The sequence below is a fragment of the Pelophylax lessonae genome (assembly GCF_965119305.1).
Source record: "Pelophylax lessonae genome assembly, chromosome: 4".
In the NCBI taxonomy this organism is placed as follows: Eukaryota; Metazoa; Chordata; class Amphibia; order Anura; family Ranidae; genus Pelophylax; species Pelophylax lessonae.
The window spans coordinates 513,922,554-514,066,732 of record NC_138771.1 but is presented as its reverse complement, the minus strand read 5'-3'; positions in this window follow the sequence as shown (position 1 = coordinate 514,066,732).

Genomic DNA, 144,179 nt, shown 5'->3' with positions numbered 1-144,179 from the left:
ACCAGTTCAGAGGGATGAAAAATGGATCAATGGTACTCACTGCAGCTGAGCATTAAATGGTTTTGGGTCATTGAGTATTTTTTTTTTCTAAAATGTATAAATTTTAAACTAAAATTTATATCCGTTTTATTTGTGATGCTGGCGTAATAATTAATTTATCACTTATAGCAGTCATTTTGTTTATGTGGAAAGTGTATTTTGATGAATTGTGCTCTTTAAGACCACACCCACCTTTCACCATGTCTGCCAATCACAGCAGCACCATGGCACACTTTGCATGGAGTACATGGGCCCAGAATAAATTTTCCCTATCATGAAAAGGCTAATTGTTTGTGTTTGCCCCCCAGACCAAAGGTTTCCAGTCCTCCCCTGTGTCTATTCGTTTTCCCTTACAGTATGTCCAAAACTAAAAAAAATATATATTTTTGGTGTAGAAAAGCCTTAAAATATCAGTTTTTGTATGCACTAACCCTTTAAACCAGTCTGTAACATTTATTAGGGAGTATTTAACTTCTCTGAGCAGCTGGTATTCTGACACCCCACTGAAATTCATTTATTTCCTTGGAAAATACTCGAGTTGTATTAAACAGCTTCAACGTCCCCGGCTTTGTGAAGTGCAGCTGCCTTATACATTGCTATTCAAATCTTCCTAAGCACATTTTTGCAATACATTAAAAAGTTGGTTCCTGTTGTTAATCCGCAGAGATATAAAATGCCCAAAATAATCCTCCCCTCCTGACAGTGAAACATTGTTTCTTTCTTTTATCATGGCTAGCAACTCAATCCTCTGTCTTTAGAAATTACGTTTTTATGTGTTTCAGCAGTGTGATGATAGGTTAAAAGGGAAAACTCTGGGAATAGATAAAAAAAAAAAAAAAAAAAAAACGCCCTTCCGTTCACTTCTGTTTTAAAATAATTTTTCAATTTAGCTGGTTTTATTGCCTGACACCTGACATTTTTCTATTGAGTGGCTACACACCAGAAAAAGAGCTGAAATCAGTCTCACATAAGAAAGTGGCTCGGGGGTATCAGAGGTTTAGGAAGGTTACCAGGCTCCAGCTCCTCTGAGAAAGGGAGCGCGCGCCAACAACTGTGAATTCCGACGGCTGTGACGTCCCCTACAGGCTTCCATTGTCCAGTCATTGGCAGCACTCCCACCTCTCCCCTGCAGCAGCCACTTACTAACACAGGTGAGTTCAAGCTGCGGGGTCACATGACTAAACTGGAGAGGATAAAAAATAGGTAAGTGCATAGATCTCTTTTACACAGGGCATGCTGGATAGGTTGGAAGAGGGAGAAGGGAATGTTTTTAAGAATATTTAGTGTTTAGGCTTTGGATAGAATGGGGGGTAGTTTTGGATACAGTTGGGATGGATTAGAACCTCTATTAAAGTGAAATTTTATTTATAAAATTAAAGAGGAGTTCTGTCTGGGGAAAAAAAAAGTAAAAGTCAGCAGCTACATATACTGTAGCTGCTGACTTTTATTATATAGACACTTACCTGTCCAATGAGCCCGCAATTTTCCTAGCTGATTTTCGGATCCGCTGTCAGGTGCTGCCGCCGCCATTCGTCATAAGGGAAAACGGCAGTGAAGCCTTTCGGGTTCATAGCTGATTAACCTACTGTGCATGCGTGAAGCGCGCTGCGCTTTCTAATTGGCCTGGCGGGGGAGGAAGAAGGAAGGAGGAGGGGGGCCGAACTTTCTGCACCGCTGCACTGTCTCCTGGAAGTGGGGAAGGGTACCTCTCAAAAACAGGTACCCGTTCCCCCCTCCCTCCTAAAAGGTGCTAAACGTGTCATCGGAGGGGGGAAGGAAGCAGATCAGCGGCAGTACCACTTTTGGGTCAAACTCCGATTTAAGTCCTGCTAGATCACTTCAGGGTGCCCTCTTTTGCAGGTATAGCTAAGAAAACATTAAAAATAAGTGCCAGTAATACACTGTCTCACTGTGCTCTGCACATACTCAGTTGCTCTCTATTTCTAGACACTGCTGAGTTTGTAGTGGCCAATCTGCTGACAGCCTGAAAGCACAATTAAGCCCTCCAATCCTTTACAGCCAAATAAGCTGCTTCTGTTTGATCTTCCACTGCCATTATGACCCCAGCTATTTGGCAGTTTGACAGTTTAGATGAGGACACAAGCAAATGTGACAGTTAGTAATTCCAGCATTCCAGGATTGTAACTGTTTTTTAGACAGTTAAATCGTTGGGTTTAGCTCCTCTTTATGATTTACTTCTGTTCAGGGGCTCTGGGCTTCAGCAGCCTCCAGCAAGAAGACACAGGAGCAATGCTGGAGGCAATTTTTTAGCACACACTAACTTTGAAGCATAATTATTAATATGGAATGTATGTTCCTTGCTAAAGAACATTATTTGTTATCAATATCAAGTTGTTATGGGTAAAGTTTGTATTGCTGTTTAAGTCCCCGTTGGGAAGAGTCACCATCTCTATATGTACTGGTGACCATTGTCATGAAGACTAAAAGTAAGAGAAAATCCAAAATGTCACAGGTGTCAGTGGAACAGGAATAGAGGGCAATTTTCTAATGGTGACACCTGTTTTGGTGACAAGAGGTGATTGGTGATTTCTCTTTGAAGAGATCACCTGTCCAGCAACACTCAAACACAAGACTGAGGACATACTGTGAGTGCAGGTCATCATGGGCATTCACTGTGTAATAATGCAGTGAGCTGTGCTAGCTTTTTAACATCAGCAGTCCTCTTTGCATCATTCAGGATTATCCTGCCTGGGGAAAAGGTAAAAAGGAAAAGAATCATGGGGCATCAACTGACCTGCCTAAAGCTTGGGGGCCCTTCAGGAAAATGGGGGGGGGGGGGTGATTTGGAGGGAAAGTGCTGAGCCCAAAATTTGGCTACAAGCTTGGTCACCTACCAACCATTGACTGAAGAATGAAACAACAACACATTGATAATGTCTTTGAACCCTGAACCCAGTTGGTTCAGATTGTTCTCACTCTGAGTGTTACTCTGCAGGAGGTTGTAGTTTTTAGCTGATTGTCATTGTTTCCGCCACAGATGGGGTGTCTGTGTGCTCTCTATTGCCATAAATATTCTTAAGGGAAACCCAAGCACACATGTTTATGCCCTAGCCTATTAAAAAAACAAAAAACCTGCAGGCTGCCAAATAGTATCGACATGCTCAGTCATTCTCTACTGTCAATAGCCACTCTAGACCTATTGGTCACAATGGCTTTGCAGGCCATAATGGCTAGCCTGCCTCTATTAGTTGATAACTCAGTTGAAATTCTTGATCTACAAATTTGAAAAACAGCAAAAAGAATGTACCTTCCATTTAATAGGAGATTTAGTTGCCCTGAGAAGGAGGTCGCGGGTCGCGCTCTAGCAATGTGATGGGGTCTTGCTTATTGTTGATGCAGGGTTATGTACCGCACAAACTTTGTAATTATTTTTACAGTTCATACAGACTAAGCAGTATGTCACTGGCAGGTTTTTTTCCTTACACCAGCTTTTTTTTTTACTTGCAAAATGCCCTTAAAGGTGACCTAACGCACAAAATTTTAATTTTAACTGAAAAAAAATTAAAAGCTCCCTAAAGCATTATAGATTAAATAGCAAAAAAAAAAATAAAAATTTGTAGCGAAGGATATTTAATTAGTTAAAGCAAAGGTTCAGGCACTAGAGATATAGAAACCCTGCAAAGTAAATTGCCTGCTTTATCTCTTTAGGTTTTTAGGATGTGTTATAATGTATTTTCTGCCTCCTCCCCTAGTAATCATTCTCTTTTTTGTCACCGGATTGACAATCTACAGTGTGGTGAGTGAGTTTGTCACCCTAGGAATGCAAATGCAACCTGCCAAGGAATACCCTCTCCTCCAGGCTGACATTCACCCATCAAGGCATTTTGATGTCAGGACTAAGGGCTCTTAAGTGCAGTACAGATGCAGGGTGCTGGGATGTTTTTTTAGGAAGTTGTGTACTGTATCCGGCCCTCACCTCAATCTGCCTGCATTGCATAGACAAGCAAACAGACCCAGTGATGACATCTTTTGGTCTAAAAAAAGGTATGTAATGAAAAGGGAGAGGTTTTAATTAAACATTTCATAAGCATGTCCACAAGTGTGGAAGGAGGAACCAGAGATTGAACTTTCAGCTTTAAAGGGTAACTCCACTTTCTTGGGGAAAAAGAAAATAGCAAATAAAGAAAAAAAATATAGAGTATACAATTGCAACACAAATCATATTGTAATTGAATGTTATTAAAAATTACCTTTACCTTTCAATCTGCAGCTGCTGTAATTTTCTGAAAATGCAATGCAATATGGCTACCTTGAGCTATTCTGTACACAGAATGTGTACTGACCACACCCCAGAAACATCATTTCCTGCTTGTGTGATTGGCTCACCAATTTTCCCAGAAGTCTGCCTAAAATACAAGTCAAATTTCTGGCATCCCCTGCAACAAAAATGTCATTTTTGGTGAAATACTTCCTATAGGAATGCAGACCCAGCTGCTTTTCTCATTGGTGCTCTGCAACTGCCACAGCTGGTTGATAAATATGAAACCACTCCCATTAGACCCACTGAGCACAGAGGAACAAATAGTGATTTCTTCAGAATAACAAAAGGTAGGAATCTGCAACAAATGTTGTTATAATCCTTGCAATGTACAGAGATCACCCAGAGGGGAATGTTTTTTTCTCAACAAAAGTGGAGTTATGCTTTAACAGATGGGTAGCACAGTGGCTATGTGGTTTGCACCTCCGACTCGCAGCACTAGGGTCATTAGTTAAAATCCCAGCCATGGCACTACCTACCAAGAGTTCTCCCTGTGTCTGCTTGGGTTTCCTCCGGGTACTCCAATTTACTCCCACACTCCAAAGACATGCTGGTAGGTAATTGGCTCCTGTCTAAATTGGCACTAGTATGTATGAATGTAAGTTATGGACCTTAAATTGTAAGCTGATTGAGGGCAGGGACTGATGTGAATGATGTGGTTTACTGATGTGGTTTACTCCCACACTCCAAAGACATGCTGGTAGGTAATTGGCCCCTGTCTAAATTGGCACTAGTATGTATGAATGTAAGTTATGGACCTTAAATTGTAAGCTGATTGAGGGCAGGGACTGATGTGAATGATGTGGTTTACTGATGTGGTTTACTTCCACACTCCAAAGACATGCTGGTAGGTAACTGGCTCCTGTCTAAATTGGCACTAGTATGTATGAATGTAAGTTATGGACCTTAAAATGTAAGCTGCTTGAGGGCAGGGACTGATGTGAATGTACAATATATATACGTAAAGCGCTACGTAAATTGACGGCGCTATATAAGTACCTGTAATAAAAAAATAAACAGATAGTCCCCTATGGTGTGGGCTACACAGTAACATGTAGAAGCAGTTAATGGTAAACCAATGGAGCACTGAGTAATTACTGTATGTGAAAGTGATGGCTACTTCAAGCTACCTGCTTAACCTATACCATAGAGAGCCAAGTGTTCCATCTGTTTTGTGATTCCTACTCACACAACAGTTAGTCACTAGCAATTTTGGTAAAGCCACTAAAAATAATTGTAGCCTAAGAAGATAAAAAACAAATGTTTCAGCGTGTAGTATTTCAAGAGTTAGTTGTGGTAATCTTATTGCAGAAAGTGCCATTGCAAGGCATATGAGAAAAATAAAAATAAAGTCTTTGTGATGATGAACAGCAATAATGAACAAGAACAAGAAAGATTTCAGTGATAATATAAAAACTGTTAAATTGCAGTCTCTATAAAGTGGCAATGGAGAATAGTCCACCCAGTTATAAAATTTTACTCACTACCTTTTCTTTATGACTTTTTTATTGGCCCATTAACTACCAGGACACAGCCTCATATTAAAAACTCAAGGATGACACGGCGGTGGAGACATTGTTGCATCCCACAGGTCTTCCTGGGTATGAAGTCAATGCTTGTTTAGATTTAACGATGTAATATTTACAGGTCAAAGAAGCTTACTTCCGGAGTCACAACAGATGTACCCCCCACCCCCGTTGGCGTTTCTGCAATGAATTAAGTTTTGCCTGGCACATCGTATCCATAACGCAGTCATGGATCATTAAATGAAGGACAGCACTAGATGGTAATTGTGTGTACTGCCAGCTTAGTTCAAAAGTTCTTCCAAGTTTCAAAGAATGAATTGATTTATTTAATAATTAAAAGGAGACATGGAAAACCTTTGCTGGCGGATCTTGGCCCTCATCATACACTCACAAATTGGAGTAGAAGAATCATAAACTTCTTATTAAACAGAAACTTCTGGGGAACTAGTTGAAGACGTTGGCAAGTTTTTCTAATAGAATAACTTCTGTTTTAGCACTGCGCTGAGTTCACTAAGTTTTAGAGGTAGTAGATAGGAAAGGAAGGTGCTAACCTTGCTTTTCTGAAATTAAAGTTTAGAGTTTAATTGAAAACCTTTAGGCCCTTTTCACGCGATTTGTCATAAATATTTCATCCATTTTTACATCTGTTTTTTATATTATCCAGCTAGAGTCCTTACCCACTTGAGTATCGGGGCCATTTTTATTCATGCAAAATTTTACATTCGATTTTCATTTGATCTGTTTTTTTAATTTAAGAAAAATAGGGCTTTGCTCCGTTCCAAAAAAACGGATTGTGATGGAAGAGGATTTAAACGGATGTAAATGGATGATCATCCATTTACATGCATTTTTCCATAGAGATGCATTGTTTGTTTTTCATCCATCCACGGAGGGATGATAAACGGACAAACGGTCCGCATGTGTGAAAGCCGCCTAAGTGGCTTAAACTTTTGGGATTCCTTAAATTCCCTTCTTCAGGATTTATTCAATTCTGAAAATGGTTCTAAAAAATTCTAGGGACTTGATTTAAGCCATCCTAAATGTTGCATCTTCAAGTGTCACTTAAGGCAAACATTGTTTTGTTTTGGATAGTGTGCAGATGAATTAGAATCCTTGTCAGGCTTTTATGCTGTCTGTGCTCCCATTAGAGAGATTCACCCTCTCTATTGTTCCTGTTTATTATTATCATTGAAAGTTAAAGTAAATGAAAATCCCAAATTATATCAGAACAGCAATAGAGTGGAAATTTTCCAATGGGGACACTAGTTCTTGTTATCCTGCTGACACCGGATTCCCTCACTTTAGAGGGATTTCCTCCCTCTTCCTGTTTTTGCTTTGGAACAGGAAGTTAAGGGAAATCTGAATGAGACACAGCAAAAAATACGAGTCGCCCCATAGCAAAGGAGGAGGAGCCGAGATCACAGACGGGAGACCCCAGAAGAGAAGCAAAGGGACAGATCTGTGCAATACCATTGCACAGTGCAGATAAGTATAACATATTTATTATTTTAATTAAAACAAAATTAACATTTAGGGCCCTTTCACACAGTCCTATTTTTTGCGGATGATTTACGGACATAATGTAAGTCAATGGCATTGCGATTTTCTTCCTTTCAGTTCTGTTCCGTTTTTTGGAACAGAACAGAACCCTATTTTTCCTCCGCTCAAAAAACGGAAAGGAAGGAAAATCGGATGTCAGCGGTGTCATCCGCTGACATCCGCAATGCCCATAGACCTACATTATGTCCGCATATCATCCGCAAACGGATGGGATGATATGCAGACATACGGAGCGGATGACACAAATGTCATTCGCTCCGTGGAAAAAAAAAAAAAGTGCCGGAGCGGATCGCAATGCGGTCCGCTCCGTGTGAAAGAGCCCATACAATCACTTCAACCTACTTTTATAAATATCTAGTTTATCCATAGTCTAACATTCTCTTCACACACAAATGTAACCTACTAAGCAGTGGCGGCTGGTGCTCAAAATTTTTGGGGGGGGGGGGCGCAAACAGAAAAATGTAATAGGCATTGCTTTGCGGCAAAAAACGCTGAAAAAATTTCGTGACTTTGAGGTCGCAAAAGTGTGAAAGGGGCCTTCAGTAATTAAGGTATAGTGTGCCCCCTTTCAATGCAGAGAGACCAGCGTGCCCCCTTTCAATGCAGAGAGACCAGCGTGCCCCCTTTCAATGCAGAGAGACCAGCGTGCCCCTTTTCAATCCACAGTGACCAGCGTGCCCCCTTTCAATGCAGAGAGACCAGCGTGCCCCCTTTCAATGCACAGTGACCAGCGTGCCCCCTTTCAATGCACAGTGACCAGCGTGCCCCCTTTCAATGGACAGTGACCAGCATACCCCCTATTAATGCACAGTGACCAGCGTTCCCCCTTTCAATGCACAGTGACCAGCATGCCCCCTTTATATGCACAGTGACCAGCGTGCCCCCTTTCAATGCACAATGACCAGCGTGCCCCCTTTCAATGGACAGTGACCAGCGTTCCCCCTATTAATGCACAGTGACCAGCGTGCCCCCTTTCAATGCACAGTGACCAGCGTGCCCCCTTTATATGTACAGTGACCAGCGTGCCCCCTTTCAATGCACAGTGACCAGCGTGCCCCCTTTCAATGCAGTGACCAGTGTACATGCCCCCTTCAATGCAGTGACCAGCGTACATGCCCCCTTCAATGCAGTGACCAGCGTACATGCCCCCTTCAATTCAGAAATCAGCGTGCATGCCTCCAATGCAGAGACCAGCATACATGCCCCCTTCAATGCAGTGACCAGCATACCATTCGCCCAATGCAGAGATCAGCGTACATGCCCCCAATGCAGTGACCAGCATACATGCCCCCAATGCAGAGATCAGCATACATGCCCCCAATGCAGTGACCAGCATACCATTCCCCCAATGCAGAGATCAGCGTACATGCCCCCAATGCAGTGACCAGCATACATGCCCCCAATGCAGTGACCAGCATACATGCCCCCAATGAAGAGATCAGTGTGCGTGCCCCCTTCAATGCAGTGACCAGCATACATGCCCCCAATGTAATGACCAGCATACATGCCCCCAATGTAGTGACCAGCACTAAGACATAGTTCTGTGCCATGCAACCTCCCTTTCATTCTCCAATATGTTCTGGTGATGAAAATTCAGACAGACTGCTGCAAATAGAAAGAAACAAGACATTTCTACAGACTTAAATGCAGGGCCTTTTAGATAATTAGGAAACTACCAGGATTAGCTAGTGGGACAGCTGGGTGTAGAAGTTGTGGCATGAGGTCATGTGGCTTCTAGTATGAATCCTGCATCCCAATGTGCAATGACTTTGAGAGGTAAGTCTGTAGAGCAGTGAGATGGAGGGTTTCAGCAGTCCAATGTCTACTGAAATAAGAATCTTCTTCCAGGGACACAGAGAAGAATATGTTTTTCATAATAGGACCGGTATGTACAGGCACCTTAGTGACAAATAAAATTAAACTAGCTCTGCTTCCACATCTAAACAACATAAAATAAACATTGTAGTGCTAAATAAAGTTTCAGTGCATAAATAAAGTCCATATGTGCCATAAATTGCCAGTGCTTGATGAGTTCTTCTGGTGAATTCAAAGTGCCACTCCGGGCTTCCCTCCTGAAATATTCGAAGCTCTGTTATAGATTTCCTCTCACTTCCTGTCTTGCTGACAAGGGTTACACCAGACAGGAAATGAGGTAACAGGAGCAAAGGCAGAAATATAAAACTGTGTTTAGTAAAATGTGGCAACACATTTTAGGGGCTACAGGGATCTCCCTTCACCGTGACTAGAAATTTAGTGGAATTAAAAAAAAGCTCCCATGATTCTAAAAATAAAAATTAAATTTTATGTATCTTTGCCCATTCTTGCTTACAAAAGTCTTCCAGTTCTTTGAGATTTCTGGGCTGTCTGTCACGCACTGCTCTTTTAAGGTCTATCCATAGATTTTCAATTATGTTGAGGTCAGGAGATAGTGAAGGCCATGGAAAAACCTTCTGTTTACGCCTCTTGATGTAATCCCCCGTGGATTTCGAGGTGTGTTTAGGATCATTATCTATTTGTAGAAGCCATCCTCTCTTTAACTTCAGCTTTTTCACAGATGGCATCAAGTTACCATCCAAAATTTGCTGAAATTTTATTGAATCGATTCTTCCTTCTACTCGATAGATGTTCCCTGTGCCACTGGCTGCAATACAACCCCAAAGCATGATTGATCCACCCCGTTGCTTAACAGTTGGACAGAGGTTCTTTTCATTAAATTCTGTGCCCCTTCTTCTCCAAACGTACCTTTGCTCATTCCGGCCAAAAAGTTCAATTTTAACCTCATCGGTCCACAGAACTTGTTTCCAAAAATGCATCAGGCTTGTCTATATGTTCATTTGCAAAGTTCAAACGCTGATTTTTGTGGTGAGGATGTAGAAGAGGTTTTCTTCTGATGACTTTTCCATGAAGACCATATTTGTACAAGTATCTCTTTATAGTGGAATAGTGTACCACAACTCCAGTGTCTGCCAGATCTTTCTGGAAGGATCGTGCAGTCAAACGTGGGTTTTGAATTGTTTTTCTCACAATCCTGCGAGCTGTTCTGTCTGATATTTTTCTTGGTCTTCCAGATCTTGCTTTAACTTCCACTGTTCCTGATTACTGCCATTTCTTAATTACATTCCGAACAGAGGATATTGACATCTGAAAACGCTTTGCTATCTTCTTATAGCCTTCTCCAGCTTTGTAAGCTTCAACTATTTTCAGTTTTCTAGACAACTGCTTAGAAGATCCCATGGTGCTGATTGGTGGGGCAAGGTCAGATGAGTCTGGGCATTTAAAACCTTTGAGATTGACATCACCTGGTCTTCCCAGATGATGATTGAGAACAATCCATGACACTGGCAGGTCTCAGCCATGCAAAGGGGGCAGTGCATGCTATAAATTCTGCAGGGTGCCAAACTTTTGCAGACACGATTTTTTTGTTTTCTGTAATTTTGAAAGTGTCAATGATGGAAATAAAATCTGACTTTTGTTGACATATTATAAGAATGTCTGTAATTGGATGCCTTTTGGAGATTTTTCCATCTTTCCTTGGCTTCTTTATGCACATTAATACAATTTTTTACCCAAACTTTTGATCACCACTGTAAGCTCTTTCTAGGTTTCCTGTCTGTTGAAGTCATACACTGCTACTCAAGCTGTCCACAAGGTGGCAGAGCGTTCCACCAACAAGGACATCAAGTGACATTACGAAGTTGGAACGTGGCGAGCATCTGCAGATCGAAAAATTAGGTGCAGCTATAGGATTCATTTATGTTTCAGAAGAATGTTTTAGAAAGTGGAGCAAAGTTTGCTGGTTGTTGTTTACACCCTTGCAAAAAGCCAAACTAGTGGACAGGGAGCTGTAACATTTAAAGGATGACAAAGCTTTTTAAAAAAGAAAAAAAAACACATCTTTTTTGTCTTTAGTGCTGAGCATTTCCTTAGCTCACATCAGTTTTTTTTAATAAATGAAAACCATAACTGAATTACATTTACTTTGCTAAAGCACTGTGGCGTTGATTTACTAAAACTGGAGAGTGCAAAATCTGGTACAGCTGTGCATGGTAGCCAATCAGCTTCTAGCTTCAGCTTGTTCAATTACCTTTGACAAAAAACCTGGAAGCTCATTCTATGGTTTCTATGTACTGTACAGCTGCACCAGAGTTTGCGCTCTCCAGTTTTAGTAAATCAACCCCTGTGTATCAAACAATTGCCTTTTTTTTTTTCTTTTTTTTTTTACAATAAAGCGGTTGTATACCCTACAAAAAAAAAAAACCTGCAAGACAATCATGTAATGTGCTAGTATGCATCAGTTCCAGCAGGAGTATCTGATGTGCCAGACCTTCAGAGTGCATGCGTGGCTGACGTCAGTGGCTGCATGCAGGGTGAATATATCCTAAACGGTGCACTTTTAGGAGATATTTTTTACCTACAGGACAGGTAAGCCTTATATAGGTTTACCTGTAGGTAAAAATAACAAAGTAGGGTATACAACCACTTTAACCACTTAAGCCCCGGAAGATTTTACCCCCTTCCTGACCAGGGCCTATTTTGCGTTTCGGCACTGCGTGACTTTAACAGACAATTGCGCGGTCGTGCGACGCTGTACCTAAACGAATTTGACGTCCTTTTTTTCCCACAAACAGAGCTTTCTTTTGGTGGTATTTGATCACCTGTGCAATTTTTTGATCATGCGCTATAAACAAAAAAAAAGCAACAATTTTGCAAAAATAACAATATTTTTCACATTTTTTTATATGAAATTCCCAAAAAAATATGTAAAAATCAAAATTTTTAACATTTTAGGCCAATTTGTTTTATGCTACATATGTTTGGTAAAAAAAATCACAAAAAGAGTATTTTGATTGGTTTGCGCAAAAGTTATTGCGTTTACTAACTAAGGGAAAGTGTTTTTTTTTTAACGAGTAATGGCGGCGATCTGCGATTTTTTTACGGGACTGCAACATTGCGGCAGACAGATCGGACCCTTGACTGACATTTTTGACACTTTTGGGGTTACCAGTGACATTACTACAGTAATCAGTTCTATACATATGCACTGTTACTGTAAAAATGACACTGGCAGTGAAGGGGTTAACTTTTTTTTGAGAGGGAGGGGTTAAGTGTGTCCCTAGGGGCGTGATTCTAACTGTGATTGGATGTGGCTTGATGTGTAAGAACAGAGATCAACGGTCCTACATAGCAAATACGTTTGATCTCCATTCTTACACAGGGAAGAATGAGAGGCGGCTTTGTTTACATTAGCCCCTTCCTTTCTCCCGTGTAATGTACGATCGCGAGTGACCGGCGGACATCGGGTCCGCCGGGCACATGCGCGGGGGGGGGGTCCGTGACCGAGCGGGAGTGCCCCTTCGGGGGCGCGCGCTCGCTTCCTAGAGCCTCACAGGCTAGCGACGTACTACATCGCTTTGCCTGTGAGGGGCTGACCGCCGCAGTAAATAGTCGTGCGGCGGTCGGCAAGCGGTTAAAATATTTTCTTCATCTTTTTCCATCCTTCTCCTACAGCCCCTTTGCAGACACTTTCTGTCTACATGCACTTTAGCGATGTCAGTGTGGCATTTTTCAGGGGGTAAGGGTGTTCCTGATGGTGACAACAGTGGACAATGCCTTTGCAATGCACATCAGTATGGTTGCTTGTAGTCTACATCCAAAGTCCTCCCACCAACGTCAGTGCTGCAGGTTTCAAAGACATCAACCTGGTGCTGTGTCTTGGCCCATCTACTCATGGGCGGTCACAAAATGCATAACCATGGCATCATCGCAGACTGCATTTTGTTAATTTTTGTTTTGTATTTTGTGCAAAGAAAGGGATGGAGCCAAGACGCCAGTGCTAGCGTCTATCAAACCTGCATTGCTGGTGTTGATGGGAGCCGTGCTATGAGATGATGCCATCAGTCTGCTACAGGCAGAAAGAAGCATTTCCTCAGTCTCCTCTTCCCCATTGATCAGATTGCAATACAGTATTGTGGTTTTGTAGCAAGTCACAAGTTGAGAGGTTGCAGCACAGGCTCAACTATGCCAGGCATTTCTGAATACAGAAAAAAACTGCACAGGTATCAGGAGTTACATGACGTTTCAGTCCAGGAAGTAGATGGTGACCCTGAACAAATATGACTCCATCCTTCTAGAGAGAAAAGAAGATGAAGGTATTGTCAGGGGAAGTACTGTAATCTCTGTGAGAGGTAATAAATACAGACATCCTAACCTGCAAAAACTCATTTAAGGGAGATGGCAAACTCATTTGCGCCCCCCCCACTAATTTAACACAACTAGAGGATGATCAAATGAAATGGAATCAGTATACAGAGGTTTAGTTCTTCTCAGAGATATTAACCACTTCAGCTCCAGTAGGTTTTACCCCAATAACGACCTGGACATTTTTTGCGTTACTTTAACCGTCAATTACGCGGTCATGCGACGCTGCACCCAAATAAAATTGATGTCCTTTTTCCCCACAAATAGAGCTTTCTTGTGGTGGTATTTGATCACCTCTGCGGTTTTTACTTTTTGCGCTATAAACAAAAAAAAAGAACCACAATTTTGAAAAAAAAAAACCTATATTTTTTACTTTCTGCTATAAAACATTCCCAATAAAAAATAAAAAAAAAATTCTTCATCAATTTAGGCCAATATGTATTCTGCTACATATTGTTGGTAAAAAAAGAATCCTAATAAGTGTATACTGATTTGCACAAAAGTCATAGCATCTACAAACTATGGGATACATTTGTGGACTTTTTATTTATTTTTTATTGTTTTTACTAGTAATGGTGGCGATCAGCGATTTGGACTGCGACGTTGTGGCGGACAAATCTTTCACCAAGTGACACTTTTTGGGGACCAATGACACCAATGACACCAATACAGTGATCAGTGCTAAAAAAATGTACTGTTACTCTATAAATGACATTGGCTTGGAAGGGGTTAACACTAGGGGCAGTCAAGGGGTTACGTTTGCTCCTAGGGAGTGCTTTCTAACTGTGGGGGGGGGGTGGATGCACTAGAGGAAAATGATCTGCTTAGCTGAAACACAAGATCTCTCTTCTCCTCCCTGACAGAACAATGGTCTGCCTTGTTTACATAGGCAGACCGCTGTTCTGTCATTCCGCACACAGACTGGTCTTCAGCGAGTGAGGGCATCCGGCCGCTGGCGGGTTCCAGGCTGCAGACAGTGCTTGCAGTTGCACATTACTGCCAGTTTTACACAGCATGCCATGATGATCCAGGATCCGCCACGGCTGAGTGAGTGGAGTACGGCCGCGGCGGGACAGGCTGCTGTGGCTGACAGGTTGGATATCGTGCGACACTTGTGGGTGGCAGGGGACCACAGCCGAAATGCGGGAGACTACCGCACCTCGCGGTAGACTTGGGATGTCTGCAAATACAAGGAAGTGTTACACTTACACAATACTTAGCATGTATTGACTTAACATAAAAAGTATATCTGATGCTTGGACCATTTTGAAAAGAAAATTGAGCCTGGAGTTCTTTGTAAAGGTTGAAAGATTGTAGATTGTAAGCTCCCATAAACAGGGCCACTTGAATTGTATTGTAACTGTACTGCCCCCCTTTATATTGTGATATGCTGCATATACTGTTGGAGCCATATCAATCCTGTATATTAATAATTATGTTGAATATTTTCACTTTGGGATGTACAGCTCTAATCATAATGTACTGACCTTCCCTCCCCGCTGACTGTTATATATCAGTTTTTTCCAATATATAACAAAAAGTGCAGCGCTATCAAATATGGATTATGAAGAAGATATCGAGGAGAGCAGTCCACAGGTGAAAATTATGGTGAAGCATGCACAAGATATAAACATTCAGTGCTCTTCAATGTGCTGGTAATCCTCCACCCAGTCTCATTAGCCTCTCACCTCACACTTAGCCCCTGTGTCACCAGACGGGCTAGTAAGACAAACTTTCTCCAAGGATATCACAAATATAGATCAAATCAGTATTCCTCTTCATCAGAAGATAAGGCTCACAGGTAACAGATCACAGGTCCATAAAGCGGGTCACAGGTCCATAGGAAAACAAAGGTCCGGACATAGTGCATTACCGCAATAAATTACTTTATTGAACATAGCATAAAATCATAAAAATTACCTTGTAAAGCACTATACAAGTGCATGTGATGAGCAGATTGTATTACACACAGCGGTCTCGACCGCAATGGATGGCGGGTGACGTCACCGGCCCCTCCCCCTTCGCACGCGTTACGTCCCACTGCACGGGACTTCCTCAGCTATTGGTAAGGGAGAAGGACAGGGCTACTTATAGTCACTCATAGCCATCAGACCCGGAAGTGCAACCAAGAGAACACCTCACACAGGAAGTGAACCCCTCACACAGGAAGTGAACCCTTCACACAGGAAGTGAACCCTTCACACAGGAAGTGAACCCTTCACACAGGAAGTGAACCCTTCACACAGGAAGGGATACTCTGTTGCCCCGGGGACAGCCAAATAAACAATAAAGACGCCAGGACTCTAAATGCAAGCTACAAAGCAGATATACAGGAATCAACTGGCGGTGATCACCTTCTATGAGCACATATAAACATATTAAAATAATGGCTAATTGCATATACATAACTGATCAGACCTGCTGAATCAGATATAATATTTTAAAATTTTAAAAGCGAATTACTTTTATAAAATAGGATTTCATGGGCTGATCTCAACTGAATAGTTTTAGAAACACAACCCAGAATCTGCGGGAAAAAAGGGGCCAGGACCTCAAAACCAGCCATCCATATAACACAAATAATACACCACATACAAATCGGTAATAATGAAAAAAATAATAAATAAAATAGGATTAATATATATAAAAATAAAACAAAAACAAAAATGCAAATACAGATACTAACGGTCAGAAATAAAACAGTTTAGATCGAACTCCACGTTAAGACCTCTGGGGGCAGACACCTTAGTTTCGTGAATCCAAAAAGATTCACGTCGGCTTAACTGGCGTATAAAATTCCCTCCTCGCCAGTGAGGTTTAACGTGTTCGATGCCCCAAAATTTAAGACTACGTGGATCACGGTTGTGGACATTCCGAAAATGTCTTGACACACTGTGTGTTTTTAAACCCTTTTTGATATTACTCACGTGTTCTCGGAGCCTAACTTGTAGTTGTCTGGAAGTCCGCCCTATATACTGCTTGCCACAGCCGCATTCTAACATGTATACGACTCCTACACTAGCACATGTTATGAGACCTCGGATGGTATATGATTTATTAGTGGCAGTCGCAGTAAAATCTTTGCGTTTTTTGCAATTGGTTTTAGAGTGCCTGCATGCCACACATCTACCACATGCATAAAATCCTGATAAAAACAGAAAAGATCTGTTTTCAACAGGAATCGGAGGATCCACCACACCAGGGGCTATACGGTCCCTTAAGGTGGGTGCCTTCCTATAAACAAATTTGGGTATCTCAGGGAGGGTAGGACCCAGTACTCTGTCTTGCTTTAAAATGGACCAGTTCTTTTTGACTATTTTTTCTAACTTCTTATGTTGTATATTATAATCAAATATGAGTCTGTATTGATTAATTTCAGGAAGATGGTCAGCACTGGGTTTAGGAGCCACCAGTGTATTTCTATCAAGCTCCTTTACTCTGACTACCTCATTGGCCAATATGTCCCTATCATAACCTTTTTGCGCAAAGCGTTCTACTAGTACCTCTGCTTGTGACAAATAGTCACCTTCAGTGGTACAGTTACGCCGTAATCTGACAAACTGGCCTTTTGGAATATTGCAGAGCCATGAATGATGATGGCAACTGTCGAGCGGAATATACGCGCTTCGATCAGTTGCTTTGAAATGGTTCTGCATCTTAAAATGGTCATTCTCAATAGAGATCTCTAAATCCAAGAAGACAATTTTCTCACTACTCATATTCCAGGTCAGAGAGATGTTTTTATTGTTGGCATTCATTTTGTTCATGAAGGAATTAAGGCCACTGGTATCTCCATCCCAAATAAGTATCAGGTCATCGATATACCTGTGGTAGCACAATAATTCAGGGGGGCGGCCACGGAACACCACCTCCGACTCCCAGTGGGCCATAAATAAGTTGGCCACACTGGGAGCGAAACGGGCTCCCATGGCAACCCCCCTCGTCTGAAGATAATACTGTCTATTGTACCAGAAATAATTTCTGGATAGACAGAAAGTAAGACTTCTACACAAGAACCTTTTATTCTTCCTGGGTAAATCAGAAGTTTCTAATGCCCAATTCACCGCTGCTAAAGCCTCTTTGTGACTGATGATAGTATACAGCGAGCTTACGTCCGCTGTAACCATTATCGTTGATTGGGTACAAGATAAGGATTCCAAGATTTGAATTACATGTTTTGTATCCTTAAGATAGGCCTCTGTTTTAATTACCAAGGGCTGCAGGAAAACATCAATGTATTGCCCAAGCCTCGCCGTGACCGAGTCAATCCCATTTACAATGGGACGACCTGGAGGTCGTTCTGCATTTTTGTGGATCTTGGGTAGACAATAGATAATAGGTGTCCTGCAAAAAAGTGGGTCTAGATACTGAGACTCCTTCTTGGTCAACACACCCCTTGCTCTCCCACCTTCCACTAGGTCGTGAAGTTCATTCTTAAATGAGAAAAGCGGATCTTTACTTAACAAGGAATATGTGTCTCGGTCCGATAGCAATTTGCCCATCTCCTCACAGTAATATTCTTTACTGAGAATAACCAGGCCACCCCCTTTATCGGCAGGCCTGATAACAATGTTTTTGTTGTTCTCAAGGGATCGAATGCCCTTCTTGATATATTGGGGGTCATTAACCTTTTTTACATTCAATCCTTCAAGGTCCTTACATACCATATTCCTAAACACCTCAATGTGTTGGTTATCAGAAATGGCAGGGTTAAATGTGGATCTATTCCTAAGGTTGGAATCCACCACCACTGGTGCCGCGGTGTTCCTAACGATAGGCTTGGACAAAAAATATCGTTTAATATTCAGAGTCCTCACAAATCTATTGATGCTTATATATGCCTGGAATTTATTGAGATTTCTGACTGGGGCAAACTTAAGACCCCTATCAAGGGTCCTAAGTTCGTCATCATTGAGAGGTATTCCACTGAGGTTATAAATACCAGATCCTATTGGGATTTTGGCCTTTTGTAGCCTCCGCCCCCCTCGGTTTCCTCTCTGTCTTTTCTTTTGCGGAATGAGTCGTTGGCTCTCCCCTGTTGAACGCTCGGGGGGTCCCTCTTCCACCTTTCTACTTGAGGTCGGAATAGGGGTGGCCCCTCTGCATATCTCATGGGAGACCCTAAAAAATCATTCTGAAAGTTGCCAGTATTCCCTATGTGTTGTAAGGGTTCAAAAGCGTTTGGAGTGGAGTAGTTCGGATGGTCATAACCTCTACCCGAATAACTCCCTCTTGGATTGTGTTGAGGTCTAGGGTGATAATAGGGGGAGTGATGCCCATTATTCCGAAAGGGCACAGAACCGCCATTCCCACCATTACCACTTGCTGGATGTTGATGATGCCAACCACCCCTCCCTCTCTTTTTCCCACCTCTTTTTCCTCCACCCCGAGGTCGGCCATTACCTCTCTGGGGAGTGGAAAACCTTACTTCCTGAGTAGCTGGTAAATACTGAGGTCTAACCCTTTCCAAAGGGGTTAAAGGGGCTGGGTCCAAGGATGGGCCAGCCTCATTAGTTTGAGGCATGGTCACTAGATTCTTTTGCCACTTAAAGATGTCATTATTGGCAAAATCACCTAGGTCCCTGGCATATTTTTTCTTCTTTTTATTCTGGCTGTCATTATCCCATTTAATCACTCGATTTTTTAGAATAGTCATAAGATTGGTGAACTCATCTTTATCTTTGTGTGGATCTTGTGCTGGAGCGCAAGCAAAAGAGGATGAAAGATATAGAGAGTCAAATCAAGGAGATTCAAACTCTCCTAGATCCACACAAAGATAAAGATGAGTTCACCAATCTTATGACTATTCTAAAAAATCGAGTGATTAAATGGGATAATGACAGCCAGAATAAAAAGAAGAAAAAATATGCCAGGGACCTAGGTGATTTTGCCAATAATGACATCTTTAAGTGGCAAAAGAATCTAGTGACCATGCCTCAAACTAATGAGGCTGGCCCATCCTTGGACCCAGCCCCTTTAACCCCTTTGGAAAGGGTTAGACCTCAGTATTTACCAGCTACTCAGGAAGTAAGGTTTTCCACTCCCCAGAGAGGTAATGGCCGACCTCGGGGTGGAGGAAAAAGAGGTGGGAAAAAGAGAGGGAGGGGTGGTTGGCATCATCAACATCCAGCAAGTGGTAATGGTGGGAATGGCGGTTCTGTGCCCTTTCGGAATAATGGGCATCACTCCCCCTATTATCACCCTAGACCTCAACACAATCCAAGAGGGAGTTATTCGGGTAGAGGTTATGACCATCCGAACTACTCCACTCCAAACGCTTTTGAACCCTTACAACACATAGGGAATACTGGCAACTTTCAGAATGATTTTTTAGGGTCTCCCATGAGATATGCAGAGGGGCCACCCCTATTCCGACCTCAAGTAGAAAGGTGGAAGAGGGACCCCCCGAGCGTTCAACAGGGGAGAGCCAACGACTCATTCCGCAAAAGAAAAGACAGAGAGGAAACCGAGGGGGGCGGAGGCTACAAAAGGCCAAAATCCCAATAGGATCTGGTATTTATAACCTCAGTGGAATACCTCTCAATGATGACGAACTTAGGACCCTTGATAGGGGTCTTAAGTTTGCCCCAGTCAGAAATCTCAATAAATTCCAGGCATATATAAGCATCAATAGATTTGTGAGGACTCTGAATATTAAACGATATTTTTTGTCCAAGCCTATCGTTAGGAACACCGCGGCACCAGTGGTGGTGGATTCCAACCTTAGGAATAGATCCACATTTAACCCTGCCATTTCTGATAACCAACACATTGAGGTGTTTAGGAATATGGTATGTAAGGACCTTGAAGGATTGAATGTAAAAAAGGTTAATGACCCCCAATATATCAAGAAGGGCATTCGATCCCTTGAGAACAACAAAAACATTGTTATCAGGCCTGCCGATAAAGGGGGTGGCCTGGTTATTCTCAGTAAAGAATATTACTGTGAGGAGATGGGCAAATTGCTATCGGACCGAGACACATATTCCTTGTTAAGTAAAGATCCGCTTTTCTCATTTAAGAATGAACTTCACGACCTAGTGGAAGGTGGGAGAGCAAGGGGTGTGTTGACCAAGAAGGAGTCTCAGTATCTAGACCCACTTTTTTGCAGGACACCTATTATCTATTGTCTACCCAAGATCCACAAAAACGCAGAACGACCTCCAGGTCGTCCCATTGTAAATGGGATTGACTCGGTCACGGCGAGGCTTGGGCAATACATTGATGTTTTCCTGCAGCCCTTGGTAATTAAAACAGAGGCCTATCTTAAGGATACAAAACATGTAATTCAAATCTTGGAATCCTTATCTTGTACCCAATCAACGATAATGGTTACAGCGGACGTAAGCTCGCTGTATACTATCATCAGTCACAAAGAGGCTTTAGCAGCGGTGAATTGGGCATTAGAAACTTCTGATTTACCCAGGAAGAATAAAAGGTTCTTGTGTAGAAGTCTTACTTTCTGTCTATCCAGAAATTATTTCTGGTACAATAGACAGTATTATCTTCAGACGAGGGGGGTTGCCATGGGAGCCCGTTTCGCTCCCAGTGTGGCCAACTTATTTATGGCCCACTGGGAGTCGGAGGTGGTGTTCCGTGGCCGCCCCCCTGAATTATTGTGCTACCACAGGTATATCGATGACCTGATACTTATTTGGGATGGAGATACCAGTGGCCTTAATTCCTTCATGAACAAAATGAATGCCAACAATAAAAACATCTCTCTGACCTGGAATATGAGTAGTGAGAAAATTGTCTTCTTGGATTTAGAGATCTCTATTGAGAATGACCATTTTAAGATGCAGAACCATTTCAAAGCAACTGATCGAAACGCGTATATTCCGCTCGACAGTTGCCATCATCATTCATGGCTCTGCAATATTCCAAAAGGCCAGTTTGTCAGATTACGGCGTAACTGTACCACTGAAGGTGACTATTTGTCACAAGCAGAGGTACTAGTAGAACGCTTTGCGCAAAAAGGTTATGATAGGGACATATTGGCCAATGAGGTAGTCAGAGTAAAGGAGCTTGATAGAAATACACTGGTGGCTCCTAAACCCAGTGCTGACCATCTTCCTGAAATTAATCAATACAGACTCATATTTGATTATAATATACAACATAAGAAGTTAGAAAAAATAGTCAAAAAGAACTGGTCCATTTTAAAGCAAGACAGAGTACTGGGTCCTACCCTCCCTGAGATACCCAAATTTGTTTATAGGAAGGCACCCACCTTAAGGGACCGTATAGCCCCTGGTGTGGTGGATCCTCCGATTCCTGTTGAAAACAGATCTTTTCTGTTTTTATCAGGATTTTATGCATGTGGTAGATGTGTGGCATGCAGGCACTCTAAAACCAATTGCAAAAAACGCAAAGATTTTACTGCGACTGCCACTAATAAATCATATACCATCCGAGGTCTCATAACATGTGCTAGTGTAGGAGTCGTATACATGTTAGAATGCGGCTGTGGCAAGCAGTATATAGGGCGGACTTCCAGACAACTACAAGTTAGGCTCCGAGAACACGTGAGTAATATCAAAAAGGGTTTAAAAACACACAGTGTGTCAAGACATTTTCGGAATGTCCACAACCGTGATCCACGTAGTCTTAAATTTTGGGGCATCGAACACGTTAAACCTCACTGGCGAGGAGGGAATTTTATACGCCAGTTAAGCCGACGTGAATCTTTTTGGATTCACGAAACTAAGGTGTCTGCCCCCAGAGGTCTTAACGTGGAGTTCGATCTAAACTGTTTTATTTCTGACCGTTAGTATCTGTATTTGCATTTTTGTTTTTGTTTTATTTTTATATATATTAATCCTATTTTATTTATTATTTTTTTCATTATTACCGATTTGTATGTGGTGTATTATTTGTGTTATATGGATGGCTGGTTTTGAGGTCCTGGCCCCTTTTTTCCCGCAGATTCTGGGTTGTGTTTCTAAAACTATTCAGTTGAGATCAGCCCATGAAATCCTATTTTATAAAAGTAATTCGCTTTTAAAATTTTAAAATATTATATCTGATTCAGCAGGTCTGATCAGTTATGTATATGCAATTAGCCATTATTTTAATATGTTTATATGTGCTCATAGAAGGTGATCACCGCCAGTTGATTCCTGTATATCTGCTTTGTAGCTTGCATTTAGAGTCCTGGCGTCTTTATTGTTTATTTGGCTGTCCCCGGGGCAACAGAGTATCCCTTCCTGTGTGAAGGGTTCACTTCCTGTGTGAAGGGTTCACTTCCTGTGTGAAGGGTTCACTTCCTGTGTGAAGGGTTCACTTCCTGTGTGAGGGGTTCACTTCCTGTGTGAGGTGTTCTCTTGGTTGCACTTCCGGGTCTGATGGCTATGAGTGACTATAAGTAGCCCTGTCCTTCTCCCTTACCAATAGCTGAGGAAGTCCCGTGCAGTGGGACGTAACGCGTGCGAAGGGGGAGGGGCCGGTGACGTCACCCGCCATCCATTGCGGTCGAGACCGCTGTGTGTAATACAATCTGCTCATCACATGCACTTGTATAGTGCTTTACAAGGTAATTTTTATGATTTTATGCTATGTTCAATAAAGTAATTTATTGCGGTAATGCACTATGTCCGGACCTTTGTTTTCCTATGGACCTGTGACCCGCTTTATGGACCTGTGATCTGTTACCTGTGAGCCTTATCTTCTGATGAAGAGGAATACTGATTTGATCTATATTTGTGATATCCTTGGAGAAAGTTTGTCTTACTAGCCCGTCTGGTGACACAGGGGCTAAGTGTGAGGTGAGAGGCTAATGAGACTGGGTGGAGGATTACCAGCACATTGAAGAGCACTGAATGTTTATATCTTGTGCATGCTTCACCATAATTTTCACCTGTGGACTGCTCTCCTCGATATCTTCTTCATAATCCATATTTGATAGCGCTGCACTTTTTGTTATATATTTGTTATTGGGACTTTTGGTTTATTGATCCTTTAGTGCATAGCAGCTTTCTATTATATTATTTTATACAGTTGCGCTGAATTTTTATCTATTAGTTTTTTCCAGCCACTCTGCTTCGTCTTTTAATAAAGACACCCTTTTATCCTCCATAAGATTAATGCCATTATCATTTTAAAGAGCGACAAAAGATTTGTCAGCAGCTAGTTCTGACGGCTGTGATTCTGATAATATAATAACACTAAGAGACTGATGAGGGATTAGATGGTGTGGATTTAGCATGTACAAAAAAAAAAAAATTGAAAGTAGTGGCGTCCTCCAAAAATGCTTTTATCAGATATATTACAGTAAGAAAAGCACATTCTTCCTTTCATTAGCAAATATTTAGGTTAGCTGGGAAGTAACCATCTTCTCTTGTCAGTAGTGTTGAGCGAACACGGACTGTATTATTCGTGTTCGTACCGAATAATTGGATTTTTTGTACCCGAACACGAACACGGACACTTTACTGTATGTTCGGGTAAAAATCCGTGTTCGGTCGTTTTATTTCCGGGTTTTGCATGCTTTGGCGCTCTTTTCATGGCGGGCTTTCAACAGCCAATCAACAATCGTTTAACTGGTGTGCCTTAAGCCATCCCAGCCATGCCTGCAAATGTCTCAGTAGCTGTGATTGGCCGTCTGAAGCATGTGACCAAGTCTTTATAAGTTCGAGGCAGCCGCAGCGGCGTCATTATGCTGCTTAGATTCAGGGACAGAGCACACATCAACGTGCTGGCTGCTGATTAGGGAAAGATAGGCAGGAAAAAACCATTTGTGTCCGGATAGAATTGAGGGACAGGTCGGAGTGTTTAGGCAGGGCGAGTTGTAGGCATTTTAGGGATAGAGTCTGCTGAATTATATAGGGTCAGTGTCTTCTACAAACTACAATCGATATTGCTGTGTGGGGGGTGGGGTCTGCACTCAATCCTGATCTACGATCTCTTCTCAATCCTGTTAGGGACAGAGTCTGCTGAATTTTAGGGAAACTGTGTTCTACAAACTACAATCGATATTGCTGTGTGGTGTGGGATTGGAGATAGGCAGGTGTCAGTGATCCACATCCATTTTTCTGTGTGTGAGCTGCAGTGAACACAATCTTTTTGGGCTGCAGTGAACACAATCTTTTTGGGCTGCAGTGAACACAATCTTTTTGGGCTGCAGTGAACACAATCTTTTTGGGGTGCAGTGAACACAATCTTTTTGGGGTGCAGTGAACACAATCTTTTTGGGCTGCAGTGAACACAATCTTTTTGGGCTGCAGTGAACACAATCTTTTTGGGGTGCAGTGAACAAAATCTTTTTGGGGTGCAGTGAACACAATCCTTTTTGGTGTGCAGTGAACACAATCTTTTTGGGCTGCAGTGAACACAATCTTTTTGGGCTGCAGTGAACACAATCTTTTTGGGCTGCAGTGAACACAATCTTTTTGGGCTGCAGTGAACACAATCTTTTTGGGCTGCAGTGAACACAATCTTTTTGGGGTGCAGTGAACAAAATCTTTTTGGGGTGCAGTGAACACAATCCTTTTTGGTGTGCAGTGAACACAATCTTTGTGGGGTGCAGTGAACAAAATCCTTTGTGGGGTGCAGTGAACACAATCTTTTTGGGGTGCAGTGAACAAAATCCTTTTTGGGGTGCAGTGAACAACATCCTTTTTGGGGTGCAGTGAACACAATCTTTTTGGGGTGCAGTGAACAAAATCCTTTGTGGGGTGCAGTGAACACAATCTTTTTGGGGTGCAGTGAACACAATCTTTTTGGGGTGGAGTGAACAACATCCTTTTTGGGGTGCAGTGAACAAAATCCTTTTTGGGGTGCAGTGAACAAAATCATTTTTGGGGTGCAGTGAACACAATCTTTTTGGGGTGCAGTGAACACAATCTTTGTGGGGTGCAGTGAACACAATCTTTTTGGGGTGGAGTGAACAACATCCTTTTTGGGGTGCAGTGAACAACATCCTTTTTGGGGTGCAGTGAACACAATCTTTTTGGGGTGCAGTGAACACAATCTTTGTGGGGTACAGTGAACAGAATCTTTGTGGGGTGCAGTGAACACAATCTTTGGGGGGTACAGTGAACACAATCTTTGTGAGGTGCAGTGAACACAATCTTTGTGGGGTGCAGTGAACACAATCATTGTGGGGTGCAGTGAACTCAATCTTTGTGGGGTACAGTGAACACAATCTCATACTGAAGGTTTGAGGGTGCTGCCTGTTCCATACTCCCCCTACTCCTCATCTAGCCTTTTAGGGGTACAAACAATAGTAATTGGGGCCTAGTGTGGTTGTGTACGTGTGATATACATACACTTTTTTGGGATCATATTTTCTATTCCGCTATTTAATCAAAAACCTTTGGGGATCAGTTAAATTGGGGGATAGTCTGTGTTGGTACGTGTGAGAGAGATCCACCTTTCCAAGTTGTTGGGGTTCATCTCATACTTCTGAAGGTTTGAGGGTGCTGCCTGTTCCATACTCCCCCTACTCCTAGCCTTTTAGGGGTACAAACAATAGTAATTGGGGCCTAGTGTGGTTGTGTACGTGTGATATACATACACTTTTTTGGGATCATATTTTCTATTCCGCTATTTAATCAAAAACCTTTGGGGATCAGTTAAATTGGGGGATAGTCTGTGTTGGTACGTGTGAGAGAGATCCACCTTTCCAAGTTGTTGGGGTTCATCTCATACTTCTGAAGGTTTGAGGGTGCTGCCTGTTCCATACTCCCCCTACTCCTAGCCTTTTAGGGGTACAAACAATAGTAATTGGGGCCTAGTGTGGTTGTGTACGTGTGATATACATACACTTTTTTGGGATCATATTTTCTATTCCGCTATTTAATCAAAAACCTCTGGGGATCAGTTAAATTGGGGGATAGTCTGTGTTGGTACGTGTGAGAGAGATCCACCTTTCCAAGTTGTTGGGGTTCATCTCATACTTCTGAAGGTTTGAGGGTGCTGCCTGTTCCATACTCCCCCTACTCCTAGCCTTTTAGGGGTACAAACAATAGTAATTGGGGCCTAGTGTGGTTGTGTACGTGTGATATACATACACTTTTTTGGGATCATATTTTCTATTCCGCTATTTAATCAAAAACCTTTGGGGATCAGTTAAATTGGGGGATAGTCTGTGTTGGTACGTGTGAGAGAGATCCACCTTTCCAAGTTGTTGGGGTTCATCTCATACTTCTGAAGGTTTGAGGGTGCTGCCTGTTCCATACTCCCCCTACTCCTAGCCTTTTAGGGGTACAAACAATAGTAATTGGGGCCTAGTGTGGTTGTGTACGTGTGATATACATACACTTTTTTGGGATCATATTTTCTATTCCGCTATTTAATCAAAAACCTTTGGGGATCAGTTAAATTGGGGGATAGTCTGTGTTGGTACGTGTGAGAGAGATCCACCTTTCCAAGTTGTTGAGGTTCATCTCATACTTCTGAAGGTTTGAGGGTGCTGCCTGTTCCATACTCCCCCTACTCCTAGCCTTTTAGGGGTACAAACAATAGTAATTGGGGCCTAGTGTGGTTGTGTACGTGTGATATACATACACTTTTTTGGGATCATATTTTCTATTCCGCTATTTAATCAAAAACCTTTGGGGATCAGTTAAATTGGGGGATAGTCTGTGTTGGTACGTGTGAGAGAGATCCACCTTTCCAAGTTGTTGGGGTTCATCTCATACTTCTGAAGGTTTGAGGGTGCTGCCTGTTCCATACTCCCCCTACTCCTAGCCTTTTAGGGGTACAAACAATAGTAATTGGGGCCTAGTGTGGTTGTGTACGTGTGATATACATACACTTTTTTGGGATCATATTTTCTATTCCGCTATTTAATCAAAAACCTTTGGGGATCAGTTAAATTGGGGGATAGTCTGTGTTGGTACGTGTGAGAGAGATCCACCTTTCCAAGTTGTTGGGGTTCATCTCATACTTCTGAAGGTTTGAGGGTGCTGCCTGTTCCATACTCCCCCTACTCCTAGCCTTTTAGGGGTACAAACAATAGTAATTGGGGCCTAGTGTGGTTGTGTACGTGTGATATACATACACTTTTTTGGGATCATATTTTCTATTCCGCTATTTAATCAAAAACCTTTGGGGATCAGTTAAATTGGGGGATAGTCTGTGTTGGTACGTGTGAGAGAGATCCACCTTTCCAAGTTGTTGAGGTTCATCTCATACTTCTGAAGGTTTGAGGGTGCTGCCTGTTCCATACTCCCCCTACTCCTAGCCTTTTAGGGGTACAAACAATAGTAATTGGGGCCTAGTGTGGTTGTGTACGTGTGATATACATACACTTTTTTGGGATCATATTTTCTATTCCGCTATTTAATCAAAAACCTTTGGGGATCAGTTAAATTGGGGGATAGTCTGTGTTGGTACGTGTGAGAGAGATCCACCTTTCCAAGTTGTTGGGGTTCATCTCATACTTCTGAAGGTTTGAGGGTGCTGCCTGTTACATACTCCCCCTACTCCTAGCCTTTTAGGGGTACAAACAATAGTAATTGGGGCCTAGTGTGGTTGTGTACGTGTGATATACATACACTTTTTTGGGATCATATTTTCTATTCCGCTATTTAATCAAAAACCTTTGGGGATCAGTTAAATTGGGGGATAGTCTGTGTTGGTACGTGTGAGAGAGATCCACCTTTCCAAGTTGTTGGGGTTCATCTCATACTTCTGAAGGTTTGAGGGTGCTGCCTGTTCCATACTCCCCCCTACTCCTAGCCTTTTAGGGGTACAAACAATAGTAATTGGGGCCTAGTGTGGTTGTGTACGTGTGATATACATACACTTTTTTGGGATCATATTTTCTATTCCGCTATTTAATCAAAAACCTCTGGGGATCAGTTAAATTGGGGGATAGTCTGTGTTGGTACGTGTGAGAGAGATCCACCTTTCCAAGTTGTTGGGGTTCATCTCATACTTCTGAAGGTTTGAGGGTGCTGCCTGTTCCATACTCCCCCTACTCCTAGCCTTTTAGGGGTACAAACAATAGTAATTGGGGCCTAGTGTGGTTGTGTACGTGTGATATACATACACTTTTTTGGGATCATATTTTCTATTCCGCTATTTAATCAAAAACCTTTGGGGATCAGTTAAATTGGGGGATAGTCTGTGTTGGTACGTGTGAGAGAGATCCACCTTTCCAAGTTGTTGGGGTTCATCTCATACTTCTGAAGGTTTGAGGGTGCTGCCTGTTCCATACCCCCCCTACTCCTCATCTAGCCTTTTAGGGGTACAAACAATAGTAATTGGGGCCTAGTGTGGTTGTGTACGTGCGAGATACATACACTTTTTTTGATCATATTTCCTATTCCGCTATTCAATAAAAACCTTTGAGGATCAATTGAATTGCGGGATAGTCTGTGTCGGTACGTGTGAGAGAGATCCACCTTTCCAAGTTGTTGGGGTTCATCTCATACTTCTGAAGGTTTGAGGGTGCTGCCTGTTCCATACCCCCCCTACTCCTCATCTAGCCTTTTAGGGGTACAAACAATAGTAATTGGGGCCTAGTGTGGTTGTGTACGTGCGAGATACATACACTTTTTTTGATCATATTTCCTATTCCGCTATTCAATAAAAACCTTTGAGGATCAATTGAATTGCGGGATAGTCTGTGTCGGTACGTGTGAGAGAGATCCACCTTTCCAAGTTGTTGGGGTTCATCTCATACTTCTGAAGGTTTGAGGGTGCTGCCTGTTCCATACTCCCCCTACTCCTCATCTAGCCTTTTAGGGGTACAAACAATAGTAATTGGGGCCTAGTGTGGTTGTGTACGTGTGATATACATACACTTTTTTTGGATCACATTTTCTATTCCGCTATTTAATTTAACTGGGCCTCCATGCGAGACCTGTGTGCCTTGTTGCGCTGTTTTGAGTACTCCACCAACATGGCCAGTGGCAATGACGCCGTTCTCAGCTTAACTATCCCACTTCTATGCCTCCTTGAAAAAACAATTCGGGCGATGATGGAAGAGGATGTGGCACAGGATGAGGAGGAGGAGGAGGATGAAGAGGTAACATTTCCAAGGCTTTCAGGGCAGTCATTCGCAAGGGGCTCCGAGGGTGGGTTCCTGCACACGCAAACGCCAGGGACGCAATTGTCCAGCAGGGGCACAGTTCTGGAGGATGAGGAGGATGAGGAGGAGGAGGAGCTGGAGGAGGAGATGGAACCATGTTCACAGCAGGGTGGCACCCAGGCCAGCTCATGGCCATCACTGGTGCGTGGCTGGGGGGATACAGAGGACACGGACCATACACCTCCCACAGAGGACAGCCTTTCGTTGCCTCTGGGCAGCCTGGCACACATGAGCGATTACATGCTGCAGTGTCTCCACAACGACCGCCGAGTTGCCCACATTCTAACTTGTGCTGATTACTGGGTGGCCACGCTGCTGGATCCCCGTTACAAGGACAACGTACCGTCCTTAATTCACTCACTGGAGCGCGATCGCAAGATTCGCGAGTACAAGCGCACGCTGGTAGACGCCATGCTGCTGGCATTCCCATCTGACAGCGGGGCCACAGTGGAAGCACAAGGCAGAGGAGGAGGAGGAGGAGGTCGCCAACGCAACCAGGGCACCGCCAGCACCTCAGAAGGCAGGGTTAGCATGGCCGAAATGTGGAAAAGCTTTGTCAGCACGCCACAACAAACAGCAGCACCAGCAGCTCAGATGGAACGTCTTAGCAGGAGGCAGCATTTTACCAACATGGTGGAGCAGTATGTGTGCACACGCCTACATGTAGTGAATGACGGGTCTGCCCCCTTCAACTTCTGGGTCTCCAAATTGGGCACATGGCCTGAGCTTGCCCTTTACGCCTTGGAGGTGCTGGCGTGCCCTGCAGCCAGTGTATTATCTGAACGGGTATTTAGCACGGCTGGGGGCGTTATAACAGACAAGCGCAGCCGCCTGTCCAGAGACAATGTGGACAAGCTCACGTTCATTAAAATGAACCAGGCATGGATCCCACGGGACTTTTCCGTACCTTATGCAGAATAGCAATGGATACCGACCTTACCCACCCATTGTTCCATTTTTGCTCTTTCTCACTCTTTTGGGGTGTACCCTCATTTAAAATTTGTGAAAAGAAGCAGTGTTGGCTACCTCGTCCTCCTCCTCAGGGCCAGATTAATGTAGGGGCTATTGGAGCTGCAGCTCCAGGCCCCTACCTTTTATATAGGCCCCGGGTTGGCCATATTCACTGTTACCGCTCTTCTGTCACTTGTAAACACAGAAGTCTGGCTTCTATGCTCGCTTCCCCAGGCAGCACCCTCAGAACCTCCCCACACAGCGTGAAGGCCGGACAAGGAGGGACAGTTGGCGATGCATGGATGTGTTTATGGGCTTCAGAGACAGCATCCCATGTTGAATTAGGCATGCATGGCTGCACCCTTCCTCCTCTGGGTGCATGGCAAGGCACGGCCCTAAGGCCCTTCAAAATCCTCAGCACCAAGCCCATGATGCTGTTAATCCGGCCCTGGTCCTCCTCCACCGCCGCTTCCACCTACACCGCCCATAGGTGTGCGCAGCCTATTGCATTAAGGTGTGCACCCCAAAGTTGAAATACACATGCATGTGTTTGCCAGCAGGGAGAGTAATGTATCGGGGCCATGTACCTGTAGGCAAGGAGAAATAGAGCAGAGCAGGTCCCAGGGAGATCTTTCCCATCTCCTCACTGGCAATGCTATGTGCCCTAGGTGATTAGGGTGTGCCCAGGCACACCCAGCACACCCTGTGCGCACGCCTATGTCACCGCCACATCCACCACCACCTTAACCTCCCTCCTACTCCATATGGGCCTCGTCCTTCAGAGATGAAGAAGAACATTGTTTTATTTTTCTGTTTTTTTTTGTTGTTTTAAGTTATTTCCCTATCCACATTTGTTTGCAGAGCACTTGCCATGCTCTTAATTACGTTTTGCTGCCATTTGCAGCACTCTAGCCCTTTCCTTTGGTGTTTTAGAGCCATTTTAGTGCCTTAAAGTTCGGGTCCCCATTGACTTCAATGGGGTTCGGTGTCCGGGAAAAGTTCGGTAAAAGTCCGGGACACGGACCCGGACTTTTTTTTAAAGTTCGGCCGAACCCGTCGAACACGGACATCTAGGTGTTCGCTCAACCCTACTTGTCAGTACAGAAATTTGCAGATACGGCGTCTATGTGTTGATTCACTCAAAGGCCTCTTTCACGCGGGCTTTCCGATCAGGTCCTCCTGTCAGTTTTTCAGGCGGACATGATCGGACGCTCCATTCATCCCTATGGAGCTGCAGATGTCAGCGAAGACATGTCCAATCTGATCCTGTCCGTGAAATCCAGACAGATGGTAACCCTATTTTCCATACATCCGGTTAGGATAAAAACGGACAGGCGGTCCATTTTTATCTCGATCTCCCATAGGGGAGAGCTGGGCTCTGGCCGGTTCATCTCAGCACAGTGAGTGGAGATGGGCCTGTCATCCGCCTGCTCAGCGGGGATTAGCAGGTCGATCCCCTGCTGAACAAAGCAGAGTCTGCCGGGCGGAAAGCCTGTATGAAAGGACCCTAAGGCCTCATGTGCACTGCCTGTATTCAGGACCACGCACCCTCATCTGCACCCCCATGGATTTCAAATTAGGAGCTGTCTGTGCAGCCACTGCATTCAAATTGACATGAATGGGAATGCACCAAAGCATTTGGGGCCAATCATACTTATCCATCATGCCGTACCATCAGGAAGGCATGTGATTGGTCCCAAATGTATTCTGTAGCAGGTCAATGACCCAAAGCATACAGCCAATGTCAACAACAACTATCTTCAGCGTAAAGAAGAACAAGGAGTCCTGGAAGTGATGGTTTGGTCCCCACAGAGCCTTGATCTCAACATCGTGGAATCTGTTTGGGAAAACATGAAGAGACAGAAGGATTTGAGGCAGCCTACATCCACAGGAGATTGATGGTTAGTTCTCCAAGATGTTTGGAACAACCTACCTGCCGAGTTCCTTCAAAAACTGTGTGCAGGTATACCTAGAAGAATTGATGCTGTTTTGAAGGCAAAGGGTGGTCACACCAAACATTGATTTGATTTAGATTTTTATTCTGTTTGTTCATTTTGAATTTTGTAAATTGATTTAAAAAAACATCTTAACTATATATTTTAAAGCATTCTTACTTTACAGCATGTCTTGACAACTGCCTACATTTTTTGAACAGTACTGTATGTACAGCACCCTATGATGTGCCTGCATTCCAGAGAAAAGCACAGAGGAGACAGCACTAGGTCTAAAATAAAGCATATAATAAAAACAAGAGGTTTTCTTTGCAAATTTGATTATCAAGTTGATGGGGGAGATATGAGGAACCAGGGAAGGCAAAATAAAAGCAGTTTAAACTTCCGCTTTAAAGTTCAGGCAGAAATACTGTAGAAAACACAAATAATGTAGCTCTGTAACAAATAAAGTGGCTGTAAAGGCTGAAGGTTTTTTATCTTCATGCATTCTATGCATGATGGTAAAAAACCTTCCATGTGCTGCTCCCCCACAGTCCTCCCAATACTCACTCATCTCGATTCAGCAATGTGCACGGGAGCCTCGGCTGTCCTGCGTCTCTCTCTCTCCTCATTGGCTGAGACAGCAGCTGTCAATCACAGGCAGTGAGCCAATGAGGAGAGAGCAGGGGAGGGCAGGGCCAAGCCATGGTTCTATGTGTCTTATGGACTCATAGAGTGGGGCTTGGGAGAGAGCACGCATAAGTGACCTCATAGCTATTGGAGGCACTGGTCAAGGGGGAGGAGCCAGGAGCGCCGCGGGGGACCCAAAAAAAAGAGGATCAGGGCTGCTCTGTGCAAAACCACTGCACAGAGCAGGTACGTATGACATGTTTGTTTGTTTGTTTGTTTGTTTTTTTTATAAAAGATGAACCTTTAATATCACTTTAATTTAATTTTAATTAAATTTTTAGTTTTTTTTTTAATGCAACTAGTTGAAGAATATCATCAGTTATTAGCCTCTTGCAGTTCCTGTACAGCAGTGCTGCTAGCAAGGGACATGCTGATAGTAAAATAGATCAGAGTGATAGAGAAATAGATCATTGGTCTGCTGACCTGTAAGTATTATCTAACTGCAGCAGAGAAAAACCAGATCTCCTGCCCTACCAGACAGAGCTGCGCTGTGTGGCAGAGCTGTGTAAATCCCAGGACTCAATAGACAAAAATACAAAACACCTGCCAGGCAAAAAAAAAGAAAACAGCTTTCTTATATGTATTTCATCTGTGTATTTAGCTGTTTGCAGTTCAGCTCTAAATTTGGCTCCTAAACCATATTTTAGACCATTATCTCTTCCCATTTCTCTTCCATGTCTTTATTGATTCTGTTTTGCTTGTTCAGTTAAAACCCAACACAGCACTTACTGGAAGAGCAAGAACATTATTTTATATGTTGCAGCATTATTTTTTATCATTGCACATCCTCGCAATTTGGACAGACTGCGGGGTTTGGATAAAAGGTTTAAGGGTCACTAAACTGTGTATTCAGCAAAATAAAAAAGCGCAGCCAACCCTTCATGAATAATGCAGGAGCGTACACACTGTATAATTCTGATAGACACCGGCAAGGTGAGAGACATGGGCTGATACGCATGTTTAAATCACAACTATCGCTCCAGCAATTTAAATATTCCAAAAAATAATTGTAAAAAGTTAAATAGTTATTTAGGTTGAAAAAAGACACATCCATCGAGTTCAAACAAATGACACAATTAAATAAATGAAAAACCTGCACCATTGAAAGCCTAGAATCACAGTTTATACAAAGGAAGACAAAAGACCTTTGGGGCCGATTCACATTTGAATTGTACAGGAACGCTGCCTGTGCAAATCCTGAGCATTCTTCTGCACTGCAATTTGGCAGCCCATTAATTTGAATAGGATGCAAATTGTACTGGAACGCAGAAAAAGTAGTATATACACTACTTTTGAAAAATGTGCTGCACCAAATGTCAGAGTGTTACGGTACCATGCAATTTGGTGCCCGCAAATGCACTGTGTTTGCGATCTGCATTTGGGGTGCCATTAACAATGTATTGGCATCTGCAGCAGATCGCAAAGGTAGTGTATTTTGAATGCAGTGCGGAACACACATTTCCCCCACCACGTTCTGGGGTGAACCAGCACATATAAAATTGGATCCAATTTGTTCCAAGTTAAAAAATTCCTTTTCGATCCCCTGAAAGCAATCAGATACTCACTGGATCAACAATCTATAGTGATATTTTTTCATAAATATTTATCGCCAGTTCAAATTTTGTGCATACAAGAAACACATCCAACATAACAACAAACATATCCTCTTTTTTTAACACAGCTCCAGTGGAAAAATGCTCCACATTTTTACAACTCTTACTGTAAAGAAGCCTATCTTGCAACTTAAGCCTCGTACACACGCAACGAATTTCTGCCGACCGGTCGTTCGTCTTTTGTCCAGAGTGGTGTCTGTTGGAAGGAATGTGCTCTAGACTGCACATGAATTTTGTCGTCCGACAGAATAATACTTCAGAAGTGATGTCATGTGTTGGTTTGCTTTCTTTGTGTTCTTTCATCTCTGAGCATGCCCAGTCTTGCTCATAAGATTTTTCCATGTCGAAATCTGTACCGACTGCACGAAAATCGGACGTGTTTTGACGGAGGACAAAAATTTTATAGCCTGCACACAAGAATTTTTTCGGCCGAAAAGTCGGAGTCGGTTGTCGAGAGCACCATACTAACAAGCCAAAAATCGGCAGATCGGTCGTCGGACGAAAATTCCCGGCCGAATTTCGACTCGTGTGTACGGGCGACTCGTGTGTACGGTGTGTTACTCATCTAAGGCTGGCCATACACTAATAGATTTTTTTGGCCAGCCTGCAGGCTAAATGAAAAAGATCTAACAAATTCCTCCACCCAATACACCACAGATCGAGGAATCCCTTTTCTGTGCTATTGTATTCTGACAGTTGCCAGTGGTAATTGGATGCAATCGTTCAGCCATCAATTTTCCACCCAGCTTTTTCAGTCAAAGTGGGTTGAGGGAAGGGAGCCAACAAAGAGAATTTTGTCTGGTTCCTTATAACTTCACACAGTGTATGGCCAGCTTTGTTGTTACATATCACTGCGCACACCATGGGAGAAATAATTCCTGTACCATTATTCATGGTTAACTCTAAACTGATGACCTGTAGGGACTTTTAAAGCGTCGCCTATAGAAAAACTTGGTAACCAAGTTCCGTCGTTAGTTCACAGGCACATTTCGTTTTAATAGAATAGTGAGAATCCATTCACGCCAAATAAAAATCACTACAAAGGAAAGTGAATTAATCAAAGCAATATTAGGCCCCTTTAACACGGCTCCCTTCCGTCGACAGAGCCGTTTTGCTCAGCGGGGGATCGATCCGCCGATCCCAGCTGAGCAGGCAGATGACAGCTCCGTCTCCGCTCTGTGTGCGGAGATGGAGGTTTCAGTTCCCCCGCTGTCCTCTATGGGGGAATCTGATGAGAATGGACCGCCTGTCCGTTCTCATCCGATCCACCAGATGGATGGAAACTAGGGTTTCCATCTGTCCGGATTTGACAGACAGGATCGGATTGGATGTCGGCGGACATGTCTCCGCTGACATCCGCTGCCCCATAGAGATGCATGGGGCATCCGTTCAGATCCGCCTAAAAAACTGACAGGCGGATGTGGATGGTCCCCATGTGTGAAAGCGGCCTAAAGCAGCTGCTGGGATAAGCTCAAAAGGCTGAAAATGGTGTGAACAAGCAGCTTGGATGGAATAATCTATGCTGACACCAGCTCTTGCTATAGTAGGGCAAATGGTGTTAATAGTATGTGCAATAACAATATGCAATCTTCTATGTATACAGTATAACATAAAACAATATAGTGCAAATTTGAGTAGTATGGAAGACCTCAGTTGAAAAGTGACAAATGAAAAATAAAATGTAAACAAAAATAAAAATTCATAGTGCAATGTGCATAAGTATCCAATAGCAAAAAAGTCCCAATAGGTGTGTCACCATATAATCCGTAAGTTCCAAAGGATGAAGAGGATCCGTGTTGATTTCAACAGTATATATATATATATATATATATATATATATATATATATATATATATATATATATATATATATATATATATATATATATATATATATATATATATATAGTACTCACACCAAGATGGAATGACACCCAAAGTGAACAGAATAATGCAAGATGACCACTCACCAGATGTTGATCCTCCTTGTCATACGGCAATAGGATCAAAAAGGCTTGGTAGGTCCTTTGACCCAAGATGTGTACTCCAAAAGGTCCTACGAATCCCCTCACTGACCGGCTCAAATACTCCAGCTGGGATGGTACATGCAGAAAAAAGAAATAAAAAGCGGACTCCACATAGTGTAAAAATGTATGGCCTTTATAGAAAGCCCATTAACAAGAGCTCTATTTAGGGGTAACAATAAAAGTAAACAAATATAGCAGTGGGCAAAAAAGAACTCCCGTGCAGCTTCCCACACAAGTGTAGGAAGAAGTGCAAGGTACAGCGTGCCGGATTCCACTTGCAGCGTGTGACCTCACCGCGTGCATTACAACTTGATGCGTTTCGTCATAAATTTGACATCTTCAGAAGCTCCTAAAGACGTAAAATCTATGACAAAATGCGTCAAACTGGAGGTCACGCGCTGCAAGTGGAATGCAACTTGGGAATCCGGCGCGCTGTACCTTGCACAGCTCCCTACTTTTGCGTTTGGCAAGGAGCATCAACAACATCTGGTGAGTGGCCACCTTGCATTATCCTGTTCACTTTGAGTGTCATTCCATCTTGGTGTGAGTACTATATATTGGGAAGAAATTCCATCTTATTGTTGAAATCAACACGGATCCTCTTCATCCTTTGGAATTTACAGATTATATGGTGACACACCTATTGGGACTTTTTTGCTATTGGACACTTATGCACATAGCACTATGAATTTTTATTTTTGTTTAAATTTTATTTGGCATTTGTCACTTTTCAACCGAGGTCTTCCATACTACTCAAATTTGCACTATATTGTTTTATGTTATACTGTATACATAGAAGATTGCATATTGTTATTGCACATACTAATAACACTATTTGCACTACTATAGCAAGCACTGATGTCAGCATGGATTAATCCATCCAAGCTGCTTGTTCACACATTCAGTTTTAAGGCGGAACTAAATGCAAAACTTTTCTTTTTATTATTGGATAGAGTACGGGAGGGTTATAACCCCTGTCAGATTTTTTTTCGCCATCGGTGTCTCATTTCATAGACTTCTTTTCACTTCCTGTCCCATAGCCAAACAGGAAATGAGAGGAAATACCTGCAAATTTGAGAGAATTCCTTGGGGACCCCCAGGTCACAAGAACTAGTGTCCCCATTGGAAGATTTCCCCTCTTTTAATTTTCTGGGGACAACAGAAAATGTGGGATTTTCTTTTACTTTCACTTTCAATGATAATGGTAAACAGAATAAATTGAGAGAATGAATCTCCCTAATGGGGGCACTGAGAGCAATAAAAAAATGACAGGTGTTCTATATCCTCTTCACTCTATCCAAAACTAAAAAAAAAAGAAAAAGTTTTGCCTTTTGTTATACTTAAAGCCATGGCAATTTTGTTATCTATTTACTCAGTTCAACCTCATCATTTATACTTTAACAAAAAACAACTCTGTGATATATTGCATTTGTGTGCCCTAAAATTAACTACAATGTATTTTTACTGAAAATTTGTGCTTGATAAAAGAATTCATTAATATCTTGTAACATAAAAATTAGGAACTACCACCATTTTATTCTCCAGGATTTCTGAGTTCACAAGATATATAATGTTTGGGGATTTAACTAATCTTCAGGCCTAAAGTGATTTTTTAAACATGTGTGCAAAAAATGCAAAAGTGAAAGGGTTAATGTGGCTTCTAGGGAGACATGACAATTATAACAACCTTTTTAAATAACATGTTTATGAAAAGCTCTTAAAGCGGAGTTCCACCCAAATATGGAAGTTCTGCTTTACTGCTTCCTCCCCTCCTTCGGTACCACATTTGGCACCTTTCCGGTAAGGGCACCACGGCAATTTATGTCATTTGTGGCCCCTCCTCCCTCCCCCCGCTGCCTTCTGGGAGCCACACAGAGGTTCCAGAATAAAGCGGGACCATTGAGAAAGTGCAGCGCGACAAGCGCATGCGCAGTAGGAAACAAGGCTTCACTTCCTGTTTCCCTTAGTAAGGATGCCGGCACTTGCACCCAGAGCTGATGGACGGGTCGGCTTCAGGTGCCGACATCGTGGGCTCCCTGGACAGGTAAGTGTCCTTATATTAAAGGTCAGTAGCTACAGTATTTGTAGCTGCTGACTTTTATTTTTTTTTTCCCCAGGCTGGAACACCGCTTTAACCACTTAAGGACCGGAAGATTTTACCCCCATAATGACCAGGCCATTTTTTGCAATTTGGCACTGCGTGAATTTAACTGGTAATTGTGCAGTCATGCAATGCTGTACCCAAACAAAATGTATGTCTTTTTTTCCCACAAATAGAGCTTTTTTTTTTTTTGGTGGTATTTGATCACCTGTGTGGTTTTTATTTTTTGCGATATAAATGAAAAAATTATACTGATTAAACATGGGGCACGCATTAAAAGGGAGAGAGAGAGCACCCTCCAGTCGTTACTGGTTAGGCTACAAAAAGCGGAAGCATGCCATAAACACGTTCAAACATCAAATAATATGCAGGAGCTGGTTACTATCCGCCGACAGATTACGGACATACTTCAAGACAGAGCAAAAAAGGGTATCCAAAGAGGAAGAAAAATAGGATACGAGGTAGGAGACAAATGTGGGAAGGCATTAGCAAACGCAGTACGTGATCTTAGGACTTCATCATATATTACGCAGGTGAAGAATAAGCAGGGTAAGAAACTAGTGATGCCAATTCAGATGACGCAGGTTTTTCGTGAGTTCTTTAAAGATCTCTATAATCTCCCAGTTGCTACCCTGGATTTAGCCCTGGCGAAGGAATATATTGCGAACTCAGGGATGCCTCGGCTATCCTTAGAAGTGACGGAAAAACTCGAGACACCCATAACACAATCAGAAATACTCCAAATTATTAAATCGATGAAACCAGGTAAGGCGCCTGGACCGGACGGGCTCACTCAGTTTTATTATACCTCTTTCTTTTCAGAACTAGGCCCCCATTTAGAAAAACTTTTTAACACTGCCAGAGAAGGACCAGCCTTTCTTAAAGAAACTCTGAAAGCACATATTACATTAATCCATAAGGAGGATAAGGACCCAGCAGATTGCAGTAGCTATAGACCGATCTCCCTCTTAAATTTTGATTTAAAAATTTTCACAAAGTTACTGGCAGCACGATTGTCCCAACATGTACAACCGTTGATACATTTAGACCAAGTCGGGTTTATTCCTAATAGAGAGGCTAGGGACAACACAATCAAGACCCTTAACCTAATTCATATTGCCTCCAATGCCCGCAAACCGGGAATTTTCTTAAGCACAGATGCCGAGAAGGCATTCGATCGGGTCAATTGGGATTTTATGATCGCAGTACTGAGGCATGTGGGCCTGGGAAACAATATGCGGAATTGGATTTCGGCATCCTATTCCATGCCATCTGCACAGGTTAAGGTAAATAGCTTTCTCTCAGATCCCTTCCCCATTAGCAATGGGACACGTCAAGGCTGCCCCTTGTCACCCCTTTTATTTGCGTTGGTTTTAGAACCCTTTCTATGTAAAATACGAAGTCACCCGGATATCGGTGGTATCCTGGTGGGTGGGGTACAACACAAGATATCGGCATACGCGGACGATCTGCTGTTTTCATTAACTAACCCGATGATATCACTACCTAACTTATTGCAGGAATTTGACATATATGGGAAATTTTCAAATTTCAAAATTAATTTTACCAAGTCTGCGGTGATGGGGGTACATTTAACTATACCTATGCGAGAGTCGATCCAAAAGAACTTTCAATTTAAATGGCCGGAGCAAGCTATTCGCTATCTAGGAACTAATATACCAACTAAATTAAGTCAGCTATTTAATTTGAATTATCCTCCACTTATGGCTATGACACGGATACTGTTAGAGAAATGGCAGAAGGGACTACACTCGTGGTTCGGGAGGTGTAATCTTATCAAAATGTGTATCCTCCCAAAATTTCTATATTTATTTCAAACTTTACCATCTCAGATCCCATTGAAGTTTTTTAATCAGGTAAATACCCTATTCTTAAAGTTCATCTGGCCACATGGGAAACCACGGATATCAAAAAATTGGCTGAGCCTTCCGAAGAGAATGGGAGGGATTGCTTTACCTGACATTAGGAAGTACTATCAAGCCGCCCATCTAGGTAGAGTGGTAGACTGGGGTTGCCACTTTAAAGACAAAATATCAGTTCAGATAGAGCAAGCACAGACCCCTGTGGCGCTGAGTAGGACCCCCTGGATGTGGAGGGAATGCCCTTTGGCGTTGAAATCACACCCTCTGATAGGCGCAACACTGAGATTGTGCGAGGCAATTCAACTTAAACAGAGGTTATTCTCAAGAGACTCCCCACTTTACCCAATCTTAGGTAACCCTAAATTTGAGCCAGGATTATCTTCCAGTAGCTTTATGCGGCTGCGTAGAGCCGGCTTTTTTCAGGTAACACACTTCCTGATAGAGGATAGATGGCCTACACTATTAGAACTGACAGAAACACAGGGCCCTTACACTCTATCGGTATGGCAGGCTTTACAGTTGCGCCATTTTTTAGGTTCGCTCTCACCACCAAGTACTTATATCAGACCTCTTACGGAGTTTGAGGATTACTGCTTTAGTCAAGGCCGGAAGAAGGGTACTTTGTCATATATGTATGGCCTACTGGTTACCCCTCAGACTCAACCGGTCTTACCCTGGATTCGTATGTGGGAGATTGAGATGAGTAGAACATTCTCACCAGCTCAAATTAAGAAGATGCTAGTACTAACATTAAGGTCCTCCCGATGCACTAAATTGCAGGAAACAAGTTATAAGATTATGTCAAGGTGGTACTACACACCAGCTAAACTGCATAAATGCTACCCGGAAGCGTCAGAGGCATGCTGGCGTTGTAACAGTGCAGAGGGAACTATGTTCCATATTTTCTGGGCCTGCCCCCGATTAAATCATTTCTGGTCGGAAGTCCATAGGATTATTCAGAAATTTACTGTACACACAATTCCAAATGATCCTGCTTTCTTTTTATTGAATATGTCGGATCTTCCGATGTCAGTTTTTCAAAAAGGCATTATTGGCCATCTCCTTAGCGCAGCGAAGGCTTGCATACCCTCAAAATGGAAGCAAAACTCACCCCCCCACGGTTTCGAGTTGGATACTTAAAGTGGAAGCAATCAGGAGGATGGAGGAGTTAGTATGGGCATCTAAACACAAACATGAGAAATTCACTTTACTATGGGGAGGCTGGGATGGATTTGTGACATCTGAGGAAGGAGCCTTACTAATGTGCAGTCGGTAGAGTATGTTGTTCGGTTGGTAGACTGGTCTCCTCCATGGTGATAATAGTGTTGGATTTTGGAGGTATGCGGGGGTTTTCCCTCACCCGTGGAGCTGTTCCCTTTTTTTTTTTTTTTCACAGGTTTGGGGGGGAGGGGGGTTTAAAGCAGATATGGGTTAACATGTTTTTCTATTTGAATATATTTAGGAATATGAAAATGTTGATAACTATATTTGCGTTGACGGAACGCGCTTTTGTTTTTTTTTTTTCTGGTGATATTTTGTAACACATCGATTGTAATGTTCAGCAACGATAAAAAAATAAAAAAGATTTAAATGCACATAAATGAAAAAATTTAAAATTTTGAGAAAAAATTAAATTTTCTACTATTTCTTATAAAAAATATCAATAAACTCAATTTTTGTCATACATTTATAATTAGTTACATGTCTTTGTTTAAAAAAAAATCTCAATAAGCGTATATTTATTGGTTTGCGCAAAAGTTATAGCGTCTACAAACTATGGTGTACGTACTGAAATTTATGCAGCTTTTACTTCCTGACTGCCTATCTCATTTCTTTAAGTGCTAAAATGGTAGGACAGTACAAAACCCCCTCAAATTACACTTTTTTGGAAAGAAGACACCCCAAGGAATTTCCTGAGAGGCATGTTGAGCCCATTGAATTTTAAAAATTTTTGTCACAGGTGTTTGAAAAATGACAAAAAATGCCTCTCAGCAAATAGCTTGGAGTATCTACTTTCCAAAATGGGGTCATTTGGGGGGGGTTTGTACTATCTTGACATTTCAGGGCCTCCAAAACTGGGATAAGCAGTGAGGAAGTTCCTCTGGATCAACTGCGGGTATAGGATTGTATGGTTGGGTTTTCAATACGTTTTTTTTTTTTGGTTGAACCAGATGGACTTGTGTCTTTTTTCAACCTGACTAACTATGTAACTATGTAATTATGAAGTAAAATGAGAAATTTACGCCCTTAGAAAACCTGAAGTCCTTGATTGGTTTTCGGGGTCCTGTACACAGCTAGGCTCCCAAAATGTCTCACACATGTGCTATGCCTGTACTCAGGAGAAGCAGCAGTATGTATTCTGGGGTGTCTTTTCACATATACCCTTGGCATGTACTAGCATAATATCATTTAGTGACAACCTTGTGTAAAAAAAAAATTGTAAATTTCCCAAAACTTGTGGCAAAATATAAAACATTCCATGGACTCAACATGCTTCTCAGCAAATAGCTTGGAATGTTTACTTTCCAAAAAGGGTTAATTTGGGGGGGGGGGGGTTGTGCTATCTTGGCATTTTATGGCCACCAAAACTGTGATAGGTAGTGAGGAGTGAAATCAACAATTTACGCCCTTAGAAAGCCTAAAGGCCGTGATTGGTTTTCGGGGCCCTGTACGCATCTAGACTGCCAAAAAGTCTCACACATGTGGTATCTCCGTACTCAGGAGAAGCAGCAGAATGTATTTTGGGGTGTCATTTCACAAATACCCATGACATGTTTGAGTAATACATTTTTTTTTTACTAGAAAATTACTTTGAACCCCCAAACATTATATATATTTTTTTAAAGCAGAGGCCCTACAGAACAAAATGGTGGGTGTTGCAATTATTTTTTTGTCACAGAGATTTTCCAAATGCAATTTTTTGGGGGAAAAAAACACTTTTTTAAAATTGAATGCACAAATACACTAGATATTGCCCAATTATGCCGAGTACATAGATACCAAACATTACATGCTTTAAAATTGTGCATGCCCGTGCAGCGACGTCAAACTTTAAAAAGCCTTTACAGGTTTCCACTTTAGATTTACAGTAGAGGTCTACTGCAAGAATTACTGCCCACAATCTTACATTCGCGCCGATACCTCACATGCATGGTGCAATTGTTGTTTACATATGACACCAGACTGATGCTTGAGTTCGCCTTTGGGGGAGACAGGGCTGCTTGAATTTTTATTTTTTTTTATTACTTTTATTTTTTTTTTGCTTTTCTAATTTTGACAACTTCCCTTTCATTTTTTATTTTTTTTTATCATTTTTATTGATATCACAGGGAATTTAATTATCCCCTATAAGTAGTGACAGGTACTCTTTTTTTAAAAAAATTGAGGTCTATTAGACTCTAGATCTCTCCTCTGTCCTTAAAGCATCTGACCACATCAAGATCGGTGTAACAAGATGCTTTTCCAATTTCCCAAAGGGGCTGTTTATATCTGGAGAAACCATAGATCATAGAAATGAATGGAGCCATTCTGTTCTCTAATCAGCTCTATGGTCAGCTGACTGAACCACCGGCTGCAGTCTCAGGTTACCCAGTGGGACAGGAGAGCCCAAGAAAACCGTAGAAGGCGGCGGGAGAGGGTGGTCCCCTCCCACTGCTTATAAAAGCAGTTTAGTGGCTAATTAGCTAGGATTGTTTTTACACGTAAGCCAACCACTGGCTGTAAAAACGATACCAAGATGATGCCTAAATCTGCAGGCATCATCCTAGTATGACCACTCAAAATCCAGTGACGTACCAGTACGTTGCTGGTCCTTGTTGGGCATATATTGTAAGGTTCTTTTTTTTTTATGAAAAAAGAGAACCTAACAGATTCCTCCATTCACACTGATCGATGTGGGTGAAAAAATCTCTGCCAGAAAGTGTGTGGTATGCCCATCATTAGACCTCCCAGCATCCACCCACTTCTAATGATGGGCATACATGTAGTGTTCTTTTTTTCCTTCAGCCCATGGGCTGAAGGAAAAAAATGAACATAGCAGATTCCTCCATTCGCATCAATCGATGTGGATGAAGAACTCTCTGCCAAGAAAAGTGTTTAAAAAATATGGCGAAGCATAAGGGAGATCCACCCTCTGTGTCCACCCCATCCCCTATCCTTCGCCATATGTTCTCTTTTTTTTATTTCTGCGGTGGTGAAATCACCTCCTACAGCGCTGCAATCATTGATTAATGTATATGCTGAGAGCAATCGCTGTTGCTGTCAGAATAAACAAATCAGTGCTGCAGCTGATGGTTGGACCTGCAAAGCAAACAATGGTTAACAATAAAACACAGTAACAATAACAATAAAACATTACAGTATAGCAGTATATTATATAGTACAGTAAAACAGTAAGAACAGAAAATTAACTTAAAAAAACGACTATTTTTGGCTTTTTTATTTATTTTTTTTATTTTTTGGGGGGGGTTGTAACTTTTTTTTACTTTTTTTGTAACTATAAAAAAAACATTAAACGTTCCAGGCTAGGGTCTCTCAAAATGTGATAGCCATCTAACATCTTTTTCGAGACCCTGTGTGAAACTGTGCCCTAGACTGTGCCGTGCTGTACTCTATACTAATACTCTACTAGTGTGTGGTAGCGACAGAAACAGTCCCCAATGCAGAGACCAGGTTGGCCAGGACAGGAAGAACAAAAATAGCAGGTGTCACGCCTATATCCCCGGTTTCTACACATGCGACATCTTCTTTGGGGTGCTCTTTGGGTAGGGGTACCAGAGAGGTCATCCAGAAAATGCCTCTCATGCAGCCGGCTCACTGCATCTAGATTGTGAATTTGGGCCACAGCACCTTCATGAATGGAGGACAGAATGAAAACATTCCATGTGTTCCTTTTCACTTCACTGCAAGCAATTTATTACACTTCAAGCAGGCTCTCTCTCCCAGTCTAAGTCGGGAATCTACAAGCTGTTGGGGGAAGCCCCTCTGGTTAGGTTACATGGTGCCACATCTGCCAATTCCAGAATCAAAAAGGTGACTACAAAGTGGCACGCTTGTGTAATAATTGTCCACGTATAAATGGTACCCCTTTCCGAATAACGGTGACACCAAGTCCCAAACAAACTTGCCGCTGCTCCGCATGTAGCCTGGGCAGTTGGGGGGCCCCACATTGCTATCTTTTCCCTCGTAAATCCAGAAACTACATGTATAGCCTTTTGCACTGTCACAGAGCTTATACATCTTGACCCCATATCTGGCTCGTTTGCTGGGAAGAAACTGTTTGAAAACAAGGCGGCCAGAAAATTTAATCAGGAACTCATCAACACAGACAGTTTGTTGGGGCATACACAAGGCAGCAAACTTTTGGTTGAAGTGATTTAGGAAGGGCCACATTTTGTGGAGCCGGTCATATCCAGGGTCACCCTGAGGACTTCATTGAAATGCATGACCCGCAAGATTTGTTCGTATCTAGTCCTGGCTGTCAGGATACCAGGAAACCAGAACATATGGGAATGCAGGTAAAATAAAGCAGTTTATTGAAGCAAACAACAATAAATGCACAGCAAGAGTGAGGAAGTGAGAGCAGGAAGTCAAGTCTAGAAGCGGGTAGTCATCCAAGCCAGGGTCGAGTTCACAAGCGAGTAGTCTACCCATGCCGGGTCATCTGCCGATGCGGGGTCATCTGGTCGAGAGCCAGGAGAGTCGTCAGCCAAGCCAGGTTATACACAGAGGAACATGGAGATCAGAAGACTGCTAGCAGAGATGCACCTTGGAGCACAAACGCAAAGGCAAGGACTGCAAACCATCAGGTGATAGATTTAGTCAGGTGTACAGCATCATTACTGTCCGACACCCAGGCAGCAGGCAAGTGATGATGCAATCAGAGTTTATAAGAGGCAGCGGTCAGCACATGTTCAAGAATGCTGCCAACAGGAAGGCAAGGTAAGACCTTGACACTGGCCAAGGCAGCAGAGAACACGTGCATATGATGAATTGGGTCAGTCAACTCACTCTTTTTAGTAATGCCCATGAGGAGGGATAGGCCCAGAAAGGTTTTAAATTCGGAAACAGTGATACGTTTCCATGCAAATTCTCTGGATCTTTCATGAAAACAGCTCATAAAAATCAAGGGGGATTAAATTCTGGGTTGGCTAGTAAATGGGGGAAGTACAGGTGCTGCAGAAGTGGTGGGCTCCCAATCATGATTTTCAAGCGCATTAGGAAGGACACAATGGGCACTACGGGCCGGTCTTCGAATTCTTGGTGGCTGCGGGACACTACTTGTGCTAGCCACCGCACCAGCTTCAACTGCAATTTTGGGACTCTCCACGTCACCAGTGTTACTGCAGTGCTGATTTGACTATAACCGGGATGTACTAGGCCGCTGGTGCTTGCCAGTTCACCAGAAGGTTGAGCGGCACTAGTACCGACACACTGCTACATACGAGAACCCTGCGATTGTTGCACCTCAGCAACAGAAAAACAGGGTCGGAAAGGCCTGAACTTAGCAAGGACCACTACCCTGTCATCAGAGCTATCTGTCAGGGTGCACCTGCTCTCTACAGGTTCGAATACTGAGCCTGATTATGACAGTGAGGCTTCCCTATCGCTCTCATCTGAGCATCGCGTAGGCCTCTCCACTAGTGTACCTCTGTTTGGACATTTTGGCCAATAAATTTATAGGTACCTAGTGTGACTCACAGGTAAAAAAGCACCTGGTTGTCAAGGACTGTTTAAACCGCTACCAAAAAATGTAACTGCTGGTGCTAGCAGAGATCAGGCCCGACTCTGCTAATGCTGCGGTTTTGTGTACTGTGTATCGCAAGTGACAGTAATCTGCTGATTTTTGGGGGGGGGGGGGGGTAGAGTCTAAACACAGGTGCTGGCAGGTGTTGGGGCTGATCCTGCTAATGCTGCGTTTTGGGAACACTATATTAAACTATTGGGGACTCTAGTATAGTTCTAATCTGATTAAAGATATTGATCCATTCAGACACTATACTAGTAGTAGAGGTGTTTGGTGTGTTTGTCACCGGCAATCAATGGGTTTAAATTTATTACTAAATATGTGGCGGGCAATCTGACGCTGTCCTGGATTGATGCTAACGTTAACGCTAGCTGATGCCTGTGACACTAATACAGTGATCAGAAAAAAGATCTATACACTATAATAGTGACACTGTGACAGGGCAATGAACGGGTTAACTGGGGGTTAAATATTACTTAGGGGATATATAGCGGGTACCCTAAATCTATCTGTGACTGCCACTAACTGCCTCTAACAGTACCTTGCGTCACAAGTGACACTAATACAATAATCAGTAAATTATCTGTATAATGTATATAGTGACACTACAGACACTGTGAAAGGGAGTGAAAGGCTTGCCCCCTAGCCCTGCGCGTGACCGACTTACAGTTACATCGGTTCACCCAGCCGAGCCACCTTGCCACAGTAAAATTACGGCGAATGGTCGGCAACTAATTAAGCTGTATGTGGTGTTACGGAACAGAACGATCTTCATGGACAGCATCAGTGACATAGTATTCTGGCACCACATATTTTTGATGTGTAATTGATTTTTTTACTTTTACATTTAGCTTGTCTTAAATATAGCAGCAGCACCCCAATCTGATTCATTCCAATTTACACAAGATGTAGCCCCATTACACTGCAATACACAATCATTTAGCACAATATAGAACTGTATAGCAACTCAATCTCTTTACACGGCTCTCCCTAAACTATCCGAACACATACTGGCAAATAACCCCCCTATCATTTTAATTGAACACATAACAAAGACCCCCAATGGCCATTTTAATCCTGTTTACCATAGTTCAAAGGTCCAGCAAGGCAAATATTGGTGTTTAAATTCGGTCAAACATCCATCAAACCCAAGTCCCATCCCTAGTCCTAGAGTGACAAAATTCTCTTACACCACTTTGTTTATGGGGGTGCTTCATTGTCACACTAGCTTGTTCTCCTGATTTGGACTACAAACATTCGCCCCCCCCCCCCCTTCCCCATTGCATGGGCTGTGGGGAAATTTGTTTTTCACAAAAGATAGCTTGGAAATAAGATCACATTGTTGAGATTTCATTTCAATTCAAAGGAAGTGACAAGGATGGACATTGCATTTCTGGCAGGATCTACAGTCATTTTTCTGTACTTGCTGAAAACATTTTTCAGAATGAAAAAAAAAAACAAATGCAACCCCCACATCTGTGCACTGGTAAGCGACAATATTACATTTTTGTTCTTGGCTTTAGATATACTTTAACCCCTTACTTAGTCCACCGAGTAAAGTTAAAGCTAATTTGGAATGTTCAAGAGATTTTTCACTGTCCGCGTATTCCCAGCGGGAAAGAGGCATTAAACGCTTATCCTATTACAGGATTTAAGCCACCTGTGCAATAACCATATCGATCATGTGGTTAGCCAAGAATTTGTACTTGCAGTTTTCAGATCTGAGTTCACAGCCCAGCAGACAACTTGGCAGCGTGGGAGAAATATGCGCAACAAGAAGGTCAATGATATTGATTTCATAAGCAAATGTATTGTTACTTTCTCTTCCAATAGATCAATGTATCATTGGTCGAGACATATGACAAGCACACTGCTAACACAATATAATGCTTGCAATGCTTGGGGATTTTCAAGAAGCAGTGCCAATTAAAATGTAATTCCACTTCTGAGAAAATGTATCGATTAAATGAAGCATGATAACAATGTAAAAACTTAATTGAAACTGCCATTTAGGCTTTCTTGACGTTTGTCTGTAGGGTTTCCCATTTTGTCCTTTTCTGTTGGCCTTGACTAAGGTATTAAATATAGCTTGACCTGAATTGCTATAACCAAAACCCCACCCCTCCCATATAATAACCACACCACAACAGATTGGAGTTAATTGGCCATAGCAGCCTTTTTATTAACCAAACATAAATAACAAATAAATAACTGATCAATAACATAATACTGTGAACACACAGTGCATAAAAGAATGGAGCCCCAAGGTCCTAATAGGCATAAAAACAAAGATAGTATCGGCATGTCACTTACTTAGGCCTCCAGCCACAAAACCACTGACTCAAAGACAACTCGCAGATACACATCCCACCAACTGGGAGCCGTACCTCAGACGGGTCCCTACACCATATCTTTTTGTGCCCATATGAACCTAAAAGGACCTTGCACCCTGCCAGTTGCCAGACCCGGCTTCCCACTACAACCAAATTTCCCAACACGAAGAAACCAACAAAATGCAGGGCAGGAGGGTGGGAAGTGGTTCCCTGCTTGCTGACCTCCAACTGAAGACCACCCCACTTGACTAACAGACCATATCCACCCAGCTCCACCCATCCCTTACCCTGAACCAATCAGATAAACTTTCCTTGCTTATTTTTGAAACAGCCAAACTTTCCACTACCCCTCCTATAGCCCTCCTATAGCCTCTTTAACCCCTGTTATGTCTGCCCTTCGTCTATCGCATTCTTGTTTTACTCCGGGGCTCTCTGATTCTTCTGTTTTTAAAAACTTTTTTTTTTTTTTTAAATAGGCTGAGTAACTCTAAGCTAGATCTTAAGCTAGGTTCACACTTCTGTGTGTTGGGAACGTGCACAAAATCACAAAGTGCACATTTTCACGTGTGCCAAACCAGCACCATGCGGTTAGGTGCCTTACATTTTTGGAAAAGGGTCAGGGACTTCTCTATGTTTCTTGTGCATAGGGCAGCCATTGAAATGCAAGTTACTAGTAAAATACCTTTACAACTTTCAGGAAAAATTAAAATTTTTTGGGTTGGCAACCTTGGGCCAATCAGATACTGTAATTTACTGTCTTCCTTCTCTTTGAGACATTTGTCCACTTGCAGCCAAGTTTTTTAAGCCAACATTTTAGGGTAGTTTCACTGTTTGATTTCTAAAGCCAATAGCCAGTATACATCTCTGGACATTTTAGCCAATATGATGAGTGTAAGAGATAATCACAGACAATGATTGCTGCCTAACACATTAATACAGAAGCAGAATCATTTCCCAGTCAGCTGCAGCAAAAAGACGTCCTCATAAAAATTATTCAGGGCTATAAAGATCTACTTCCGTCCTCACGGCTCCTGTCAAGCAAATTTCAGGTTAAATATGGCCATCCCTTCATCATTTCTTTTTATGGCTTCAAAAAAATGGTATGATTAACTTATATGCCAGCCTCAAATGGCATAAAGACAAGAAATGGCTAGGATGACTTAAGGTTGATATCCACGGGCAGATGATACTTTTTAACAATCACATTATTTATTAGGGTTTGAGCTTGGTTATTAAATTGATGTTAATATAATGCAGCATTTTCAGGTTTATGTAGGAATTTTGTATTTATTGTTGCAGGTAAAAGAATGCAATGACCATAAAATATCACCTGACATATTTTATGATGATCGCTTTATGGCTTTTCATTATTCCAATTATTCGTGTAGTGCCACCCCCGAAGGAGCCGCTTGGTAATTTTGGGTTCCTTGTTTCATGCCTGGACTCCAAGAACAATCAAAGCCCCTCTGACACACCTTCTGTGAGCTCAATACCAGAAATGTAAAATGTCCTTCGCCTAAGCTTTGAGGTATTGCCAGTAAATAAACACACACACCAGGTTAGGGATAAACTTGCTTAATCTATTAATGCAGATTAGCATAAATGTCAATTTCAAAAAATTAAACACAGATCAGGCAAATTCACACACAGGCTGCTAATTCGATCCCAGAACTGATTCCCCACACTGTGGTGGCTTCAATGGCGTGGCCTCCCTCAGTCTCTGGACTCTAGAGATGACCCCCCACGCCTCATCCTCTCACCACAATGGCCCCGATAATTTGCTGCAGACTCAGGAGATCCCCCAAATAGCTGGGGGTTTCTGCCGACTCAAGCACTCTCTCCTTCTGAAAAATCACCACTGCACTTCCTGAAACTCTCCCTTTTTTTCTGTGTCTCAGACTTTTCTGGATAGAAAAGTCAGCATCTCCCCATTTCCATGATCTCCAAAAGGAAAAATTGCATGACAAATAGTCTTTCATTTCTCAATGACACATGCCTGTTACACACTCACCCCACCAAAGAAGCCTTGATCCACAAAGGAAGGACAGAGTCCATTAACATATAATTGTCCACAACCTGTTACATGCTTTCAAAATACAACAGGAGGCAAAAACAGGTTAGTACATGTAAGAAAACAAGCAATTGGCATGTACGTATGAACCTGGCAAGGGAACCTCCCACCATTTGTCATTAGAGGTGATGTTGTCTTGCCAACAAGCCACAGATATTGGGATGGCCTACCTAGATTTGCCAGGGGTGAGTTGGAGTCACCTCCAACTAAACTTGTAGTGGGAAAGGTCGGCGTGTTGTGAGTTTTTTGAGAGGTATAGATAGTTTACTCAGAACTTTTTCCTAGAGTATCATAAGTCAGTTTTTTTTGGCGGGTGAATTGTTTGTTTTTCCCTTTGCTCTTTTTGCTCTGATGGTTCTGGTATAGCAGTTTCTTTCTCTTCCACCATAGATGGTTGAAGAGTCTTTGTGTCCTCTGCAGTTAGGGAAATCAGAAGATCTTCCTGGCCTGTCAATGATTGGCTCTGTGGTATGAACTCTAGTGCCTCAGGCCTGAGGGTTCCAGTATCCGCTTCTCTGGAAGGAAGAAGAGAGACAGTTTTTGATAGCGTGGACTGCCACAGCCAGTTCATGCACAGTTCTTACTCCTCACTGTCCTCTTGATCTGTTTTCAGTGGCACAGACTGAGACCTGGTTATTGGACGCCACGTGATCTCTGAGAGGTAGTTTGAGTAGGCTGTGGATCTGGTTGTTAAGGCACTGTAGCACCCTCCTAGATAGGTGCTAGGTAGGGAGTATTAGTTTGCTCTGCCTGCTTATCAGGAGAACGGTAGGTAAAACCTAGTTGCTCTATCTGCTTAACAGGGGGGCAGGATTTCTAGTCAGGCCTGTTGCATGCGTCTATGTGTGATTCATCTGGTCTGAGGGAGTGTCCCCACTGTGTCCGATAGGGGAGCCTGTTGGACAGTGGAGGAAACCCAGCCAGTGACGCACAGGCTTTGTAACTGTCCCAGTGGGTTGGTACAGAGAGTGGTGCTTCCTGGGATATGTTAAAAAGGCAAGGGCACATGTGACAGGGTGTCTTTGGGCAGGAAGCCAGGTCCCAGTAGGAAGGTGATGGCTGTCTCTCCTCCTGTTTGCTGAGGAAGGTGGTCACAGGTAGGGATGATCGAACGGTTCGGGTCGACCAACGGTTCGACCCGAAAATTGGCTGTTCGAGGTTCGGCCGAATTTAGAACTTTTTGCCCAAAAAGTTCAGAATTCGGCAACCAGAACCGACCAAAATGCAATGGGACAGGAAATGGGCTTTAAAAGCCCATGATTGGACCAGAACCATTAGCAAAAGCCAATTGAGGGGGCAGGAGAATGCTAGGAATGTGATTGGAGTGACTAGGGGGTAAATAGGCCAATCATTAGTAAATACGCCCCCAGTATATAAGATAGCCCCCGCCAAATTCCTAGCATTGTTATACAGGGACATGGAAGAGAGTGGAAGCAGTTCTGTGACTTCTGCTACAAAGTGTCATTTAGAATTTATTAGTGTGAGGAAAGGGATATCTAGTGTAGTTAGGGTGCTCTTTTACACTTTAGTTAGATGCAAAAATTTAGTTTCTTTAGGGAAAGTGTTAAGTGCCAGGGTGACCATAGTGTAGTGTAGGGTGAACTGACACTGACTGCTATGGCAGGGTGACCAAATCCTTCCATATCAGGGTGACCGCTATAGAGAAAAGCTAGTTTCTCTGAAGTCACTTTCGCTGCAGTAATATGGCTTTGCCCCTGTCAGCTTGCTTTTTGGCTGCAGGCATCTATAGGGATTTTTTGAGCACATGTTTGGAGTCAGGCATGACATCTGAACATGTGTATAGGGGGTATATATACACACCCATGTATGTATATATACACCTGCACATATATAGGTGTGAAAGGAGCAGAAAACACTACTTGCGCTAATGAAATAATTAACACCAATATAGTTACGCTCCTATCACACCTATATATGTCTAAGTGTAAAATACATATAAGTATGTGTGTATATATACCACTATACACAAGTTCAGATGTTTTGCCTGCCTCCAAAGAACCCAAAAAAATGCCCAAAAAAACGCTAGCGCCAAAAAAAAAAAAAACGACCAGGTGTGTTGTTGCAGGCATTTTTTGGGGATTTTTGGAGGCAGGCAAAACATCTGAACTTGTGTATACTGGTATATATACACACATACTTATATGTATATATACACCTAGACATATATAGGTGTGATAGTAGTAGAAATATATGCTTGCGCTAATGAAATCATTTACACTAATATGGCTACGCTCCTATAACACCTATATATGTGTAAGTGTAAAATACATATAAGTATGTGTGTATATATACCACTATACACAAGTTCAGATGTTTTGCCTGCCTCCAAAAACCCCAAAAAAATGCCTGCAACAACACACCTGGGTGTTTTTTTTTTTTGGCGCTAGCGTTTTTTTGGGCATTTTTTTGGGTTCTTTGGAGCCAGGCAAAACATCTGAACTTGTGTATGCGGGTATATATACACACATACTTATATGTATATATACACCTAGACATATATAGGTGTGATAGTAGCAGAAATATATGCTTGCGCTAATGAAATCATTTACACTAATATGGCTCTGCTCCTATAACACCTATATATGTCTAAGTGTAAAATACATATAAGTATGTGTGTATATATACCATTATACACAAGTTCAGATGTTTTGCCTGCCTCCAAAAACCCCAAAAAATGCCTGCAACAACATACCTGGGCGTTTTTTTTTTTTGGCGCTAGCATTTTTTTGGGCATTTTTTTGGGTTCTTTGGAGGCAGGCAAAACATCTGTACTTGTGTATAGTGGTATATATACACACATACTTATATGTATTTTACACTTAGACATATATAGGTGTTATAGGAGCGGAGCCATATTAGTGTAAATGATTTCATTAGCGCAAGCATATATTTCTGCTACTATCACACCTATATATGTCTAGGTGTATATATACATATAAGTATGTGTGTATATATACCCGTATACACAAGTTCAGATGTTTTGCCTGCCTGAAAAGACCCAAAAAAAAGAGAGAAGCCACTATCCTGTTCTATAAGTGACAAAATACAAACAATCTTTTTTTTTATGGTTCTGGACATGCTACAGAGCTGAAACTTCACAGGTACACTTTTTAGACCCCCCCCCCCCCCCAGATACTAAATCCAAAGAAATGTTTTTTTTTTTTTTGTTTTTTGTTTTTTTAATTTTTTCAATAATTGGCTCTCTATCAAAAATGACAATTTTTAAGAACTTTGTTTTGTGTGATTAATAGTCCCTGGGGTATGACCCAGAACCCTAGGCACTTTTTAGGGGCATTTATTGGGTTTCAGGGCTTCAAAATTGTGTTTTCTGATTACCGAAGTTCATTTCAATGGGGTTCTGAAATCCGGGCCGAACTTACGGGAAGTTCGGATGTTCTGGCCGAACCGAACTTTTGAAAAGTTCGATCATCCCTAGTCACAGGCAGTTGGCCTAGTGAACCAGTGGTGTGGCTGAACCCAGAGGTCCAGTGAAACTGACTGTGGAGGTGAAAGCAGAGCAACTCTGGAAAAACAGTGTCCGTGAGTACAGGGGAGCTTACCAAAGAGTCTGCCCAGGAAGGGGACAGCTCCAGTGTCTAGAGTCAGCGGACGGGTGTCAGAACACAGGCAGTGATAGTAAAGGGGGTGCCAAGTTGTTAACCCTGAAGAGAATATTCAAACAGGAACAGTCTATTTATCTTCACTTCTGTGGCAAGGTGAAGCAGTGGCCTTGCTGCGCGCTACAGATCGCTGTCCTCAAGTTTGTGCATAGTTCATAGTTGAGTATCCCACTCATCCCTTCTCCAATCCCAGTTATAAAAAAAAAAAAAAACATAAAAACCAAATCCCCTGGACTGATTATTGTCTGAGCCAAGAACTGTTACTGCCGTTTATCTACTGCCAGTTGCTAATGGTAACCATTGGGGCAGCTCTGTGGGGTAAAGTCTTCCTCTGTATACACCGTATGCAGGAGTGGCAGTATCCTTCTACTTCAGCTTGCATACAGGGCCAATAGAAACGGTCTTGCACCAGTTCGAAACTTCTTTCAGGCCCTAAGTGACCATGGTTGTCATGTAAGGCAGTCAGTACAGTCTCTCTATGCTTTCTTGGCGGGAACAACTGCCACTTATTTTCAGGATCATCCGAAGAGCCCCTTCAGTAGACCACCCTATTGTGTAACTGCAGTCGATCCAATTTCTTGTGTACTAGTCTTGCTTCTTTTGGAGAGTCTGTTAGCAGTAGATCTGGGCGTTGGCCCTCCAAGGCCTTTAGTGTTAAACTATAGAGGCGATCTTCCATCTGGTCCTTTCTTAAGTCCCTGTCTTAAAGCTTAGGAAGGCTGTCATCCCTGACTTGGGACAGATCACAGTAGTATTTGGGGACACCTGCCACTGTGATTCAGATGGCCCCAGTTGTTCCTGTGGCCTGATGTTCCGCTCCCTGACATAAGGCTTGTATTTATTCGGATGTCCACTCCTCAGAGGAAGCCCCTGCGTCATAGGGTCTCCTTGATAGGGCATCAGCATCCCAGTTCAGTTTACATAAGGCAGTCAACCACATGTGCCCAGTGGTATCCAGCTTAGCGGTGGTAAGAATATATGTGAGTGGGTTGTTATCAGTCGTGACTATGAAGTCTGCACCATACAAGTAGTCTTTCAACTTGTCCACCACGGCCCACTTCAGAGCCAAGAATTCCAACTTGTGAGTAGGGTAGTTCTTTTCAGCAGGTGCAAGACTTCGGCTTACATAAGCAACAGGCCACATGTGTCCACCGTGTTTCTGATACTGTACCTGCCTAGCTCGTCTTGATTGTCATTAACTTGCAGCTCATACGGCTTGGTCGGATCAGCATAGGCCAGAACAGAAGCAGTAGTTAGACTCCACTTCAGCTCCTGAAAAGCTTGCTCACACTGGTCAGTCCACTGGTCTTGGATTGACTCCTGGGGATTTCCTGGGCCCTCCGAGTTGTCTAACCAGCCTTGTTGGGTCTGGATCCTCGTCAGCATCCTCATTCTTCAATAATTAATTAAGGGACCAAGCTATTTTAGCAAATCCCTCAATAAGCCTTTTATAGTATGAGCAAAACCCCAAGAATGACCTAAGCTCTGTTAGGTTGGTAGATATTGGCCAAGAGGTGACAGCTTCCAGTTTCTGTAGGTATTGTGTAATATATATATAGATAATTCCAGCTACTCATTGATGGCATTGCATCATATTTGTACATCAGGTGCATTGGATGCTATTCAGAGCTGGAAACTTCCAACGCATTTCAAACATTCAACATTTTCCTTCATCAGGGATTATATACTAATTGAGTCTAAGACCATCCAATATATAAGCATATCATAATGTTATTCACTCATGTATAGCAGACACTTACATCAAAAAGATCACTGAGTCACAGCATTAACCCACAGATAGCTCCTGGACAGACTGTACCTATTGTCAGAGAAACCTTCAGCTGCAGATTGGTCATAACATGACAAGCACCACATGACTTCCACATGACTTCCTGGCTGCCTATAAAAGCTGAGCAAGTGCTCAGAGGAATTGCTAGTTTGTCTTTCAGCTTGCTGTACCTGAGTTCCTGTTTCCTGTGTGATCGTTTACCTGCTATGACCCAGATTGACCCTGACCTACTCTGCTCTTCTCCTGGACCCGACCTTGGCTTCTTTTACAGACTTTGCTTTTGCTTACCTGTGTTTGACCCTCTGCCTGCGACCCGGATTTACCTTCAGTCTCCTGTGCCTTGACCTTCTGCTTGTGACCTAGTCTTGTCTCCTATCTCCAGTGCCTTGACCCTCAGCCTGTGACCTGGATTGTCTGCTTACCTGTGTTTGACCCTCAAACTGCTCCGGACTTCTACTGCTGGATCCTGATCAGTCTCTGCTCCAGCTCTACAGGACCTCCACGCAAGCTCTACCCTGCCTGCTGGTAGCTTGTGCCTCTTTGTGCCATCCACCCTCTGTATCACCTCCAGAGGGGCGGAGTGCGCTTAGTCACAACAGCGAACCGCTCTCGGCATCTCGGCCTCGGTGAGTACCTCTATTCTGATACCTATCCTCCTCAGATTGCACAAGGACCATATTGGCTGCTTTCCAACCATTAAATTATTCTCAAATGTTAGGGACCTAGAGCTCTTGGGGAATACTGAAAAAAACACAAGAGCACATGTGTTTGTAAATATGTCCTGCGGTAACAATAGGGAAAGAGAGGAGAGGGAAAGAGACAAAGTCCCTTTTAGAATTTCCCAAAAAATAATAAATGTGGATGTGACTATGGAAGTCCCAGTGGTGAGGAGGCTCCCCCCCCCCCCCCGTTAGTTTCCTAAAGGGGCAAAGCCCTTTCCAGGATTGCAGGTCCTGCCTTCCTGTGCCGCTCAGCCCGGCAAAAGGGATCGCGTCTCCTCGAGATCCCGGGCATCTTCCTCTAAATACCGTGCATGCGCGATATCGCGCATAACTTAGTTGCGTCACCGCTAGTCTGCTCCCAGCTATTCATGCATGCACAGCCATGCATCGTGGCTATGCAAAGCACTTCACTAGAGGCCCTTCCCCAGGACCAGACACACTACAGAGGGAGACTGCCGCCGACACAGGAAGTAAATGGCACCCATCCAGATTGTAGATCTGGATAAATAGGAAGGAACATGATGTTAAAGCCTTACCCTAACTGCCATAGAGAGGCCCCAGTAACATGACTGGGGCCTTCCTGTGCTGGGTGCAATAATGTGGTAGGACTATGGTACCCTACCAGGACATCTGTGGAATTATTCTGCAAAACAATGGAAAAAATTATTTCTTCTACACACCTATTTATCCCTGTATCTTGCATTGCCGCAGTGCCCTATCCACGCACATTCTAAATCAGTGCATACACATGACAGCACAGCAAAGCAAACACAGGAGTATTTTAACAGTATATGCCAGATTTTTCAAAGTTGAGAAAAATGAAAAAATATTAAAATTACAACTCTAATTGTTTCTATTTGTACCCCCAAAGATAGATTCCTCCTAGGAATGATTGCAGAAAAGATATCTCTGTCCACACTGGCCAAAGATCAAAACCTAAAACTCTGGAGAGAAAGTCCCACTTAGTACACTTAGTAAACAATATATTTATTGTCATAGTACAAAGTTTATTTTCCTAGTCTGTTTTCCCTGAGGAAACACCTTCTAAGAAGGGCCTGAAACTTTCAGCCTCATTAAGTTATGGGGAGGATATGGCATTTAGGCACCTGATCCAGCGCATTTCACGCTGGAGCAGGTTCTTATTCCAATCCCCACCCCTCAAGGGTATGTGAAGCCTGTCCACTGCCATAAAAGTGACTCTGGGCATTCTCTATTTGTGTGTCTTGGCTATATGTCTTCCCAATGGTAGGTACAAGTTGCCTATTATTATACTATGCATGTGCCTACTCACAGGTTTCCCAAATACCTGTCATGTTTTCCCCACATAAAAGGAACTGCACTCGCAACGCATTAGATAAACGATGCCTTTGGTTTTGCAAATGACAAGTGCCTTGCCACAAATTTGTGTCCATTGGGCAAGACAATTTCTTTGCATCTTATGATGACCGGACGTTGGGCACACCCCCCGCAGGGGAATGTCCCCATATTCCGGCAAGGATCCTTTCTCTGCTCACCTTTGTATTCACTTTGGACCAAAGATTCTTGTAAAGAACCCACTTTTCTGTACGTGATAGACGGGACAGGTGTTACCAAGTCAAGATTAAATCTGTTTAAGATTGACCAATGCCGTTTTACAATTTTGTGAATTGCTTCATGTTCATTTGAAAATCTAAGTACTACCCCAGTGGGGTTTTCTATTTGTTTAATCTTCTTTTGTACATGTTTATTTTTAAACAAAAGGTCTTGTCTTTTCATGACTCTATTCCGATTAAATGCCTTTTTTAGACTCGATTTTGTATTACCCCTCACTAACTCACTCGTTGCTCGTACAGTTGCTTCTCATGTGCAAAAACTGACTAAAAGGGATGGATTTTTTCAAAGACTGTGGGTGGAAACTCTTGGCATGCAACAATGTGTTGCCTACTGTTTCTTTTCTAAACAGCTTGCTACTTAATCGTCCTAACTCATCTTTACAGATACTGACGTCATAAAAGTTCACTTGGTATTGGTCATATGTCATGGTAAAAAATAAATCTAAATAATTTTGATTCATCTTTTGGAGACATTCCTTCAACAAGTTTTCAGGTCAGTTCCAGACAAACAGAATATCGTCTATGTACCTTAAGCTTCATAGACAAGTCTTCATTGGATAGAAAGTTTTCTTTCCACACCCCCAGGTAAAGGTTGGCGTAGGATGGGGCACAACATGTCCCCCATGGCTACGCCACATACCTGGAGGTAATGGGAACCTTGGAAAGAGAAAACGTTAAGATATAGGATAAATTTAAACATCTGTAGTATTAACTCATTGAATTACCATTCATGTATACTGCGCTGACACAAGGCATGACTAAAAATGCTATAGTGCAAGTGGGGTTGTGAACGGCGCTACCGTTTATCAAGAAATAGCAATATTATATTTGCTTAGCGTGAATGGTGATACCACTTAATGTGTGCCGTGAATAAATAGATAAATAAATTTTAAAGTAAATCTTAAAGTGCAATCTTATAAAATGCTATATAAAAATATTGTGTAAAAATCAATAAAAATAGATTATATAAATGCCTTGTATCTTAAATTATTGGTGATAAAGTGCATAAGTGCTAGTGCAAAGAAAGGAGAGACACAAGGCTGAAATAAATTAGTGAATTTTATTTAAAAAAAGACCAGGTGGAACATATATCTATCCTCACTATGAACCAAAGGTGATGGTGTTTAGTGAAGAGAAAAGAAGTAAAAGCTGCTGTGAGCAAACGAAAAAAATGTATACTGAAATTAATAAGTGTAAGATGAATAGGAAAAATGAATTAATGTGATGAATTTGGGTTGCAACAACCTGCGTGACCGCTAGGTGTCGCACCCTGCTATATGACCTGATATCAGTTGCAGGAGGGTACCGTATATCTGGGTTCCGCTGTCCCCTCTGACTTCCTGGTGGGTCTGCGTGATTCCTCAGAAAGAAGAAAGGAGACCCCTAGGTATCATATCCAAACAACATGATAAAAAAGTGTAGAGACTCACAGGGAGATTCGAGGCTGTCCGCGATCAGTGTAGTGTGGCCGGGAAGCTTCCGCGTTCCACGGCTCTGGCTCCGGGTGCCGGAAATGACGTTAGATGTCGCTGACTCCGCCCTACCGGTTTCGTCACAAGACGTCTACTAGTAGACGTCTTGTGACGAAACCGGTAGGGCGGAGTCAGCGACGTCTAACGTCATTTCCGGCACCCGGAGCCAGAGCCGTGGAACGCGGAAGCTTCCCGGCCACACTACACTGATCGCGGACAGCCTCGAATCTCCCTGTGAGTCTCTACACTTTTTTATCATGTTGTTTGGATATGATACCTAGGGGTCTCCTTTCTTCTTTCTGAGGAATCACGCAGACCCACCAGGAAGTCAGAGGGGACAGCGGAACCCAGATATACGGTACCCTCCTGCAACTGATATCAGGTCATATAGCAGGGTGTGACACCTAGCGGTCACGCAGGTTGTTGCAACCCAAATTCATCACATTAATTCATTTTTCCTATTCATCTTACACTTATTAATTTCAGTATACATTTTTTTCGTTTGCTCACAGCAGCTTTTACTTCTTTTCTCTTCACTAAACACCATCACCTTTGGTTCATAGTGAGGATAGATATATGTTCCACCTGGTCTTTTTTTAAATAAAATTCACTAATTTATTTCAGCCTTGTGTCTCTCCTTTCTTTGCACTAGCACTTATGCACTTTATCACCAATAATTTAAGATACAAGGCATTTATATAATCTATTTTTATTGATTTTTACACAATATTTTTATATAGCATTTTATAAGATTGCACTTTAAGATTTACTTTAAAATTTATTTATCTATTTATTCACGGCACACATTAAGTGGTATCACCATTCACGCTAAGCAAATATAATATTGCTATTTCTTGATAAACGGTAGCGCCGTTCACAACCCCACTTGCACTATTTTATTTCCAACCCAACTTGTTGGGTTTGGTTGTTGGCAGCTCACACCGTCTGTTTCTGCATTCACCTTATTAATCCATAGCGCTGGTCACCTTTGTTTTAATTATGACTAAAAATGCTGTCTCTGGAATTTCCATGTTATCTAACATTTGCAAAAGGTGTATGGTGTCTTTGGTGTAAGACGCCAAACTTGTAATGCACGGTCTTAAATGCGGGTCGATTACCTGGCTTATCCCCTCCGAGATACAGTCCTTTCCAGAGACGATAGGCCCCCCCCCCCCCGGGGGGGTTGGCCATGTCTTTGTGGACTTTCGGGAGTGTGTAGTACGTGGGTGTACAGGAGTGTTTGGTCCGTATAAATTCCCACAGTTCGGGAGAGATTATCCCCTCTTTTAATGCAGTGTCTACCAGATTGTAATATTCCTGTGTGGAAAGATCAATTATGGCCACAGGGATTTTTCGATAGTATTTATCATTTTAAAAAATTTTTTGGCACGTTTACATACATTTGATTGTCCATTAGGACAATATCCCCCCCCCCCCCCTTGTCAGATGGTTTGATGGTTATTTTTGTATTTTTCCTAAGGGATTCGAGGGCTAAACATTGTTTTTGGTTCTGGTTATCAATTCTAGAGTTAGTGTCCTCTAGTTAACTAACTAAGTACTCATTGTCCGTGATTGTGTTTGCCTTTGCTTGCTTGCTTAAATTTAACCTGTGCCTCAAAACAAGAATTTCCATAAAATGTCATCTGTTCCATTGCTTTCCGAGGAATAGGAATTAGCTTTAGTTTTGTGACAATTTATGTTCATTGTTGAACTTCTGGCATATGTGATCTAATACTTACCTAACTTGGGATTTCGGATGCACAATGTTACTAACTATTATGATGATATATTGTTCCTAATGTTCTATGTTTGTTGTTATGCTTTGAAACCCAATAAAAAATATTAAAAAAAAAAAAAAATCCTAGAGTTAGTTGGTAATGACTCTATTGTTATTTGTCTAACAAATAATACAATGGTAGGATTTTGAGAAGTGGTGGAAATCTGTGAGATTTCTTATGGAACTTTTTTTCGGGAAATGTTTGTATTTCTTCCTCACTGTTTTCGTCTAGACTTTCTACATCCACAATGTCACTGGAGTTATTGAACCCGCTTTCCTGTAGCAGCAAGCTTAGATCCCGAATTGCTCTAAACTCTGCCACCGTGAGGTTCGGTTCAATTTCATCCTCTTCTTCAATTTGTTTGGTATACATACTTTTAAATAATACATTTCTAGCAAAGAAGTTTATACCTTTTATAATTTCAATTTTGTCAATCCCCTATTTGGACAAAAAGACAGCCCCAATTCTAGTACCCGTATCTCATCCTCTGTAAGTTGATGAGAAGAGAGATTTATTATGTCAATCCCCCTTCTTCATCATTTTTTATCATATAAGGTTCACTACCCCTTTGTGACTGTTGTAATTGTTTTGTGTTTGGTTTCCCTAAAAAAAACTTTTGTGTGTTGTGTTGTAGGGTCTGTTTCTTTGATCTTGTCTTTTTCTTTCCCCCTCCCAGGACTTAATGAGGCTAAAAGTTTCAGGCCCTTCTTAGGTTTTTCCTCAGGAAAAACAGACTAGAAAATAAACTTTGTAATGTGACAATAAATATATTGTTCACTAAGTGTACTAAGTGGGACTTTCTCTCCAGAGTTTTAGGTTTTGATCTTTGACCAGTGTGGACAGAGAGATCTTTTCTGCAGTCGTTCCTAGGAGGAATCTATCCTTGGGGGTACAAATAGAAACAATTTTACCTGCTGAGTTGTAATTTTAGGCTTTTTTCATTTATCTGAACTTTGAAAAAATCTTTGGCATATACTGTTAAAATACTCCTGTGTTTGCTTTGCTGTGCTGTCATGAGTATGCACCGATTTATAATGTGCGTATATAGGGCACTGCGGCAATGCAGGATACAGGGATAAATAGTTGTGTAGAAGAAATCATTTTTTCCATTGTTTTGCAGGCTATCTCCACAGATGTAAACAGAGGACTATCTCTATTAAGTTTAAAGTGTTTGAAAGCACCACGTCCCTATTGAATATTTAAGTGTGAGGAGTTATACTAGGAAGTATAGCTGGGTGCCACAGAGGGGACTTTACAATAGGGTGCTTGGGTATTATGTGGTATACCAGATATGAAAAAAAAAAACATATATTAAAGTAAAAAAGCAAAATAGAACTTTATTGTAAACAGCACTAAAAAATACACTGTGATTGGAGGAGTCACAGTATATTGTACAAAATTTATACAATTTAATTTTGTACAATATACTGTGACTCCTGCAATCACAGTGTATTTTTTAGTGCTGTTTACAATAAAGTTATATTTTGCTTTTTTACTTTAATATATGTTTTTTTTTTCATATCTGGTATACCACATAATACCCAAGCACCCTATTGTAAAGTCCCCTCTGTGGCACCCAGCTATACTTCCTAGTATAACTCCTCACACTTAAATATCTCCACAGATGGTCCTGGTAGGGTACCATAGTCCTACCACATTATTGCACCCGTCACAGGAAGGCCCCAGTCATGTTACTGGGGCCTCTCTATGGCAGTTAGGGTAAGGCTTTAACATCATGTTCCTTCCTCTTTATCCAGATCTACAATCTGCATGGGTACCACTTACTTCCTGTGTCGGCGGCAGTCTCCCTTTGTACTGTCTCAACCCGGTCCTGGAGAGGGGCCTCCAGCAGAATGTTTGGGAGTTTTTTAACCTGTTAAATAAAATACAGAATATTTTTATAATACTAGTCATATTTAATGCTTCAATGGTATAATTTAGTTGCCCTTCACAATCCCACAAAAATTGGGAACCCAATTTATAGATACTTTTTGGGATGATGGCAATCACACCTTTGGTCATGCAAGCTCTCCTTTGTTTGATCTCTTCAATTCTGCCAGCTGCTCATGTAAATCATATCCTGCCATCTCAAGAGCTGAGTTTTGACTTTTTCTTTCCACTCAGGTGAGAGTGGAGTGTCCTTCGGGTAGAACTGTTCTATGGAGATTCTGTTCTTCTCTTCCTTCCGCAAATCAGATGGTGAGACTGGGGTGGCTGGATTCACTCGTCCTAACAGCATTCGGGCCCCTTGTTTCAACAGTGAGACAGCAACATTTCAGATGCTGAAAGGGATCTACCCATGACTCCGTTGCAGAGCCCTGGTTGATATCACTTCTGGGATTACTTTCACTCTTGTGTCCTCTCCCTGGCAGTCCGCTTCAAGGACAACATAGGGACCCGGTTGTTCCCAATTGAGCTTGACTGAAGCTTGTAGACACTCCACCTCTCCAGGTGGTAGTATCTTCTCACTTCTGTCTAATCGCCAAATCTTTCCCACTCCTTCAGCTGGGGCTCTCTGTTCTTGAACTAGGTGATAACACACTTGTCTCAGCATAGGGTGTATGCACTTAGTTGGGGTGTCGGACTTCAAAACAAGAGTGAGCAGCCTTCTGACAAGGTCAGTGTTATTTCCTATTATCAGAGAACTCTTGTTGGCTCCTGATGGGCGAGGGAATACAAAGGCTAGGGTATCAAATGTTTCTGTAAGTCCGGCCACAGAGGGGTCAAAAGTCAACTTGACTGGTAAATATCTATCATACGGAAAATATTGGGTTCCAAGACCTCATATTTCTAATTCCTCCAATTTCTGCCGGGGCAAGTGTTTGAGGTGCCTGTCATAAAAGCATTGATATGTCCAGAAGGGCCTTTGTGAGGATGCCTTCCACTTGGATCGACACGATGGGAGAAGGTCCCAGTAGTTTTTTAGGGAATTTACCAGGAGTAGTTGGGCTAGTCTGTTCTATTTTCTGTATTCGTGCCCATTTCTTGATACTCTTCTGATTTTGTTTGTTTTTCCATTGGGGCCCCGGCGGGCTGGTGTGGACTGACTTTCTGAAGGTCCATGGGAGCGGGTTGTCTGGTCACTCAGAAACAGCAATGGGAGCCCTCTGAAAGTGTTTGGGCTTCCACTGTGGTTTCTTTGCTTCTTTATTTTTGGAGATAACTGCTGGGGATGGGAACCCAGTTGCTCCTTTACCTTTGCTGTTTCTGGCATTGGCTTTCAGACTTGGGTGGACTTGAACAATCGCGTTGGTAATGTCCCATTCCTCTGCTGTTGAAACAAACCCCTTGATTCACTGGTTTTGTGATAGATGCAATGGTAGGAGTTGAAGATTGGCTGGACCCCAGAGTACTTTCACCAGACAATGTGGTGATTTTGGCTGCTAACAGAATCATCATTTCCATCATCTGTGACATCTGGGATTTCAGAGGGGCTATCTCCGAATTGGGCTTTGCTGCCCCCACTGACCCGACGTCAGCTAGAGACACCGATGCTGGCCTGGTTGCAGTTTTCCTGCCCTCAAACATAGCCTCTTTCTCCCTCTCTACCAGGATACTTTAATAACATGACATTGGCTGAAGTCTTTAGCTGGATCCAGACCGGATTGGAGCATAGAGCACCTGTCAGGATCTGTTGCATTCTAGCTTGATCTATAGCTGAAGGTTCCATTCCCTTCTTTAATCCAATTTGGTTTAGCATTTTGTTTAATCTCCAGATATACTCAGACAGGCGCTCACCCTGGCATTGGAGAGCATGCTCAAATTGGTAAATCAAGTCTGCAGCCTTCTCTGTTTGTTCACATTTCTCCTGCAACATGGCGAGGTAGTCATAGGCTGTGCAGTGAGCTTGACTGAACTTGAAATTTCTGATAGCTTCTGCAGCAGCGTCTATCAAGCTCTCACTGATGCGCTGTTTCTTTTGGGTTTCTGGAACATTCCATTCTTCCAGGGTCTGCATGGCTTGCTCCATCCAAGTTTCATACTCCTCTTCCCCAGTGGGCACTGGCTGTTTCCCGAAAATGTTCTCAGCTTCCAATACCCGATGCCAATGTATGTTAGGATGTCCTTCTGGCATTTCAGAAGTCGGGATCCCTTTCCTCCACTCTATTAATGCATAAGTGTGGGAGTTCTTTTGATTGGGCTGGACATGTATCACCCACACCTTGTGATCTGGGACTAGTGTCTTTACAGCTTTACATGATCTTTTCCTCGGTCCAGGCCACCCCAGGGATGTGGATTGCAACACTTAACTCCCATTGGCCATTTTCCTCCTCACACCACTGGGTTGCAGCAGCAGAGTCCATCTTGACATTCTTTCTTGGAGCTTTGTTAGTAGAAAAAAAAAAGGATCCCCAAAGGAGCCGCTTGGTAATTTTGGGTTCCTTGTTTCATGCCTCGACTCCAAGAACAATCTCAGCCCCTCTGACACTCCTTCTGCGAGCTCAAGTAATACCACAAATGTAAAATACCCTTCACCTAGCTATAAGGTAGTGCCAGTAAATGAACACACACACCAGGGATACTGTCTTAACTGGCAAGCTGTTAGAGCTTCAACCTGATTACAACTAGAGCCAGTCCTTAGTCCTAAGTTTCGTTAAAGCTCGTTGGTGTGCATTGCAGCCGTCAGTAAGGCCTGCAGGCAGTATTAGAGCTATGGGGTTAAGTAGCTGGTTAAGTAACTCCTAGTGGCTTAATCCCTAGCAGTTTGGAGCAAGTAGTGGCCGCAAGGCCCGCTCACCAGTCCCGGCAACACTGTGTTAGTAGCCCCTCCGATAAGGCGTCCACTCGCTTAGGTTGCTTAGAGTGACTCTGGCAGGCAGCATGGCAAAGACAGTGGCTCTGTCTCTCCACGATTCGGTCCAAGAACTGCTTCCTCACACTGTAGTAGCTTCCAACACCCCACGCCTTGTCCTCTCACCACAATGGCCTTGATAACTCGCTGCAGATTCAGGAGATCCCCCAAATAGCTGGGGGTTTCTGCCGACTCAGGCACTCTCTCCCTTTAAAAAATCACCTTAGCCTCCTCAGCACTTCCTGAAACTCCCCCTGTTTTTGTGTCTCAGAGTTTTCTGGATGGACAAGTCAGCAACTCCCTATTTCCATCTTGTGGCCAAAAGGAGAAATTATGTGACCAATAGTCTTTCATTTCTCAATGACACATGCCTGTTACACTTGTTTATTATAGAAAGAAGACTTTGAAATTGTACAGCTTTTCCATAGAAAAGAAACTGCTAGTTTGTACCAGGCCTTAGAAAAAAAGGTATATGCCATAATACAGTATATCATAAAAAAAAAAGTGCAGTGCTGGTTTTGGGGCGATACAGACTGATATTCACATGGTTCAGGGTTGGGTTGGCTGCACATTCTAAAGCCACTGTAACTTAAGGAATATCAAGGCTAGCTGCAGAATGAAATAGAAAATTAACCTTTACAATTACAACAAAATCACATTAAAATGTGGTTTGTGTAGGCTCTCTATGTTCTATAGAAGAAAACATTTTATCAATAGAATACAATATTGGGAGTCCAGCACTGCAGAGGAAAAATATTTGTTAGTACTTTTTTCAAATGATTGCATAATGAGCAACCAGTATGGCCAGGCAGTGGGAAATGTGAATACAATTCTAGGATATAGCACTATATACCAGCAGGAGGAAGGAGGTCCCGCTTCTGCTATATATATCTTTAGGTATCACTAGAGGGGTTATCAGCAGGAGGAAGGAGGTCCTGATTCCTCTATATAGATCTTAAGTTATCACTAGAGGGATCAACAGCAGGTGGAAGGAGGTCCTGATTCCTCTATATCAGTGGTCTTCAAACTGTGGTCCAGGGGCCTGAATTCAGCCATTTGCTTGATTGTATCTTGCCCTTGGGGCACCCTTTAATCCAATACCACCAATGATGAGGCACTATTTCTCTCACTGACACCAATAACGGGCCCCAATTTCTTCCAATGACACTGACAATGGGGCCCAATGACACCAATGATGGGGCACAATTACTTCCACTGACAAAAAAATATGGAGCACTATTCCTCCCACTCACAACAAAGATGGGCATTGTTTTTTCCCACTGACATTGGGAATTTTTCTACTCTCAATGGACACAGTTTGACCCCCCTAAAGTGTGAGGGACAGTAAACTGGACCTTTGTTTAGAAAGTTTGGAGACCCCTGCTTTATGCAGATCTTTAGTTATCACTTGAGGGATCTCCAGCAGGAGGAATGAGGTCCTGATTCCTCTATACAGATTTTTAGTTATCACTAGAGGGGTCAACAGCAGGAAAAAGGGGGTCCTGTGTCAGGGCCTGGACTTGAACCATGCACCTCTGCTGTGTCTGGCAATGACTCTTCTTGCTGAGCCGCCTGGAATGCTGGGAAGTTCCTTGGACAATTCCTTGAATGATCCTGCCTTGAACCTTGTTTGTCTTAAACCTTGAACTCTTTTCTCCTCTCATGAACTTCCTGATTTAAGCCATGTCTCTGCACTTCCTGTTTGCCAGATTATTGTGCTCTCTCCAGCCGATATCTCACTTTTGCCTCTCCTGCTGCCATCTGTACCATTTGTTACTGACCATAGGCTTGTTCCGCGACTTTGAATCTGCTTGATCTCAACCTGCAACTATTTGTTACTGGCCATTGACTTGTTTAATGACTAAGCTTTGCCTGATCCCAACCTGCTTATCTGCTACTAGACCCCGGCTTTCTCACCTCCTGGTGGGGCGATCCTGAGGACCAAGACCTGGTAATAACATGCAGCAAAACACATCTCCACCAGAGAGGGCAGACTTGATGGACCACTTGTTTTTTTTTTTTTGCTGTCATTTTTCAATGTTTCCTTGCATTTTTTGTTTCTAACCAATCACCCTACTTATCTAGTGTAATAATTAAAATTGCCATTAAGTGGGATATTAAACAAAGTTGATCTCCAATCAAAATCTGTCAGCTTTGGTTTGCTCTCTGTGTCTCCACTTGTAAGATTCACCGTATTTACCATATACTCAACAGGACAAGACGTTTATTATAATTTAAATTAACTTGTATTTCTATAGCACTTTTCTCCCTGGGGACTCAAAGCACTTTGGAGGAAACCTCCCAAATGTGGACTGAAGTTTTGAAAAAAAAGAAAACACAGGTTTGAATCTTTGGAGCCTAAAGCAGATCTTCACTTAAAAAAAAAAAGTTTAATTTATCCTCCTTATCCCTCCTCCTCTATCACTATTGGTGGAATCTTTTTTTTTTTTTTTTTCCCTGGGAGAGGGTACCTATTTCTTCCAACTTCAGCTCCCACTTCCTGCTTGCATTCTCCAGGGACGTCACAGGTCCCAGGAGGCTGTGAGACCATTCAGAAAGCACAGCGGGGAGTTGGCTGTAAACCATCAGGAAGTCACAGTTGGCTTCCTACAATCAATATGGCAGTACTGGGGACCTGAAAACTGCAGAAGAATCGGCTCAGGTGATCACAGCACTGGATTCCTAGGCTGGTGAGCACTTGTTTATTTAAAGTCAGCAGTTACAGTTTTTACATTTTTTTACAGACAGCTGCAGATTCTCTTTAATCACTCTGGGGTCTCATTTTTTTCATAACCTGAACAATGGTAATCTCATTATGACATCAGACAAGAGTTTGGATTGGTTGAAAAGTGATGTGCTTTTTCAATATACATTTCACTGTATTTTGCACATCGATAAATAGATCCCAGAACTCCCCCAAAAACTGGTGATTTTCTTATAAAGAATACAGACTGACAGTAATTGTACAATCGACACAGTGGCACTCCTGGAAATAAAACAGAAGACGTATTTTTCAGGATCAAACTATGATTAATGGGGAGGTTTCCACTCCCTTCTAGTAACACTAAAACTTAAATTATTAGTGAAAATCCTCCTAATTTTTATAAACCCCACAGCTAATAATATAAAATCTGCAGTATGCCCACTCCTATATTAGAAATTTGGGAGGAATAGAATCTCCCTTAAGCCAAAACATCACAATATTTTATAGCATTATCCTGAAGATAATTTGTTTTGTGAAATGAAGAGCCAGAGGTGCAACTTATCATGAGAACAGCAAAAGTATAAGTGACTTCGCTGTAATAAGACACATAAAGAACACAGCTCTCTTTCTGCCATTCAGTAAAAGCAGGGAAATGTAAATATATTTTCTTATTAAGGCATTGTCAGCTGTGTAGGCAAATTAAATTGTATGTCTGGGCAAAATAATATCAAAACATATACAGTACATCTCTGTAATACATGCACATTATCCCATGTTTAATCTCTTAAGAAATTTAGCAATTACTGAAAAATACCTGTTGATCCTTCCAGAAAACAAGTGAGCTCCTAACTTTCTTTAGTGAGCTGACACCAGTGTCTCTGCTACACTGAAAGACCAAGCAGCATTGTCTGCCCATTTTTTTAACCTGTGGATTACGTAATAAATTCCCCTTCTATTGTTGAGATGATGAGGGGTATTGGGTAGTCTAGCAGGAGAGAACAGGATGTGCAGCATATGCAGCATTGTTAGCTTACTACAGTATGTTAGGAGCTAACTTGATTTCTGACAGATCAACCGATATTTTTCTACAATTGCAGTATTTGTAGTGGGATAAAACATAGGAAAATGTACACAAATTGGAGAGATGTCTTGCTGAGGATGTGCTAAGGCAGAACCCTTCATATCAGGTTTAAATTTAAAACTGCAATACTCTTCCATGTGTACAGTTCATCTTCTTCCCAGCTAATATTGGTAGAGTTAATCATCTACTTAATTAACAACTATAAAGGGAAAAGATTCTGTTTTATTGGTCACCTTCTTGTCCCCAGCCTGCTGAATGGACATTGAAGGAACAGCAAGTGATTGATGAGGTCAGATTAAAAGGTTTATAAACTCACACCTCTGACCCCTCCAAAAACAGCCCAAGGCCTGCTGTGTATGAGATTATGGGGAGCTAGTATAAAGGCAGTAATTAATGGTACTTTAATGACATTAACTAAATATGAGCATGTGACCATGTGAGTCAATGAAATCAGAAGCTACCTCACCCCTTAGTGTACATGCAGATGCAGAGAGAGAAATGCTGACTGGGCTGTCAGGAGTGCAATCACCTAACAGCTTCCCATGGGTTCAAACCGAACCCTGCTCATCTGTTTGTCAGAGTAAGTTTGAGGGTCTTTGGGGGTCTGTGAAAAGGTGGGATGGTTATAAAGCAGGGGGCCTATCTGGTGGTATTGTGTACCCCTGTTGGTGTCAGTTGTTTTATTGAGGGCACAATCCCTTGGGAAGTAAAAAATGGTCAAATATGCAGCTGTCTTCAGCCCATTAAGACGGTAACGGGACGGGGCTCTGAAGGAACGGCACGAGCGGCCGTTCCTTCAGAGCGCATGCGACAGTGATGTCACTGACTGCATGCAAAGTAAATATCTCCTAAATGGTGCATGTGATTTACAGTACCTATAGGTAAGCCTTAATATAGGCTTACCTATAGGTACAAGTTGTAGAGAGGGTTTACTTCCTCTTTAAGCTAAATGACATACTCAAATAGCAACACCAGCGGACAATAAACAAGTAAACAAAATATAAATGTAACAGTGCAAAACCCCAATAGAAACCTAACTAACAACAGTATATACAAAAGGATGGAGCAAACAATAGCAGGACAGGACAGGGACAGGAGAAAAGGAAAGCAGGGAGCCAGGTACAGGAAGCAGGGTACAGGGAACAGGACTCAGGATCAGAATACAGGTTTCAGGATGCAGGTTTCAGGATCAGGCTCAGACAGGGACACGGCTAGCAGAGAAAATACTGAACCATTGAGCCTCAGTGAAGGGCAGGCTTATACTCCCTCCTCAGGTGCAGCCTAATTAAAAGTACAGTCCAGCTGCTGGGAGACACCCGCTGGTGGGACCTGGAACTGCGCCCCTAAGTTCCAGGAACAACAGTGCCACCAGCAGGTGACCCACGTAATGACACTGATCCTGACACAACAGTTGTTATGTTATTTATTGGTATGTTTTATTTGGATATTGTTAACCATTTCAGTACCCAGGTCTTTTTCTCCCTAAAACACCCAGAGCATACAGTTGTAGCCAAATGCTGGCTATATTGCATGTGCCATCATGGGACACTCTTTTCAGAAGATTAGATTGGGTTTTGTTTCCTCTTGTGCTCAGCATTGGGATTATTGCATCATTTTCTGACTGCAGAGAGAGAGAGAGAGAGAGAGAGACCACTACTAAAGGCAAGGGATTGTGGGACATTTAGTTTGGAAAGCGGGGATTCCAATGGATCTAATGCTGCTTCAAACTACAAGTACCAGCTGGCTGGAAAGAGAAAGAATTCTGGGAGAGCAGAAAAATAGAATGGTCCAGGTGTGACCGGGTGTGATCAAGGCAGGTCGTGTGTTCCAGGAGCTCCGTACACCTCCTGCAATTATCCGAGTTAAGTGCCATCCAGCTTTCTTTTTTTGACCCACCGGAGTCTACTAAGCCTTCTGACATCCTGGGGATGCCATCTGTCACCGCCAAAAGTAAGGCGAAGGCGCCGCTGGACCAGCGACAAGCTCGTTCATCACGGGGACCAGGCCCGAGCCCTGTGTCTGCCATTTTGGTGCCAGTGCCGTCTCGCACTAGTCAGCTAGCGGGGAGGATAGAAGGGGGAGAAGAGGTGATGGTGCAGAGCCCAGGGACGCCTTCCGCTCCAGTACAGGAGCCAGAAACGGGTCCTACCGCCATAACAAAACCCATATTGGAAGCCATAAATGAGTGCAGGGCTGCCCTATTGGTTCGTATAGACACCTGGCGTCGGAGTGTACCCTCTTTAGGCATGACCTGGACAAAATCAGGGGTCGCCTCACCACAGCAGAGGACAGGATATCTGAGGTTGAAGACCTCACACATTCCCATGGACCACAACTCGCTGAGCTGCAAGGCCTGGTAAAATCACTCCAACACAGGGAAGCTGATGCAGAGGACAGGCAGAGAAAGAATAATGTGAGGGTAGTGGGGTTGCCAGAGGGGTCTAAGTGGTGCAAGCCTGTCATTTTTGCTGAACAATTCTTTAAACAACTTGAAAGACCTTCCACCTACATATATGGTAGAGAGGGCTCATCATGTCCCTACGGGTATCAGGCCCCCTGGAGCCCCCCCAGACCTTTCCTGGTCAGATTTCTGAACTATAGAGACAGAGACATGCTGCTGTCAGAGGAGAAGCAAAATCAAGACATCAGATTTGAAAATGCCCGTATCATGCTGTTTCAAGATTTTTTGGCTGAAACACAGAGGAAGAGGCGCTCTTTCACTGATCTCCGGAGAGGCCTGAGGGATAAAGAAATGAAATACAGTATGCTATATCCTAATAGGCTTCGGGTTCAACATGAAGGTTCAGTGAAATACTTTTATACGCGGCAAGAGGCTTCTGAGTGGTTGGATAAAGAACCCTAACTTTTATCCGGATATATGCTAGTTTACTGGACCGAATTCCCCCCACGGTGAGCCCTGGTTCTATACTTATTTTTCATCCTTTTTCCTGGTGGGAGTACACCGCCCTATGGGGCTAATTTACATCCACAACCTAAGACTTCTAAGAAGCACCCAACAATAATTGCTCCTTTTCTTTGGATGAGCACTACTGTCTTCTCCTGACTACACGGGGTCCCCCTGATGGGATGCTAATGAGTCATCCAGAACTGCCGAACTTTGGTGATCAGCGGTTGTACCTCAACCGTTTTTTTTTTTTGTTTTTTGGGATCAACCTGCATACCAGACATGTTTGTTATGTTTTGTTTAGTTTCTAGCATAACAGCAAGGGGGTGTGAATCAGCCAATTAGTTGCTACTACTTTATTGCGCTAGTCATGTCTTTTTGGGGTTACAGATTACTGTATTGCTATTCTGTGATCACCGGTGAGCCCTATCTCACTCACCATGATGTGAATTTTTAGTTTTTGTATATATGGCTAACAAAGTGAAGTTACTCTCTTCAAATGTGAAGGGGATGAATAATAAATTCAAGAGGGCAGCGATTTTCCAGTACCTTAAACAAACAAAGCCGCATATTGCCACCCTACAGGAGACTCATCTTGATGGTGGTAAAATCATGTCCTTACGCAGACCCTGGGTTCAAAGAGCCCTTCACTCTACATACTCCACTTTTGTTAGAGGGGTTTCATTTCTAATTAGCAAGTCAATTCCTTGCTCTGTCCACCAGGTGGTTTCTGATGCAGGGGGTCGTTATGTGGCTGTGGTCCTGGATATTTTTGGTCGCAGGTTACTGCTGGTGAATCTGTATGGTCCCCCTCCTTTCCAACCAAAATTTCTATACAATTTAATGGTCAAACTGGCTGCTCATGCCCATTTACCAATGTTGCTAATGGGGAAATTTAATGCCATCCTGGATCCTGACTTGGATTCTTCCAATCCCAACAGACCCGATCCTGCAGAGTTGCCCTCTTGGGCCTCTGCTGCAGGGCTTGTGGAGTTGTGGCGATGGAAACACCCTGCTGTCAGATCCTATTCTCATCTTTTCACTACCCACCGCTCATCTGCTAGAATTGATTTGGCTTTTGGAAGTGCCTCCTTGCTGCCGTTGGTCCAGGGGGCTTTTTGGCTGGGGGCATCTCTGACCATAATAACCCCCTGTGTGTTACACAGGACTTTCGGGTCGGGGGGCCCGTGGGGGGGGGGGTGGCGTTTGTCCCTGTGGTGGCTCCAGCAGGAGCAAGTTTCTTTCCATCTCAAGGAGTTTATCATTCGGTCTACTAATGTGGACTCTGCTGGGCCGGCGGTGGTGTGGGAAGCCTTCAAGGTGATGATCAGGGGAGAATGTATCTCAGCGATTAAAACAGCCCGCAAAGATCATAACTCTGAAATTGTTGTGTTACAGGACAAGGAACGGGCATGTGCGGAGAAACACGCTGCCTTTCTGTCAGACAGTACCTACTCCTCTTTGTTGGAGGCACAGCGTCTTCTTTCCTCGCACTTTTCAGATTTGGCACATACTCTGGCAGGGTGGAGGGCGGAGTCTCTGTTTGCGCAGGGTGATAAAAAAAGGTAAACATTTGGCCATGCTGGCAGCAGATCAAAGAATCCCAGTGAGTATACCCGTAGCTAGGTGTCTAAATGGCGATTCTTCACAAAATGTACTATACGCCAGCTAGACTGGCCAGAATTTACCCTTCATCCTCTGATGCTGTACTTTTCCCCCCGCAGATGCTGACCACATATTTTGGAGCTGTTCACTGATCCAGAATTTTTGGTTAGAGATAACTTTCTGTGTCTCGAAAGTTCTCATGGTACCCATTCCTATGACAGTGAGGGTCTGCCTCTTGGGCCTGGTAGAAGAGGTAGTACCCTCACTTCCACTTAGAACTCTTCTCAATATACTCCTATTCTATGGTAGGAAGGCTATACTGCTTCACTGGAAAAAAACAACTTGCCCCCACCCTCTCCTATAGGAAAGGTCTGGTGAATTCCATGATGCCCTTTTATAGAGGAACATACTGTACATATCTAGAGGATGTGGTAATAAATTTGATAAGATATGGCAATCTTGGGTTAACTCACCATCCACAGTGGGCTGAAAGTCGCATATTTGTTTGATAACCATGTGGGTACGTCATGTTTGGAACTGGGAATAGTAGTGTAATTTGGTGGACTATGTAAGGAAGAACACACTGTCTTGATATAGAGAGTGGAATGACTGGTGACCCATTGGATTGTAACTTTCTTCCAATGACCTATGGTGCAATCATATATCCCGAATTTTTTCTTTTCCTGTTGGAAAGGACTAAGTTGGCTGATACGGGGTGGGGGATGGGGGGAGGGGGACGTTTTAGGAGGGAAGTTTTAGTAATTAGAGAATTGTCTTCTGTCTAGATAGGTAACAATGTCCTAACAACAGGGATGTGGCTCCTAAGGTGGTGTTTGATTTTTTCCACACTGTCTGCGAACCAGTTACTTTTTTGTATAATGTATTAGATTTTTGTATAATTTAAAACTGCAATCAAAATAATTTAAAAAATAAATAAATAAATAGAATGGTCCGGGGATGGGCTCACTCTCTTAGCACACTGGATCTACAGCTGCAGGAGCGAGAGGCCAGGCTACCCTGGCTAATGTGCGTTAGTATTGTGGCTGTGACATACTCACCCAGAACAGAGACTTCTGGAAAGGGCTAGTGGCAAGCCTCTTACCCACTGACTATGGACCCTGGCATTCGAGGGAGCTACAAGCATTTAGGAATATGTCCTGTTATACAATGCAAAAGGACATTATGACATTTAACACTAAGGAAAGCCATGATGCCAGCTTGAAACTCAGTAAACCGATGTATGTGAAAAGAAAGCTGGTTAATGAGATCTGGAAAGCCCTGGGTCTTCTGTTGCCTACAAGTCTGAGGAAAGGGAGATCACTGTTTATGTGTTTATTGTGCTAATTAACTCACCTATTGTCTACTAGCAAACCATTGTGGGGTGTGTTAAAAATTATGATAATGTGCAGTGTACTTTGTGAGCTCGGTGACGGTCAGTCTCACCTGGAGAGAGCTATCTGATTAATTACAACATTTTCCAAGTGGCTAGTTGTTTAATTAATTTAATGCTTATAGTATATGTTGGTTGTTCCTAAGTTATATTATTTATATTTCTGTATACAGTTGCATTTGCATATGATAATGTGATCAGGCTCACCTGATTGTGTAGTGTATATAATCTGTGTGAGTTTTTCCAATAAACAGTTCAGTTCTCATCTAAGCTATTGTCAGGTAGTCTTGGATGGTCAGCTATAATATCTATATCCAGACTGGAGGAAGCGGTATACTGACGGAAGCACCAAAGCTGGGTGCCGAGCCCGGTTCCGTCACAGTGGCCAATGGCACCTGAGGGCTTTTCCATGAGTGAGCCTTACCCTGAAAAATCCTCAGCTACTGGACTGTCATCAGCAAAGGGTCTATTCAGGGCCACTTTCACCTAAGTCCACACAGACAATGCAGAACCCCTGGGTTGTCAGGTTGCCAGTCGGGCATTCTTCATCTGACTGCAGGTCCTTCAAGAGTCTGTTCTGGGACATGCTTTCCACCATGAGCCTTGGTATCTCCAGGATTGGTGAGCGGGCAGAAGCTCACCCTTAATTTTGCATTCAGAGAAACTGCATGCAGACACCTTTACCCTACCCTTTACTTCATCAAAAGGCCTTTTACTGGGAAGCACCTTGCTCATCCTATCCAACTTTGCTGGCTGCCATTGCACAGCAGCATCTTTGGGCCTCTTCATAGCTAGCTGAAGATCTCAGACACTCTTGCTTGAAAAACTTCTTAAAGCAAAGGAATCAGCCTACAACACCTGTTTTAAATTAAAGGGGAACTCTCCATGAGGTTTTACATATTGTGTTTTGTTATTTCTTTTTTGCCTGTGACATCAGGGCTTAAAGGGAGCTGACTGACAAAAAGTATTCTCTTCCCCTACTTGTACCTGGGGTCAAAGGTCCCCCTTAACATTTGTTGGCCTCTAATGTCAGGTTCACTGTTAATGCTATTTCATTGCATATCTCTATAATTCTGTTTTATGCTAACGTTGCAATTTGGGGGATACACACATTTCTCATTCTTCTTTCCCTTGTAAGCTCAAGAATATTTAGTACAATACCCAATATTTTATTTATTTGGTGTCCTTGCATTTGTATTTGAATTATACAGTCTTTGAATTATTTAAGGACCCAGGGTGTCAGGGGTGTTGGAAGGCTTGTAAGGTCAGGGCAACCTACAGAGGTGGGGCTACACATTAATTCTCATTGCATTATTTGGATTCCTCACATTATACCAAGGCTAAACCTGGTACACACTACAAGTTTTTTTTGTTCAACCCAGTGGGCTGACAGCTCAGATTGGAGTCACTGTACTAACTAAGCGATCTTAGTACAGAAATCTCCCCTACTGCTCTATTGTGTTCTGACAGGGGCGGTGCCCCCCCCCCGCCACAATACTCCAGTTAGCAATCTCAGTCATTGGCTGAGAGCGCTGATCGGAAGCCGATCAGCAGACCTTTTTCGGTCATGCCCCGAATGGCCTGCTTCTGTTGGTCCGGCTGCATTACACGTGGGCCGAATCTCGACCAGTGTCTATTGAACCGGCCAATGCCGCCCGACATTTGGCCCATGTGTACTAGGCTTTAGAGTTTGTAATTTATCCAGACATATTATACATTCTTTTCTTTTGGGACAGATAGGACTTTGGTTGCAAATTTGGGTACATATATTTTTATTTCCTTAGTTGTTATTGGAAAAAAAAGTAAAAAACAATTTTTTTTCTTTACTGCAATAAGGCATTCTCTGCTCATTTTCCCCAACGCAACATTTATGTAATCTGCACACCCTCATATATTGCCGGAAAAAAATATAATTAGAGTCTGATGATTAAAATGGCATCACATTTGTGTGATGTTTAAGTAATGTAGCCGAATGGTAAAACATAATGTGAACATATGTGTTTTTCTTTAGGAGTGATTTAATGCCCCCTTTTCAACACCATATTGTGATGAAGGCAGGAGAAAAAAGGTCTGCATAAATTGCTTGCATAATTTTAACATAAGATTAAGTCAGATTGACAGGGGCATGATGGCAACATTTGCGAACTCTAAAAATTTAAATGATGTTGCGTTCACTAACATGGTATTTAGTACTTGCATAGTGAATACAAATGTTATCGAGATCATCTAACGCCATTATTCGGACCTGGGCTTAATAAGGGTAGGAATTTTTTTCTTTTAAGATATATATGGGGGTGGACAGATCCAGGCCTGTCCAGGTAGCTGTGCAGCAGTAGATCCCTGTAATAGTCATCTACTGCTGGCTACAATTAGCAAGCAATAGATCACTAATGCAATGATCTATTGCTGCAGTGAAAGGAGCAACAAAGCTCTGCATGAGTCTCCGTACTGAATGAGAGTTACCTGGTGTCACTTGTGATGTCACGACAATGTTGACTACATTCTGGTTACTTTCACTTTTACAGCGTGCTACTGTGGAATGATCTGAAAAAGCTCTGGAAACTAAGAGGAGATCATTTCAATTGGGTTTAGTGCTGACTCAAGAGGTTAATTTGAGCTGTTTTTTTTTTTTTTTTTGTGGTTAAGGAAAGGGCTGCTGTGGCCATTTTAAATCCATGCCCTGCAGTCATTGTTAATTTTGACGTCAAATTTTGATTTTGTTTTAGTCATAGCCTTTTGACTAAAATGTCATTTTAGTTTTAGTCGTATTTTAGTCATCTGATTTGCTTTAGTTTTAGTCGTATTTTAGTCACCTGAATTGTTTTAGTTTTAGTCATATTTTAGTCGACTAAAATCTCCAGTACATTTTAGGTAACTATAATCAAATGGTTTAATTGAATTTGTAATACATTATTTTACGCATTTCTCTAGAATTGCCAAACTCATTATATACTCCTGCAGTAAAAATCTAATAACATATTGTTATTGATGGTATTAAGGTTTGAACATGCACTAAAGACACAGATTTAGCCGTTGTGATATATAACGTCTTTTTAAATAAAACCAAGTTTAAAAAATAAAATAAATAAATAATGCTTTTTGGCAAACAGAAATGCAACTTTGAAATATTAAAAAAAAAACTTTAAACTCTATTATCTGTAATGCCATTGTACATATTACCTGAATATATTGCCAACATTAATATTAAGAAAATAAAAATAAGAAAAGCCTTTTTCTTCATTTTTTTTATTTCAGGAGCTTAGTAGATGTCCCCAAATTATTCTTATGTGGTAGGGCAGTGTTAATTTTCACATCAAGTTTCTATTTAGTTTTAGTCAAAGTCTTTTGACTAAAATACCCTTTTAGTTTTAGTTGTATTTTAATCATCTGAACTGTTTTAATTTTAGTTTCAGTTTTTCAGTCGACTAAAACGGTGTTAATTAACACAGCATGCAGTTCACATACCGTGTTTCCCCGAAAATAAGACCGGGTCTTATATTCATTTTGACTACAAAAAACACACTAGGGCTTATTTTCAGGGGATGTCTTATTTATTTACGGTATGTACAAGGACAATCCTAAAGTGGTTGTAACCCTAAGCGCCGGTTCACACTACCGCGACGCTACCTCCCGGGGGGACATTGAAGTCTATGGCGGTCGCCTCCTGGTCGCCCCAAAGAAGCTCCGGACCCTTGTGTCGCTCCTATTAGAACGGGTCCGCAGCTTCCCTATGGGAGGCGACCTGCGGCGACCTGTGAGGCGACCAGGTCGCCTCACAGGTCGCCTTAGTGTGAACGGGGGCTAAATAAAAAAAAAAAAAAATCCTGATCCTTTAAAGCATGATAGACAGCACAGTCCTCGTGCTGTGTTATTTACCCCTCTCTATGTTTTAAACAAAACCTGGAAATAAACAATAAAATATTTTAAAAAAGTTTTTGTGTCCCCTGTCTTCTCTTCTCCCCCTGTCAGCTCAGGAGTCAGCATTTTGACATTCTGTAATCCCAAAAATAAACCTTGGTTTAAGTCATTGTAAAATTATGGGATCTGTTTTGTAAAAATATTTTATAGTATCCAGTGAGTCTCCAGTTGTAGGCGGCACTGTAAATAAGATATTTTCCACAATAAAGTTACAAAAGGAGACACACTGCACATCATATAATCTTTTTTACAAAACCGATTACAATGATTTTTACTAGGGCTTATTTTCGGAGTAGGGCTTATATTGCAGCTATCCCCAAAAATCACGCTAGGTCTTATTTTCGGGGTAGGGCTTATTTTCGGGGGAAACAGGGTATTTATTGGGAACTTCAACAACAATGGAAAGGAAGTTAATGAATCCATGAGTTATGAATTCTTCCAATGGTTGAAGGCACTTTGTATAGCCCCATAGGAAGCCCTGAACACTTTGATCCAGCCCAATTGCATACAGCCTTGCCACTTATTGCTACTCTGAGCTTATATTTGGGCACTGGTAAGATTCTTGAGCAGACCAGGGCTCTCCCTTCCAATACGTTTTGACTGACCGCAATGATCACATTTCCCGCTACTGATTTATATATTTTTTTTCCTGCAGAGTGACAATTATGAGAAAGCCTTCAGACAGAATAAGCTTTCACTCCCAGTCGATATGGATAACATTAGAGATTATTCAGCCAATGGAAAATGGAAATGTCCTCTTTTTTTCAATTTCCCCCCATGGATTAATCACAGCTTCCTCCCCCTGTGAGATGTCTGCACAGTATAAAGCATTTAATACAAGACAGCAATGCAAACGAAGCATTGAATTGTTTTGCTTTGCGCTATTTTGCCAGCAAATACAGTGAAACCTTGTGTAATCAGGAGTAAAATGATGTGCCGGATTGTGCTGTGATTTATGTGCTCAGAACTTGTTGAGTTGCATTTTCTTCAAAGCTTTAATGAAGGACTTGGAAAGCAAATGGGATGTAGCCTGACTTGACAAAGTGGATAATATCTGCACTGTTTACAATAGAAATGGGTTTTTCAAAAAAAAAGCATGACCGCCTGCCTGCCTGCATGTCAGCGTGTGTTAATATGCAACAGCAAGCTCCTGTTCAAAATGGCAGATGGATGTCCTCCCCTTCTATCTTCCTTTTTGTATCCTGAAATAGCAGTGGATTAGAATGTTTTTCTGTAGCTGTGGGGTGCAGGCATTACATTGCTGTGCGATCCAAATTTGCATTTTTCACACACAATTATATCATCATTTTTACAGAAACAGAGCTGGCTCCGCTGTTTCAGAAGTCTTCATTGTGCCTTGGGAGCCTAGCTATAGATAGGGCTATAGAAACATGTGATATAATCTAATCTTTTCTAGTAGTCGAGTGTACGTGGCTGACTGATTTGTGCTAAAGTCCATTGTGAGTCACGGATCACAATCTCAGCAAAAGACAATTGTCAAACTTCCTGGGGGAAAGGAGCATTTATAAGCATACATCACAGCCCTTTAACCGCATGCCAACCAGCCGCGTAGTTTTACTGTGGCAGGTCGGCTCTGTCCCACAAAACAACATACTTGTACGTCGCTTCGCGGGACCGCCACGCCAGAGGCGCGCGTGTCTATTGGTCAGAGGGATAGCCAATCAGCGGGTCCGGAATCCGCGATTACCGCTGGGCACCCGTGATCGTTCCCTGTGGAGACAGAACAGCGGTCTGCCATTGTAAACACGGCAGACCGCTGTTCTGTCAGTTATGAGCACAGGGATCCTGTGTTCCTCTTATTTGGAAAAACAGGTCTCTGTTTTCATGCAGCAAGCCCACCCCCCCCACAGTTAGAAAGCACCCCCTAGGGATACAGTTAGCCCTTTGATCGCCCCTGGTGTTAACATTACAAGTAAAAAAATAAATAAATAAAAACGACATAAATCTTTCCCTTAATTTGTAGATGCGATAACTTTTGCGCAAACCAATCAATATACACTTATTGGGATTTTTTTTACCAAAAATAAGTAGCAGAATACATTTTAACAAAAGCTCTGTTTGTGGGAAAAAAATACATCAATTTTATTTGGGTACAATGTCGCATGACCGCGCAATTATTAGGTAAAGTAACGCAGTGCTGTATCACAAACAATGGCCTGGTCATTAGGGGTAAATCCTTCCGGTCCAGAATTGGTTAAATTGCTCTTATTCCTGAATTCTTTCGAAATCCAAAGTACTTCTTTAGCCAGTTGTGGAATTGGGGTGTGCCACACAGTATACAGGGTATGTGTAGTACATCCTGTCCTTCTCTCCCGTTGTCATTCCAGCCCTCACTTCGCACATGGGAACAATTTTCATCTGTCAAAATGATAGCAGGGAGTTGCTGTGTACAACGTAAATATAAAAGCTGTAGAAGTTACTGCTGCCAAAATGGACTGCCTGACACAGTGTTTATAAACATTGTTCAGATTCAAGTTAGGGAGAGATACAAAATAACAGTGTTACTTTTGTACCTATTCTGTTTCATTCATCTGCAGATCAAAGGGATGAGCTTAATCTGTATGTGATGTCAGTTTGTGCAACCTGACAAGTAAAATAAGCAAACATTTACTTTCTTTAACCGCTTCCATCCCGCCCACTGTACATAAATGGCGGGGTGGGAGCTTTGCCCTTTTGAGCCGACGGGGGGGGGGGGGGGGGATAGCGGGGGAAGCTGTAGCCTGTGTGACAGCACTGTGTGTGAGACATGATTTTATACAGAGAGTTGTCACAGATCAGACAGACTGCAGCCACCCCACACCACACACAGTACGCCAAGCACTGCTGTCCCATGAACATCTGTCACAGTGCCTCATCACATCTGTACCAGTGCACAAAACATCTGCAATAGCGCAATAGTGTTCCATTGTAACATCAACATCTGTCAGTGTCCGCTGGTGAACGATCAACATCTCATAGTGTACAAGTGCAAAAATTTGGGTCAAAAGAAATAAAGAAACATTACTCATTTGCAAAGTTTTATAACAGAAACTAAGAAAGACGCATTTTCTTTCAAAATATTTTTCATTTGTAGCACAAAAACCTAGTGGTGATTAACCACATCCCGCCCGCCATATAGCACAATGACAGCTGCAAAGTGGTTAAGTTATCTTGACTGGGAGTCATATGACATTTAGCAGGATAAACCGCTCACGCACGCCCGCAAGGGCGAGCAGAGCGCTGATCGGTGGTGTGGTGTTTCACTCTGACACACTGCATCTCTGATCCCGGTAAAGAGCCTATGACGTAGGCTCTTTACCATGTGATCAGCTGGGCCCAATCACAGCTGGTTACATCATAACCAGGAAGGGCCATTTATCAGCATTCCTCAGTTCACGCTGGCATGGCACGAGTAGAGGAAAGCTGATCGCCGACTCTACTGACAGGGGATCAGCACATTAGAGCCCACAAGGGTTACCCACTAGACCCCATCAGGGATGCCAACTCATGCCCACCAGGGGTGCCAACCCATGCCCACCAGGGATGCCAATCAGTGCCTATTAGGAATGCCAATCAGTCCCCATTAGTAATATCTGTCAGTGCCTCCTCCTCAGTGCTACCTATCAGTGCCATCTATTAGTGCCCATTAGTGTCGCCCATCAGTGCCCATCATTGCCCATCAGTGTCACCCATCAGTGCCCATCAGTATCGCCTATCACTGCCCATCAGTACCACCTATAAGTGCCCATTAGTGCTGCCTATCAGTGCCCATCAATGCCACCTATCAGTGCCCATCAGTGCCACCTATCAGTGCCCATTAGTGCTGCCTATCAGTGCCAATCAATGCTGCATATCAGTGCAACCTATCAGTGCCCATCAGCGCTGCATATCAGTGCCGTCTATCAGTGCCCATCAGTGCTGCTTATTAGTGCCTCATCATCAGTGCCCATCATTGCCACCTCATCAGTGCCACCTCATTCATGCCCATCAGTGCCTGTCAGTGAAGCCTCATCAGTGCTCGTCAGTGCAGGAGAAAACTTGCTTATTTCCAAAATTTTACAACATAAATGAAGAAAACATTTTTTTTTTGTTTTTTTCAAAATGTTCAGTTTTTCAGCCATCAAAAGAATTTTCAGCCATCAAAAGAAAGCTCTGTTTGTGAAAATTTTTTTATAAAAATGTTGTTTGGGTACAGTGTTGCATGACCGCGCAATTGCCATTTAAAATGTGACAGCGCTAAAGAACTGGTTAATAGCCATATATTTACATTTTTAATCTCTTACAGCTGATGGTACAAAAATATATGCAGCCTCTCAGTGTGTGTGCTTTAACACCAAAAGGCTGCATTTATGCTTCCCTATGTAAACACATTTCTGTGCTGAGAGCATGCGTCGAGTGCAGCACTTAAAAAAACTATGGTAAGTGTCAACATGTACACACTAACTAAAACAATGTGTATCAATATATATATACTGTATATATAAAAACATATATATACTGTATATAATGTTAAAATTTTTCCCTGTTTTTTTTATTAAGCTCTGTACTTCCTAGTACATGACCTAAATGGCTCCAGCATTTAGAAGATCTTATAGGGCTGGGAGGTGGCGGAAGGAATTAAAGTGTAGCTAAATCCAAAAACAAAACCATATTATTTTGAAGTTTATCAGTCCTTAGATGTGGTGGCTGTACTACGGTAGTTAGTTTCCGAGCTTTTATACCCTCTATTTTTACCTGGTGATCCTGCCAGTAATATATTTACAGGCCTTGTATCGCTACATTCACTCTTCCACAGTATTTAGGAAAAAGCCATGACTGCCACCAAGGTTGGACTACGTGTCTGATTTTGTTCATCTCCATTGAGATAAGAAGTTTACAGAAGAAAAATAACATTGTTTCTTTTCGTGCATCACGGGACACAGAGCCACAATCATAACATATGGGTTATATAGCCACCTATAGGTGAAGGACACTGGCAACCAATCAGAATCGATGGCCCCCTATATAACCCCTCCCATACAGGAAGTACCTCAGTTTTTTCGCCAGTGTCTAAAAGGTGAAGGTCGCTGTGGAAAGGTGCTCCACATGTTTGTTGTGTTTCAAAGAAGAAGAAAGAAGATTATGCTATCATACCCCAATCAAAGATCACTGAATCTAAGGGAGTTAGCTTAGCTATCGGATCCATCTAAAACAGTCAATAGACTAAAAAGATGGTACCCGAGCCTCAGGAAGCAGATACAAGGTTTTGCCTGTAACGCTGTCCTTTTTAGGCGCTGGACCCTGGGATCCAAAACCTTGGAATACCAAACCCCAAAGGCGCTCCATGCAGAGTGCTCTACAGGTCCAAGGCCGTAGCCCCTCTTATATAAGGGACCCAGTCCTTGAAGGTCTTTAGGACCATGCTCACCATGAGGAGAGAAGATTGGATTCTTGCTTATAGCAGTTTCCTGCGGCAGGACTGGTGAGTCCATTTTAAATATTTACACAGCAAACAAAAACCCTAAAAGGTTTAAAATTGCAAAAATGTAAATATTTTATGCACTGTTCCCTTTAATACGATTACAGGGACTTGTGCCAAGTGTATTTCTGCTTGTATTTACATTGTAGCAGGTTTATGCAAAGTATGTTTAAAGCATATTGTTACACTGTTTTCTTACCCTGTGCTGATTATCTGAAAAGCATCAGCTGTGACAAACAAGATTCAGCCTAAACTGCTCTCTCCCCATTTGTATGTTGTGTTAGCCCTGGCGCATAAGCGTTTGCATGGTCGCCTCTGCTGGATCGCGTGCCGCGTGTCTATGGCGTTCGCCCATTCGTGCAGAAAAATCTGGCGTTAGCCGCGTGGTGGGCGTGTTCTAAATGCGGTTTTGCGTGTACGTGGAATCCACTCACCACGCCACACATGAATAAAAGGGCGCATTCTGCAAGGAACTCTTTTCAACACACTAGCCTCTGTCAGGCTGAAAGGGGACACAGAGCAGCTGGGTTGCATGAGTCACTGTGGGTGTATGTTACTGGCACTAATAGGTCCTGTATCTTTGGTAATCAGCGTTGTGTGCATTAGGCTGTATAAGCTTGGCACAGACCTTGAGTACACTTTAAAGGTAGTACCTCAAGTTTGTCTTACTATAAAGCAATGTCTGCCCGAAAAAGGGATGGAGGGAGCACAGTTGGAAAGGACACTGTGATGCCACCATCAGGCTTTGAAGGCTGAAGGCCCTAGTCGTGCTTCAACTGTGTCTACTCCTCCTGATAAGCCAGAGGCAAATAAACCAATCTGAGCCATTACGGTTGTCAGGCATAGTAGCTACTCCGTGTACTTCTGCCACAGCCTATGTTACCAAGGACGATTTGGCATTGGTATTAGCCAGCCTAGAGGGTAGGATTGCTGACATGATTGCAGTACCACATGGAGAAAAGAAGCGGGTTAGATCCCCGTTTCCTGAGCCGCCCCCTGAATCAGTTCAGGATTGGGCAGAGGATGTGGAAGATATAGCTGAAGGTGACCCTATAGAAGGTCAAGCTGAAATTTCCACTTCTGGGGAGTCAGGGTCAGAGGAATCTCTATCAGTCTCTCAATCCCAGAGATTGTTTATCCAGTCACTTGCTGAGATGGTCTGGGCTGAGTTTAAACTCCCGCCCCTAGAGACAACTAAGACCTCTTTTTCCTCCCTAGGCTCATTGCGCCCTCCGCAGAGTCCTCTGTCATTTCCCATGCATCCACTCTTGGAGCAAGAAGTGTATAATGACTGGGATCATCTGGATAGAATGCTTGTTCCTCCTAAAAGGTTTTCATTGTCATATCCTATGAAGGATACGTTTTCTAAGAAATGGAAAATTCCCACTGTGGATGCAGCCATTTCTTCGGTTAACAAGAATTTACCCTGTCCTGTGGATAATGCCCAGGTTTTAAAAGATCCAGCGGATAAGAAGTTGGAATCTTTATTGAAAGCCTCATTTGCGGTTACAGGTTCTGCAGTACAACCGGCAGTAGCATCCATAGGAGTGTGTCAGTCTTTGAAAGACCACATAAAGCGAGTGGCCAAGACAGTTCCTTCTCAAGGAGAGTCTGTGGAAGATCTGTCAGATCTACCTCGCACTTTGTGTTTCACAGTAAATGCTCTTATGTACTCCATAAGGCAAATGTCACGGTTTGCTCTGATGACAGTGCATATGCGCAGAACCCTCTGGTTAAAGAGCTCGTCTGCGGAATTACCATGTAAAAAATTGCTGGCTAGCTTCCCCTTTCAGGGAGAACACCTTTTTGGTGATCATCTGGATAAGTATATCCAAAAGATCTTGGGGGGGGGGGGTACATTTATACCTGTAAAGAGGAAGAGTGGGTGTCCTTCCTTTAAGATCCCCAGCACACATAATACAAGTGCTTCCAGTTCCAGGCAATGGCGACGGCCTCAACCGTCTGCATCCGGACCCAAGCCTTCAGAGCAAGGTCAGAAAAAGCCCTGGGCCCAGAGATCAGCCAAGTCTTCCTCTAAGTCCTCTCAAAGAAGGGGCACCCACTCGCCTGGGTGGGGGGAAGGCTCCTGCGGTTCTCAGGGGCATGGATGGAGTTGTTTCAAAATAACTGGGTTGTCTCCACCATTTCACAGGCATACAAGCTGCAATTTCTTTGTTCCCACATCCTCGGTTTGTGAGGTCAAGTATACCAACAGATCTTCTAAAGGAAAGATCTTTCTTTCAGGCATTGGACCAGCCGAGAGCTCAGAGGGTGATAACCAAGGTTCCAGAAAACAAAAGGTTCAAGGGTTTTTACTCAAACCAATTCTTAATCCCCAAACCAAACTGGGATGTGAGACCTATTTTGGATCTCAAGGCGCTGAATCAGTTTCTGAACGTTCGTCCTTTCCACATGGAATTAATTTGTTCAGTCGTAGTTCATATCTCTGCTACCAAGAGTATGACAGAGTCTGAATTGGTGGTTGTTGACAAGAAACCTGAAGAAGGGGAAATCCTTTCTTCCAGTGACCTGGAAGGTGGTGACTACAGATGCCAGTCTCTCCAGCTGGGGAGCGATTCTGGAGGAAGCCACTGTCCAGGGGAAATGGTCTTGGGTAGAGAGTCATCTCCCCATCAACATTTTGGAAATTTATGCAGTCAGTCGGGCTCTGAAATTCTGGATGCCCAGATTTCGGGGTCACCCTGTCCGGGTGCAATCTGACAATGCCATGGCCATGGCTTCTGTCAACCATCAAGGAGGCACAAGGAGTATATCAGCTCAGAAAGAGGTGGATATCATCCTGTCCTGGGCAGAGAAGTTTGTGCCATGCCTGACAGCAGTGTTCATTCCAGGAATAGAGAACTAGCAGGCAGATTACTTGAGCCGTCAATAGATGTTTCCGGGGGAATGGTCCTTACATCCAGAGAATTTTCAATTGATCTTCCTATGCTGGGGGGTCCCAGACGTAGATCTGTTGGCATCCAGGTTCAACAACAAATTGTAGAAATTTGTGTTCAGGACCAGGGATCCACTCGCAGTCGGAGTGGATGCTTTGGTGACTCCTTGGGATGAGTATTCCCTGATCTATGCCTTTCCTCCGGTACAGCTGATATCACATCTGTTGCGCAGGATCCAGCTGGAGGGGAAACCAGTAATTCTGGTAGCTCTGGCTTGGCCAAGGAGGATTTGGTATGCACAACTCCAGAGATTGGCAGTGACGAGGCCCTGGGTCCTTCCACTGCGTCCGGACTTGCTCTCTCAAGGTCCAATATTCCACCCTGCTATACAGTCTCTAAATTTGACAGCTTGGCTATTGAAGCCTTAATCTTGGAAGAGCAGGGTGTGTCTGCCCCAGCAGTTCATACACTGATAAACGCCAGGAAGCCAGTCTCTAGAAATATTTATTACAGGGTCTGGAAATCCTACATTGCCTGGTGTGAAGCCAGGAAATGGCATCCCCGCATATATATTATCGGGAGAATTCTATCCTTCCTGCAAGCAGAGGTAGATATGAAATTAGCCCTGAGCACAATTAAAAGCCAGATTTCAGCTTTATCGGTTTTTTTTTCAGGAACTGACCACTTCCCATTCGTTGGTTCAAACCTTCATCTGGGGAATATTGCATTTGCTTCCACCAGTGAAGCCACCGTTGTGTCCTTGGGACTTTGATTGGGATAACTTTGGCTAGAAGAGTATCGGAACTAGCAGCTCTTTCTTGTAAAGAGCCATTCTTGATATTTTATCAAGATAGGGTTATTTTACGTCCTCACCCAGATTTTTTGCCCAAGGTAGTGTCCGCCTTTCATTTAAATCAGGACATTATACTACCTTCTTTTTTTTCAGATCCTCACTCAGAGGAGGACAATTTTTTGCATTCCCTTAATGTAATGCGTGCACTTAAAATTCATTTACAGGAAACAGCTCATATTTGTAAGACCGAGAGCTTGTTTGTGCTGCCAGAAGGCCCCAGGAAGGGGTTGGCAGCATCTAAATCTATGATTTCCTGTTGGATTCACCAGGTTATTACCCAGGCGTATGGTTTAGTAGGAAAGATTCCACCTTTTCCTATAAAGGCACATTCTACCAGAGGAGTAGGTGCCTCTTGGGCACGTCGCCATTAAGCCTCTATGGCTCAGATTTGCAAGGCTGCGACCTGGTCATCGGTGCATACATTCACTCGTTTCTATAGAGTGGATGTTGGGACCCAGGAGGAGTCTGTTTTTGGCCGCAGTGTACTGCAGGCGGTGGTGTAATCCTTCTGTTAAGGGTCAGATGGCAGTATTTTTTGGTGTCCCCCTCCCCTCAGATGCATTGCTTTGGGACGTCCCATATGTTATGACTGTGGCTCTGTGTCCCATGATGTACGGAAAGAAAAATGGATTTTTAATTTATACCTGTAAAATCCATTTCTTGAAGTATATCATGGGACACAGAGGTCCCTCCCCTCTTCTATGGGATCTTTTATTGCTTGCTACAAAACTAAGGTACTTCCTGTATGGGAGGGGTTATATAGGGGTCATCAATTCTGATTGGTTGCCAGTGTCCTTCACCTATAGGTGGCTATATAACCCATATGTTATGATTGTTGCTCTGTGTCCCGTGATGTACTTCAAGAAATGGATTTTACAGGTAAGTATGAATTAAAAATCTTTTTTTTTTGCAAAAAAAAAAAAATAGAAAAAGTGGGTTACTACACCTACATAAGGTGTAGATTTACCACTAATAAAAGAAATTTACATGTGCCTAACGATGGGAAACACAAAAAAGCAAAAAAATTTTATAAAAGGCTATATATTTATTATTTCATCTGATTAAAAAAAGAGCCATCTCATAATAAATACATACAACGAGAAAGTCCGGTTGCTTTACACAATTTTAATAGATTACAATGATATATAACAAGTGTGTAGAATTAACGCAATATTTTCTTCCTCAGGATCCACACCTGGAGATGGAAGGCTGAAATGAACAAAAAAAAAATAAAAAGGGGGGGGGGGGGGTGGATAGAACGGGGAGGGGAGACCGGGTGGAAAAACAGAGAAAAACAGGGAGGAGCGATTCACACCGGGACAAACAATATGCTTGGGCTGAGACCAGAGACACATCAGAAGAGACAATGCCAAAAATCCCACCTAATACACATAAGCCCACAATATATGAAGATCAGCCATAGATAAGCTGCATATGACATACATAAAGGTGAGGAGCCCCCTAGAAAGAAAACCGGGGGAAACAAAACAGCATACAAGCGGAAAGATGTATAGATCAGTAAAAAATAATAAACATATATTGCAGGTTGACAGAGGGACATAGCCAATGCCACCCATAATGCAGAGCATATTAAAAATTCTTAACCACATACCCACCCAAGATTAATATTCAGATGTGAACACATTTCCTAGGTGATGCACCAAAGATCTCCAAAATACTGCATGGATTATCAGATTCCTTGTACATTAATCCATGTCATGCCACCAGACATAATGTATGTCAAGAAAGCTATATCAGAAGCTATGTTATTACCAGAAAGTGTATCTATCACTAAGCAAAGTAGAGTACTGAAATCAAACACATAGGGTATACGGCGCACAGTATACTCCACACACCAAGCGGCCACTTCTGTCTCAAAAGATCCCATAAAACAACCGGGTAAAAGCGCCCCATTCAATCAGCATTATTTATACTCTGCGAGCCTTTTGGTCCTGCCCTGGGCCCACTGTCCCCCGTGTCCCGCCAAAACCATACAACAATAGGCATGAGTATAACTGTGGGATGCTCCACACATCCATTAATGCCAAGCCAGTGACCTAACGCTGCTGACGTCACTTCCGATGATGTCACATCTGGAAAAACTGGAAAAACCGTAAGTCAGCCATCACCAGAGAGGAGAAGCACAGACATCATCCATCCATATACCCTAAAAACCAAAAACAAGATATAGACAATAAGAACAAAATACATCAGCTCCTCCTCGATTATTTAAATCTTAACAGTTCTCACAACAGTGAGACCACATACAGGTTTTCCAACAAAACCAGACGTGCAGACATGGGTCGTCCCACCCCAGAAAACACAGTCATCCACAAACCGGTTCACACAGACAAGGAAGGGGGAAAGAGTGGAGAGGGAAGGGGGGAAAATCTAGGAAAATAAAGGGAGTGAAAAGAGGGGGAGGGAAGGAAAGGGAAAGAAAAAACCAAACAAAATAACCAAACAAAATAATATCTACCACTGGACAACAAAAGAAAAAGGGGGCAATTCCTTAAAAAGCCCCACAGGAACCAATTAACATAATACATACAAGATATACAGTATATATAGTATCTCACAAAAGTGAGTTCACCCCTCACATTTCTGTAAATATTTTATTATATCTTTTCATGTGACACACTGAAGAAATTACACTTTGCTACAATAAAAAGCAGTGAGTGTACAGCTTGTATAACAGTGTAAATTTGCTGTCCCCTCAAAATAACTCAACACACAGCCATAAATGTCTAAACCGCTGTCAACAAAAGTGAGTATACCCTAAGTGAACATGTCCAAATTGCGCCCAATTAGCCGTTTTCCCTCCCCAGTGTCATGTGACTCATTAGTGTTACAAGGTCTCAGGTGTCAATGAAATTTGGTATTATCGCTCTTACTGTCTCATACCAGTCACTGGAAGCTCAACATGGCACCTCATGGCAAAGAACTCTCTGAGGATCTGAAAAAAAGAATTGTTGCTCCACTTAAAGATGGCCTAGGCTATAAGAAGATTGCAGAGACCCTGAAACTGAGCTGCAGCACGTTGGCCAAGACCATACAACGATTTAACAGGACGGGTTTCACGCAGAACAGGCTTCGCCATGGTCGACCAAAGAAGTTGCGTGCATGTGCTCAGAGTCATATCCAGAGGTTGTCATTGGGAAATAGATGTATGAGTGCTGCCAGCATTGCTGCAGAGGTTGAAGGGGTCAGCCTGTCAATGCTCAAAGCTCAGACCATACATCGCACACAATATTAATCGATTAATCGAAACAGTAATCAGACAACTAATCAATTATGAAAATAATCGTTAGCTGCAGCCCTATTAACCTCCCTGGCGGTATGATTCTGTCAGGAATTCTGTACCAAAAGCGGTACAATTCTTTTCATGGAAATTTGGCGTTATGTATTATAGACCTACAATTCTTAGTAATTACTGACTTAAACTGACCAAAACAAGACTCTAGTAGACATCCCAGATGTGATAAATTTGAAACACAAACGCATGAATTAAAATCGAGTCAATAATATAATTTTATTATATAATATATAATATATATAATAAAATTATATTATTGATTAGATTATAATTCATGCGTTATATATTATATATATATGTGTGTATATATATATATATATATATATATATATATATATATATATATATAATATAATATATATATATATATATATATAATATAATATATATAACGCATGAATTATAATCAAATCAATAATATAATTTTATATATATATATATATATATATATATATATGTGTATATAGGTGTATATATATATATATATATATATATATATATATATATATATATATATATGTGTGTGTGTGTGCATATATATCTATATATATATATATATATATATATATATATATATATATATATATATATATACAGTACATATATACACATATACACATATATATATATATATATACATATATATACATATATATATATATATATATATATATGCATATATATATATATATATATATATATATATATATATATATATATATATATATATATATATATATATATATATATATATATATATATATATATATATGCATATAATATATATAATATAAAATGTGTAATGTGTTTGTGTTTTGTGCAACGTTTTTTTTTTTTTTTTTTTTTTATTTCCCTCCCTAGTTCCGCTCCCATGCAGCATTGCTGCTGCAGGGAACGGAACTAGGAAGTCCTCAGACCAACGGAGACTGACGGAGAGCGGCGGGGATCTCGGCTGGCGGTCACAGCAATGAGAGATCATCGCTGGATCGCCAGGAGAAGGTAAGAGAACACCGCTGCGCTCTCTGCACATCCACCCCGAGCGTGACTCGGGGTTACCGATCCTGGTATGAAAAATCCACCCCGAGTCACGCTCGGGGTTACCGCCAGGGAGGTTAAAAATAGATCTAGGATCTAAAAATAGATCGAACAGTTTAGACCAGGATCTAAAAATAGATTGAACAGTTTAGACCAGGAACTAAAAATAGATCGAACAGTTTAGGCAAGGATCTAAAAATAGATCTAGGATCTAAAAATAGATTGAACAGTTTAGACCAGGATCTAAAAATAGATCGAACAGTTTAGGCAAGGATCTAAAAATAGATCTAGGATCTAAAAATAGATCGAACAGTTTGGACCAGGATCTAAAAATAGATCTAGGATCTAAAAATAGATCGAACAGTTTGGACCAGGATCTAAAATCGATCAAACAGTTTAGACCAAGAGCTAAAAATAGATCGAACAGTTTGGACCAGGATCTAAAAATAGATATAGCATCTAAAAAATAGATCTTTCAGTTTGGACCAGGATCTAAAAATAGATCTTTCAGTTTGGACCAGGATCTAAAAATAGATCTAGGATCTAAAAATAGATTGGATAGTTTGGACCAGGATCTAAAAATAGATGTAGGATCTAAAAATAGATTGGACAGTTTGAACCAGGATCTAAAAATAGATCGAACAGTTTACACAAGGATCTAAAAATAGATCTTGGATCTAAAAATAGATCGTTAGACAAGGATCATAAAATAGATCAAACAGTTTGGACCAGGATCTAAAAACAGATCAAACAGTTTAGACCAGGAGCTAAAAATAGATCGAACAGTTTGGACCAGGATCTCAAAATAGATATAGCATCTAAAAATAGATAGGACAGTTTGGACCAGGATCTAAAAATAGATCGAACAGTTTAGGCAAGGATCTAAAAATAGATCTAGGATCTAAAAATGGATCGAACAGTTTGGACCAGGATCTAAAAATAGATCTAGGATCTAAAAATAGATTGGACAGTTTGGACCAGGATCTAAAAATAGATCGAACAGTTTACACAAGGATCTAAAAATAGAACTTGGATCTAAAAATAGATCTAACAGTTTAGACAAGGATCATAAAATAGATCAAACAGTTTGGACCAGGATCTAAAAATAGATCAAACAGTTTGGACCAGGATCTAAAAATAGATATAGGATCTAACAATAGATTGAACAGTTTATACAAGAATCTAAAAATAGATCGAACAGTTTGGACCAGGATCCAAAAATAGATCGAACAGTTTAAATTAGGATCTAAAAATAGATCAAACAGTTTGACCGCTAGAAACGTTGGTAAACGAGGCAGATGTTTTTAGACTCCCTTTCTGGAACGCATTGCAATTATCCCACTTTTTACGTTCAATTCCTAACTCTCAGAACTATAATCTTACACATGCGATATCTAAAATATACAGCCTGATAAATATACCTGTAGTGCAATACCAGCTGCCCTACTTAGATAGATGGGAGAGGGAAATGTATAGAGTTTTCTCACCAGAGCAGAGACAGCATATGATCAACTTGGTCTTTAAATCTTCGATATGTGCTAAATATCAAGAGACAAATTTTAAAATCCTAACAGGATGGTACTATACTCCATACAAGCTACACAAAATTTCAATTAATAATTATGACCGCTGCTGGCGCTGCCTGGAGGGAGAGGGCACATTATTGCACATCTTCTGGGACTGTCCTAAATTGACAAAATACTGGGAAAAAATAGGAGAGATTATGCAAAAGTTTACAGAGGCCGAGATTCCGGAAGATCCGGCCTTTTTTCTCCTACAATTAAGTAATATACCAGTGAAAAGATATAGAAAATCGGTGATATGCCAGCTTGCAAATGCGGCTAGATTATGTATACCCCTTAATTGGAAAAAAACAAACACCACCAACAATAGCAGATTGGATACAGAAAATAGAAGAAATAAATAAAATGGAGGATCTGGTAATGACAGCTCACCATAAAAGGGAAAAATATTTAGAGACGTGGGGAGCATGGAATTCATTTATCCTTTCGAAAGAAGGTAAAACCCTACTTAAAATGTGATTTCTGGATCAGAAAGAATACAAATACGAAACTACGAGAGACACTTGGGTCAATTGTTTAATGTCTTGATAAGAGAGGGAGGAGATAGGTTTTCCCCCTTTTTTTTTTTTTTTTTTTTGGGGGGTTGGGTTTATTTTTTTGTTATTTGAGTTAGTATATATATATATAAAATAGAAAAGATAGGGTAGGTAGTGGTTGTCCAGACCGAGAGGGGAAGATTAGAGCAGGGTAAGAGGTAGAGATTGACCTGATGAAGGTTAAGAGGAGAGAGGAGACCCTGATAGTTAGACACTTGTATTAATTTTGATGTAATAAGAATTTCATGTTGACTGTTAAAGCATATGACTATATGGCGCTCTGTTCTTTTTTCTTACCTCCTATTGCTTGTACAGCCTTATTACAAACCCTTAATAAAAGTTATATTTGAAAAAAAAAAACAGTTTGACCGAGGTTCTAAAAATAGATCAACGATCTAAAAATAGATCGGAAAGTTCAGACCAGATTCTAAAAATAGATCAAACAGTTTGGACTAGGATCTAAAAATAGATCTAGGATCTAAAAATAGATCGAACAGTTTGGACCAGGATCTAAAAATAGATCTAGGAATTAAAAAATAGATTAAACAGTTTGGACCAGGATTTAAAAATAGATCTAGGATCCAAAAATAGATCAAACAGTTTGGACCAGGATCGAAAAATAGATCTAGGTTGTAAAAATAGATAGAACAGTTTAGACAAGGATCTAAAAATAGATCTAAGATCTAAAAATAGATCAGTTTAGACCAGGATCTAAAAGTGGATTGAACAGTTTGGACCATGATCTAAAAGTGGATCTAGGATCTAAAAATAGATCCAACAGTTTAGACCAGGATCTAAAAATAGATCTAGGATCTAAAAATAGATCAAACAGTTTAGACCAGGATCTAAAAATAGATTGAACAGTTTGGACCAGGATCTTTGGCTTTTCTTTCCCTAAGGTGCTCTGCCAGAGCTGGATTTCCTACATTTCACCCAGAGCCTACTCCATGACTGACAGTGTGTTACTCCATGCTGTTTCCTTACAGCAGAAAGGGTATAGTACACCCAGAAGAGTGATTTGATTTCCACTTAACCACAAGGTGTTGGAGTTACATAGATATTTTTTTCACCCGTCACATCTTTAAATGTTCACTGCTACTTGTGTGTATTTATTAGACTACTAAATGGACTTGCACCTATTTTAATATTAATCATGCACCAATGATTTGTTTTAATGCTAAATATTCAAACTATTTTCTTTCTCTTATGTATTCGATATCTATGTTGATGCACAATTGTCTGGATTTTCACATTTGATTCATATTATTCGATTGAAATATTTAGAACAATCTTATTGTTGTTGATTTTGAAGACACTATTATTGGATTAGCGCATATTTTCATTTTCACTTTATTTTTAGATACTGGTCTAAACTGTTCAATCTATTTTTATATCCTAGATCTATTTTTAGATCCTGATTCAAACTGTTCGATCTATTTTTAGATCCTGGGCTAAATTGTTTGATCTATTTTTATATTCTAGATCTATTTTTAGATCCTGGTCCAAACTCTTCGATCTATTTTTAGATCCTGGTCTAAACTGTTCAATCCATTTTTAGATCCAACATCGATTTTTAGATCCTGGTCCGAACTGTTCGATCTTTTTTTAGATCCCAGATCTTTTTTTAGATCCTTGTCTAAACTGTTTGATCGATTTTTAGATCCTAGTTTTATTTTTAGGTCCTGGTCCAGACTGTTCGATCTATTTTTAGATCCTGGTCTAAACTGTTTGATCTATATTTGGATCCTAGATCGATTTTTAGATCCTGGTCCGAACTGTTAGATCTTTTTTTAGATCCTAGATCTATTTTTAGATCCTTTTCTAAACCGTTCGATCTATTTTTAGATCCTAGATCTATTTTTAGGTCCTGGTCCAAACTGTTCAATCCATTTTTAGATCCTTGTCTAAACCGTGTGATCTATTTTTAGATCCTAGATCTATTTTTTTAGTCCTGGTCCAAACTGTTCAATCTATTTTTATATTCTAAATCAATTTTTAGATCCTGGTCCAAACTGTTCGATCTATTTTTAGATCCTGGTCCAAACTGATCGATCTAGTTTTAGATTCTGGTCCAAACTGTTCAATCTATTTTCAGATCCTGGTCCAAACTGTTCAATCTATTTTTAGTTCCTGTTGTAAACTGTTCGATCTGTTTTAGATCCTGGTCCAAACTGTTTGATCTATTTTTGGATCCTAGATCTATTTTTAGATAATAGTCTAAACTGTTCGATCTATTTTTAGATCCTAGATCTATTCTTACATCCTGGTCCAAACTGTTCGATCTTGTTTTTTTTTTAAGATCCTAGATCTATTTTTAGATCCTTGTATAAACTGTTCGATCTATTTTTAGATCCTGGTCCAAACTGTTCGATCTATTTTTAGATCCTAGATCTTTTTTTAGATCCTGGCCTAAACTGATAGATCTATTTTTAGATCCTAGATCTACTTTTAGATCCTTGTCTCAACTGTTTGATTTATTTTTAGATCCTAGATCTATTTTTTGATCCCTGTCCAAAGTGTTCGATCTATTTTTAGATCCTGGTCTAAATTGTTCAATCTATGTTTAGATTCTAGATCTATTTTTAGATCCTTGACTAAACTGTTACATCTATTTTTAGATCCTAGATCTATTTTTTGATCCTGGCCCAAACTGTTTGATCTATTGTTAGATCTTGGTCTAAACTGTTTGATCTTTTTTCGATCCTAGATCTATTTTTAGATCCTTGTCTAAACTGTTCGATCTATTTTTAGATGCTAGTTATTTTTTAGATCCTGGTCCAAACTGTTTGCTCTATTTTTAGATCCTGGTCTGAATTGTTCGATCTATTTTTAGATCCTAGATCTATTTTTATATCCTTGTCTCAACTATTCGATTTATTTTTAGATCCTAGATCTATTTTTAGATCCCTGCCCAAACTGTTCGATCTATTTTTAGATCCTGGTCTAAATTGTTCAATCTATGTTTAGATTCTAGATCTATTTTTAGATCCTTGACTAAACTGTTACATCTATTTTTAGATCCTAGATCTATTTTTTGATCCTGGCCCAAACTGTTTGATCTATTTTTAGATCCTGGTCTAAACTGTTCGATCTATTTTTAAATCCTAGATCTATTTTTAGATCCTGGTCTAAACTGTTCGATCTATTTTTAAATCCAAGATCTATTTTTAGATCCTGGTCTAAATTGTTAGATCTATTTTTAGATCCTGGTCCAAACTGATCGCTCTATTTTTAGATCCTGTTCTAAATTGTTTGATCTATTTTTAGATCCCAGATCTATTTTTAGATCCTTGTCTAAACTGTTCGATCTATTTTTAGATCCTTGGCTAAACTGTTCGATCTATTTTTAGATGCTAGTTATTTTTTAGATCCTGGTCCAAACTGTTCGCTCTATTTTTAGATCCTGGTCTGAATTGTTCGATCTATTTTTAGATCCTAGATCTATTTTTAGATCCTTGTCTCAACTGTTTGATTTATTTTTAGATCCTGGAACTTTTTCTTAAATCCTGGTCAAAACTGTTCAATCTATTTTCAGATCCAGGTCTAAACTGTTTGATCTATTTTTAGATCCTAGATCTATTTTTAGATCCTCGTGTAAACTGTTTGATCTATTTTTAGAACTCAAATCTATTTTTAGATCCTGGTCCAAACTGTTAAATCTATTTTTAGTTCCTGGTGTAAACTGTTCGATCTGTTTTAGATCTTGGTCCAAACTATTTGATCTATTTTTAGATCCTAGATCTATTTTTAGATCCTAGTCTAAACTGTTCATCCGTTGTCTAAACTGTTCGATCTATTTTTAGATCCTAGATCTATTTTTAGATCCTGTTCCAAACTGTTTGATCTATTTTTAGATCCTAGATCTATTTTTAGATCCTGGTCCAAACTGTTCAATCTATTTTTAGATCCTAGATCTATTTTTAGATCCTGGTCCAAACTGTTCAATCTATTTTTAGATTCTAGATCTATTTTTAGATTCTTGTCCAAACGGTTCAATCTATTTTTACATCCTGGTTCAAACTGTTCAATCTATTTTTAGATTCTAGATCAATTTTTAGATCCTGGTCCAAACTGTTTAGACCAGATCTAAAAATAGATCTACGATCTAAAAATAGATCAAACAGTTTGGAACAGGATCTAAAAATAGAATTAGGATCTAAAGATAGATCGAACAGTTTGAACCAGGATCTAAAAATAGATTGAACAGTTTGGAACAGGATCTAAAAATAGATCGTACAGTTTGGACTAGGATCTAAAAATAGATTGAACAGTTTGGACAAGGATCTAAAAATAGATCTAGGATCTAAAAATAGATTGAACAGTTTAGACCAGGATCTAAAAATCGATCAAACTTTTTGGGCCAGGATCTAAAAATAGTTTGAACAGTTTGGACCAGGACCAAAAAATAGATCGATTCGATAATGCTTTTCTCACTGACCTGCAGTCAGTTTTGTTTCTGTCATGCTGCATTTTCTAATGTTCTAAATGCTTCTAAAAAAAAAATAGATCGAACAGTTTGGACCGGGATCTAAAAATAGATCTAGGATCTAAAAATAGATTGATCAGTTTGGACCAGGATCTAAAAATAGATTTAGGATCTAAAAATAGATTGATCAGTTTGGACCAGGATCTAAAAATAGATCTAGGATCTAAAAATAGATTGATCAATTTGGACCAGGATCTAAAAATAGATCTAGGATCTAAAAATAGATTGATCAGTTTGGACCAGGATCTAAAAATAGATCTAGGATCTAAAAATAGATTGAACAGTTTGGACCAGGATCTAAAAATAGATCTAGGATCTAAAAAATAGATCAAACAGTTGTGAACGGGATCTAAAAATAGATCTTGGATTTAAAAATAGATTGATCAGTTTGGACCAGGATCTAAAAATAGATCTAGGATCTAAAAATAGATTGATCAGTTTGGACCAGGATCTAAAAATAGATCTAGGATCTAAAAATAGATTGATCAATTTGGACCAGGATCTAAAAATAGATCTAGGATCTAAAAATAGATTGATCAGTTTGGACCAGGATCTAAAAATAGATCTAGGATCTAAAAATAGATTGAACAGTTTGGACCAGGATCTAAAAATAGATCTAGGATCTAAAAAATAGATCAAACAGTTTGGAACGGGATCTAAAAATAGATCTAGGATCTAATAATAGATCAAACAGTTTGGACCAGTTCTAAAAATAGATCTAGGATCTAAAAATAGATCGAACAGATTAGACAACGATCTAAAAATAGATCTAGGATCTAAAAATAGATTGAAAAGTTTAGGCCAGATCTAAAAATAGATCTATGATCTAAAAATAGATTGAACAGTTTGGAACAGGATCTAAAAATAGATCAAGGATCTAAAAATAGATCGAGCAGTTTGAACTTAGATCTAAAAATAGATCTGGGATCTAAAAATAGATTCAACAGTTTAGACAACGATCTAAAAATAGATCTAGCATCTAAAAATAGATCGAACATTGTAGACAAGGATCTAAAAATAGATCCAGGATCTAAAAATAGGTTGAGAATCTAAAAATAGATCGAACAGTTTGGACCAGGATCTAAAAATAGATCGTACAGTTTGGACTAGGATCTAAAAATTGATCGAACAGTTTGGACAAGGATCTAAAAATAGATCTAGGATCTAAAAATAGATTGAACAGTTTAGACCAGGATCTAAAAATAGATTGAACAGTTTTTGACCAGGATCTAAAAATAGATCAAAAAGTTTGGGCCAGGATCTAAAAATAGTTTGAACAGTTTGGACCAGGACCAAAAAATAGATCGAACAGTTTGGACCAGGATCTAAAAATAGATCTAGGATCTAAAAATAGATCAAACAGTTTTGGCTTGGATCTAAAAATAGATCGAACAGTTTGGACTAATACCTCATACACACGCATCGATAGATGGCCATGAATTTTCAGCCAACGTCCGATCGGCCGATTTTCGGCCTGTTAGTATGATGCTTCCGACAACCGACTCTGACTTTTCAGCCGAACAAAATCTGGTGTGCAGGCTATAAAATTTTTGTTGGCCGCCAACAGAACGGCCGATTTTTCGTCAGTCAGTACAGATTTCGGCAGACAAAAATCTGATGAGCAAGACTGGGCATGCTCAGAGGAGAAAAAACACACGGAAAGTAAACCAGAACATGACATCACTTCTGAAGTTTGGTTTTGTTGGCCGATAAAATTTGTGTGCAGTCTAGAGCACATTTCAACCAACACTGGAAGTCACAAAAGACGGCCGATTGGTTGGCCGATAATCGTTGCGTGTGTACGAGGCTTTAGATCTAAAAATAGATCTAGGATCTAAAAATAGATCGAACAGTTTGGACCAGGATCTAAAAATAGATCAAACAGTTTGAACCAGGATCTAATATATATACAGTATTTAACAAAAGTGATTACACCCTTCATATTTTTGTAAATATTTAATATTTTATTATATCTTTTTATGTGACAATACAGAAGAAATTGCACTTTGCTGCAATGTAAAGTAGTGAGTGTACAGCTTGTATAACAGTGTAAAAACCGCTGGCAACAAAAGTGAGTACACCTGTGACGGTTCGCACCGTCACTGACAGTGAAAAAACTATGTGACAGATAAATTAATTGTTTGGACTGCTTCAGTTGGTCAGACTTGTAACAGATGCATGTCATCAGCTCAAACACCTGTCTTCCACGCATTGTAAATCATGCTGATTTGCTCACCTATTGTTTACGGCGGGTTCTCAGTATTTACATTATGATATGTGTATTTGTATCTTGTTTTAGCTTTGGTGCCGGCAGTCTGTTCTTCCAGGCTGGCTTAAGTGTAATGAGTTAATTAGCATGTTAATTGGGATTAGCCATGAGTCAGCTGTACCTCGTTAGCTATTCATTGTGTGATGTTTTGGGTAAATATTCATGTAGTGCCCGACCTACTTCTAAAGTGTATAAAAGTCTGTTTCTTTTTTAATAAAGGAGTTAGTTGTTTCCAGTATACAAACTGTAAGGCTAGTTTTGTATGACGGCGGCTGGGATTTGATATATATGTTCATGACTGCGAGGAAGTCGTATACTGACGGAAGACCACAAGTACAGTGTGGGTCTGAGGTTCCGTTACAACACCCCTAAGTGAACATGTCCAAATTGGGCCGAATTAGCCATTTTCCCTCCCTGGTGTCGTGTGACTTGTTAGTGTTACTGGGTCTCAGGTTTGAATGGGGAGCAGGTGTGTAAAATTTGGTGTTATCTCTCTCACTCTCTCATACAGGTCAGTAGAAGTTCAACATGGCACCTCATGGCAAAGAACTCTCTGAGGGTCTGAAAAAAAAATAGTTGCTCTTCATAAACATGACCTAGGCTATAAGATTATTGCCAAGACCCTGAAACTGAGCTGCAGCATGGTGGCTTAGACCATACAGTGGTTTAACAGGACAGAAACCACTCAGAACAGGCCTTGATATGGTCGACCAAAGAAGTCGAGTGCACGTGCTCAGCGTCATATCTAGAGGTTGTCTTTGGGAAATAGACATATGAGTGTTGCCAGCACTGCTGCAGACGTTTAAGGGGTGGAGGGGGTCACCCTGTCAGTGCTCAGACCATATGCCGCACACTGCATCAAAATGGTGTGCATGGCTGTTGTCCCAAAAAGAAGCCAAGATGATGAACAAGAAAGCCCACAAACAATTTGCTAAAGACAAGCAGACTAAGGGCATGGATTAGTGGAACTATGTCCTGTGGTCTGATGAGACCAAGATAAACCTATTTGGCTCAGATGGTGTCAAGCGTGTGTGGCGGCAACCAGGTAAGAAGTACAAAGACAAGTGTGTCTTACCTACAGTCAAGCAAGGTGGTGGGAGTGTCATGGTCTTGGGCTGCATGAGTGCTGCCGGCACTGGGGTGCTACAGTTCATTGATGGAACCATGAATGCCAACATGTACTGTGATGTACTGAAGCAGAGCATGATACCCTCCCTTCGAAGACTGGGCCACAGGGCAGTATTCCAACATGATAACGACCCTCCAAGATGACACAGCCTTGCTAAAGAAGCTGAGGGTAAAGGTGATGGACGGGCCAAGCATGTCTTCAGACCCTAAACCCTACTAAGCATCTGTGGGGCATCCTCAAACAGAAGGAGGAGGAACGCAAGGTCTCTAACAGCTACCAACTCTGTGATGTCGTCATGGAGGAATAGAAGAGGACTCCAGTGGCAACCTGTGAAGCTCTGGTGAGCTCCATGCCCAAGAGGGATAAGGGAGTGCTGCAAAATAATGATGGGCACACAAAATATTGACACTTTGGGCCGTGTGGGCAACAATGTCCGACCACATGATAAGCATGTCGGGGAAGGCCATGCGGAGCCGAAGAAACTCAAATTTGATGTCATGAATCAGCTCCCGCATGGACCTGACTCCCAGATCATTGCCGTCTACATGGAGTACCAGAATGTCAGGCTGTCTATCCAGCCGGGCAAAGCAGTGCACCTTCGGAACTGCCCTGCTCCACATAATACCTGGCCCCCCTAACCATCTGACACAAGCTTCCTGTCTTGAGAGTCCTGATTGCCTATCATTGGGTCTAACGTCTGCACGCCGGGCCCCCAAAACACATAGGAGTGGTCCAGTATCCAGACGAGACGTCACATGTGTCGCCACCTGAAAAAAAGGAACAATACACAACAGGATAACAAAACAACACAACAAGCGCAAAGACAGAACGACAGACATAAATGTGCGCCTCTCACTCTCCCTCCTTAGGTCATCAACAGATGAGGACGCACATAGAGCAGAAACCTGGAGTCCCACCTACCAATCCTCATCCAACCCCCCATCGTGTAGCCTCTGTGGCCGCCCCGAGGCGTAACTTTTAGCATGCAAACCCAGGGCTCCTAGACATTTTCAAAAAACCAAAATTAGTTGAAATTTTGAGAATGTAGACCAGTCTGCATGCATCAAAAAAGATCCAGGCAATTCTGGGTGTATGGCTAGAAAATCCCACACTGCGCCCACCTGGCCCAAGGGTGAAGCTGGCATTGCAAACAGCCTAACCTGTACGCCTCTGCCAGACTGATCTGTTGTAGACATGCGGAGAAATAAACTAACTCCCTCTTCCCCACAGGTGACGTCCTGCACCATCATACCCCCTTGGGCAGATTTTGAATAGCTGACCAGCTCCTAAAAGCTCCAAACAAGGCGAGGCAGAATGCTGCCCTAAACAAGGAAACCTCATAACAGGAGCAGCACAGGGAACCCAATATCAAGAGAATGTGATATTCTCAGCATATACAGCCGCAAGAAAAAGTATGTGAACCCTTTGGAATAATATAGATTTCCGCACAAATTGATCATAAAATGTGATCTGATCATCATCTAAGTGACAACAATAGACAATCACAGTCTGCTTAAACTAATAACACAAAAAGAATGAAATGTTGCCATGTTTTTATTTTATTGAACACACCATGTAAACATTCACAGTGCAGGTGGAAAAAGTATGTGAACCCTTGGATTTAATAACTGGTTGACCTCCTTTGGCAGCAATAACTTCAACCAAACGTTTCCTGTAGTTGCAGATCAGACATGCACAGCGGTCAGGAGTAATTCTTGACCATTCCTCTTTACAGAACTATTTCAGTTCAGCAATATTCTTGGGATGTCTGGTGTGAATCGCTTTCTTGAGGTCATGCCACAGGATCTCAATCTGGTTGAGGTCAGGACTCTGACTGGGCCCCTTCAGATGGCGTATTTTCTTCTGTTTAAGCCATTCTGTTGTTGATTTACTTCTATGCTTTGGGTCATTGTCCTGTTGCAACACCCATCTTCTGTTGAGCTTCAGCTGGTAGACAGTTGGCCTTAAGTTCTCCTGCAAAATGTATTGATAAACTTGGGAATTAATTTTTCCTTCAATGATAGCAATACGTCCAGGCCCTGATGCAGCAAAGCAGCCCCAAACCATGATGCCCCCACCACCATACTTCACAGTTGGGATGAAGTTTTGATGATGGTGTGCTGTGCCTCTTTTTTGCCATACATAGTGTTGTGTGTTTCTTCCAAACAACTCAACTTTGGTTTCATCTGTCCACAGAATATTTTGCCAGTACTGCTATGGAACATCCAGGTGCTCTTGTGCAAACTGTAAACATGCAGCAATGTTTTGTTTGGACAGCAGTGGCTTCCTCTGTGGTATCCTCCCATGAAATCCATTCTTGTTTAGTGTTTTACGTATTGTAGATTCGCTAACAGGGATGTTAGCATTTGCCAGTGACTTTTGTAAGTCTTTAGCTGACACTCTATGATTCTTCTTCACCTCATTGAGCAGTCTGCGCTGTGCTCTTGCAGTTATCTTTACAGGACGGCCATTCCTAGGGAGAGTAGCAGCAGTGCTAAACTTTCTCCATTTATAGACAATTTGTCTTTCTGCGGACTGATGAACAGCAAGGCTTTTGGAGATACTTTTATAACTCTTTCCAGCTTTATGCAAGTCAACAATTCTTAATCGTAGGTCTTCTGAGAGCTCTTTTGTGCGAGGCATCATTCACATCAGGCGATGCTTCTTGTGAAAAGCAAACCCAGAACTGGCGTGTGTTTTTTATAGGGCAGGGCAGCTGTAACCAACACCTCCAATCTCATGTCATTGATTGGACTCCAGTTGGCTGACATCTCACTCTAATTAGCTCTTGGAGATGTCATTAGTCTAGGGGTTCACATACTTTTTCCACCTGCGCTGTGAATGTTTACATGGTGTGTTCAATAAAAACATGGCAACATTTGATTCTTTGTGTGTTATTAGTTTAAGCAGACTGTGATTGTCTATTGTTGTGACTTAGATGATGATCAGATCACGTTTTATGATTAATTTGTGCAAAAATTTATATCATTCCAAAGGGTTCACATACTTTTTCTTGCAGCTGTATGTGATATGTGAGTATGTGATATTCAACAGCGCAAATTACACCAGATGTCTAATATCCCTATGCTGGTTGGACCAGCTATATCCTTTTAGAGCCTGCCAAACCAAAAAGTCTTTAGTGAAGTCCTGTCTCCCATACAATTTAAAGAAAAAGGCCAATCCAGCCAACTTGCGTGATCTCAAAGTTTCTGGAAATGAAATATAAAGCCACGAACCTGACCACCTCGGCCAGCCGCAACAATTTCAACCACTCCATCCACACCTGAGAATAGGCAGCCCAAGTTGACACAATCACGACCTCCTGATCCAATCTCCCACAGCCATTCGGGATAAGGAACCCTGCTTTGCTCCGCTCCCGTTCCCAACTCTCTGAACCTGCCCCACTGAAAATGAGACAAGGAGTCAGCCAAAGTATTATCAACTCCAGGTATATGCACAGCATGAAGAAAAACATTAAAATGAAGGCAACGTAAAACCAGGTGACGAAGAAGACAGACCACGGGCTGTGAAGAAGCCATGATACGGTTAAGGATCTGAACCACGCCAAGATTATCCCAATTCAAACGCACCTTCAAGTTCCGAAACTCCTCACCCCATATCTCCATGGCCAGTACCACTGGGAAAGCTCCAATAGCACCACATTTCTTAAAAGACCCACCTCTTGCCAGGAATGCGGTCATGGCTCGGCACTCCAATGACCCTGGTAAAAGGCCCCGTAACCAGTCGAACCTGCCGCATCCATGTAATGCTCCAGGTCAAAGTTGTTGACGGGCTCCAACATCCACAATGGCCATCCATTAAAGGCAACCAAAAAACTGTGCCACACCCGTAAGTCCTCTTGATGTTCTTTAGTGAGCCAAACAAAATGAGTGGCCACCGACAAAAAACCCTGCCCATGGGCAAAATTTAACTTACCCAACAATGACTGCAAGTTGTGAGGCTGTGCAGTCCCATGATCCCCCTAATCTCAGCTTTGAGGGCCAAAAGCTTGTCCTCCGGTAGTCGACACTCCATGGAGTTGGTATCCACCTTGATGCCAAGGAAGCTAAGCTCCGTAGTCGGGCCCCAAAGGAATGGCAAAACTCACCACGATGTGTTGCAACATTGCCAGGAGAATGGCACACACGTTGGACGAGGGCAGACCTATGCAAAGGAAATCATACAAATACTGTAATGAATGATGGAATTCACTCCAGCGACATCCCTTACCACCCACTCCACAAAGGAACTGAATGTCTCAAACAATGCGCAGGAAATGGAACAGCCCATGGGTAGGCACCGATCCACGTAATACGCCCCTTGCCACCAGCAGCCCAATGAATGAATACTGTTCGGATGAACCGGAAGCAACCGGAATGCAGATTAAGTTTCAGATTTTGCCATGAGAGCACCTCGCCCATACTGACGGATCCAGAAAACCGCCACGTCAAAGGACGTATATAGGACACCGAACATGCCTCTGAATCAATCGCGTCATTAACCGACCCCCCCTTCGGGAAGGAGAGGTGGGTTATGAGGCGAAACTTATTTGGCTCTCTTTTCGGCACAACCCCCAATGGGAAGACCACCAAAACAGGAAGAGGCAAAGTGTAAAAATGGCCACCCATGTGGTCCAAATCTACTTCCTTTTGAAATTTGTCGGAAACCACCGTGGGATGCCGTAATGCCAAACACAAATTCTTTGCTATTGCTGGAATGGAGGCCATGGAACAAGGGATGTGAAATCCCTCAGAGCAGTGGTCCTCAACTCCGGTCCTCAGGGCCCACTAACAGGCCAGATTTTAAGTATTACCTTGGGGAGATGCAGACTAGAGTACTGCAATCACTGAGCAGCAAATGATATCACCTGGGATGTATTTCAGTTATCTTGCAAATCTGGCCTGTTAGTGGGCCCTGTAGGCCAGGGTTGAGGACCACTGCCTCAGAGGAACCAGCTTTCAACAGCGAGGCAGCATCCCGGTCAGGGTATCTATTTAGGAAAAGGGCGATCCTTTCCACCCTCACTGGCATTCTCTTTTTTGCTTGCAGACTCACCGGCGTGTGCCTTCCCATACTTGAAGCAACGCGACAAGGCGTGCGAACCTCCACAACCGGAGCATTCATGTTTAAAACGGCATGCCCCCCAAATTTACAGAATCCCTCATTGTACTGCCAGCAAAAACCCTGCTTCTTTGCGGCCGGCTGCCCGCGGTTAGAAGAACCGCTGACCCCCCCCTTGCAAAAACGAAGTAGGCACCCAATGTCATAAGCCTCAACCAGAGGGCCATGTCCTTGTGGTCCCACTGCAAGGACAGACGGATGGCTCTCCTCTGCCGGAACTGCTCGTCATAACGTAGCCATGCCATGCCCCCATAAACCCTGTGGGCCTCGCTAATGGCGTCAAGGTAGCAAAAAAGAGCCGAACAATGTTCGGGGTTCTTCTCTCCAATAACGCTCGCCATAATGGCGAACGCCTGCAGCCAATTGGCAAAGGTACGGGGATCAGTCTGTATCGACGTTTCTCCTCATCCTCTTTCTTGCTTTCTTATAGCTTGAGCCTGTCTAAATTAAATTTTTTCAAAGGTAGGAGAGCGAATATCTCCACGTACTCACCCTTCCAAATCCTTTCCTGGACTTCCTGTTTCAGGTGCGCCCCGAGCGGGCCTTAGAAACACACGTAGACCTCGCACCTGCCAAGCAAATAGATTCCGCTTTACCTACACTATCACCCGCCATCAACGCCTTGTCCCTCAAAGCCAAAACCTCCACCCCTGATGCCTGGGCCAGAGTGCCACCTGCTATTGGTGCCGCCGGTGCCGCCACCTCGAAAGATACACCACCAGCCCCATGATTGCCCCTGGGCACGAGTACCTGTCCACCCACAACTGACCTGGTATTAGGCGGGACCAATGCAGCCGCAGAGATATGGAGGACACCCCAACCCCCCCTTCTACTCGCAGCGCCACACCAGTTCCCGCAAGCCGGTAAACAAGTCCCCCACACTGGTGTCTGACCCCAAAGCGGCAGTACTGTCACTCTCCACCTGTGGGGCAGGAACCATACCCACGCTATAAACAGGCGGTGAGGAAACTGTCCCAGGCCCCACCCCCAACAGCTCCCTCAAAGCACTACAGACAGACACAGAAGACACAGAACACTCACCAGGCTGCCCAGGAGATATCCCACCAGCCGTCGTTCTGGACTCCACCACTGCTGGGCAGCCGCTTGACTCCTTTTCTTTGGACCTGGAAAGTTTGCTCTCAGACCGTCCATCTTCCGTCTATGGCACCACCTCATAAAGCACCCCAGGATCTGGGAGCCTGGGTGCCGAGGAGCTTTGTGGTGTCTGGCCCTGCCTCTGCAAATCAGCTCTGCCCGCCGATGCCCTGGTCCTCCGAGTGGAGCGTCCTGAGCCCAGGGCGCTCGAAGTGTGACCCCTGTTGCCGGTCCATTTCCTCCTGGCTATAATGGGGGCCGCTGAAACCTGGAAGCCACCAACCACAGGATGAGATGGCCCGGCAGGCGCAACAGTACTTGTCCTTCGCTGGGACTCCTCCCTTACAGGCTCATCGCCAGAGGAGGAGTCTGCATGGTCCTTCAATAGCCGCCGGGTGGGCTGGGGAGATGCAGGGACATGCCGTGCTCCCCGCCCACGGAGCCGTCGCTGAAGGATTCCTATCAGCAGAGCCAGTGTAGCGCTTCACTGGTGGACCTGAAGAGTCCCTGTGGGGGCTCCTTTTATGGCGCAGAACCCTTAGGGAGGATTCCTGAGTAAAGCGCTCCAGAGGCCGAGACCTCCGAGCACGTGGAGCATCCCGCACCCTCGCTGCAGTAGATAACCCATCCCCCAGCAGAAAGGCCATCTGAGCCTGCAGCCAATCCATTCCCCTGGTTGTGACTGCAGCCCGTAGCTGTGACAACAGCTGATCCACCGACTCCACTCCTGCTCAAAAAAAGTTGGGGGGGGGGCATACAAAAAACAGAGCAGTGATAGATGTAGAAGCTTTCCTCCTGTCCACCGATCTTCCACTGGACTCCCAGGACCTAAACCACCCCTCCTAAACCATCACATACCTCCAATCAGGTAAGCCCCCTTTTTCCCTTACCAAATTTCACACTATACTTAACCCTTCCCTATCCCTATCCCTGTGTCCCCTTTTCACCGGGTCATGACTGCCCTGCACTATTTTTTTTTTTTATCGCTCCGGGCCTTGCTTTATTTTTGTTTTTTATTTTATTTTTTTGTTTTTTAGTTCAGCTCACTGGAAATTACAAGGACACTGCATTTCTGGTAGGATCATCTGAAATGTGCAAAGCCTAAAAAAGTGAAAAGTAATACAGCCACCAAAAAAAAAAAAAATACAGCCACCACATATAGGCCTGGTAAATTTGTTCTTGGGTTTAGCTACCCTTTAAACTAACTCTGCCATGCAAATAAATGGAGAAGCAGTTGCATAAAGGAAGGGAAGAATCAGAAACTTTGGGAGTTGACATTAAAATGAACCTGATATTTTGCATAGGCTAAGCACAAGTTCACTTCAAGGTTAAGATAGGCAGTGTTGGGTTAAGTAATTGATACTTTAGGTATATGCAGGTAGTACCTTTAGGAGTTTCTAAATGTCAGCAGTTTTATTTTTTTTTTTTTTTTTTATGAAGTGACAAAGTGTTTATAATGTGTAAGGACTAGGCAGCAGCATATAGATGAGAACTAGACACATCATAAATCGAAAATGGAAATTTTAATGCAGTGAAATATAAATGTTAAAGTGCCGTTAGCAATTGCAAATAATGTTATCTTAAAGATACAGTTAGATATTTGCCCTATAGATATTTTTTTAAAGCCAGAAAATGAAAAACAAATGATGACACAAATTAAGAAGGTCTCAAATGCCTAAGGAAATCCACACTCATATCAACTCCATTTACCGTTCCCTGCTGATTAAAAGTCAGCAGCTACAAACATTAATGCAGTTGACTTTTATTAAAGACATACTTACCAACCAATGAATCCACCTGTTCTCACCTATGCCGGTTGAGTCTCTAGTGCTGCCATCTTAAATGTGGGAAGCCAGCTGGACTTTCTGATGTTTCACAGCTAGCTCCCCAATTTGCATGCTTGAGATGCTCTGTGCTTTTAAAATTGTCCTGCAGTCTACTGGGACATGTGACATGTCCCAGGATGTTATGGGCTGGGAGGGGGGTGGTCAAACTTTGCTGAGAGGATGGGGAAGAAGAAGAATAAGTGGAACTTCACATTTTAGAAGAAGTTCCACTTTAAGTTGAGTTGCTAATAAGTGCTTGTTTTATGGCAAAAGCCTCCTTAGCGAAAAGCCTCCTTAGTGAAAGTTGATGGGAGATGTAGTCTCCACAAATGTGACACAGCTCTGTGGGAAAGAGCAAAAGAAGAGCAGAGGACTAAGGAGCTAACATTATAGTCTGGGAGTGCTGGTCGCCAGGACCTGTGTGGGGAAAGACTGCTGAGAACTCTGAATAAAGTTGTTGTTGTGTTTATCAGAGGCTGTATCACTGCATTGTGCCTGCCATAGATTGGGACACTAATGGTGCTACTGCTAAGGATTCAGGGAAAGGAGAAGACTACAGTTTCTTTGAACACCAGTTGAGTGTGAATCCTGTGCATGCAGCATGACCCCTCGCTGGTCTTCAAGTAGACACATCAGAATCTTTGGGAGTGGTGAGAAGGCCTTTGGCCACTTGTTTAATACTTACTCTGTTGCTGGTATTGCCATTTTAAGTTGCTGCCTGAGGAAAATCAGCACCGGCTAATGTTAATTATTATTTGGGGATAATGTTAGAGAAAGTGGTGTATTATTTGCATCTGGTAGTTTGATTTTCAGTTATTTTATTCTGTGTTATTTATTTTATGTTGTATTTTAATTGTAAGGATGGTTTTATTTGTAGTGTAGTTTTAATTTGATTTTGTTGTATCTTGTCCTTTTTATTGTTGTGATCTTGTGTTGTCTTGTAGCAACAATTTCCAAATTCCCTTTTGGGGTTAATAAAGTATTCTGTATTCTGTAGAATTGTGTAAGGAGTGCTTGCACCTCCCTTTAGAGTAAAACACTGTAAAGTGTAGAGCTGCCTTCAATTTAAGTAAACAAACTAAAATATGAGATAGGTGATATAATGAGGCTCTACTACCTACAGTATATAAGAGAACACAAAATATCATAAAATTCAGGTAATACAAGATAGGCACTGGTAGCAGTCAGGGAGCTTCACCCACTGTGATATAGTGAGGCAACAAATAAAGTGGAATAAATAGTGAAGATCTAAAAGAATAAATATACCAGTGCCAGTGACCAAACGTGCTATCTTAACAGTACTAGGGCTTCACCTACTGTGATGAAGTACAGCGATAAATCAATCAACACAATGGTAAGAAATTAATACAGTATAAACGTACAAGTAAAAGTGTGACAGTGCTAATAATAAACTGTGCAGTTATTTACAATATATGCCTGGATAAAAGAAGTACACTGTAAAAAAAATTGTTTCAAAGGTACAAACTGGTGTCATGCAAATATCAAATAGCTGATGACCATAAAGTACTCTGTGCAATATCAAGACATAAATAACCTTAAAAAAATCAGCCTAGAAAATGCATGCCAAGCAAAAAATATTAATAAAGAAATAAATAAATGATGATTAAATAAATAGTGTCCATAAAAAAATTGATGGGGTGATATCAAAATGATTGTGCTGTTTTTCTTCCCTTGATGTGGTTCACTGGTAAATCCAACTCTCTGATCCTCCACCCAGTTAGTAGTGGCCACTTACCAGAAGCACTCAGGCCTCTGGGACCTAAAGTGCCTGTAGAGCTCCTTTGTCTTTAATGGGGACCACTTCCTCCTAGGTATTAGTCAGGGGAACCTCTCTCCATTAGATCTCAAGAAGATACGGGGAAAGATATCTCATGGTGTAGTATGTTTTATTAATAAAGATTACAGAAATAAGGGTAAAAACACTCACATTTATAAGTGCCTCAAAGGCACTTGCTGAAAGCATAAAACCGAATGTAAGATCAGGAACCACTGTAGTAGGTTCTGCTTGCATTCCACGCTCCGACCAGCCACAAACCGGAAGTGAGGTTTGTACAGGACTCTCAATGCATTTCGCCCAGATATGGGGTCATCAGGAAGTGGGACTATATCACAGTGGGTGAAGCTCCCTGACTGCTACCAGTGCCTATCTTGTATTATTACCTGAATTTTATGAAACTTTGTGTTCTTTTATATAAGTAGTAGCACCTCATTACATCACCTATTCTGTATTCTGTAGATGATGAGATTTTTGTTGCAAGAAAGAAAATCCCTCAATTCCCAACACTGACTGTGTTGATTGAGGAATCCCTCCCGTAGAGCCATTGTGTTCTTCCAGGGGAGGGTGGGGTTGCGCAGGGAGCCATCCCTGCCCGGAGAACATGGTGATTATTGCTAACGGCTATAGCTTCTTTACAACCGCCCTGTCAGATTTTTTCCCGCTCAATCAGCACCGCAGGCTGTAGCCTGCAATGCTGATCAGTTTATTCTAACAGAAAGGAAGTCTCCCTGCTGTCAGAATACAATAGCTCAGTGGGAGGAATCCCACACCCACCTCGAATGTGTGGATGGGGGAATCAGGTCAGTTTTTTTCTATTCAATGCGCTGGTTCAACAAAAAAAACGGACTCATCTATGGGCTGCTTTAAAGTGGACTTAAACCCAAAAAGGCAACAGTTTGCTATTTTAAAGGCAATATTTAGAGATGCTAATTGTGCTAAATCATTCCCCTGAATGTAACTTTTATCTTGAATTTGTTTTGAAAAATAGTAGTTCACTTCCTTGTATGTAAGTTTTACTAGACCCTCTGGTGCCTACAACCTCAAAGTTATATACAATATCTTCAGTGTAAAATTGAAGCCACTGCTGCCAATGACTGCTAGTCTTAGGAGATGTGGAGTGAGATTTTCTGCTATAACTATTTTGCTTCTCACTGTTCTCCTTCGTAGAGTTTCTTTCATTGGGAAGCAAAGCCTAGCCTCTACCAAGATAGCCACCTCCATAGAGAGACAAAGTGCAGAACAAGGCATGATGGAAAAATGAATAGCTGCAGGGAGACCACAGGCAATAAAAGACTAGTCATTTGCCCTTCTGCCAGGCTCTTTTTTTGGGCACTGCTTCCGAATGAAATTCCTCTTTAAATATCTGTTTTGGGTAAGTCTTAAGCATGGAGGGGAGATCTCCTCAGTGGTGACCCTGAGTCCTTAAGCATGGAGGGGAGATCTCCTCAGTGGTGACCCTGATTGCAGCAAAACAATTGTATTTCAGGAAAATGTCTGGGGGTGGCACACGTTAGTCTAGCGGCATCCTACATTTTAAAATCCTAAGGCGCCTTTAGAAACAGCAATTCTTTATTTCATGAGGACACCTGAGAATACTGCTTAAAGAAGAAGGATCGCTTCCAACAGAGTCCAAACAGCTTTGCAAGAAACAACAGCTCACTCCACTATAATCTGCTTTAAAAACACCACATAGTGGTAAGTAGATACCCTAAGGGGGAGACCCCGAAGTTGCAAGACCAAGTATCCTGCTTCTGTTACCGCAAAGAACTGTTTTATGGACTGTTTACACTCAGTTTGCATTTTTTGGAGTTTTACATTGTAATATCTGCACTTTATATTTTAATTTTATTTTTGATATTTTGCACAATAATTGCACCGAATAGCACTTTATTGATGGTTTACATGAATGGTTTAATCACCATTTTCTAAAATTGTTTTATGAACACTTAAGCATGCCTTTAAAATTTTCAGTCGAAAAGCTAGTATGACACTTGAAGGCAGATTGGGCCAGCCTAGCTAAAAGACAATTAAATCTAGAACTCATCTAGACATGTGTCATTGTTCTGATGTACTTTATTCTTTAATTTAGCCGTCTTCACAATACTTTTATCTACTTCCAATCTCCTTGTTTAAATATTTAATGGTGGAACTTTAAAACCACAGTGTAAATTCTTACTGTATTAAATATTATTAAAAATGATTGAATATTAAATATGGATGCAAACATTATTGCTTTCTGTTAATAATGTGATATTTCAGACAGAAAAAAATTATTAGAGCTTGTAAATGAGACTGAAGGAATATATTTTCTAATTCTTTGTTAGCCTCATCTACTTGCTTAGACATATTTTCAGTTATTTTCTTCCCAGGTCCCGCCATGCTAAAGAAGATCTGCTTGACATTATCTAATATGGGGTGTCTACGCTCCCTTGGAGGGTCTCCCTGGAGCTCCAGTGTAGCCACCCATTGTGCTTACCTTCATCTGAGACTACAGCAACACAGACAGGCTGCTAAGAAACAAGGTGGATGCCTACTCACTAGCTCTAGCTTGACAGCTGTAAGAATACGAAGCAGGAGGGACCATCAGAAAGTCTATACATATGGAGCAGGCATGTGCTGCATGATAAGAACACAAAGCTTCTTTGGAAATGTAGAAAGTCAGGGGTGTTTTTATGATAGTAATTGTGACTGCTCACTGACTAGAAGTTTAAGCAAGAGCTGGGTGGAAGAGTGTGGTTGCTCTAAACTTCTAAATGTTAAAGTATTTTCAAGAAATATAGAAGAAAAACAAAAGGCATGGTGCTGCTTGAAAAGTGCATCTAGGTGTAAATTTGAAGTTCAAGATAAAGGTTTAATAATATATTAGGGAAATCTAATTACAGGTGGAATCACACACAGAATCAAAAGTTTACGTAAGTCTCACACGCATATGTAAACTGTATTTAAATCACACATGTGAGGTAACGCCATGAACGTTAAGAGTGAGAGCAATTTTTCTAGGCACTAGACCTCCTGTGTTACTCTAAACAGGTACAGTAACCCGTAAAGGCGTTTAAAGCATCGCCTATGGAGATTTTGTAAGTACCATAGTTTGTCGCCATTCCTAAAGCGTGCACAATTTTAAAGCAAGACATGTTAGGTATCTATTTACTCAGTGTAACATCATCTTTCACATTATACAACATTATACAAAACATTGCTGTAACTACTGTTTTTTTTTTTTTTTAATTCATTAAAGTGTATTCTTTCCAAAAAAAATATGTTTGCAAAACCGCTGCGCAAATCCTGTGTGACATAAAAAATTGTATTGATTCCTTTATTCCTAGGGTCTCTGCTAAAAAAAATGCATAACGTTTGGGGTTCTAAGTTATTTTCTAACGAAAAAATACTGATTTAAACTTGAAAACAAAAAGTGCTAGAAAAAGCCTAATCAGCAAAGTGGTATATGTAAAGTAATAGCTTTTTTTTTTTTTTTTTTTAATAAAGGAGGGAAGCATACAAATCCAGTACATTGAGTTTGTCTTTTTAACCTGTCAGCAGAAAAGGTGTCCTTGTTTGAGGATTTATCTTCACCTCTTGTTTTGGTGGCCACTGTCAAATTTTGGATTTTGGCCTGAAGGATGAATTAGACACATTCTGGGAATTGCCTGTTACCTGTAAAAGACAAGAGAGCATTGAAGTTATGGGGTGTATAAACATATGTAGCCCTCCTTGTGATGGTATTCACCTTCATTGGAAGTGAAAAACAGATACTTAATGGTTTGAATTGCTCCAGATGGGACAGTAATATTTCTCAGCAATATCTTCATATAGAAATATAAAGATGTATTCCCACTTTACACTGAGAGACTAAGACTGTTATAGACTATTGCCATGAAGTCTGCCTCCTAGATAATGTGTATTCTGTGTGCTTGTCTGTGAGAGAGACACACAGACTGTCATTGACAGGCTTACCTATTGTTTGTGTATTGAAATGAAATGTGGATTGTGTCTGTCCCATGGTTAAATGTTAATGACCTCACATTGTTCTGTCCAGATGGCTAGATAATTCGTTTAGTTCCTGTATACACTTTCATCTGTATATGATACTGTAATCAGCCAGAGGGGAGGGATTGTGTACACTGTATGGGAATGACTAAGTGTAAAAACCTGTTTCTATTGGATTGTGAATGTCATGGCCTGTCCCCAACAAGGTCCACCTGGGCGGTAACCTTGTGGGGGAAAACTGTATAAAAGAGCAGCTGTACCATTTAAGTTTGAGTTAACCCTCTATCTAGAGTCCTGTCTCTCATTGGGGGAATATGCTACAAGGGATTGCTATGTTCATCATACTCCCTTGGATAATCACTAATCTCTTGTAAGAGCTTGTGTAAGAGCTTGTTCCTGCTGCACTCTCTGGGGAAAGAGAGGTTCACCCACAGGAACGTGGAGCCTTGCCATAGGTCCAGGGTGGGTAGGAGACGGCGAGACCCTAACCAAGCTGCGGCGGTTTGTGGGGTCTGAAGTGGTTACGGTGTCTGGTGGAGTGCTTGGAGCCCTCGGGAAGCACTAGGAGCATCCGTCAACGGAGGTACCCGGTCGGGGTGACGGTTGATCTGTTACACTCTTTTTTTGGGGGGGGGTTATGAATAATGGCCCTCCATGAACAGGATATTGCGCTAAAGCTGTAGGTAAGAAAAATAACTAAGTGGGAGAGTAGATTTGATAATATAGTTTTCAGTGCCTCCACCCAGGACAGTGCCTCTGTGAACGGAGGGGATTACCTTTTTTTTTGGAAATAAATCAGTAATTTAAACAAAGTAATTGGAAGTTGAAGAATTATTGCAACCAGCATAAAACATTAACCATAAGTGCATGGATGCACACCAGTTTGGAAATATTACAAGCTTTATATGAAAAGAGATTAATAACAGTACATACAGTATCTCACAAAAGTGGGTACACTCCTCACATTTTTGTAAATATTTTATTATATCTTTTTATGTGACAACACTGAAGAAATTACACTTTGCTGCCATGTAAAGTAGTGAGTGTAACAGTGTAAATTAGCTGTCCCCTCAGAATAACTCAACATGCAGCCATTAATGTCTAAACCACTGGCAACAAATGTTAGTAAACCCCAAAGTGAAAACCTCCAAATTGGGCCCAATTAGCCATTTTCCATCCCTGGTGTCATGTGACTCAGTAGTGTTACACGGTCTCAGGTGTGAATAGGGAGCAGGTGTGTTAAATTAGGTGTTATCGCTCTCACTCTCTCATACTGGTCACTGGAAGTTCAACATGGCACTTCATGTTGAGAACTCTCCGAGCTCGTCCTTTACTCGTCCTCTACTCTGGCGAGCTTTTGCCTGACTTGTTCTAATAGTCCTTGACGGAACTGACTCAGCATATCAGCTGGGATCTTCAAAAACTTGATACAGAACAGTCATAAAAGAATAAAAATCTTCCAGGGTGGCACTGTCCTGCTCCACATAAGGGAAGGCCCAGGCTAAGGCTTCCTCTGACCAGAGGTTCATAATCAGGTCAACTGTAGCCTGCACAGGTGTACTCTTGGAACACACCACCATCCAGCTTGCAGAATTGACCACAATACCAACCATTCTTAATAGCCCCATTCATGACACACCTAGAATGTAATGTCAGCTGCCCCAGCAGAAAATGTGACACTATAGTTTTCTCCTTCACTTCTCCACTGGCAGCTACATAAAAGAATATGTAGGGAGGTGAGGAACTGAGGAGCTTGGTCAGCACATACAGTATTGGAGGGGGGGGGGGTTGCTAGGGAATAGACTTTCTGTGGTGGTGAAATTGTCCATCAAGTTCACATTGCAAGAAAATCAATAAAATCATTAATGGAAAGAAAAAAACACTGAAAGTATTTATTTAAAATACTTGATATTTCAGTGCTTTGGCCTGCAAAGTTTTAGGCTGGTAACAAAGTATTCACATTTCATAGAGCAAGATTCTTTTTGATCTCACTGTGGATCTTCCAGCATTAGCAAAGCCTGCTCCAATACAGAATCTCTGTAGCAATAACTGCAATATTCTGTGAAAAAGCCTTCTTTACTTCATCAGGATGCTGTTCACTTTTCTATATAAACTACATTTCAGATTTAACTTGCAACCCTCTTTTTTTTCCTGCTAAGGAAAAAAGTGCTTTGACTTTCCCGTAGCTTAGATGATAATCCAAAATAGGTTTTCTAGGCTCAAGATCCAGCCTGTATCTGAAAATAATAAAGATACTGAAAATGTGATTTAGCATCAAATGATCTGTCAAGTCGGGAAGCGTCTTCAGCCAGAGAGCCAGCCTTAACACACCAATGGGTGGACTTGTATATATGCCATTAACTCAATGTGACAAGGTCACCGTAGAGTTATACAAAATCCTGAATACAAAATTGAGAGTTAACTCCATACATTCATGCATCAGTGGTTCTCTCTTCATGCTGGCTCTTTTTCGAATGATCTCATAAACCCATAGCGGTTTGCCATCTTGTGGAGATATTTTCTCGATGGTGACCAAGAACTTTTATTAGTGAATTTTCTTTGCCTCAGGTGGATGACAGGGGACAGGCAATTATCAAGACTTTAAAATCATAGCTGTGCAAACCAAGGAAAACTTCATGGAACCAGCTGCGACCAATCTGCCATTGAATGAAACAGTGGATGTGAAACATCAATTATTATTCAGGCAAAGTTTTGGCTAAAGTTTACAGACATTACCTATTTTGTCATTATAAATGCACTATGCCCTGGAAATTAAAACTGAAAAGATGTTTTTCCTATTAAAATTTCAAGTAACCCAATTAACAATATATTATCTAAAATGTAAAATGAACTTGATATATGCAGTGCAATATAGTAAGGAATACAAACACCTAATCATTGGTAAGACAAACAACCTCTTAACAAACAATTGGCCCATCTGAGTGAGGCAAATTCTACAGGTTAAGACTCAATAGTTTTCCTACACCTTATGGAAAAGGGCATTCTTTTTAGGACAGTGAGGTGAACATTTCAGACAGAGAGGACAAATGAAAATCAAGACACATTAAATAGGCCATCTATGTAAAACTAGAACAACTATCCCTGATCAGTGCTGGGGACCTTCAGCACCATCTGTCCACATATAATGCTGTTTTAACATGTCTACCCTGGTGATTTGACAATTCACACCTTTAGCTATGTGACTTAAAGGACTACCATTTAGGATGCCTTCTTGACACAAGGGTGGATTAAATAATTAAAACAAGGTTGTTCCACAATTTGTACAACTACCATTCTCTTCTTGGACAATCAACATATGCCTTGACACATTCCATATTGATTAGATTAAAGTGGAGTTCCAGCCCGGGGGGAAAACATTTAGAAGCCAGCAGCTAAAAATACTGTAGCTGCTGACTTTTAATATATGGACACTTACCTGTCCAGGGAGACCCTGAAGCCAACCCGTCTATCGGCTCTGAGTGCAGGCACCGACATCCTTACTAAGAGAAACGGGCATTGAAGCCTTGAGGCTTCCTACTGTGCATCTAACGCCATTGTCCCTCGCACCAGACAAGATGTCTCCATGCTAATATAGACACATTGACTGCCTTGCTCTCAGAACATAACCTGGTTGATGTAGACAATAAAACTGAAAACTTTCTATTCTGCCCCTCATGACAGTTTGACACGCATAGATCACTTTTTTCTCAACCCACAATTCCCACAATTCCTCCCCTAACTACCTGCTGCAAAGATCTTATCTGCCTCATGGACCGATCAAACTCCCATTCTCATCCAAAATAATTCTTTAACCAATGGGAAATTGCATATTACATATTTCCTTTTATTAATTGTCTAGTTCAGTGTTTCCCACCTCCGGTCCTCAGGGCACACTAACAGGCCAGACTTTAAGTATTACCTTGGGGAGATGCAGACTAGAACTGCAATCACTGCGCAGCAAATTATATCACCTGTGATGTATTTCAGTTTTCTTGCAAACCTGGCCTGTTAGTGTGCCCTGAGGACCGGAGTTGAGAAACACTGGTCTAGTTGACTCACAAATACAGTATTTAATAAAGCCTCTAATATCCTGGTTAACTTAAATAACTCATCTTAGGCCAGCCCTAGACAGTTCCTTGGAAAGTTCCTTGAAAGATCCTGTCTTGAACCTTGAACTCTTTGTTCCTTCCACGAACTTCCTGATTTAACCCATGTCTCTGCACTTCCTGTTTGCCAGATTATTGTGCTCTCCAGCCAGTATCTCGCGTTTGTCTTTTCTGCGGCCATCCTATACTTGTTACCGACTTTTGGCTTGTTTACTGACTACGCTTCTGTTTGATTCTTACCTGCTTTATTCTGCTACTGGACCCCAGCTTGCTCACCTCATGGGGGGGGGATCCTGAGGACCGCGACCTGGTACTAACACACAGCTAAACCCATCTTCACCATCAGGAGCTCTGGTGAAAACTGATTAGTACTTAGACTCCTCACTGGTTGCATTGGAGTTTCCCTACTGCTATAGCTACTGGTCTCCAAGCCTGACCCCAGACTGTGACACCCACTCTCTTTCAGGAATGTGTCATTTTCTTTAGAAAACTGGAAAATTCCCCTAGATTGGGACTTTTTAGGCACAAAAAAATGAATTTATAATGAATAATACAATTTTTATTAAACATATATCAAAATACAATTTAAAAAGTTTTTTGCAAGCGATAATCAAAATCACACAATCAGACCATGTATTACAGAAACCAAAACCCAACGCATTTTGAAGACTCTTCTTCCTCAGGGGTGGTTCTGAAAATATTCTGTTGAACACAGAGAAATAGTCACAAAATCGTACATTTGATAATACCAGTGGTATGACCCCCCTTCTGAACCTATGCGAGGCCGAGGGAGGGACCATCGCTGGCAGGATAGAGAGTATCCGGCGAATAAAATGGATGATCGTACTCGTCAGTACAATGTTCCAATTCAGAATAGATTCTATCCATTCAAGGATAACGAAGCTCCTAACTCTATCCAATCTACACAGAAATCGAATAGTGTAGGTTCACACAGTAACTCCACACCTCACCCTTCAGGAGAGGCTGTCGCTGATGGCTCAGATCCCCAGGTCTCGAATAATTCTAGTTACCCAGGTTGGGGTTTTTCCAGGGTCATGCAAGGGGTAAAACGCCCGGCCGACCCACAAGAGGGACTAGAGGAGGTAGGCGTTCTCAGCTCAAAAAAAGCAAAAAGTTAGCAGGTGCGGGGATATTCAATTTAAGGAAGGTGGAATTGACTGACTCAGAAAAATTGATTTTGGATAAGGGTTTGAAATTTGCCCCTCCTAAACGTCTGGACAAATTCAAGACGTATATGGACATTCATAAATTTGTCCGTAAGGTAAATATTAAGAGGTATGTTATGAGTAACCCTGTTAAGGATAACCGTCTCGTTAGTACTGAGTTTCATCACTCTGGACTTTCTAACGCATCGTTATTCAATTCACCGGGTGCTCTAGCCCCATCTTTAAGGGTATTCAGAGACGTTATGTTGAGGGATTTGGACAAAATCCAGATACATAAGACCTCCTTGTCGGCTGACCTACAGAAGGGACTTGATTCCTTGTGTGCAAATAAAAATTTGGTCATTAGGCCGGCAGACAAGGGGGGCGGCATTGCTGTAGTTGATAGGAAGGATTATGAGGCAGAGATGCAGCGGATTCTGGGTGATAAGCACACCTATACCCTGTTATCAAGTGATCCTAAGACCTCCTATAAAAAAACTTTAGAAGGTATTGTAGATAGAGGTTATAACTCTAGCATTCTCAATAACAAGGAGAGGGCATTTTTGGTACCAAAATGCCCCCGCACTCCTGTAATTTACTACCTTCCTAAATTACATAAGAGTCTTGTTTCCCCCCCCCCCCCCCCGGGTCATCCCATAGTCAGTGGCATAGACTCTGTGACGTCCCGGGTGGGCAAATATATAGACTCTTATTTACAGCCATTAGTTCAGGCCACCCTATCTTTTATCAAGGACACTAGACATGTCATTAATCTTTTGTCAGGATTAACACCTACGGATCATCTTTGGCTGGTTACAGCAGATGTTTCCTCTCTTTACACCATAATATCACATGAGGTTGGCCTCAATGCCGTCAATATGTTCTTGGTTCGGGATTCTGATTTACATGAAGCCCAAATTTCTTTCATTATGGAACTGCTTGATTATGCGACTCAACATGATTACGTTTGGTATAACGGTCAATTTTTCCGACATCTTTGGCCAACCTGTTCATGGCCCAGTGGGAGGAGGACGTCATCTATGCCCACCGTATATCCCAGATTCTGCTATGGGCCAGGTACATAGATGACGTCCTCCTCCTATGGAATGGCAGGCACGGTGATCTGACCATGTTTTTGGAGGAACTTAACTCCAATAATAGGGGCATACACCTCAATTATGAATGTAGCCAAACGAATATCAACTTTCTGGATCTAAACATATCAATTAAGGATGGTCAATTTGTCACTTCCACCCTCTTTAAACCAACCGACAGGAATTCTTATATTCCTGTCGACAGTTGTCATCACGCCCCTTGGTTGCGGGCTATTCCCAAGGGACAGTATCTCCGCATCAGACGGAATTGTTCCGATCCCCCAAGATTTTGAAATACAAGCTCAAATCTTGACTACTAGGTTCCTCGATAAGGGGTATAGTAGTGGTTTCCTTCAACAGGTCTTGTCTGAAGTGAGGTCAACAGATAGATTTAATTTATTGAATAATTCCAAAAATAGAAATCAAGCAGGTTCGTTCAGTTTACCATTTGTCACAACTTTTTCCAGCCAGCATATGAAAATTAAAAACCTCATAGGACGTCACTGGCACATTCTCAATAATGATTCTATCCTTCGTGATAATTTGCCTACTAAACCGAGGGTTGTTTTTAGGGGTGTTCCATCTTTGAGAGACAAGGTCTCCCCGAACATCCTGGAGCCCCCTGCCCCTAAACCTAGTTTTTTGCAGCATCTTACAGGTTATTATAGGTGTAACAGATGTCAGATCTGTAGTCTGAATTCCAATAAACGGAGAAGGGTGCAGGATTTTGTCTCTCAGAGTACAGGAAGGAGACACAATATTGAACCCTTTATATCGTGCACGACCACTGGGGTGGTTTATTTACTCCAGTGTACGTGTGGACACCAATATATAGGGAGGACTAAGCGCCCCCTTAACGTGAGACTGAATGAGCATGTGTCAAACATCAGAAAAGGTTTTGCTAATCATTCAGTTTCCAAACATTACGCTGTGGCCCACAATAAGGATCCTAGACACACCCTTTTCCTGGGCATCGATAGGTTTGTGCCACATTAGAGAGGTGAACCCTTGGTAAGGGGCATCTCTAGACTTGAGATGGCATGGATCTATCGATTAAAAACTTATGTGCCATATGGCCTGAACGTGGATGTGGAACTGAATGCATTTATAGACAATGCTTAGTCAGTCCTGCATTTGAGTTCCATTCATCTGACTGTTTGCACAGTATTAAATACTTTAGCCTTAATTTTTGTTGTAATTTGGATACAATATCTGAAGTTCCAGCCGCAAATTTTCTTCTTTTAGGTAGAGGCACCATTTATAATCAGCACATTTAATGGATAGATATGATGGGTGGGTGTTGTCTTCACTTACCCACTTGTTGGATATTCCTAATATCTGAGGGACATATATCTTTTGGTGACTTGGATTTAGGGTACCCATTATCATTGAGGACGATGGGTTTATTTTTAGCGGTTGACTCTTTGTGGTGGACCATGAGTTGGTACCCATCAGATTGTCGCTGTTAGAAATGCAGTACAATCCAACAAGGGTATACATTTACAGATGCGATATTCAGTGTGTTTTATTAAGTTTTACTTCATTTTTCATTTTTTATTTTATTTTACATAGTATATTTTTAGTGAGATATATTAATGTTTTTAATATTGTGTGGAACACTTTTTTGAATCAACATTCCATTGTGTTCTTATATGGTTACCTATTGCATTGGGTGTCCATTTTGTGAGTGCTAGCCATTTGATTTTATTGTGCCTCCTTTATTTGGACCAGTAAATGGAGCCTGTCACAATGGAACTATCTATCGCGATATGGATCGTAAATTGCTGGCACATAGTTACATAGTTACATAGTAGGTGAGGTTGAATAAAGACAATAGTCCATCTAGTTCAACCTGTGTAGGTATGTGTGGCTGTAATCATCTCACATAACCCTGAATGTTCTGATCCTTGAGATGTAAGTCTAAGAGTCTTTTGAAAGCCACCATACTACCCGCAGAAACCACCTCTTGTGGTAGAGAATTCCACAATCTTGTTGCCCTAACAGTAAAGAACCCCCCGCGTTGCCTGAGGTTAAAACGCTTCTCCTCTAATCGCATTGTATGCCCTTGAGTCCTCATGCAATCCCTTCGAATGAACAGCTTTTTTTCTAAGCTGGGATCCCCATTAAGATATTTATAAATTGCTATCATGTCCCCCCTCAGACGTCTCTTCTCCAGGGAGAATAAATCGAGCGATTGTAGACGCTCTTCATAGTCAAGGTCCTCCAATCCCCTAATTAGTTTAGTTGCCCTTCTCTGGACTCTCTCCAGCTCCAACACATCCCTCCTGAGGACTGGCGACCAGAACTGGACGGAATACTCCAGATGCGCTCGGACCAGAGTTTTATAAAGTGGAAGGATTATATTCTTATCTCTGGAATGCATCCCTTTCTTTATGCATGCTAATATTCTGTTGGCTTTGGAAGCTGCCGCTTGACATTGCATGCTGTTTCCTAATCTATCATCAACCAAGACTCCCAGATCCTTCTCCATTTTTGATTCCCCCAAGGGCTCCCCTCCTAACGTGTATTGTGTTTTTATGTTTTTAGTCCCCAAGTGCAAAACCTTACACTTCTCCACGTTAAACCTCATTTGCCATGTCGTTGCCCACTCTGTTATTTTGTCCAGGTCATTCTGTAGGATATCTGCTTCATGTTGTGAAGTTATTGCCCTGCCCAATTTTGTGTCATCTGCAAAAACTGATATCGAACTACTGATCCCGACCTCAATGTTGTTTATGAATAAATTGAACAAGGTTGGTCCCAAGACTGAGCCTTGGGGGACCCCGCTTACCACCTCAGACCAGTCTGAGTATGCGCTGTTTATTACTACCCTTTGGACACGCCTTTTTAGCCAGTTCCGTATCCAAGAGCAAACCCTGCTATCGATACCTGCAGACCTTATTTTATAAATTAAGCGCTTGTGGGGAACTGTATCAAACGCCTTAGCGAAATCCAAGTACACCACATCCACTGGTCTCCCCCTATCTAGCTCACAGCTCACCTCCTCGTAGAATGTTAGGAGATTGGTTTGACAAGAACGCCCATTTGTAAACCCGTGCTGATTACTGCTGATGATGTTGTTGTCCTTAGCAAACTCTACGATATAGTCCCTTATCATCCCCTCCAGAAGTTTACATACTACTGATGTCAAACTGACAGGCCTATAATTTCCCGGGATATGCCTCTGGCCCTTTTTGAATATTGGAATCACGTTAGCTTTCTTCCAATCCCCTGGTACATCTCCTGTCCTAATACTGTCAGCAAAGATCAGGAACAGTGGTCTCGATATAACTTTACTGAGTTCCTTGAGTACTCTCGGATGTATGCCATCCGGTCCTGGTGATTTGTTTGTGTTAAGTTTATCCAGCCTTTCCCTGATTTCCCCCTCTGTTAGCCATGGTGGCAAGTCCTGTTTATTACTACTAACCATACAGTCATGGTCAGTGTACCCCTCCTTTTTCTGTGTAAAGACTGACGAGAAAAAAGCATTCAGCACGGTTGCTTTTTCAGTGTCCTCTGTAACCATCCTCCCATCATTGTTAATTATGTGTGCAATATGCTCTGCCTTAGTTTTTTTGCTGTTGATATATTTAAAGAATTTCTTTGGGTTTTTTTTACTATCCTCTGCTATTTGTCTCTCAAAGTTGATTTTAGCCATCTTGATTTCTTGTTTACTTTTCTTATTTGCCTCCTTGTATTGCTCGAAAGCCGATACTGTGCCCTCTGAAGGCCAATTTTTTCCCCCTAATAAGTTTTTTGACGCTACAGTTTAGCCAGCCAGGTTTGGCTTTGTCTCTTCTAAATTTATTTCCCATAGGAATGCACTGCAAGATGCCTTTGCCTAATATGTTCCTAAAGCATTCCCATTTTTCCTCTGTGGTCAGGGATCCCAGGGTTTGGTCCCAGTTTACCCTTTCCATCATTGAGTAAAATTTTGGAAAGTTTGCCCTTCTGAAGTTTAGGGTTCTTATGTTCCCCACTTGCCTTGTTATATTGTTATTTAAATGTGATCATCCTGTGATCGCTAGAGCCCAGGTTGTCCTGGACTCCTACCTCCGAGATTATGTCTGGGTCATTAGTGAGCAATAGATCCAGGACTGCGTTTTCTCTGGTAGGGGAATCCACCAACTGTGACATGTAATTATCCAGTAAGGTTTCCGTGAATAGGCGGGCCTTCTGTGAGTGTGCAGTCCCCTCTTCCCAGTCAATGTCGGGGTAATTGAAGTCCCCCAATACGATGACTGATCCCAATTTTGCCACTTTACCCATTAGTGCTAAAAATTCCAGCTCTACCTCCTCCCCTTGGTTAGGTGGCCTATAGCAACCCCCCACAATTACTTTCCCCTTTTCTCCTTCCCTATGGAGTTCAACCCACACAGATTCTAAATCCATGCTCATCCCATCCGTAATGTCACTCCTTTCTGTCACCTTTATATTGTTCTTGACATAGAGACATACCCCTCCCCCTCTTTTTCCTACCCTGTCCTTCCGGTACACCGAATACCCTTGGATATTGGCCAGCCAGTCATGTGAGGGGTCGAACCAAGTCTCCGCTATTCCCACAAGGTCTATGTCCTCCTCATGTACTAACATTTCCAACTCATCCATTTTATTAGCTAGGCTCCTGGCATTAGCATATACCCCTCTTAGTTTTAAGGAAGTTAAGCGCAATTGGCGGTTATGTTTATTCCTGTTTGGTCTGAGGTTCTCCCGCACAGACCTGCCAATTGACATTGTGGACCTACTGTCGCTGCTGACACTACAGCTGCCTTCTGTCCTCTGCTCCCTCCTGACTGACATCTAGGGATTTATGATGCCAAGATGCCTATTCCATACGTAATGTTTGGTTTTAGGCCACGTTCATAATATCCTCTTAATATCTTGCACATATCCTATTACGATTTTGCCTTACTGTTAATTAATCCATAGATTCACATCGAATTCCTCCATAGCTGGGGTGGAATGGGCTTTGTAAGTGTTGCCCATTTGAACGCACTGCGTTTTTCTATTTGGTCACTAGATGGAGCCCATTGCAATGGAGCCATGTAATATAACAAGTTAAATTGTAGATTGTCCGGAATATAGAGGCTCATGATGTTATGAAGCTTATGTTATATGTATTGTATGATTTATGTTATGTGTATATAATATTTGCAACTTATTTATTATGATTTGGCTTAAGGCTGAATAGTACATCGGTTTTTATTGATTCCCTCCAGTAACATGGCGGAACAAGCTTCGCTCATCACCGGATATCCGGTTGAGCGGTGCTTAAGAGATGGCGTCAGCACCCCGTCCGCACCTTTGAAAACGTCTTCTAGGACGAAACGTCGTTAGGTCACGGCATGCTGACATCATCCCTGGAAACGTTCCAAGCGAGCGGATGTGCCTTGCCGTCCGTCCGGCGGCTTTACATGCTCTTTGTTTTTACCGATATGTAAGTGTATCTCTTCTTTTATAATAAATTAGTGGTTACGATATCACACTATTGGCGCTTTTTCTTTATATTTGGGTTTGACATTTTGCCCATCTGCTGGGTACACTGGCTCATCTGTTTTGGATCATCATCCAACTTGACCCTGCTACTTGAGATCATCTGCTATCGGCGGTGAATGTTGGTGGATTGGATCTGGTCTGATTCCGATCGGTGGCGGATTCCTACTATTTTTCCTCAATTGTTTTCCTTGTTCACCTTTGGGGAGTGTCATTTATGCTTACACAAGCACACTTCTGGTAAGCAGTTTCACAGTTGGTGACGGATACATACACCTTTCATGTGGTGCACTTTTAGGGTGTATAAGGAATAGCACATATTGTTACGGTATTATGCTATGGCGTGTTCTCTTTTTTCCATGACCCTATGACATAATTTCTTGGGAGTTTAACACATGAGTTTCTACAATCAAGTCATTTTTGAGATTCATTTCTGCAATCACTTACTGTTTGTCTGGTAAGCACAATACCTAAGGGATTTGGATTCCTTGAGAGCGGATAACATTATTCACACTATTTTGGGATTTATTTTTACACTAGGACTTGATTTATTTTTGGACATTGATTTGTTTCACATCATTTAGCGCGACTTATTTGTATATATACATAGTGTAAATCTGTCCATTAATTTTAATCCAAAAACAGGGTAAAGGGTACTCACATAGCTAAAATGGTAAGCGAGCGGGGAAAACGAGCGTCTGAAGCGCAGTGCGGTCCACGCCTCGATTCAGGAACCGGAAGTGATGCGACACGATGTACGCGTTTCGTAGTAATACGTCCTCAGCAGCGTCGGGTCACTTCCGTGGGACTCCCTAATATACACATGGTTGCCTGGCAACAGACTTGATGCGCAAATGCCGCAATGAATCTACAGGCGGGATGAAAGCCCGCCGGCTACAGTAAGATGGAAGATCGATGGCATATGTATTAAAAAATATGGGAATTTTTTAAAAAGGATCAATGTGGTTAATATCATCTACCATCTCAAGGCCAAAATGTATAGTTTTTTTTTTAAAAAGAAAGAAAGGCCAATGAATTGAATAGGTTCTGTGCCAAGGAGGATCACGTGTGTAGTGTTAAGGAGAGGATATATATAATAATACAATATCGAACCAGTTCATTGTTTGATAAAAACCAAATAGTACAAAATATAATAAAAAAGAAAAGAAATATATTGAAAATATGTGTATAAAATTAAGGTACTCATAAGGAGCACATCTAGTGGTGATATTTGGGAAATGCATGAGAGGAATAAAAGGCATGAAAAAATATGGAAAAATATTAAAAATATTAAAAATGTATTAAAAAATTATTAAAAAATATTAATTGGATGTTTTTAAGATGGGAGAAAGAGTTGATAACATGGACAAGTGTATGTAAAATAGATAAAACTTATTGGAGGTGGACCATAAAAAATAGAAAATATATGTAAAAAATATAATGTAATAAGGTAAAATGAGATGAGAACAATGTATTAAAATATTAAAATTTAAAAATAATTTAAAAATATATATTTAAATTATTCTTAAAAATTTGAAAAAAAGCAATTAAGGTCAATGTCTAGGTTCAGGCCTCTGGGTTGGAGTGTGTTAAGCCTATATATCCAGGTGGTCTCGTTTCTAGAAATTTTAATCTTTTTGTTTTCTCCTCTCCAGTATCCGGATATAGAATCAATGCCGCTCAGTACCTTATGCCTGAATCCAGCAAAACGCCGGTGATATATTACCTACCCAAAATTCATAAAAACTGTCGCTGCCATTACTAGTATAAAAAAAAATTTACAGTATATATCCCATAGTTCGTAGACGCTTTAACTTTTGTGCATTTTATAAAAGAAAGTAAAAAATATTGGGAGGGCTCAGGACACCCATGAACTAACAGACTCCACAAGAAGGGAACAAAAGTACTCACAGTCCTCACGGTTAGAAAACCCTGAAGCCGACCCAGCATTATGTGATTGTAGCTCCTGACTGTAAATCACTGGATAGATTAGCTGTCAGCACCCTGGGTAGAAGACACCATACTCCAGTGAGATCCAAGCTTAACATCTGAGCTTCTCCCAACCCCTGAGGACATCTGGAGGCCCTCCATCGCTCCTAAGTCCCCAGGTTTCACAGGCTAGGCGCCAAATCCTGGCCTCTGTCCAGCCACATAGTCACCCTCTCAGGCAGCAGGCCTAAGAGGTTTCTGCAGCACAATACACTCTTCTGGCAGGCAGGAGGCTGTAACGCTCCTGCGTTTTATGTATGATGTGGATTTTCAGCTGCAGAAATATTCCACTTCAGTAGTCATGTAGAGAAACGCTGAGACACCAATCCCAACTCCCAATGACTCATCATGTGTGGATGATCTCAATTCATCAAGTAAATACACACACACTCAATAAGATGTTTCCTAGAGTGACTTATGTATATAGTAACACAGTGATGATAGGCTGAAGAGACAGATTGGGTAGAGATGGTAGATGACAGACACTTGAAAGGAAATGTTCTTGAAAGTAAGATAGTAGCAGATGGGATGCAGATAGGTTTAGCAATCATGTATGGTAGCAGATGACAGAGTAGCAGGTGGACATACAGGAGAGATCAACCCAGTGCAAGAACAGGTGGTAGTAGGCTCAAGAGCTAGCAATCTTAGATAATGCAGATGTAGTAATAGTCCTTAGTGTTGTGCGTTTTGGTATAAAATTTGACTATTTTTAATTTATTACTAAAAGGCGGTGTCTGAACTATCAATGAAATTATGACGCAGTGCCTCCAGCCGATTACGGCAAATAATTTAATAACTAAAAACAAAACCCAATCAATTTTGTTCAGACACTCATAGTATACCACGCAATTTTCCCGAGTTCTTTTTTTTTTATCAGTTAATTTCTTTTTAAAAGCATATACCAATCTTAGTGAAACAGTCTACAGTAGGGAATATATATATAAGAATATTTATTCGCAAGACATATTTCACCATAAATGATCATACTTGAGTGACACAAAGAGATAACCTTACATAAGATACAAACTTAAAACGATAAATGCAATGTGATATTTAGCTAAACGATGAAAGTAAAATAAAGCAAGATTACGTTTTTCCCAGATGTAGTAAAAACCATATTTTAATATTCTATATAATCAGACCACAATTGTCTGCGAATCACATGGCCGAAAGTCATTCCACTGCAGATGAAGTGAGAATAAGCCATGCAAAACGGAAGACATAAAATCGCAAATAATGCGCTTAATCTGATATTAAAAATGTTATAAAAACAAAAATCATCTCTTTAGAGAAAAATCTACATATGGTTTATACGGCTGGGATTGTACTTTCATTACCCTTTAAATAGGAAATGTAAAACATTTAAGGAAGTACATAAACAATATTGAATAATAATCAAATAACAGCAAGGCATAATTACCATATTTAAAATGGCCGCTTAGCTTAGAATAGTAGTTACCAGGTTCCTTAAGATGGCTGCATTTCCAAGATGGTGGCCAATTAGGGAGGAGTTTCGCTTGGTGTCCCTCAAAGGTTCAGATACATGGTGGACCAAGATGGCGTCTGTGTAGATGAGTCTATGCATGGCTGTTAGTAGTGTGTATGTTGTAAGTGTGATGTGTCTTGTGTGTGTCTGTTGTGTTGTGTCCTATTACATCTCTGGTTTCTTTTTATTTTGTGTTGAACAAAAGGGCAGTAAAAATTATCATAAGCCAAACCCAGTGGGAGGAACATTATTCCTATTGGTTGGAACATCTTATTCATTAACTGGTGATGTCATAGGGTGACACCTCTTGGTTAACCAGTATATTAAAATTAATTAAAAATTTCTCCATTTAAGACTATTATAAAAAAAACATAAAATGTAATCATGCTCTCATCTATGACGTCCATTTAATCCACCAGGTATCTGAATAAAGATTAATCTTGGTAACACTATTCTAATATTTAATATATCTTATGTAATATATATATTGGACTTTACTTTTTAACCCAAGACTTCAATTAGTAGCAGTAAGAATTGTATAGATACATATACAGTTATATATATTGATACACAACAGCTTGTATATGTAACTTTTTCTATACATGGTTTGTTTCCAATTAGAGTATTATCCATTTAAGGGATTACTATGTTAACAACAGTACATTTATGATTTGGACTGGATGATAAAATATGGGTGAAATTTCTGACCATTTGACACTACTATATGATAGAATATAATGTACTTCTCAGTAGGAGGTTGTCATAACATCATAGTTCCATAACACCTTTTGTATATGATGGGGCAAAGATATCAATTTATGATTTTCTGAAATTCATTTTGAGATTTGCAGTTCTCATCAATCTAAGTGACAATGTTTATGTGACTCCGTGTAGATTTCAACAACTTTATCCCCCTGTTTGTGTTTAGGTAAATAAATGACAGATTCTCGTCTTTGTCCAGACAGTTTTGTTTGTCTTCTCAGGGTGGAAACAATAGTTTACTTGCATTGTGTATGGTTGAACACAGGTGTTATCCTGAAATTGAGTTTCGCCCATTGTGTGAGTCATGGCCTGAACATAAAGTTTTACGACCTCTCTGGTTTTTCGTGTTTCAAGACCAGGGGAAGGATGTCTTATGTAAACCTTTTCCCCCAAAGGCCGATCCACCTGTGATAAGCGATTTATTTATCTGTCTTTCTGAGTATTGTATTTAAAAGTTTGTCAAACACATTTTCCTTTTGGGGCAGATGACACAGCTTCTCATCTCAAAGTTCAGGCAAACAAAACCATGTCAAACAATGGACGCAATGTGTGTTTCAAACTGAAAGAGTTTTGACTCAATATGTAGCAAGGTCAATGGAGGCCTCAAAGTTCACAATTCTTGACCTGTAATAATAAAAATGTATTTCTATTTCGCACTGAAAGTTTAACATTAGTATGCAGAGCTAGATAGTGTAAGCTTTAGTATGAAGGTTATAGAGGTTTCCCCTGTGGGGTACTTATCACTAATAGCAATGTAGCAGAGGAGAGGTTCGGCAAGAGCGGATGATCCGGTAGGGGGATACAGGGATCAGCGCAGCGTGGTTCCGACAGCGAGGTATGCTTGCAAGCATGAGAGCTTCAAGACAGGTTAGCATCAAGGCACAAAGCAGTTTGAACGAACACATGTGAGTGAGAGCCGGCGATCTAAATAGCCATCCAGTCCGGCGTTCAGTGATGACAGCATCAGTCTTAAAGGTGTATGCGCACCTTACCAAAAGAGAATGGTGGGGCGCATACACTTATGAAAGAGTAATTAGGGTACCCAAAGGTACCAGAACATTACAGAGGCCCAGGGGAGATCCGACTGACTTACAAAGGTTACTCCCTGAATATTTATACCCTCTTCCAGCATTCACTAATAGCAAGGAAACTCCTACTGGTTAGCCAGGAAGAGATAAATATTCATTACTCTGGTTAGTGTAGCCCTCATGGCAGCATTGCCACCTACTGGCAACAGAATTGACACATACAGTAACCAGTGCCTAGTAGAAACCCAAAAAGGGTGAACTATCAATCCAGCTAGGATAACTGCAGCTTAGCACCACTAAATCTAGATAGACAATCCCACTTAGGTCAGGGTGGCTGCACAAGCCAAGCATATTTTTTAAAAGTTTTGGATGGAGTGGCAAGGGATTAAAACCTCTGACAGGTTCTTACTGCTATCTGTAGCTCTGTTATGAGGTGCGAACTATCTCTCGGTTGTGCTCCTATGTTGTCACGTTATCACGTGTTTATGGTTACATGCAGCCATGCCAACACACATTGCATAGGCATTGTCTGCATTATCACTATCAGGATATTAGTGAGGAAATTGCTAAAAGAGGCTGGAGCAGATCAGCAGCACTAAGATTTAAAAAAAGCAAAAGGTCCCCAATGATGCAGATGCAGCAATGACGTGATTATGTTAGTGCTGCTCTCTGCGTACTTTCTTTGTGAGCTCAGGATGCTGTTGGTGAATTTTTTTTAGAGGGTGGGTTCATCACACCCTTAACTCATAGTATGTTCCCAGTTAAGGACATCTCGAGATGAAAAGGAATTACTGCAGAGGACAGTTCCAGGTATAAGATGAATATTGCAGCCAGAGCGTTTTTTTTTTTTATTTTAGAGCTGAAGTTTAGGTATGCATAGTAACTACTGGGACAGCACTGTCACCAATCACAGAACACCTTGTATTTTTTTCAATTAATTCAAGGCCTTGGTTGATGGAGAAGGAGAGGTAGAGCAATGACATTGTGATCTCCACCTGGTCCATTCAAATAAATAAAATTCATACCTAAACTTCAGCTTTTAAACACTAGCTAGGGTTTCTTAAAAAATGTTGGGCTTTTGTAGTATGTACTGTATCATTTTGTAGGATTTTTTTTTATTTTTTTTTTTTGCCTTCTGCTCAGTGTTTGCCATACAGCATCCAAAAATGTTTTGGCTAATGTAAATTGAATGAGTCACATTTGCTAAGGGATAGTTTAATTGTTGTAATTGTAATGTAGGTCTAATGCATGGAAATATCCCTCTTGCAGTGTTATTGTACATAAGGAAAAATATGAAAATGTATTTTGGAAATCAGGCTTTCTCGGCATTAAAACATAAATCAGATGTTTTGAAATTCATGATATCTGATCAGCATTTATTAAAACACAGATGTGAAATATTAGATGGTGAATATCTTTCATGCAAATGGAGATCATTTACTTATGTGCTCAAAAATTGTGACAGTATGTTTTTCCATATATAATGTGCAAAGATGTTTTTTGCCCAATAGTGGATTTTTAAGAAATTTTTTATTGAAATGAAATTTCTTTTCATTCGTGTACTTTTATAAGTAAATACTCAACGTTTTTGGGAATAAAACAGAAAATCTTACCAAAAAGATATATTTGTGTTTTTTTTCAGTTTTGAATAGAGTAGAGAAATGTTAAAAGCTCTGTCAGTTTACTATTTGCTCTCTGTGTGCTGTTTAAAAAATTTATTTTCGCTTCCTATTCTAAAGATGGAACAGGAAGTAAGAGGAAATCTCTACAAAGTAAAGGAAATTCTCTCTTAGGCAGTTGTGATTTAAACAGGTGTCCCCCATTGAAAAATTTCCCCCCACCTCTTGCTTGTGTGGCAACTCAAAAAGTTCCTTTCCCATCATATTTTGCCTCTCTGACAACAGTCACAGGCACAGGACAAATAGAGAGGGTGAATCTGGTGGGGACATATCTTCCTATGCATTCACTTTAAAGGCTAGGTACAGGTTTTGGACCATGTATTATATTAAACCCTGTGACTAGACATGGGCTGAACAACCCCCTGTTTGGTTCGCAGCAGAACTCCCCCCCCCCCCCCCCCAATGCATACCAGGCCCATCAGGTCTGGTTTATATTATTCAGAGGGGAATCCAATGCCCATAAATGTAAAAAAAATCTCTGGGACTCTGCCACCCACCTCAAAGCACCTTGTCCCTATGTTGATGGGGAAAGGACCTCATCCCCACAACCGTGGCTGGTGGCTGTGGGGGTCTACAGACGGGGGGCTTATCAGAATCTGAAAGGCCCCCAGATCACAGACCCCCCCATGTGAATAAATATCAGGTACATCGGGTATTGGGTACATTGTACCCCTATCCATTCACCAAAAAAAGTGTCAATAAGTAATAAAAAGAAAAGACAAGTTTTTGACAAGTCCTTGATTAAAAAATAAAAATAGTGTCGCTCAATGAAAATCCGTTGTCAATCACGCCGACCCAAAAAAAAAAACACTCTTCCTCCTGGGGTGGTCTCCCACCGAATGGCTGCTCTGCGCTTTGACATTTCTTATATAGGTCACCCAGTGGCACTGCCACCTTCTGACATCACGGACTGGTGCATGCTGGGCCTATGATGTCTCAGGGAGCGGGGCCATCAGGTGACATTGCGTGGTGACCCTGCCCCTTACCTATATAAGAACTGTTAAAGGAGGCATTTGGCAGGGGGCTGTCCCAAGAGGTAAAGCGCTTTTTTTTTGTTTCAGCTTGGTGGGGCACTGCGGGCCGGCCGGCGGCGTGATTGACGATGGATTTACATAGAGGGACACTCATTTTTTTTTTTTTTTTTATAAAGAATTTGCCAAAAATTTGTCTCTTGTTTTTATTACTTTTTGTACACTTTTTTGGTGAATCAGTAGGGGTACGATGTGCCTGATACTCATTAAACAAGGAGGCCGGGATCTGGGGACCCCCTTGTTAAAGGGGGCTTCCAGATTCCAATAAGCCCCCACCTGCAGATGCCTGCAGACCCCCACAATCACCGGCCACAGTTGTGGGAACGAGTCCCTTGTCCCCATGAAAATCCCAAAGCACCACCCCCCCTATATTTAGGGTATGTGGCCTGGTATGGTTCAGGAGGGGGGGCGCTCGCTCGTCCCCCTCCTTTCCTGACCTGCCAGGCTGCATGCCCAGCCCCGCTCCTTAACAACTAGCTTACACTGTGCATTGATTGGGCAAAGCTTTGCCCAATCAGGGAGCAGAATGCCCTGTGCAGTGCAGGGTGTTCATCGGGACAAACATCCTGCAAATTAGGGTGTTCGGCGAAAGGCCAAACAGGCAAATGTTCACCGTAAACTCATGCTCGGGCCAAACTGTACAGCCATCCCTACCTATGACAATGCAAGGCCCTGCCACTGTGATAATGGATGTAGGAATGATGCAGTTTTCTTACTAATGCAGTGTGGGGCTCCAAAGTGTTTATTATGCGCAGAGAAAACTGTGTTTACAGCTTTCTTCAGGTTTTGTAATCCCAGATCGGGGTCTAGAGCTTGAAGTCTTTAAAGTGTCTTATGTGGAATGCAACCTTCAATCCTATGTCCACATCTTACTGGAGACCTGCAAGTTGTGTGAGTGTGCAGGTGTGCACACTCGTTAAAAGTGAGGCTTAGGTAAAGCTCAGGGTTCCAGCCAAGATGGGGGTGGGTTCCTGTTTGAAGACAGGTGTGTCATCCTGTTAGGATCCTGTCCTGAGACAGGGGTGTTCTACTCAGGAGACAGCACTCTATGTTGAAGAGATTCCATGGCCATTGGGAGAGAGTTGAGGCAGTTACATGAGTGCGGGAGATTGAGAAAGCTGGGATAACTAGGCCATGGGACTGAGCAAATCTGTAAGTCTCAGAGGAGTGAGAGAGCCTGGGGTGTCAGGAGAACCCCTATCTAGAGGACAGGATTTGGCCTGTACAGCAGGGATTTGTAACTAAGGGCTGAGTGAGCCAGGAGAGAGTTCAAAGAGCCAAGAGAGTGGGTGAGATGCTCTGAGTGATCAGAGACAAGAGCAGCGGTGCTGCTGAAGAGAAAGCCAGTGTTGCGGTGTTTCCGTGAACCTGTTTGCTGTGTGAAATTGAAACCCCTGTGTGGGCAATTGTTTGTGATGAACTTAAATTTTGTTTAAATAAAAGTGGGCTGGCAGGCCCTAAAAATCACAGTTTGAACTGGTGTGAACTCGAAACTAGGCTGAATTCCCCAATATCATATAGGGGAATATAGGGTTTTATATGGAGGATAGTCGCATACCTCATCCCCCAAATCAGCCCTCCTCACCTTACCTAAATGGCAGAGTGCTTGATAAAACTTTTATTTTTTTTAATTTAATGCGACTGTGTTGCTCCACCAACACAGCAACATCATCCATTAACTAGGATCAATCCCAGTGAATTACTACATGTGGAAAATGCCACCACCACAGAGGGACTATGCAGAGCCACGCTGAGTGATATTTATTCCTTCACTCCCGAGTAATCCAACCACACTTGCTCCACTGATCTTGGATGCAATGCTCTGCAGGTTTCAGAAATATTCCCGCTGGGCAAAAAAAAAAAAAACAGAACAATAATACTAGACAGCCACAGTTATTATATTGTTCCAATATCATATATAAGTGGAGGACCAAATGTCCCTGCCCCTGAACCCTGAAATCAGGGAGGTCATAACTAAGGAGTGGTGTTGGGAATTAAAAGTCCGTCAGTCTCTCTAAAACCCTCTACTTCCACTGGCCAGTACGTTGGTATTTGCTAGAGTTCAAAGTTACGGTGTTGGAGCTCTCAGACTTGAAAAGAAACGACAGTACTGGAGATATGTACCCAAACTATATCCTAAAAAATAGGTGACAATGTCCCATTAAAAAGGGGGCAGGAAGTTGTGGCAAGCAGCCTCTCACTGCCAAACAATCTGTGATTACATCTTCTTCTGCTCTCAGGTGACATCGGCTGTTACTCCCATGGAACTAATGTTGTCAGCAGTGATTTAGGACCCAGGAATGAGAATTTCTCACAGGACCGGGGATGTCATCAGTTCCAGACCTGACAGTGACGATCCTTCACAGCGGTGACATCTGAGTAGACATGGCAGCACAGGCTCTCTGTCTCTGTTGATCACTTCCGAATTACCTATGAGACCTCCATGAACTCCAGACTTCCTTAACTTTCCTTTTCTGCTGCAGCTCTCTAGTCTCCTGGGATTTGTAATACTGTCTCATCCTTGGTTTATTATGAAGACGTCTTCTGGGAACTACTCACAGGGCCGGATTAAGAGCATCATGGGCTTGGTGCTGAGGATTTTGAAGGGCCTTAAGGGCCGTGCCTTGGCATGCACCCAGAGGAGGAAGGGTGCAGCCATGCATGCCTAATTTAACATGGGATGCTGTCTCTGAAGCCCATAAACACATCCATGCATCGGCAACTGTCCCTCCTTGTCCGGCCTTCGTGCTGTGTGGGGAGGTTCTGAGGGAGCTGCCTGGGGAAGCGAGCATAGAAGCCAGACTTCTGTGTTTACAAGTGACAGAAGAGCGGTAACAGTGAATATGGCCAACCCGGGGCCTATATTAACCACTTGACCACCGGCCACTGTGCTGCTACTGCGGCACAGTGGCTCGTTCCCGTCCAGCGACGTAGACCTACGTCGCTGGACTCCTCCCCCTGTAGGCGGCGCTCGCGCGCCGCCGGAGGCGCGCTCCCGCTGTTTTCATTCACAGCGGGAGTCGGGCCAGGGGAGGAGCAGCGGCGATTGCCGCTGCTCTTACCCGATCGTCGGGGATCGAGTCTGGAGATCCGCCCGCTGTGTGTAAACACAGCGGGCGGATCTCCATAGTGACAGGGAGTGACAGATCGGACTGTTCAGCATAGCTGGACATCCGATCTGTCCTTCTGTCAAACAGTCACCTCCCCCCCAACACGTCAGTAAGCACTAGGCATACATTAACCCCTCCCTCTCCAATAAAATTAACCCCTTCACTGCCAGTGTCATTTTTACAGTAACAGTGCATATATATAGCACTGATTACTGCAGTAATGTCACTGGTACCCCCAAAAGTGTCAAAAATGTCAGTCAAGGGTCCGATCTGTCCGCCGCAATGTCGCAGTCCCGCAAAAAAAATCGCAGATCACCGCCATTACGCGTTAAAAAAAAAAACACCAAAAATGACAGAAATCTTTCCCTTAGTTTGTAAACGCAATAACTTTTGCGCAAACCAATCAAAATACGCTTATTGCGATTTTTTTTACCAAACATAGGTAGCAGAAAACAAATTGGCCAAAAATTTAAAAAAAAATTGATTTTTACATCTTTTTTGGGGGGAATTTCATATAAAAAAATTTGAAAAATATTGTTATTTTTTCAAAATAAACGCTCTTTTTTTGTTTATAGCGCAAAAAGTAAAAATCGCACAGGTGATCAAATACCACCAAAAGAAAGCTCTGTTTGTGGGAAAAAAAGGACGTAAATTTCGTTTGGGTACGGCGTCGCACGACCGCGCAATTGTCAGTTAAAGTCGCACAGCGCCGAATCGCAATAAGTGGCCTGGACGGAAGACAGCAAAATCCTCCGGTGGTAAAGTGGTTAAGGTAGGGGCCTGGAGCTGCAGCTCCAATAGCCCCTACGTTAATCTGGCCCTGACTACTCAAACAGTTTCCAGCAGATCTCTTTCCTCCGAGGCTGCACAACCACAATCACAGTGTCCTCTGCAACCTGGGGCAATGAGCGAGCTCTCCCCTCACACTGGCGGCAGCAAAGTCTTACAAGTATCCTGTGTCTATTCTCTCTCTTCCTCCCCTCCTGCAGTGGGGAGCACCCCCGAAGTGGGGAAAATAGACTGCACCTGCCTATAGACAAATGTAATGTGAAATGGTACATGTGCAAGCCGTACAGTACATTTATCTGTTAGTAAAAAAAAAAAGCTTTTTGTTCCCCAAGATCTCTTAATTTAAAAATAGGATCTCCCTGGAAGGAATTGGTGATGTAGCCTTTCTAAAAAGCATCTGTGAGGCCCTGGCTATGTCACCAATAAAGTGAAGGGAAAAATGGAAGTTTACAACTAAAGCTTCTATCTTGGCTGTGACTTCATGATGATTAGAGATGAGCATGCAGAGGTCCATGCAGCATGGATTTCTATGTTTGTGGGGGGAGGGCACTTTAAAGCAGAGTTCCAGTCATTCATTTGTTTATTAAAGTGTATCTGCTGACTTTTAATAAACAGCCACTCGCCTGTCCCATGAGCACTTCCGCTTCCCGATCGCCTAAGTAACGGAAATGGCAGTAGGTACCTGTCAAAATTGGGTTCCTGCTCCCCCCTCCTCCCCAAAAGCTCAGTTTCACAAACAGGAGCCAGTCTGGTGACATCGTTGGTCCTTTCCTTTCTTCCTTTCGGGTGGTTAGGGGGCACTTTTTTCTGTTTACATAAATACAAGGAGAATTGTGAGCCCCCAGGGCCTACACTAAGGTTGCAGCAAGTGTGTTGGATAACCTGGCTATCACTCCACTCGGAAGATGCCGGGTGCTGAGTCTGCGATGGACAACGCTAGACAGAAGGTAACTAATGTGAAAGCTGCCTTTATATTTTTCACACTGCTGGCCTGCTGATAAAAAAAAAAAAAAAAAATATGTGACTATGAAAGATTCTCCAATAATGTAAAAATAAAATTGTGTCTAGAGAACTATGACATGTAAAATTCGAAAACCATGTCAAAATTGTTTTCAGAAACACGTATTTAACATGAGCAGATGATAACATCATGGTTTATCTTCAACAATGTGACTATTTTTAAGCTACGACATGCATTTCTTTTCTTCGGTCTCATTGAGTCTGTAGTTTCCTGATTTCTCATTACAGTTTACTCTAATGCTTTCCTTTTTTTCTTCACATTTTCCTCAAAATGTAATGATATTTAAATTGAATTCCCAAGGTGCACGGAACTGAGCTGATTGGAGCCTGTGTGATGCACGGCCTTAATATATCTGAAATGCAGCACCTGGGGCTCCTGGCTGCTGCAAAATGACTAAAACAATAGCAGGTGAGGAGGGAGAGGAACAATGCGGGAAAGGAATGTTTTTGCTGTGAAATGGTTGATGGTATTGGTCAGGGAATAGGATGCTGTACAGCTCATCATCCTTTCATCACGGTTCACAATGCAATGACATAGTAGCAGGAAAGGCATATAAAGAGCAACAAAATTCAATTAAAACAAAAACAACGAGCAAGCTCTGCCTGAAAACCAAAATGCTCTGAAATGTGGAGTCTGAGGCTTGTTATTTTAAAATGCAT